The sequence below is a fragment of the Cherax quadricarinatus genome, chromosome 44, assembly GCF_038502225.1.
Source record: "Cherax quadricarinatus isolate ZL_2023a chromosome 44, ASM3850222v1, whole genome shotgun sequence".
Lineage (NCBI taxonomy): Eukaryota > Metazoa > Arthropoda > Malacostraca > Decapoda > Parastacidae > Cherax > Cherax quadricarinatus.
The window spans coordinates 3,051,781-3,195,959 of record NC_091335.1 but is presented as its reverse complement, the minus strand read 5'-3'; the positions used below and the strand labels follow the sequence as shown (position 1 = coordinate 3,195,959).

The following is a 144,179-nucleotide window of genomic DNA, read 5'->3' as shown; positions in this document are numbered from 1 at the left end:
ATTACACTCACCTAAGTGACTATAGGTACAAAATTACTCATACTGTTGCCTTATTAATCTTGAATGGGGTTATATCTGATGTTTTTAGTGACTGTGGGATGACCAGTGTCTATATTCCCTCTCCACTGAATACTTAAGGCATGTGAAAGGGGCTTCTTGCAGTTCTTGATGAACATGGAGTTCCACGAGTCTGGGCCTGGGGCAGTGCATGGGTGTGTCATTTATTGCTTTTTCCAAGTTCTGTGGTGTTAGGGTTATATCCAAAATTCTTAAATTAAGCATATTTTGAGTATAGGTCATAAAAAATTCATGTAGGTTGTCGACCCCTAGTCTGATTAATGGCTCACTAAACACCGAGTCATATTGGGACTTCAGTATCTCACTCATTTCTCTGCTGTCATCTAAGTCCCATCTCATTTAATCAGGGGTCTAATACTGCATAGGGTTTTTGCCCTAGATTTGGCATAAGAAAGGATATTTTTTTCAATATCATTTATGGCTTTGAGTTCTTCCTGTGTTTCTTGGCTCCTGCATGATTCCTTAAGCTAACCGGGCCACCAGGCCCGGTGGCCTGGTGGCTAAAGCTCCCGCTTCACACACGGAGGGCCCGGGTTCGATTCCCGGCGGGTGGAAACATTTCGACACGTTTCCTTACACCTGTTGTCCTGTTCACCTAGCAGCAAATAGGTACCTGGGTGTTAGTCGACTGGTGTGGGTCGCATCCTGGGGGACAAGATTAAGGACCCCAATGGAAATGAGTTAAGACAGTCCTCGATGACGCACTGACTTTCTTGGGTTATCCTGGGTGGCTAACCCTCCGGGGTTAAAAATCCGAACGAAATCTTATCTTATCTTATCTTAAAGTTTAATGTTTTTTTATATCTCTGGCCAGTGCCATATTTTACAGTCACTGATGTGGCAAGCACATGTTTTCATATACACATGGAGAAATATCTTGCCATCTCACCAATGGTGTAGATGGTTGCCTTCTCCTTGGGGCTGATGATAATTCTCTTAGACACGTGGAATATACCTGGAGAGAGTTCCGGGGGTCAACACCCCTGCGGCCTGGTCTGTGACCAGGCCTCATTGTGGACCAGAGCCTGATCAACCAGGCTGTTACTGCTGGCTGCACATAATACAACATATGAACCACAGCCTGGCTGGTCAGGTACTGACCAGGTGCCTGTCCAGTGCCTGCTTGAAGACAGGCAGGGGGCTATTGGTAATCCCTCTTATGTATGCTGGGAGGCAGTTGAACAGTCTTGGGCCCCTGACACTTATTGTGCTGTCTCTTATCATGCTAGTGGCACCCCTGCTTTTCATTGGGGGGATGTTGTACCCTCTGCCAAGTCTTTTGCTTTCATGGGAAGTGATTTTCGTGTGCAAGTTTGATACTAGTCCCCCTAGCAATAAGTAGGTACTTAGGTATTAGTCACTTAACACCTGTTGTTAGTGTTCACCTAGCAGTAAGTAGGTACTTGGGTATTAGTCACTTAACACCTGTTGTTAGTGTTCACCTAGCAATAAGTAGGTACTTGGGTATTAGTCACTTAACACCTGTTGTTAGTGTTCACCTAGCAATAAGTAGGTACTTGGGTATTAGTCACTTAACACCTGTTGTTAGTGTTCACCTAGCAATAAGTAGGTACTTGGGTATTAGTCAGTCACTTAACACCTGTTGTTAGTGTTCACCTAGCAGTAAGTAGGTACCTAGGTGTTAGTCGACTGGTTTGAGTCGCATCCCGGGGTACAAGATAAACTTTGACTGAAATATTCTTCATAACCAGAAACTTTCTATAAAATATGCCAATAACATCATCTAGGTCTGTATCAGTTATATAATTTGTATAAACAATTATTATTTTTACCACTTCATGAATATGATCAGTAACAGGACATAATAACGAAGTTCATTTCCAAATATATCTAAACTCAGATAGCATAATTAACAATACATATTAATTACAAAAAAGTAGTAATATACAGATACAAGTCAGTTAGCAATATGGAAGGAATGTGAGCTGAAAAGTGTTAATATTAGTGATTTAAGATGGTAACTGACCATGACTGCTGCTGCTGCTGTTTCTCGCGGTTCTTCTTAACAATAAGTGAAGCAGCGGCGGCGGCCGCCACACTGTATTACTTATAATATAACCTTTATTAAGCCTTTAAATGGTGTGCCTTGATGCAGATGAAGGGGTCTTGATTCAAGGAATTGGAGCTACACTCCTAATCCTTGGATCAAAACTTGTTACACCCTCTCCCCAGGAGCTGCCTGACGCTTAATTGTTTAGCGCTTTCCCATGAAATTTATATTGTAATACTAATATCTTTTATTTATCCTTAAATAAGATAGAATTATCTTTAGTCAAGATACCTAAGAAAATGTTTAACAATTAGCAGTAAGTAAGTTTACTTAGACAGGTACACATAAGTACAATTATCATAAATAGTGTAAATTACCCACCAAGGTAACACAAAAAAATCAGTGACTTATTTTCATTGGGGTCCTTGTATTATCTTATTATTTAAAAGTTAAAACAGCTAATTAACTCACTGTGTGAGTATAAATTTATGTAATGGTTCTGAGGACACATAATGGACCGATGATCAAGTTTGATCCCAGGTTCTTAGGATCAACAGTTGTCCATCGGCATTAAAGCAACATCCTTGAAATACAGATTAGTATTTGTATTTGAACAACTTATGCAATAACCATTACAAACGTTTATTACAAATTAACATGACTCACGAAATCGTAATGACATTATTGTAAACGCGACGGTCTGGAGTTTTGAGACTCTCAGACCGCGGGTTCAAACCCTACCCGTGGTATGGTTTGGCTATTACAAACTGTTTAACAAAGAATAAAAATTTAAAATACATTAGTTAGAACAATAAACAAATAACTCACACTTAGGAAGGTAAAAAAATATAACGTTACGATCCGACCTGGACCATTAACAAGTCACACTAAATGCTAGAAGGTGAGGTAAGATTTGTGAGGAAACAGGTCAGTTATGTCCTGACGCGAGTCTAAATCATTTATATAGTGACCCGATACTGAAGTTTTCGGTCATCTGACTGAGGTTTTCAGCTGGTTTACCGTTCCACCCCTCTAAAAATTAATATTAATTATGCTATATTATTGGCTGATAATAATATATTCGCCAGGAACGATGGCCTGACACGGGTTTTTGGCAAATGAGGACTCGTCGAGTGTCGGAGTTTGTGCAAGTGATGTACCTTAATGTGATGTACCAGGCGATGTAACATTATCTTACAGTCCTCTAGCAGTAGCAGCCCTAGGACAATGTCACAGTGAGTTTTTTTTTTAAGTTCAGGTAGTTTACAACTTCTTCGGGTTAAATGGAATACCGTTTACAGCCATATGATAAGTAAGTTTATTCGAGGGTTCGATTCCCCAGCAGAGAATCGAACCCCGGTCTCCTGCGTGACAATATTCACCACTATACTACCGAGTTTGGAAGGTGGAAGCCCATATATTAATTATCATACACCTCTGTGACTCACGAAATCGTAATGACCCCGACCGGGGTTCGATTCTCTGCCGGGGAATCGAACCCCTAGGAATCGGACCCAATATGAACCTCTGCAATCTTTTGACTACCGCCCACAGGATGGGTATGGGGTGCATAATAAATATATTAAACTAACCCCTCGGGCTAGTTTACAATAACAGCACTTCCCCCCCTCCCATTGTCAGGGTTAGCAATAAGGGTAGAATTACCGACAAAATGTTAGTAAATGGACATAGATGCAACTAACGTGACATTTTATTGTGGCAACGTTTGCCACTGTCATATTCGTTGCATCTGTGTCCATTTAGCTAACACTGTCAGGGTTAAGGGAGTCATTGGCGTAGATAGTTTGTGTGATTCTGTATTATTCTTTGTCCTAAGGCTATGCGCCCCAGAACATTGATTTTAGAAATTTATCGAATTTGAGGATTTTACATTAGTTTCTTGGTTGGATATGAGCATACTAACATCAGAAGCTGCTTATCTGTCAGGGTGGCAGGAAAAACTGTTATTTCCTAGCATGATACAGTTCATGCAGTCCAAACATTTTACGCGTGACGTTATTTGAATCCGTCTTGATTCACTTGTCCCATGAATTATGTTTTAGTAATTCACTAGACAACACTTTTGATCAGCAGGTAGCAGCTTCAGTCCTGGCAAAGCTTCGGCCTTTAGGCTCAGGCCTATCTACTATTTCTCAATGAACATGTGGTAACTGCCGTTGATTATTGGGGAAATTGTCGCTTTTCTCACTAGTTTCTCCAATTGTTTTTTTTTCGATAATTTATAATTATAATCATGGGGAGCGCATGTGGGGGAGATGGAAGGTATTCAGATTCAATTCAGGGAACTGAAGCACAGATCAAATTCCCTAGATGAAAAGCCCATCAACAGCATCAAGGAACCTTCTTTGAGGGGTGTTTTTCCTATACCTCATCGATCACAGGATGGATATAGTATAACTACTGCATGTATGTTTGATCTGAATAAAAGAAGGGTATCGCCAGTTCCTGGGACCAAGGAAGAAAAAATACCACCAAGATTCAAATTCAATTTTAGTTTAATACAGAAATAAAATTTAGCGCAATATCAATACCAAGACAATTGAGTCAATGAATGTTTTCCATGAATATGCTCTTAGAGACAAAAGAACAAGGATACATATAATGTTAATCGTAATTTTAAGCTTTTTATCAAAGTCATTAAATACTTTACATTGCAAAAACAGTTCTTGCTTAACACTTTAATGTTTCCAGAGGTCTTGATTTTCTTACAATTTAGCATGTTGCTCAGTACATGACTCAAGCAGAACTTGAGTTTCTCAAATTAACATGGAGGAAGGTTGCCTCTGTGTCGGGTGTATGTGACGCCACAGATCCTGAGCAACGAGGTCAGGTCTATAGGCTCTGAGAGCCCATCAAGTATGACCCAAGACTGTGCTTGGTACAGTAGCTGCAGTGCTTGTTGGTCATCCTCTGCCCACACCCACACATCATTCCCCATCATGATGTGGCTTCTCTCAGGCAGCGGCAGCAACATTGTCGCCCACACGTCATATGCCGGGTTGTCCTGCGTACATACCATTTAAATCACAAGAATTATTATATGCTAAACATACAAAATAATAAAGACATGCGTGCATTTGTGTCTGTATTACATAACTTCTGTTATGAAGGCTGGAAAAAAAAAAACATGTACTGGAGTAAACAGTGGAGTCAGTGTGGTCCTCACCCTTAACTCTTCACCAGTTGGCCAGGATGGCCACCGCAGTATTTCCTGTTTCTTGTCTCAACCAGTTTAATAGTGTTGTTTTTACTCCTTAAAATGATTTTATCGTCATGACAAATCCTAAATATCAGCTACATCTGCCTAAAGTGAATAGAGACAATTGGATCTGGCTGAAGATGTACTCAATACTAATGAAGAGTAATCTTATGATATTCATGCACATGGGTTAAGCCCCTACAGGTAGGACAGCGCCTAGGAAATATGAGATGATCGATGTTGATCCAAGGAAGGGGACACCAGCTTACATTCTTTGGATCAAGAGCCCTTCAAAAGCATCATGGCACTCCCCAATCCCCCCTCTTTCCCCGCCTCTTGAACTGAAGAGAAACAGAGCAACAATGAATTATTATTAATGAGGGTAATAAGAGGAACTTACAACAAAGTGGTAAGTGAGTGGTTGGGTGAGATTTCCAAACATGTATTTAGGAAACTCGAGGAGAGCGTTGCCATTGACGAGGAGTTCCTGTAGGTGCAAGTTGTGAGTGAGGAGTGGCAGGTTGACCAAGGAGTTCCAGTATAAGTGCAGCGTGTGTAAGTTACTCAGTGTTGACACACTCTCAGAAGGAAGCTCACTCAGCTGGTTCAGGTGAAGGTCCAACACTTCCACATTCACCTTAATTAAGCAAATACAATGTAGAATTTCAACAAACATATCCCAAGGGCAATAGCTATAAATCTATACATATATTTTCTATTATTGTTAATAATAATATAATTATAATAATTTTTATTATAGTACTGCTACTACTATCGTAGTAGCAGTATAAGCAAAAGGCGATAAACCCGTATGAGTTATGCATCGCTTGCTGCAATTGCAGACACTGCAAGGCTCCAGGCGGACATCAACCAAATATTTCAGTGGGCTGCAGAAAACAATATGAAGTTCAACGATGAGAAATTTCAATTACTCAGATATGGTAAACACGAGGAAATTAAATCTTCATCAGAGTACAAAACAAATTCTGGCCACAAAATAGAGCGAAACACCAACGTCAAAGACCTGGGAGTGATCATGTCGGAGGATCTCACCTTCAAGGACCATAACATTGTATCAATCGCATCTGCTAGAAAAATGACAGGATGGATAATGAGAACCTCCAGAACTAGGGATGCCAAGCCCATGATGACACTCTTCAGGTCACTTGTTCTATCTAGGCTTGAATATTGCTGCACACTAACAGCACCTTTCAAGGCAGGTGAAATGCTGACGTAGAAAATGTACAGAGAACCTTCATGGCGCGCATAACGGAGATAAAACATGTGTCTAATTTATCAACATGTCGGTTCTCTGAACCATTCATCTACAAATCTGTCAGACACTGCAACTTCTTGGGATCTTAATACTTAGGAATTCTTCGCTTGCCTAATTCTTGGGCACGACCTACTTCCACATTGAACAAATGTGACACGACCTATGACTGCTGCACCTCTCCTGCCATACGGTTTATGAGCTGCTTCTCCGCTGATATGCCGTATTCTATTCAAGATTGATGGACTGAACACATCGACTCAAGGTTGAGGGACTGATTACCTCATTCTTCTCCTGTTCTTCAAGTTTCTCCTACGTATGGACTGATGAAGCCACTGTGTGGCGAAACGTTTCCTCAATAAAGATACCCAAGAGTTGCACATGTGTCTAATTTATCAACATGTCGGTTCTCTGAACCATTCATCTACAAATCTGTCAGACACTGCAACTTCTTGGGATCTTAATACTTAGGAATTCTTCGCTTGCCTAATTCTTGGGCACGACCTACTTCCACATTGAACAAATGTGAAACGACCTATGACTGCTGCACCTCTCCTGCCATACGGTTTATGAGCTGCTTCTCCGCTGATATGCCGTATTCTATTCAAGATTGATGGACTGAACACATCGACTCAAGGTTGAGGGACTGATTACCTCATTCTTCTCCTGTTCTTCAAGTTTCTCCTACGTATGGACTGATGAAGCCACTGTGTGGCGAAACGTTTCCTCAAAGATACCCAAGAGTTGCACATGTGTCTAATTTATCAACATGTCATTTATCGCCTGTTCGAAGTCATTTGGCGTCAGGATAACATCGGATAGGCTTGTGTTAACCAAATTTTGTGGCTCTCTCATAAAAAATTCATTTTGATCTTCGACTCTCAGTCTGGTTAGCGGCTTGCTAAAAACTGAGTCATATTGGGACTTGAGTAGCTCACTCATTTCCTTGCTGTCATCTATGTAGGACCCATCTTGTTTAAGTAGGGGCCCAATACTGGACGTTGTTCTCGACTTTGATTTGGCATAGGAGAAGAAATACTTTGGGTTTCTTTCGATTTCATTTATGGCTTTTAGTTCTTCCCGTGATTCCTGACTCCTATAAGATTCCTTTAGCATAAGTTCGATGCTTGCTATTTCTCTGACCAGTGTCTCCCTACGCATTTCAGATATATTGACCTCTTTTAGCCGCTCTGTTATTCTTTTCCGTCGCCTGTAAAGGGAGCGCCTGTCTCTTTCTATTTTACATCTACTCCTCATTTTTCTTAGAGGAATAAGCCTTGTGCATACATCGAGTGCCACCAAGTTAATCTATTCTAGGCATAAGTTGGGGTCTGTGTTGCTTAGTATATCTTCCCAGCTTATATCGGTTAGGACTTGGTTTACTTAGTTCCACTTTATGTTTTTGTTATTGAAGTTGAATTTGGTGAATGCTCCCTCGTGACTAATCTCATTATGTCGGTCTGGGGCTCCACGCATACGGGTCTGAACCTCAATTATGTTGTGATCTGAGTATATTGTTTTTGATATGGTGACATTTCTTATCAGATCATCATTGTTAGTGAAGATGAGGTCTAGTGTATTCTCCAGTCTAGTAGGCTCTATTATTTGCTGGTTTAAATTGAATTTTGTGCAGAGATTTAAAAGCTCGTGTGAGTGTGAGTTTTCATCAGAGGTGCCTCCTGGTGTTATTACTGCAACAATATTATTTGCTATATTCCTCCATTTTAGGTGCCTTAAGTCGAAATCCCCCAGGAGCAAGATGTTGGGGGTAGGAGCTGGAAGATTTTCCAGACAGTGGTCAATTTTTAACAGCTGTTCCTGGAATTTCTGGGATGTTGCATCCGGAGGCTTGTAGACTACCACAATGACTAGGTTTTGGCTCTCGACCTTTACTGCTAAAACTTCCACTACATCATTTGAGGCATTAAGCAGTTCTGTGCAAACAAGTGACTCTGCAATGTACAGGCCAACCCCCCCACCTTTTGCCTGTTCAGTCACATCTGTATAGGTTGTAACCTGGGATCCATATTTCGTTGTCCAAGTGATCCTTCATGTGGGTCTCAGTGAAAGCCGCGAACATTGCCTTTGCCTCTGCAAGCAGTCCACGGATGAAAGGTATTTTGTTGTTTGTTGCTGGCTTTAGACCCTGTATATTTGCAAAGAAGAATGTCATCGGACTGGTGGTATTGTTGGTACTGGGGGATGATTTTTTTCCGGCATTAGTATCTGTATCTGTTGGTTTGGAGTGGAGGCCATCGACTGTGGTTCCACTCCAGGAATGACTGGATTTGGTGTACGATTTCTGCCATTTCCTGCTAGTTTTTTTTCCTTCCTGGCACTAAAAAACCTCTCCCGCTTGAGTGGCTGTGGTTACCTAGGTTTTCCCATGGCCTGGATGTTTTGTATCTTTTTGTCCCCTTTAGATGGTGTGCCTGGCAATTTAAGTTATAGCACAGTATTTCCTGTACTGAAGAGGTACACATTTCAGGGTGAAAAAGCTTATAGGAAGGGAGTTTGCATTTTCCTGTTGTCATATGGGCACGGCATTTTCTAGGGTGGTCATAGTTGCACGTCCCGTCTGTTTTTCCAGATTTCCCATGTCTGCAGATACCAAGTGCATAGTATGTGCACAGACTTGGTTTCCATTTGCCTTGGGTTTCTGTGACTGTATTCCTGTTGGTGCATGTTTCCCTGTCTTATTCCTATCCTCCCTAGCACCAACAATGGAGCTCCCACCAGTTGTTTTTGGTAATATATCCTCACTATTGCTAGTGGAGTCCTCTTGTTTGCTATTTCCTGTGGTATTTCTAGTTTGCAATATTGGTTTTATCTTATCTTTGACTACACTTGTTTCTCCACTACGGCTCCTGTCCCCTATGAGGTCATTTATATGTATTCCTTCCTGTGTATAATTCCTGACTACCTGGACAAAATCTCCAGCTTCACCATTACTGTCTCCCAGGACAGCACCTCCAGCTTCACCATTACTGTCTCCCAGGACAGCACCTCCAGCTTCACCATTACTGTCTCCCAGGACAGCACCTCCAGCTTCACCATTACTGTCTCCCAGGACAGCACCTCCAGCTTCACCATTACTGTCTCCCAGGACAGCACCTCCAGCTTCACCATTACTGTCTCCCAGGACAGCACCTCCAGCTTCACCATTACTGTCTCCCAGGACCACTATCAGCCCCACATTTACTGACTACCAGGACATCACCTCCAGCCTTACAGTTTCTGACTACATGGCCAGTATCAAGGGCAGTACCATTCAGCCCAGACTTTTTATGTTCCCATCTGTTGTAGAAAGCTTCCAGGTTTTCTATGAAAGCAGCTTTGATGTTGACCTCTTTTAATACCCTTGTGATTTTAGTCCACAGATTTATCTCATTTGGGCATACCCAAAAACACTTCCCTGTTTTAATACTGCTTGTAGCTAGTTCTTGGATATCTGCACAAGGGGCGTGACACCAATTTCCACAAAAATGACAATTTATCCATGTGGAAGCCCGTTTGTTTGATTGACTGCAGACTACACAGAGCTTCATAATGATTTGAATGGTTGATTTACTGTAATTCTACTAGCAACCTCTTGAATACTCTATTAATAACCTCCTTAAATGAAGCTCTAGCTATTTGTATTTCTATTTCTAACTGTACTTGTATATTGGACAGCTTACCGTGTACGTTCCTGATTTATATTTATTGTTTGTGTTTGATAAGGGCGCCTACAACCCCATCCGTTTACAGTCTGCTTTATTGTCCAACGAATCCGTTTGTAACCAGTCAAGGGTTCGGACTATCAAGGGTTCGGACCAGTCGAGGGTTCGGACCAGTCTGATCTGATCAGTGGGTCACTTTTTTAAAACATACTGGTCGGTGATTTGGGCTAACACATGAAGGATCTACTTGAAATTATCTACCCGAGTAATATGTGATTTGATCGATACAAAAGTATAACTTGCGTGTTGAAGAACCGGTGATTTCTGGCAGCTCCTACAATGACGAACGGTCGAGCCTCAACCCTTGTTTATCAATCGCCTCCTCTGTTTTTACTCTGTTTACTATTACTTTTTAAGTTGTTTTTGTTAGGTTGTTATAGATCCATCTACTTACTTTTCCTGTTATTCCCTTATCACGCATTTTGCGTGCTACTGCACCATGATCGCACTCGTCGAAGGCTTTCATTCTGTGTATACTACATCTGCATTATGTTTGTCCTTCAGAATATCCAAGACCATGCCATAGTGGTCCAGTAATTGTGAGAGGCAGCAGCGACCATCCAAGACCATGTCATAGTGGTCCAGTAGTTATGAGAGGCAGCAGAGACCATCCAAGTCCATGCCATAGTGGTCCAGTAGTTGCGAGAGGCAGGAGCGACCATCCAAGACCATGTCATAGTGGTCCAGTAGTTGTGAGAGGCAGGAGCGACCATCCAAGACCATGTCATAGTGGTCCAGTAGTTGTGAGAGGCAGGAGCGACCATCCAAGACCATGTCATAGTGGTCCAGTGGTTGTGAGAGGCAGGAGCGACCATCCAAGACCATGCCATAGTGGTCCAGTAGTTGTGAGAGGCAGGAGCGACCATCCAAGACTATGTCATAGTAGTCCAGTAGTTGTGAGAGGCAGGAGTGACCATCCAAAACCATGTCATAGTGATCCAGTAGTTGTGAGAGGCAGGAGCGACCATTCAAGACCATGTCATAGTGATCCAGTAGTTGTGAGAGGCAGGAGCGACCATCCAAGACCATGTCATAGTGGTTCAGTAGTTGTGAGAAGCAGGAGCGACCATCCAAGACCATGTCATAGTGGTCCAGTAGTTGTGAGAGGCAGGAGCGACCATCCAAGACTATGTCATAGTGGTCCAGTAGTTGTGAGAGGCAGGAGTGACCATCCAAGACCATGTCATAATGGTCCAGTAGTTGTGAGAGGCAGGAGCAACCATCCAAGATCATGTCATAGTGGCCCAGTAGTTGTGATAGGCAGGAGCAACCATCCAAGACCATGTCATAGTGGTCCAGTAGTTGTGAGAGGCAGGAGCGACCATCCAAGACTATGTCATAGTGGTCCAGTAGTTGTGAGAGGCAGGAGTGACCATCCAAGACCATGTCATAATGGTCCAGTAGTTGTGATAGGCAGGAGCAACCATCCAAGATCATGTCATAGTGGTCCAGTAGTTGTGAGAGGCAGGAGTGACCTGCTTTAAACCCACGTTGCCCTGGGTTGTGTAATTGTTAGAAGTGTCCAGGTGGTTGGTGATCTTGCTTCTTAGAACCCTTTTAAAGATTTTTATGATGTGGGAAGGTAATGCCATTTTTGTGGAGTGGGACTATATCCGTTGTTTTTAGCAACGTAACCTTGCTAAAACTATCATAATATAAAATAGAAATCGCTTAACTTCAGTCAACTGTCTTCCTTGGCAAGGGTTGAGACGTCAAATCTTCAAAATAACCTCCAAAATTATCGGTGTTCATGTGTTATGCAGAAGCAATTAATATGCTATTTTAGAAATAATATTGAGTGTAAAATACTGAAACAACTAACGCCATTGTGGACTACCTTATAATAATTACTAGATGAAAATGCAAAGTAAACAAATTTACCACAGAATAAATGTTTTTTTTTTATCACACTGGCCGATTCCCACCAAGGCAGGGTGGCCACCAAGGCAGGGTGGCCCGAAAAAGAAAAACTTTCACCATCATTCACTCCATCACTGTCTTGCCAGAAGGGTGCTTTACACTACAGTTTTTAAACTGCAACATTAACACCCCTCCTTCAGGACTTGAGTCCTGGAGAATAAATGTATGTAGAGATAAAATAACTGGGAAGAAATCACTTTAAAACACACGACTATAAATTTGAACAAAATGCCATAGTGAAAAAAAATAACAGAAACACCTGAATAACTTTTAGAACGTTTCCGCATAACACAGTGGTGGAAGAATGAAATATATTCAACGAGGAGTTAATAAGTGCTACAGCAACCATTGAAAACTGATACATACAAAGTGCCTGGACTCTGAAGGAGAGGCAGGGATGTTGCAGTTTGGAGGAGCATCTGTGCTGTAGTATCAGGGAGCATCTGGTGAGACAGTGATGGAGTGAACGATGGTGGAAGTGTTTCTTCTTTTTTGGGTCACCCTCACATGTGAACTTTTATTAGACTGGGTCTCGTTCAGACACTGAGTTTCATCGAGTCACCCACATGTTTCATATAACTCCATGTATCTTTATCCGAAATGGTCACGCATGATTGTGACTTTCTTTGTATTTAACAATATTTTATATCAAGTAAATCACACATTGTATATGCAAAGAAATACCAAAAATAAATTAATTTAATGGTGTGGATACTTGATACCATCGTGTGGGTACTTCATACCATAGTGTGGGTACCTTATACTATCATGTGGGTAGTTCATACCATCGTGTGGATATCTTATACCATCATATGGGTATTTCATACCATGGTTGGGTATCATATCATTACCAACTCATCTTCAAGGTGTGTGACCACAGGAATGATCAAAGGTGTTTATGTCAATTTTTTTTCATTCTGATGTTTTTTGATAATACAGTTATGTGTAATTATAGTGAATGGACTCACGAGATTTGATATGTTATAGTTAAGTGCATCGTTGAGTTGATTATCACCGAGGTAAAGATGGGTGAGAGTGGTCAGGGTCCACAGGTCAGTAGGCAGCTCACTAAGATAGTTGCTAGATAAGTCCAAAAACTCCAGTGAGCTCAAACCTGAAGGAAATAATGATTCTGAATGTTATGGGAATATAGTTACAATAAGCATCTTTAGGGAACAACTTGCACTGTAAACAGATTTACTGAAGTTGGAAAAAGACAAAATGCAAACACTAAGATATTTTATTGGAAACATATCTGTCCTGAGACCGTGATCACTCCTGAGACCTTGGTCATACCTGAGACCTTGGTCACTCATGAGACCTTGGTCACACATTTGGAGTGACCCAGGTACCAGGACAAACGTATCCAATAAAATGTCCTAATGTTTGCATGTTGTGTCTTTTCCACTACCAGTCAAACTCCTTCAGTGTGACTATATTATAAGTGTATAGTCTAAGGTGAAGTACCTCAGAGACTTAATATAACAGTAATAAATATCTTCTGCTCTTCGAGGGGAAGGAACACTGAAGGAATGAACTCCTTCAGTGTGACTATATTATAAGTGTATAGTCTAAGGTGAAGTATCTCAGAGACTTACTATAACAGTACTAAATATCTTCTGCTCTTCGAGGGTAAGAAACCATCCTCCAAAGATATAATCTTTAATTGAAGACAAAGTGGAAGTCCAGAAGAACATCTTGAAACACAAGAGTCGCCAGCTGGAAGACCTCAATATGAAGAAATACGAGGAGAACATGCTGGTGGTCCTCGGATGTGAAAGAAATTACGTAGGCAGAGAAATCTTTGAAAGCTTCTTGAAGGAAAATATTCTTATTTCCAAAGATCCTGAAGATTTTGTTTTCCAGATGGAATTAATTCAGCTATATGCAAAATACGCAGCCGAGGCAGGACTACGACTTGCTAATTCTATGGACTATGGAAAACACTTAAGCACTTCTGGCATAGGCATCAAGAGAATGAGTGCCAGGTTTAACTTTGAGTATACCTATCAAGGAATGAGATGGATTGATACTTCTGGTAAAACTATTTATGAACGTAGTGTTAAGAGGAAAAAAGCCTCTATTGGATGAAATTTGCCGAAAAAAAACAAAAACTAGTAGACAGCAAAAAGAAGAAGGAACAGGAAAAAACTAAAAGAGAAGAAAAAAGAATGGAGAAGGAAGGTGAGGAAGATTCAAGCAGTGACAAGGAACTGCCACCTTCCACAACTGAACCAGAAGTACAGACTGATGAAGAATCTAACAAGGTCACAAGTCAGGAAACTACTACTGACAATGAGTCTCTTATAAGTAATTACATAAACAACTTTATAGTTTCTACTGGAGCAGCAGCTGAGTCAGAAGAACAGCGAGAACAGGAGACCTTCATTCAGGGGCTTCTCTTCCCTGACAAACCACCAAAAGAACAGCAAGAATTGGAGACCTTCATTGAGGAGCTTCTCTTCCCTGACAAACCACCAAATCCTGTAGAAAAAACCACTCCACCTGTGAACTTTGATACAAAGCCAGAGTCTGTACAGGAAACCCAAGATTATGATTTCGACCTGGATGCTCTCTTTCATTGAATCAATCCTTCTGGACCGCTATCACTCGTAGTAACCAAGCAAGAACTACATCCACTGAAGAAGACCACAAAAAATATATAAGGATATTTTCACAATTGAAAATTTTATTTTTAAAAATTTTTAAGAAGGTATTATTATTTTTTAAATGAAAGGATTGATTTTAGTTGAGGTGATAGTATAATAATTATATAATGGAGTCTGTCTGTGTGAAGAGTCCAGGTTAAGTACTTTAAAAATAATAATGACAGTATTGGTATGGTGAGGCATAGTAGTGATGAGGATAATGATAGGAGGGTAGTGATGAGGATAGTGATGAAGATAGTGATGAGGGTGATGACCAGGATAGTGATGAAGGTAGTGATAAGTGTAATGATGAATATAGTGATGAGGGTAGTGATGAGGATAGTGGTAAGGGTAGTGATGAGGATAGTGATGAAGGTAGTGATAAGGGTAGTGATGAGGATAGTGATGAATATAGTGATGAGGGTAATGAGGATAGTGATGTATGGTGACATGTATGGTAGCGAATGTATGGAGCGAAACACCAACGTCAAAGACCTGGGAGTGATCATGTCGGAGGATCTCACCTTCAAGGACCATAACATTGTATCAATCGCAGCTGCTGGAAAAATGACAGGATGGATAATGAGAACCTTCAAAACTAGGGATGCCAAGCCCATGATGACACTCTTCAGGTCACTTGTTCTATCTAGGCTGGAATATTGCTGCACACTAACACCACCTTTCAAGGCAGGTGAAATTGCTGACCTAGAAAATGTGCAGAGAACCTTCACGGCGCGCATAACGGAGATAAAACACCTCAATTACTGGGAGCGCTTGAAGTTCCTGAACCTGTACTCCCTGGAATACAGGCAGGAGAGATACATGATTATATACACCTGGAAAATCCTAGAGGGACTAGTACCGAACTTGCACACGAAAATCACTCACAACTAAAGCAAAAGACTTGGCAGACGATGCAACATCCCCCCAATGAAAAGCAGGGGTGTCACTAGCACGTTAAGAGACCATACAATAAGTGTCAGGGGCCCGAGACTGTTCAACTGCCTCCCAGCATACATAAGGGGGATTACCAATAGACCCCTGGCAGTCTTCAAGCTGGCACTGGACAAGCACCTAAAGTCGGTACCTGACCAGCCGGGCTGTGGCTCGTACGTTGGTTTGCGTGCAGCCAGCAGTAACAGCCTGGTTGATCAGGCTCTGATCCACCAGGAGGCCTGGTCACAGACTGGGCCGCGGGGGTGTTGACCCCCGGAACTCTCTCCAGGTAAACTCCAGGTCGGTATCACATGCAATTTTTATTAGACCGACAGATGTTGTAATCGCCTAGCTTAGGCCTGGTTACAAGTGCTGCTGGCAATTTGGTATATACTGTACAGACACGATGAATTGAATGTAAATTTTATGACCAGTCTTGTGATCACTTTTTTCTAACACTATGTGCTTGATTGTCCACTTACTGACAAATATAGATAGTACAGTATAATAACCTCTGTGTGTGAGAGAGAGAGAGAGAGAGAGAGTGGTGAGTTATGATGTTAATTCTTCTATCTGTTATGTATATACGTATCTGTCAATGGTTCCAGGAGTCATCACTCCAGCGCCCCGGTAACAGATTAGGCTTCCTAAACTGTAAAGGAAATTTTACATTAAAAAGAACTATCAAGAAACACAGGAAATTAATGTATATACAGAATACAAATAAAAAATTGAAAAATTGCTGTCATCTAAATTGTTTATCAGGCAGAAAGAAAAGACCATATATATCCAGCCAAAGTGCAAATCATTTAACAGGCTTCTGTTTCATAGTCCTAAATCACTGTTTAAATAAACATTCATGTATTATTTCTTCATTGGGATATGACTCACTGTTAAGAGTAGCCGGAGGTATGACGGTAATCTTGTTCTTCTTGAAGGAGAGAGTCTGTAGGTTGGTCACTCCAGCCAGGCTCTGTGATGTCACCTCAGAGATCTCGTTGTAGCCAAGGAAGATCTGTATACACAAACACTCATTCAGGAAAGATCAGTACATACACACACATGCACTCACACAAATAAAATAAAGGGCCGTGTCTATCGACAAGTACCTTTAACTTTACTCAGTTTACTATTACTCTGTATTCTATTTGTTAGGAAGTTATAGACCCTGTAAAGTTTATGACCAGTCTTGTGGTCACCTTTTCCTAATGCTATTGCACCACGATTGCACTTGTCGAAGGCTTTCGCAAAGTCTGTGTATACTACATCTTGTGTTTGTCCTCCAGTGCATCCAAGACCATGTCATAGTGGTTAAGTAGTTATGAGAGGCAGGAGTGACCTGCTCTTAACCCATGTTGCCCTGGGTTGTGCAGTTGATGGTATCTAAGTGGTTGGTGATCTTGCTTCTTAGAATCCTTTCAAGTATATTTTTCAGTCTTGTTGTCTCCTCTATTTGCTGGCTTAAGGTGAATTTGTTGCAGATTTTTAATAGCTCATGTGTGTGTGAATATGCATCTAATTATATAAATTAATTTTAAGTACATAACTCATATACTGTATTACTGGTGAATTATAAAATAACCTTCATACACAAATGCAAAAAAATACTCACCTGAGTAACATCCGGGTGTAGGAGCCAGCAGGCGGTGGGTATGGAAGTGAGGCCATGAGCAACATATTCACAGTCCCAGCGGAACCCATCAGAGCCAGGAAAGAGTGGGTCAGCCTCCAGGTACTGACATGGACACTCCTCCCCCCACACACGCTAACGAATTAAACTTTAATACTACTTTCTTTTTCAGTTTAAACTTCAACAAGACTAAAGATTATTATAGTTCCTACCAGTCTCTACAATTTACTATTATTAAATTTATGGGAAGTACTAAACCCATAGGGGTCATATGCCTGAGGAATGGGAGATAATCAGGTTTGATCCAAGGAAGGGGAGTGTAACCTCAGTTCCTTGGAATAAGAGCCCTTCACCAGCATGAAGGCACCTCCAATAAAAAGAGAGATGGTAAAGGCAGAGGTTTGGAGGAATGACATCAGCAGAGAGGGAAAGACATTAGCAGAGAGGGAAGGACATCAGCAAAGGGGGAAGGACATATACACTCCTGAAGAAGCTTACTTCGTGTGTGAGAGCAGTGATAACAGCCAGAAGCACAAGCCACAACATCTGCACTTCTCACCAACACTGATGTAAGTCAAGACTTACATTCAAACTTCACAAATTTAGACTAACATTCTAGGAAACCTTGAACAAGTGTTGACCTGTCAGCTGCAGTAAATAATTTGTTATCAGTGAGAGAATATAACATATGGTAAGAAATGTACAAGGCTAATTATTTTATCTCTTATCATGTAGCAGTGTGTGGTTCCCAGGTTGAACAGTATTTGGTTCTCACGTGGTAATATGTCGTCCTGGTGTGTTCGTGTGTGGTTCTGTTTTCCATGATACAATGGGGTTCTCATGTGGTGTATTATTATTATAATCATATTATTATTATTATTATAATCAAGGGGAAGCGCTAAACCCATAGGATTATACAGCGCCCGGGGGGGAGGATGTGGAAGGCATTCGGGCTTAATTCGGGGAACTGGAGCACAGATCCAATTCCCTAAATCAAGAGCCCCTCACCAACATCAAGGAACCTTCCATGAGGGGATTATAATTATAACTAAGCATTAAACCCACAAGCATCATACAGCAAGTGCATTATTATACTCTGGGGCAAATAGGTCACTTTGGCTTTATTAGGTTACCCTAGTTAATTTACATCATGTATGATAATTGTACCGACGCGTACCCATGCCTAAATAAACTTACATACTTATTTAGTAACCTGTGGGATCATATAATAATCACATAATCAAGTGCAGCACTAAACCCAAAGAGACACACGAGTGCTGTAGGGGTCATACAGCTCCTGGGGAATGAGGGGCAACCAATTTTAATCAAAGAAACGGGAGGACACCTAATTCCTTGGATCAAGAGCCATTCAGTGGCATCAGGGCACCTTCCCTTGAAGGGAACTGTACTCATGGCTGTTACCCCAGGAGCAAGTTCTCTGGAGCAATAAGACATAAGAGATAAAAACAGGTAATTAAAAAAGCAATTTAGTTTTATAACTTTAATATATATCTGATGTGCAGTTCATTAATAACAATATATTGGATTTAAACCATGTAACACAATAAATATTTTATTTTACACTTAGTTGAAGAGGATCATTGCACAAAGCTACTTTCAGCAACTGAACGTTTTATCACAGAAATCTTATTCTTTGACAAGTTTCACCCAGTACTCTGTATTTCATCACAGAGAACTATCTCTGTGATAAGTTACACCCAGTACTATGTATATCATCACAGAGAACTATCTCTGTGATAAGTGACACCCAGTACTATGTATACCATCACAGAGAACTATCTCTGTGATAAGTGACACCCAGTACTATGTATATCATCACAGAGAACTATCTCTGTGATAAGTGACACCCAGTACTGGCTCTGGTGGCCTGGTGGTTAACGCTCTCGCTTCACACGGCGAGGGCCTGGGTTCGATTCCCAGCCAGAGTAGAAACATTGGGCGTGTTTCTTTCCACCTGTTGTCTATGTTCACCCATCAGTAAAATGGGTACCTGGGTGTTAGTCGACTGGTGTGGGTCGCATCCTGGGACACTGACCTAATTTGCCCGAGATGCTCAGCATAACAAGTGGCTTTCTATGTAGTAGTATGTCATTGTTGTCAGCTAGGACTGTATACCATGTACATGTACTTGTAGTAAATAAAGATTATTATTATTATTATCATCACAGAGAATTATCTCTGTGATAAGTGACACCCAGTACTATGTATATCATCACAGAGAACTATCTCTGTGATAAGTGACACCCAGTACTATGTATATCATCACAGAGAACTATCTCTGTGATAAGTGACACCCAGTACTATGTATATCATCACAGAGAACTATCTCTGTGATAAGTTACACCCAGTACTATGTATATCATCACAGAGAACTATCTCTGTGATAAGTGACACCCAGTACTATGTATATCATCACAGAGAACTATCTCTGTGATAAGTGACACCCAGTACTATGTATATCATCACAGAGAACTATCTCTGTGATAAGTTACACCCAGTACTATGTATATCATCACAGAGAACTATCTCTGTGATAAGTGACACCCAGTACTATGTATATCATCACAGAGAACTATCTCTGTGATAAGTTACACCCAGTACTATGTATATCATCACAGAGAACTATTTCTTTGAGAAGTTTCATTCAAAATAGACTTTGTAACTTACACTTCATCACAGTGGTGCTCTGTTCTTCTAATAATGATTTGCATTTTCACAAAAGGGTGAAATTCCATTTATTTATATTATAGCATCTCTTAGTAAGAATAGTGTAATTCAAAATATTTACTCTTACAGTACAGTAACCTGAACATTTTAGAAAAGAGAAATTGTATATGTATATCCAGATGTATGACCTTTAAATTTTATATTTTAATTCAGGGAAAGTGCAAAACCCATAGAGGTTATATAATGCCTGGGAAATGGAAGGCATTCAGATTCAATCCAAGGAAGAGGAGTTTAAGTCCAGTTCCTCGGATCAAGAGCTCCTCACCAACATCATGGCACCTCCGTCCATTTAAAATATTTGCAGCTTATTTTATTGTCAAGAAAAGTTGTTGTCCATGTGCCTTTATAAAGCTTCAGTATAGCAATTCATAAGGTTTCTGATACAATATAGCAAGATAAAAAAAAAAGAGATTAAAAGTGGTTAACCATGCAAAAATGTCAATATTACATAAATAAATTTCAAATAATGAAAAATGTCTCTTTGCCTGAATTATTTTAAAGTGCTCAAATGTACCATTCCCAATATTAAGACAGAAAGTGAAGGCTTGTAGAGCGTAAGATGAGTGGCAGGTGTTGCTGAGTGAAGGAAAGGATAATTATATCCAGATAACTTCTAAAAAAAAAAATGACCATTGACTGTGCATACCAGGGAGACAAAGCAGCACATTCATGACTTCAAGACCATGATACCAGGGGCTCAGAAAAGCAAGAGGCTAATGTGCAGAGAACATGACAACAGTACACCTCCTTATGTCTCTGGTTGGTAAATGCTTCATATTACAAAACAATATATTGCACAGGAAATGAAATACACTTGTACAGTAGAGCAGTAATATTTGATATTTAATAAATTAAGTGTATTGAAATATTCTTCACATGTCTAACTACCCACTGAGACTAAAGCTCCCGCCTCACACACGGAGGGCCCGGGTTCGATTCCCGGCGGGTGGAAACATTTCGACACGTTTCCTTACACCTGTTGTCCTGTTCACCTAGCAGCAAATAGGTACCTGGGTGTTAGTCAACTGGTGTGGGTCGCATCCTGGGGGACAAGATTAAGGACCCCAATGGAAATAAGTTAGACAGTCCTCGATGACGCACTGACTTTCTTGGGTTATCCTGGGTGGCTAACCCTCCGGGGTTAAAAATCCGAACGAAATCTTATCTTATCTTCACATGTGGCTGTGTGGACAGAGCAACAGCAAAAATTCATGAGCTCTCAAGTAAATATGCAAATTAAGATTTACTGTTAATAGTGAAAGTAGTATTCAAATAAATATGTCAAATAACAAAGTATAACTAAATAATGAATAAATGTCTATTCAAACTTTAGTTTTCATTTAACCTAATTTTCAGTTAATAGAAATTATATTTTCGATATATCCTGCATATATGAGTCAAAAAAATTATTTTGAGTTGCTGTATTATTCTGTATTTGTATGTAGCATGACCAGCCAAGCTTACCAAAGCTTATGAAATGACACTCCAGCCAATATAATTAACCATAACAGTCTGAAATTTTCTGCTTGGTATTCATGCTCCATGCAAATGTTAACAAGCAAATAACCAAGTTTATTTAAAAGATCCACTCAGCCTCTTGCATAATTGAATACAGCAGCTCCTTGAATAACGTCGTTTCATTCAACATTATTGCATTATGACACTGATGAGAAAAGAAAATCGAATGGATATAGATTGTCAAATAAAAATGTGTAAAGTATACAATAATCATACAAATACACGACAATAAACAATGCAGTAGGAGAGCGTTCAGTGAGCTCGCCATATTTGTTACTATTTGTTTTTGAATTGCATGGTGGTAGAAGGTGCTCCTTAAAATTTTTGCTTTGCAAACATTTATTCTTTGATTTAACCCTGTTGCAATGAGTGCTAAAGATGCACTGTGCACCAGTGGTATCTGACCACAAAAAAAAAGAAAGTGACATTAAAAACAAAACTAGAAGTTTTAAAGATATTGTGTTATACACCATTTCGCTTAAAGTTGCAGTTTCCAAGAACCTCTCGAAGACATTAAGTTGGGATTTATTATTAAAAGCTGATGCAGTGTGTACCAACAGTTCAAAATGAAATATATTACCATATGCTACTTGAATTTCTTTATAAATGTTGAAATATACTGCATGCTCCACTTAAAGTAAGGAGCACAATGGAGATGTTTACTATTTGTCACATGCAGCTAAAATGTAAGAGCGTATTGTTATTATGTCCATGAAAAAAGCTAAATCCATGTGGGTCATTCTGTGCTATACAGTGAGAAGAATGGCAGAGGGAAAGAGATAGCTTTGAGGGGACAATAATGGCAAAAAGGAGGGAATCACAATTGGTGTAGCAAATCATCGTCATTCAAGAAATCGGAATTTGCATTAAAGGAGAGACCGTCAGCGAGGAAGGCAGACACAGTAACCTTGACAGAACACTAAAGAAGACTTCTAAAAAAGGAAGGTGGTATGCTCTCTGACAAACAGAATATACAATGAAAAGAAGTTGGACTGTCAGGATAATTTGACAACTGTCAGTGGCACCAGACACCTTGAAGAATAATTCAACATGATATGAACATCTTGTCAATGTTAAAGACATTAAAGCTTGTGAGGCTAATTGAGATACAAATATATCGGCTAACGATAATGGTACTCTGCTGCTGAGATCGCCAAGATAATCACAAATAAGCCGCTACCTGACAAATGGGCTTATACCATACATGTATATCATTACTTAGAGGGAACAAAGAAGATCAAACATTACTGTACTGAGGATTTAACTGCACAATACACAGTCATATTTGTTTTTGTGACCCCTTAACTTTATTTTATTACTACTGTATCAATTTTCAACCTTACAGATTGAGTATATGCATCATTTCTGCCCAAATAATATACAAGGAAAGTACTAAAACTATAGGAATTTTGTAATGCTGGGAAATGGGAGGTAATCAAGCTTGATTTAAGGCAGGAAAGGGTATCTTTAATTCCTTTTGTCAAAAGCCTTTCACCAAAAGAATTCTGCATACTTGGGGCTTCTCTGTCAGTTTCACAGCTAAACCATAATAATTTATAAATCTGCCAACTAAAAAATAGCACCTGTATTATTATTATTATTGCAATAATGTTAAATTTTTATACTATAAATTTTGTTTATCTTCAGCATCACATAAAGTTTTTACACATACAGCACTAGAAGTGCTTAAATGAATTTAAATTCAGAGGACAGGTATCACTATACTGTCTATACAGTACAATGGATACATTAATTGTTCTGTGCACTCCAACAAGATGCTGTATAAAACTAAAACTACTGCATATATAAATTGTTTCTTTCCAGTTTGTATTGAGTTAAGCCATCCCTCTTGTTCACATTCTCCTTAAATAAATATTGCAAGAAAATAAATAGCAAGCAAATAACTGTTTTAAATAAAACAAACCACTCAGTGAGAAACTGTAAATAATATCTTTAAAAACATTATACACATGTGGGTCATTCAGAAACTTTAACACAGAGACTCCTCTCTCAACTTATAAATAAACCAATGAAAGATTATATCACAACAGATAGTTTCATATATATATATATATATATATATATATATATATATATATATATATATATATATATATATATATATATATATATATATATATAAATTTTTTGTGGTGAAATGGAAATATAAATATTTTTTTTGGGGATTTTTTTTTTTGGGGCACCCTGCCTGGTGGGGAGGATTGTTGAAAAAAAAAAAAATAAATAAAAAAATAAAAAAATATTATATAAAATATATAATATATATATATATATATATATATATATATATATTATGAGATTTTTTACAAAGAAAAGGGTTTTTAAAGAAGAGAGAGATATGGAGAGAAAAAGAAAGGTAAAGAGATTGAGAGAAAAAGGAGAGCAGATGATGAGTGAGAGGACTTTTAAAAAATTTAATGAAAATAAAAAAAAAATTTTAGTGATTTAAAAAAGAAGAAAGCCTGGGGAAAAATATGGATTTGTGTTAAAACAGAGTAGGGAGTTAGTAGATGGGGAGATGGAGGTATTGGGGGATGGCAGAAAGGGGGGAACTTTTTTAAAAGTTAAGGGAAAAAAAGAGGGTAATTTCACACTTAGGGGGAACCATCTTAGGAGTGAAGAAAAAAATTTAAAGGGGGGGAGGTACGAGGCAAGAAATGAAAGGGGGGAAAAAGCTGAACGATGGGACATGACAGAAATGTTGAGGGGGGGATAAAAGGAGTGGTTGATTTTTTTAATAAATGTATGAAAGAGGGGGAAAGGGATAGGATTGGAGAGAAGGGATAGTCCCTTTTTATAAAGGGGAAAGGGGCAAAAAAGACTGTAAAAAATTAAGAGGGAAAAGTTTTTGAGATACCAGGGAAAAAGGACTAGGGGTTTTAATTTAAAGAATTAGAGGTAAGACAGAATGTAGGAAAGGAAGCAAGGGGGTTTTAGGGGGGTAGGGATGGGAGATCAGGTGTTTACTTTAAGCATATATTTAAAAAAGATTTTATAAAGATAGGAAGTTTTTATTGCATTTATGGATTTAGAAAAAGGGAAAGATAGAGTGGGTAGAGGAGCAATGTGGCAGATTTCAAAGTAATGGAAAAGGGTGTTTTAAAGCAAAGAGTTTTATGAGGATAGTGAGGCCAGGTTAGGGGGTGTAGAAGAGAGGGGGGACTACTCCGAAAAGGGGTCTTAGAAGGATGTAATGTCACCATGGTTGTTTAAAAAATTTATAGATGGGGTTAAAGGGGAAAAATTTTAGGTGTTTGGGAGAGGTGGGTTAATTATGGGGAATCAAATTCAAATGGAATTGACAAATTATTTTTGTGATGATATTGTTTTTGGGAGATTCTAAAGAAAAATTCAAAATTAGTGGATGAGTTTTGGGGAATTTTTAAAAGGAGAAAATTGAAAGGAACATAGAAAAAAGTAAGGTGATGAGGGTTCAAAAAGATTTAGATAAAGAAAATTGATATCAAATTGGGGAGGAGGAGAGGAAAAAGGAATGTTTTTAGATACTTGGGAGTTTACGGGGAGGATGGATTTTGGGGAAAGGGTGAGGTTAACAAAAATTGATGAGGGAAAAAAGGGAGTTGGGGGGAGGAATTGAGCAAAAAAAAAAACTATGGAGGGGAAAAAAAAAAAAAAAAATATATATATATATATATCCAAAGGAATTTAATTTAATTTAGATTCAAAAAACAAGTTTGATTATAAATGCTTCTAATGTTTTGTGTGGTGAGCTCTCCTGTGGAAAGCAGCAGCCTACACTCCTCACCTGCAACTGCCGTCCTGCACAAATGTGGCACACAAAGAAAGTACCCTTTTCTAAACTTCTTTTAAATATCTAAGAAAGAAAATACTGAATTGAAAGGTTTTCCACCATGAAGAGGGATAAAGGAATATATTTCATTTATGTAATGAAATTTCTTAATTGAGAATATATTTTTTTCTTCAATTCACTGGCCATATCCCACCAAGGCAGTGTGACCCAAAAAAGAAAAATACTTTCATGATCATTCATACATAGTCACTGTCTTTGCAGAGGTACACAGATATGACAGTTTAGATGTCACTCCAAACACAATATCCCAAACCACCTCCTTTAAAGTGCAGGCATTGTACTTCCCCCTCCAACTCAAGTCTGGGTAACTGGTTTCCGTGAATCCCTTCACAAAATACTGCCCTACTTGTATCCCAACAGCTTGTCATACAGACAGCTTGTCTCCATTCACTCCTATCTAACACACTCACACATGCCTGCTGTATGTCCAAGCCCCTTGCACAAAACCTCTTTCACCCCCTCCCTCCATCCTTTTCTAGGATGACCCCCTACCCCTCCCCCCTCCACTACAGATTCATACACCCTGTAAATTATACATTTAGATACTCCACACCTCCTCCTAATTTCCACACTATGAATACTCTGCTTAACATTTACACCACACAATGACTTTAGACACATCTCCACTGCCTACAGCCTCCTTGCTGCAGCACTTAGAACTTGTGCTTCACACCCATATAAGAGTGTTGGTACCACTATACTCTCATACATTCTCTTCTTTACCTCCACAGATAATGTTCTTTGTCTCCACAGATACCTCAATGCACCACCCACCCTTTTTCTTTCATCAATTCTATGATTTACCTTGTCCTTCATAAACCCATCCACTGACAAGTCTACTCCCAAATATCTGAATACATTCACTTCTTCCATACTCCCTCCCTCCAATGTGATATCCCATTTTTCTTTACCTAACTTGTTTGATACCCTCATCACCTTACTCTTATTTATGTTCACTTTCAACTTTCTTCCTTTACACACCCTCCCAAACTCATCCACCAACCTTTGCAATTTCTTTTTAGAATTTCCAAAAAGCACAGTATCATCAGCAAGAAGTAAATATGTCAACTCCTATTTTGTATTTGATTCCACATAATTTAATCCCACCCCTCTCCCCAACACCCTAGCAATTACTTCTTTTACAACCCCATCTACAAATATGTTAAACAACCACAGTGACATTACACATCCCTATCTAAAGCCTACTAAGCCTTACTAAGAAGTAATCTCCATGGGGAAATAGAACAGATTTCTTCCACCATAAGCCATGCTTATCATAAGAGGCAACTAAAATGCTGGGAGCAAGGGGCTAGTAACCCCTTCTCTTGCATAAATTACTAAATTTAAAAAGAAAAACTTGTTTTTCTTTTTAGGTCCCTGCCTTGGTGGGATACAGCTGATTTGTTAAAAAATATATATATATATATATATTGTACAGTATATATAATTGTGTATCCTTAAGCCTTCTTTCATGGACAGTTGTGCCATGTCTTTTTTTGTTCAACTACAGTACATCAATTAAACAAATAAATTGTATTTCACACCTAGTTTTCGATTTCTACATTGCTTAGTACAAAATTGATGCAATGAAATATCTGAATAGGGTGTATACCAAGATGTTCAGACATGGCTCAGTATGGAAAGGATGTACTGAATTGCCCAGAAACAGTTCAGTAGAGAGAGGAATGCATTAAAATGTTCTTCACTTGACAGAAGTAATCATTATTCTCATAGCTCCCATTATCATTTGATTTGTTTTTTAATGTTTTAATACAAGTTTTGTTTTATTTATCAGCACAGCATCCTCATCTGAAAGATAGCATTAATATTGTGACAAAACAAAACTCAATAAATTTAGATGACTAGGCAAAGTATGTTTACCGTTTCTTATGAAGTTATGAGTTCACACTCGTAAAATAATTTTTCTTTAATAAAGCGACTTCAGCAGCCTTTCCCATGATGGGGCTGTTTCAACTGGATTGTTTGTAAGCCCAAATTTCAACTGGTCTTCTTGTCTATGCTGAATAAGCTTATTGCAACTGCCAAGTGCCTGAAACATATCTACAGCATAAAGCTGTGTAGATGTATGCACGAATATGTATGAACATGTATGAATAATTATGCAAATATATGTGTGTATAGGTATGTATGTATGTACATATGTATGTATGTACATACATATGTATGTATGTACATATGTATGTATGTACATATGTATGTATGTACATATGTATGTATGTACATATGTATGTATATACATATGCATGTAAATTAGAATATACTAGTATAGAACATTATTTTGTACATTACTGTACAATATAAAAAAATACATTTATGTATACTGTACACGTGTCTTCACATTAGGTACTGGCTCTAAATTTGGCGCTGCTAGAGAAAGTGAAAGTTTCAATAGGAAGCCTTGTGTAGAGTGCAACACAGCATCAATAATGTTACGACTACAAGGATTTCTCTCTACAAAGGACAAAGTAAAGTTAGATGTAGAGTCGAACAATGCCTAAGGAATAAATAATACTGAAAAATACATAAATAAATCTTCAACATTTCAGGGTTTTATGCAAGTTGTTCTTGCAAGACCTTGCACTTGTTGTTCTTACCAGCCCTTGTGCTTGTTGTTCTTACAAGACCTTGCATTTGTTCTTACAAGACCTTGCACTTGATGTTCTTACAAGCCCTTGCACTTATTCTTACAAGACCTTACACTTGTTGTTCTTACAAGACCTTGTGCATGTTGTTCTTACAAGACCTTGCATTTGTTCTTACAAGACTGCACTAGTTGTTCTTACAAGCCCTTGCACTTATTCTTACAAGACCTTACACTTGTTGTTCTTACAAGACCTTGTGCATGTTGTTCTTACAAGACCTTGCATTTGTTCTTACAAGACTGCACTTGTTGTTCTTAAAGACCTTGCATTGTGTTCTTACAAGTCCTTGCACTTGTTCTTACAAGACCTTGCACTTGTTGTTCTTACAAGCCCTTGCACTTGTTGTTCCTACAAGCCCTTGTGCTTGTTCTTACAAGCCCTTGTGCTTGTTGTTCTTACAATCCCTTGCGCTCGTTGTTCTTACAAGCCCCTGCACTTGTTGTTCTTACAAGTCCTTGCACTTGTTCTTACAAGCCCTTGTGCTTGTTCTTACAAGCTCTTGCACTTGTTCTTACAAGCCCTTGTGCTTGTTCTTACATGCCCTTGCACTTGTTCTTATAAGACCTTGCGCTTATCAGCGACTCTACAAGCTATTTAAACTGTCAACATCTCATTGTCTTCCGTAAAATATAAAATATATTTTTTATAGACAAAATTACTATAGACAGGAACACTTAAAAATTTATTACAAAAAATTGATAAAACATTTATCTAAGTCATTTTTTATTAAACATGATTTAAAGTCCTAGAAAGTTGGCTAACAGAAATGCACAGCACAATATGACAGCTGCAAGGATGGCCACCACCCACACTGGTACCATTCCTGAAAAAAAATTGCAATGAGCACCTTGCAAGACACACAAAAATATTTAAAAATGCTATGAAATCTAAATGTTACATACAATGCTGTATACATAAAAGGTAACCAAAGGAAACAGAAGACGTATGCATTCTTCCCTTTGCAATTATAAATGCCATCTCAAAATTTATGACCAACCATAAAAATGTTTCTAGAGAAATGTTATACCTTAAATACTGCTGAAAATTTTTGAATTGAACTTTCTTACCTTGCCTGGGAATGTGGTGAATTTTGAGGGAGTTGTCACAGGATATGGAGAGAACAGAGGCATCAGAGAATCCTCGCACCATCTGTGATTCTTTGTTTTCTGTTGGTAACCATTCCAATCCCGTAATGAACATGCTATGAGCATCTTCTACTGTACGTAGTTGCTGGAAACATTCTTTATGTAAGCAAGAGTTTGGCATACACCAATGTTTTCAATTGCATCGTTTCAATATGATATGTACATACACAGAAGGGTCCTGCTTTTATGGCAGGTTAGGGTCCAGTCTACCACCGTAAAGCGAATTACCCTTTTTAACTTTAAAATGCATATAAATGACTGATAACATCTTTACACTCTCATGTTAGCAATAGAAATAGGCATAAAAACAATAAAAAGTAAAATGCTTTTACAGTACACTCATTACTTTAAAATATTTGTAGTCTTAATACAGGGTGAGAGGAGAGCAGCATTTATTGTAGGAAGTCAGGATGTATGGTTAAGTGTGGTAGCCCACATGGCTACCACACCTCACAATTATGTTAATTTGTTTTACTATGATTGTATACATTTTGTTTATATATGAAGTATCACCCTGCCTCGGTGGGAGACGGCCGACTTGTTAAAAAAAAAAAAAAATGAAGTGTGGCAGATGTTGCAAGTATATGGAATAGGTGGTAAGTTACTAAATGCTGCAAAGAGTTTTTATGAGGATAGTGAGGCTCAGGTTAGGGTGTGTAGAAGAGAGGGAGACTACTTCCCAGTAAAAGTAGGTCTTAGACAGGGATGTGTAATGTCACCATGGTTGTTTAATATATTTATAGATGGGGTTGTAAAAGAAGTAAATGCTAGGGTGTTCAGGAGAGGGGTGGGATTAAATTATGGGGAATCAAATACAAAATGGGATTTGACACAGTTGCTTTTTGCTGATGATACTGTGCTTATGGGAGATTCTAAAGAAAAATTGCAAAGGTTAGTGGACGAGTTTGGGAGTGTGTGTAAAGGTAGAAAGTTGAAAGTGAACATAGAAAAGAGTAAGGTGATGAGGGTATCAAATGATTTAGATAAAGAAAAATTGGATATCAAATTGGGGAGGAGGAGTATGGAAGAAGTGAATGTTTTCAGATACTTGGGAGTTGATGTGTTGGCGGATGGATTTATGAAGGATGAGGTTAATCATAGAATTGATGAGGGAAAAAAGGTGAGTGGTGCGTTGAGGTATATGTGGAGACAAAAAAACGTTATCTATGGAGGCAAAGAAGGGAATGTATGAAAGTATAGTAGTACCAACACTCTTATATGGGTGTGAAGCTTGGGTTGTGACTGCAGCAGCGAGGAGGTGGTTGGAGGCAGTGGAGATGTCCTGTCTAAAGCTAATGTGTGGTGTAAATATTATGCAGAAAATTTGGAGTGTGGAAATTAGGAGAAGGTGTGGAGTTAATAAAAATATTAGTCAGAGGGCTGAAGAGGGGTTGTTGATGTGGTTTGGTCATTAAGAGAGAATGGATCAAAGTAGAATGACATGGAGAGCATATAAATCTGTAGGGGAAGGAAGGCAGGGTAAGGGTCGTCCTCGAAAAGGTTGGATGGAAGGGGTAAGGGAGGTTTTGTGGGCGAGGGACTTGGACTTCCAGCAGGCGTGCATGAGCGTGTTCGATAGGAATGAATGGAGACAAATGATATTTGGGACCTGACGATCTGTTGGAGTGTGAGCAGAGTAATATTTAGTGAAGGGATTCAGGGAAACCGGTTATTTTTATATAGCCGTACTTTTTTTTTTTTTTTTTTTTTATTATCACACCGGCCGATTCCCACCAAGGCAGGGTGGCCCGAAAAAGAAAAACTTTCACCATCATTCACTCCATCACTGTCTTGCCAGAAGGGTGCTTTACACTACAGTTTTTAAACTGCAACATTAACACCCCTCCTTCAGAGTGCAGGCACTGTACTTCCCATCTCCAGGACTCAAGTCCGGCCTGCCGGTTTCCCTGAATCCCTTCATAAATGTTACTTTGCTCACACTCCAAACAGCACGTCAAGTATTAAAAACCATTTGTCTCCATTCACTCCTATCAAACACGCTCACGCATGCCTGCTGGAAGTCCAAGCCCCTCGCACACAAAACCTCCTTTACCCCCTCCCTCCAACCCTTCCTAGGCCGACCCCTACCCCGCCTTCCTTCCACTACAGACTGATACACTCTTGAAGTCATTCTGTTTCGCTCCATTCTCTCTACATGTCCGAACCACCTCAACAACCCTTCCTCAGCTCTCTGGACAACAGTTTTGGTAATCCCGCACCTCCTCCTAACTTCCAAACTACGAATTCTCTGCATTATATTCACACCACACATTGCCCTCAGACATGACATCTCCACTGCCTCCAGCCTTCTCCTCGCTGCAACATTCATCACCCACGCTTCACACCCATATAAGAGTGTTGGTAAAACTATACTCTCATACATTCCCCTCTTTGCCTCCAAGGACAAAGTTCTTTGTCTCCACAGACTCCTAAGTGCACCACTCACTCTTTTTCCCTCATCAATTCTATGATTCACCTCATCTTTCATAGACCCATCCGCTGACACGTCCACTCCCAAATATCTGAATACGTTCACCTCCTCCATACTCTCTCCCTCCAATCTGATATTCAATCTTTCATCACCTAATCTTTTTGTTATCCTCATAACCTTACTCTTTCCTGTATTCACCTTTAATTTTCTTCTTTTGCACACCCTACCAAATTCATCCACCAATCTCTGCAACTTCTCTTCAGAATCTCCCAAGAGCACAGTGTCATCAGCAAAGAGCAGCTGTGACAACTCCCACTTTGTGTGTGATTCTTTATCTTTTAACTCCACGCCTCTTGCCAAGACCCTCGCATTTACTTCTCTTACAACCCCATCTATAAATATATTAAACAACCACGGTGACATCACACATCCTTGTCTAAGGCCTACTTTTACTGGGAAAAAATTTCCCTCTTTCCTACATACTCTAACTTGAGCCTCACTATCCTCGTAAAAACTCTTCACTGCTTTCAGTAACCTACCTCCTACACCATACACTTGCAACATCTGCCACATTGCCCCCCTATCCACCCTGTCATACGCCTTTTCCAAATCCATAAATGCCACAAAGACCTCTTTAGCCTTATCTAAAGACTGTTCACTTATATGTTTCACTGTAAACACCTGGTCCACACACCCCCTACCTTTCCTAAAGCCTCCTTGTTCATCTGCTATCCTATTCTCCGTCTTACTCTTAATTCTTTCAATTATAACTCTACCATACACTTTACCAGGTACACTCAACAGACTTATCCCCCTATAATTTTTGCACTCTCTTTTATCCCCTTTGCCTTTATACAAAGGAACTATGCATGCTCTCTGCCAATCCCTAGGTACCTTACCCTCTTCCATACATTTATTAAATAATTGCACCAACCACTCCAAAACTATATCCCCACCTGCTTTTAACATTTCTATCTTTATCCCATCAATCCCGGCTGCCTTACCCCCTTTCATTTTACCTACTGCCTCACGAACTTCCCCCACACTCACAACTGGCTCTTCCTCACTCCTACAAGATGTTATTCCTCCTTGCCCTATACACGAAATCACAGCTTCTCTATCTTCATCAACATTTAACAATTCCTCAAAATATTCCGTACTTGAGTCCTGGAAATGGGAAGTACAGTGCCTGCACTCTAAAGGAGGGGTTTGGGATATTGGCAGTTTGGAGGGATATACTGTGTATTTTTTACGTATATACTTCTAAACTGTTGTATTCTGAGCACCTCTGCAAAAACAGTGATTATGTGTGAGTGAGGTGAAAGTGTTGAATGATGAAAGTATTTTCTTTTTGGGGATTTTCTTTCTTTTTGGGTCACCCTGCCTCGGTGGGAGACGGTTGACTTGTTAAAAAAAAAATGAAGTGTATTTCTTATATAATTTTGGAAAGTGTCATAGATAGATTAATGAAAATGTCTATAATAATGTAATATACAACATTTAAAGCACCCCAGAGTGATTGTTATTATTATAATGCTTAGTGATTTCAATGTACCTGTATGCCAGCACAGTAAGTTTATTTAGGTACAATTTTTTTTTTTAACATGTCAGCTGTCTCCCACTAAGGCAGGGTGACCCAAAAAAAGAGAAAAACACTTTCACCATCATTCACACGTAATCACTGTCTGTGCAGATGCGCTCAGATACGACAGCTGAGATGTCACTCCAAATAGCCAATATCCCAAACCCCTCCTTTAAAGTGCAGGCAATGTACTTCCCACCTCCAGGACTCTAGCTAACCAGTTTTTCTGAATCTGTTCACACTCCAGTAGCTCATCAAGTCCCAAAAAAGCCATTCATCTCCACTCATTCCAATCTAACATACTCACACATGCCTGTTGTATGTCCAAGCCCCTTGTATACAAAACCTCTTTTACCCCCTCCCTCCATCCCTCCTAGGATGACCCCTGCCCCTCCTTCCCTTCACTACAGATAAACATATATATAATTATAATTATTATTTTTAATACAATACAGTCTAAACACACACGAATAGAAAAATTTCATACCTGCAAACTGAAAGCAATCAGGATGTAAACTGTCCCGCTCATTGTCCCAGTTGCAAGGAACCGACCATCGTCACTCAGGGATAAGCTGCTTAAGGAGCCAATTAAGTTCTGGGTTTTTTCTTGGGTGTAAGTTCTACCACACCATTTGGCAACAATTGCAGGATGTTTCGTTCCAACAACTGGATTACTGATTGTGAAGAGCCGAGTCTTGTTTGGGTTGCACTCAACATTTCCATACCTACAGTTAACAAAAACTTCTGGTTAGAATGGTAAATGTATAACAGTACAAATTTACTAATTAACTTGGCATAATTAGGTATAATAAACCTCAACTGGATACCTTGACTTCAATTCAGAAGAAGGTATTTCTAGACCATGTTACATCTGTTCATTCATCTTTGGCTTCTCCTAAACCTAAGCCATATCAAATAATGGAGAACTGCTTGTTTTCATTACAGCAATGGAAGTTGTAAATTTGTTCTGTGGTGTGAATTGTATTACATTATTATTATTATTAATAAATTTTTTACACACCAGCCGTCTCCCACCAAGTTAGGGTAACCCGAAAACGATGACACTTTCATCATCATTCACTATGTCACTGTCTTGCCAAAGGTGCACCAATACTACAGTCCAGATGTCCCTCCAAACTGCAAATATCCTCATAGCTTCAGAGTGCAGACATTGTACTTCCCACCTCCATGACTCAAATGATTCAAGAACAACGACAAAGTCCACTGGTTACAAACCTTGTCCATTATTGTTAAGATCATGATAAAATAATCTCATCTATATCCACCACAATTGCCATTACTTGCCACCCACTCCTCCTTATTAGATGTTTAACTTTAGGGATTACATACACTATATAGTAAAATTTTAGTTAATACAGTAGGACCCCCATATCTGCGGGTTTGGTTTCTGAGGTTTCAGTTATCTGTGGTTTACTGTGGCCCAAAATAACCCTTAATTTTGCTTAATAATGGCCTCAAAGCACAAAAGTAGCGATGATGGCCATTCTTGAAAGCCTAAGAGAAGTCAAGAAATACTTCCCATCAGTGAAAAAGTGCTAATTCTCTACTTATTGTGCATAATTTATCAAATTAAACTTCATCATAGATATGTATGTAAACGAAAAAAGACATATATAGGGTTCACTACTATCTGGTATCAATGGTAGGTCAGGGAATGTATCCCCCACAGATACGAGGGGTCCTACTGTACTCTTGAGTTACTGGTACATACTGATGTTCCTAAACACTGCATACTTGGTGTTATCAAATACACTTACCATCCGACTTACAACCTGCTTGACATACGACCACTCAACTTACGACCGTGTTTTTGATGCCAAATTTCTGGGAAATAAACAACTGTTTGTGTTGTACACAGTGTTTATCCTAAACCTTACAGTATAAAATACAGTACTAACAGCATAAAAAGTAAAGTAAAAAATGAAATACCAAAATAAAACAAAATGAAGTCATTACATAAATGTGATGTTGATATTCAGTAGTAAGGTTCAACTTACGTCCATTACGACTTACGACCAGCTGTATTCTTAATAAATGAGAGTTTGAAGAGCAATGGCATATAGCCAACAAGTTGGTTGAAACAGAGAGAAATGCAGATGAGAACTTGTATTGAGACGCTGTACATACTGCCAGTGTAACGGGCTTCTTCTAGCTACTCACATCTACTTGAGAAAGTCTGTCATGCTGGCAAAATGTTAGCTCAATGCAAATATTTTATAGACTAAAAATATATACACCATATAAATTAAAGAAATTAATTTCACAGTGCAGTACTTGCATTATACCTATTATTTTTATCACCTTACTACACAAAAATCTTACTAAATAAAAACAATGTACCTGTACATATTTTCTTTCTTCAAGACAGTTAACACAATCACATAATTATTTCTTACCTGGCACGAAAACATTTATATTTCACTCCATTCGTTTGTAGTGCCACATGAGTAAATTTCTTGCCATCCTTCACATTCCAAACACAACACTCTCGGGTTGGCTTGCACACAGATACTACCTGCAAACAAAATGCAATCATTCACAACTGTTATTATTGTACACACCAGCCACCTACCATCAAGGTGGGGTGACCCAAAAGAAGAGATGCAGTTGCCATCATTCATTACATTGCAGTTTTGCCAGACATCATTGTAATTTAAATGACCAATTGATCTGCAATATCCCCACCCCCTTCTTCAGAGTGCAAGCACTATAATTACAACCTCCAGAACTCAAGTCTGGCTCACCCGTTTTCCCTGTCTCTCTTCATAAGTGTAACATTCCATACTTTGCTCACATTCCAACAGCATATCAAGTCATGAAAACCACTTGTCCTCACTACAATCTAATGCATTCACACACAAAAAAATTTTAAGTTAGGGAGAAGCAACAATAGACTGATAAAACTGAGCAATTGATGTGTTAAATATAAACAATGAACAATGTCAAGCAGACAATGATTACTGTATCTTTTAAAGAAGCAAATACAGATATAGCTGAATAAAATTACAATTAAGAAAATAACAATCACCAACAATTCTACAGGAAAAATCACTACTATGGGTTCTCTCTTTATTATTACTGATAATAAAAGCATAGGTAACAATAAAAAATTGTTAGGTTAGGTTAGAAATGTCATAAATATTTTTTTTTTTTCGACAAACCAGCCGTATCCCACCAAGGCAGGGTGGCCCAAAAAGAAAAACGAAAGTTTCTCTTTTTAAATTTAGTAATACATACAGGAGAAGGGGTTACTAGCCTCAGTCTCCAGGCATTTTAGTCACCTCTTACGACATCCATGACTTACAGAAGAAGAATTCTGTTCCACTTCCCCATGGTGAAGAAGGGAGATAATGTATGTACATAAATAATATAATGGCAATATGATGTCACAGAGAAAGATGTATGCAGTCAACTCTTACTGATGTTGAAAAAATATTTAACATGGTAAAATTCACGAAAATATATAATGGGATAAGAACTGTGCATAAGTGGAAGATGGAAACCATACCATGGGCGGGATTGAACCCGTGGTCAGAGAGTCTCAAAACTCCAGACCGTCGCGTTAGCCACTGGACCAGCTAGCCACAATAAGACTCGTCCAACTAGGTATATTTCTACACCACGAAATCATAATGACACGATTGCAAACAAACCATACCACAGGCGGGATTGAACCCGCGGTCAGAGAGTCTCAAAACTCCAGACCATCGCGTTAGCCACTGGACCAGCTAGCCACAATAAGATTCGTCCAACTAGGTATATTTCTACACCATAGGAAGGTTAGCATAGGTACCACTGTAACCACAAATGGAAGTTTGTGGTCACCATAGGAAGGTTAGCATAGGCACCACTGTGACCACAAATGCAAATTTGTGGTCACAGTGGTGCCTATGCTAACCTTCCTATGGTGTAGAAATATACCTAGTTGGATGAATCTTATTGTGGCTAGCTGGTCCAGTGGCTAGCACAACGGTCTGGAGTTCTGAGACTCTCTGACCGCGGGTTCAATCCCGCCCGTGGTATGGTATGTTTGCAATCGTGTCATTACGATTTCGTGAGTCATGTTGAGGGCATTGAGGGGACTTGAGCTAGAGTTCGTCATGGCCACGCTAGCTGGAGATTCGTCTGTAAAAACTTGCATTTGTGGTCACAGTAGTGCCTATGCTAACCATCCTATGGTGTAGAAATATACCTAGTTGGACGAATCTTATTGTGGCAAGCTGGTCCAGTGACTAATGCGACGATCTGGAGTTTTGAGACTCTCTGACTGCCTGTTGACCCATACTAGGCAGGTCCTTCACAATCTATCCCACTAATAGAATATTTGCCCAACCCATTTTCAACGCTACCCAAGCAATAAGCTTTAATAAATCTATTTCCCATGAATACTAGTGTATTCATGGGAAATGCTAGATCAATAAGGGTTATACAGCATCTGGGGAAAGGAAGGTTATCAGGTTTGATCTAAGAAAGGGGAAGGTAGCTATAATTCCTTGGATCAAGACCCCTTTATCTGCATCCCTCTTGCTCTCAAGGCACCTTGAAGGGAAGAGGGATAGATGAGAGAAAAAAGGGGTAGTACAAAATTGATTACTAATTTGGTTGTTTGTATATGCTAGAATGATACAGTGCAGTAGCAATGTAGTTTCATACTAATAATGGGCAACAGACAGGTGATAAACAGACATTTAATGAAGCAAAGTCTTCACTGGTACAACATTTCATCCATGAATGGGCTTTATCCATACATATACTTCATAAAGTCCATATACTGGTGAAATGTTGAACCATTAAGACTTCATTGCAGTAATTTCTATTTTCCATTAGTTGTATTCGACTTACCCTGATATTTTTAATCAAACAATAAAACAGCCCGATATACAAAAAAAAAAAAAATGTTCAACTGTAACATTATTAAAAATGAACAGTACCTCCTTGCCATCAGGCTTGATATTTAAATCATCAACTTCCTTTTCATGTGCTTGTATTTCTTTAATTTTTTTCATGTCTGGCAAACTCCAAAACCTGAGGTAGCCATCAGTACCCCCAGTCACTAGAAACTTGTAGTCTGAAGATATACCACAGCACTTTTGATATGTTTCAGCCTCGGACTTCTTCCTGTAGTAATATGTATAAAACAGATTTTTTAACAGACGATTCATTTCCCAAGAGGGTTGTTTGAAAAAAAAAAAATACGTACATTCATCCTCTCTTTCTCCTTAGCTATCTTTCCAGAAAGGATCATCACAATGCAATGATAACCCCACGAATCCCAGCATCCCTCCCTAAATGAAGGCACTGTACTAATCATCCCCAAACCTCTAAGTCCAGTTAAGTGCTTTCCATAAATCCCTTCGCAGAGCTGATGTGCTCACACTGCAACACAGAACTGGATGTTCAAGCCACTACCTTTCAATACCTTCAAATTTTCCCATCATTCCTCAAACATCCCATACACCTCTTTCCATCTACTCAAGATTTACACAAACTCATATTCAACCTTTCTTGCTCCATTCTTTCTACATAACTAAACACTCTCAACAACTACTTTCATGCTCTTTGTATTCCAGTATACTGTACCACAATGCCATCAAATAATTTTATTATGTGCTTATTTGCATAACATATACACAACAAATGATATTTCCACTGCCTCCAGCCTTTTAATTGAAGCAACATGTATATAGAAAAAAATTTATTTGCAAAGTTTTCATTATTATAGAATACACTGGAGCGTAATAGGATTATTATTATTATAATCATGGGGGAGCGCTAAACCCATAGGATTATAAAGTGCATGTGGAGGGGGATGGAAGGCATTTAGGCTCAATTCAGGGAACTGGAGCACAGATCCAATTCCGTAGATCAAGAGCCCTTCACCAGCTTCAAAGAATCTCCCTTGAGGGGAGAGTGTAATGTGAAAAATCACAGTAAGAGATTTTGTAAAGGCTATAACATAGTATGCATATCATTATTATTTTTATTATTGGTATTATTATTATGATTACTGGTATTATTATTATTATTATTATTATTATTACTGTTATTATTATTACCAGTAAATTCATGAGCAATTGCTAAATTATACAGTATACAAACCAATAATGTAAAACATAAATTGTATGTCATGAAATTTAAGCTTGTTTAGCATTGTAGCTGTAAATACAGTAATAACAAATTATTAAACATACATACTTTAAAACTGTTTCTTTAGAGCCGACAACCTCCACATCAAAAGAAAAGTATTTATTTCCCCGCAGTGTTGTATTTAAAGACTTCTTTCTAAGTTTTTCTTCTCTTATCTCTTCTTTTTCTGTTGAACCTTCTTCTGCACTCCGTTCACTTGTTCTTCTTCGTCTTAAGCCACTGTGAGCTGATAAAATTCACATATTTTAGATTTTTTAACAACTGCATGAAATTTGTAAGCATGATAAAAACAAAAGAAAATTATTAAAATATACAAAAAAATATTGTATTGCAATAACATTCATGGTAAAGCACTAAATCCACAGAGATCATGCACTACCTATGGGAAAGGGAGGTACTAAGGCTCAGTCCAAGGAAGGAGACATCAGGTCCAATTCCTTAGATCAAGAGCCTCACACCAGAATCAAGGAACTTTCCTTGAGTGGATACCAGTTACAAGTATTTTAACTAAAATGCAACAACACTATCTTGTATAAACAACATGATATTCTGACTCGCCTTCCACATTATACAGTCTTTATATATATTTCATTCAAAAAGCCCACAAACCTTTTTCCTTTGCTTTGAGTACTTGAGATAGAATTTCATCTTTCTTGACAGTCTGTAAGGTCGGCTTCAGTTTCACAACAGCACACTTCTCTTCTAGCCCCATAGCAAGAGAGATGGTCGGTGCTGTCACTCTGCTAGACACTGCAGTGATCGCCCCAGGCCACCCAACCATATTAGTGATGCAGTAGTCACCAACATCATATGAGAGGACACGTTCTCCCACAGTCTGAGTCCCATTGTGGTAAAGCTCGTAGACATCCTAAGGCAAAATAAAGTCAATGTGTGTGTGTGTGTGAAATTTGCTTTATATGGTAGAGATTGGATATCATTTGAGGAACATCATAAAATTATATAAATCAGTGCAGCAGGGAAAGTCAATGTAGCAAGGAAATTGTCAATTTAGCAGGAAAAGTCAGTGCAGCAGGGAAAGCAGCAGTGAAGAAGGGACAGCAGCTGTGTAGCAAGGAAGGCAATAGTATAGCAGGGAAAGCAGCCATGCAACAGGGAAACTGTCAGTGAAACATGAGGAAAAAGAAGTGCAGCAGAAAAAGCAGCCATGCTACAGAGAAAGTCAATGCAGCAGGAAAAGCATTTACGCAGAAGGAAAAGCACGTAATGGAAAGTGAGTTGGTTCCACAAGGAAAACATTAATGCACTATAGATAGGATCAGTGCAGCAGAGAATGCGTCAGTACATCACACAAAACATTAGAGCAGCATAGAAAGCATGTGTTCTTTAGAAAGCATTTGTGAAGCATAGATAGCATCAGTGCAGCATGGAAAGCACCAGTGCAGCACAGAAAGCATCAGTGCAGCACGGAAAGCATCAGTGCAGCATGGAAAGCATCAGTGCAGCACAGAAAGCATCAGTGCAGCACAGAAAGCATCAGTGCAGCACAGAAAGCATCAGTGCAGCATGGAAAGCATCAGTGCAGCATGGAAAGCATCAGTGCAGCGCAACTTACAAATTGATTTCTGATGCCAGTCTTGGCCGCTCCTCCTCCCCCACCAACCACAATGTGACGGCCACACACAGCAGTAACAGCATAAGCCGGGAAGCTAACACTGGCCACAGTCTCACAACCCTTCTGGCCAGACATCCTCACTCAGCCACGTTAATAATAATAATAATAATAATAGCCTGATTAACAGCCGGACAGTCTTATTTAGCGCCAGATGGAGCCGTCTTCTTATATAGTGGCAGTGTGAAGCCTCAGCCTCACTAGTCTTTTACTTCTCGGCAGTTTCTTAGAGATTTCTCGCTAGTTTTCCCAACTCTACTATCACTTCTTCCTCTGCCAGACTTTTTGACAACAAACACGTCAACCTCACTCAAATATCCGGCTCGTAATAAAGCGTTTAACTCACGAATATTTTATTACTTTTCTGCCTTTACAACAACTTTTTTACAGTAAAAATCACTTATATGAATACCCCTGTTATTGGAATTTTTATGTAATTGATTATGTTTCTTAACTACTTTATATTTTGCTCGTATTTGTTATTTCATAGTACGGATTTAAAAAGAGTGTTAAGGAGAGCGAGGCTAAGATATTTATTATTTATCTTTTTTTTTTTTTAACTGAGATCCTTTCAAACTATGATCATTATCGTAATAACTGTAACAATAACTTTATTTTTGTCTGTTTTGTGAAAGTGGTAAGAAACGTAAACTAATTTAATAAAACCCAACGTAACCCAACTTAATTTAACCTTCCTACTTATATTTCGCTCAGCCAGCGGTAGATAAAAATAATAATAATAATAATAATAATAATAATAATAATAATAAAAAGAAGAAGACGAAGAAGACGAAGAAGAAGAAGACGAAGAAGAAGAAGAAGAAGAAGAAGAAGAAGAAGAAGAAGAAGAAGAAGAAGAAGAAGAAGAAGAAGAAGAAGAAGAAGAAGAAGAAGAAGAAGAAGAAGAAGAAGAAGAAGAAGAAGAAGAAGAAGAAGAAGAAGAAGAAGAAGAAGAAGAAGAAGAAGAAGAAGAAGAAGAAGAAGAAGAAGAAGAAGAAGAAGAAGAAGAAGAAGAAGAAGAAGAAGAAGAAGAAGAAGAAGAAGAAGAAGAAGAAGAAGAAGAAGAAGAAGAAGAAGAAGAAGAAGAAGAAGAAATATTTATTTTTACAAGTTCACGTACAAGGTATACAGTTCCAGCTGACATCAACGCTATACTACTACTACCTAGAAAGTCGCTTGTTATACAGAACATTTCGGGCAAATTAGGTCCATTTTGTCCCAGATTCAAATTCAAATGTTTATCTCTCTGTAAAGATTGCGATGTGTGGTTTACATGTTGTAAATTAATAATTACAAAGAAGGCCACTAGCATGCCTAGGCATGTCGGGCAGACTAATAATAATTCTTACTCTATATTACAAATTAGACAGATTTACAATAGTGAGGTAGTAATAATGTTGGTAGAATTACCGACAATATGTAAAGTAAAAGGACACAAGTGCAACTAATGTGACATTTTATTGTGGCAACGTTTCGCTCTCCAGGAGCCTTTGTCAAGACGTTACCTAAGCCGTAACGGCTTGACAAAGCTCCTGGAGTTTACCTGGAGAGAGTTCCGGGGGTCAACGCCCCCGCGGCCCGGTCTGTGACCAGGCCTCCTGGTGGATCAGAGCCTGATCAACCAGGCTGTTACTGCTGGCTGCACGCAAACCAACGTACGAGCCACAGCCCGGCTGATCAGGAACCGACTTTAGGTGCTTGTCCAGTGCCAGCTTGAAGACTGCCAGGGGTCTGTTGGTAATCCCCCTTATGTATGCTGGGAGGCAGTTGAACAGTCTCGGACCCCTGACACTTATTGTATGGTCTCTTAACGTGCTAGTGACACCCCTGCTTTTCATTGGGGGGATGTTGCATCGTCTGCCAAGTCTTTTGCTTTCGTAGTGAGTGATTTTCGTGTGCAAGTTCGGTACTAGTCCCTCTAGGATTTTCCAGGTGTATATAATCATGTATCTCTCCCTCCTGCGTTCCAGGGAATACAGGTTTAGGAACCTCAAGCGCTCCCAGTAATTGAGGTGTTTTATCTCCGTTATGCGCGCCGTGCAGGGAGGTCTCTGTAATATCTTATTATTAGCAGCCTGGCTATTAAATACAGTAGAAACCGGTCATGATCATATCCATACAACTAGACTAAACTAAATAAATCAACTGCATAGAATTAGTTTCAATAAAATGAGATACAATAACTATGAAGGAACTATAGTAGTTTTTATGAACATTATATAGGAAAAATCAGCATAATATAATAGGTACATAAATGTTAATAATACAGAAATCACTCTCGTCCCTTTTCGTAAATTCATTCATTAGGAATTTTTAGCCCCCTCCCTGAACTGGTTCAAGCTAAGACTGACCTTGACATGTTCAGGCAAGACCTTCCACTCCTTATTTATATATAATAAAACGTGTTTGAGACCTGACCACTTACCGGAGATACCACAAAATTGTTCACTTCCTCTAGTACCGTAATGGTTGTGGCTCCTAACCTTAACAAAATTTGCAGCGAAATATTCTGGAGACTTAGTTTAATATGTTTATTATGTACGGCACGCCATACCCATCCTGTGGGCGGTAGTTAAAAGATTACAAAGATACATAATGGGTCCAGGGACTGGGCCCCAAAGTTTTGATAGCTGAACAAGTTACAAAGGTAATGAACTCCAGGTAGATCTGGTCACAATCATGACCAAGTGACAAAGGTAATGAACCATCTACACGTCTATACATGGTTACAATCATGAACAAATTATAAAGTAATGAGCCATTCATACGTCCACTGTGAGCAACGTGGACGTTGTTTTCGCAGCAGAGTTAGGAAATAAGTTTATTCTGGTATACACAAATACAGTTACACAGGTTATCATACATAGCAGCATATATGTAGAGAACCTAAGATAACCCAAAAAAATCAAAGTGACTTACTTCCATTGGGGTCCTTTATTTCCATTGGGAAGTTATATGTAATTCTCACGGCTCTCATATACATACTATCCATATCCCATCCTCATTCATAGTTACACAAATAACCCGCACATAAAAGAGAGAAGCTTACGACGACGTTTCAGTCCAACTTGGACCATTGACAAAGTCACACTAACCAGAAGTGGAGCAGGACGGCTATATATAGGCAGGAAGAGGTGGTGGTAGTAGTAGTAGTAGTAGTAGTAGTAGTAGTAGTAGTAGTAGTAGTAGTAGTAGTACAAGAATGGTATATAATACCGACAAGATGAAATTAAGACACGCGCAACACCCGGGCATCCCTACGTCGTCGTAAGCTTCTCTCTTTTATGTGCGGGTTATTTGTGTATCGTTCCAGTCACGGTATTGTGCCTTTTTTTGTTACTCATTCATAGTTGTTTCGGACTCCCAAAGTGGATCATTACAAGCTATCCAAAAGTTCGACCTCTTCATCCCAATGTCCTTCCAATACAACTTTGGTTATGTTGCATTTCTAGTAAACACCAACGAGTCTTCTTCTTGTTGATTTGCTGGTACTTCCGGCCCGGGTCTTCTCCAGATGGTGACCCGGCGACCTACCAACGAGTCGCTGGACGTACTGATGTTCAGGACAGTGAACACGTGACTCAGCCACTCGGTCAGCTATTCATGATTTCCTTATTTTCCCGCAGGAATATTCACTTTTCGGACTATTTTCCCGCGTTCTTTCAACAACCCCACAATGGCTCGCAACAATTTTGGTCTGAAGTGGATACAACAAATTGTTTTCTATCAAATCACGTTTATGATTCTGGCTTTCATCTTCCCATCAATGTTGGGTTTGGGAAGCTGCACTCTCGTGCTTATTACACGTGACTTATTACACATATGCTGCTATGTATGATAATTCTATGTAACTATTTGTGTATACCTGAATAAACTTACTTATTTACTTATTTACCGACTCACATGTCAATACCACATGGAAAAACGATCGGCATCTTTCTGTGAGGACTGTCAGGTCACACTGTCAGTCCACCATATTCTAATTGATTGTCCTGTCTTACACCAGGTATGCAGGATTCATTTTCATTGTCTACACTGCCCCAGCATACTAACTGATCTCTTGTACTTGTAAAGATATTAATATTAAAGTTGGTGGTTGTGGGTGGGTGGTTGTGGGCGGGTAGTAGTGAGTGGGTGGATGGTGGCCGCTTTTGTTGGGTGGGTAGAAGTGACGGTTGTGGGTGTGGGTGGGCAATTGGTACGTAGGTAAGAGTAGTTGTGGGTTCATGGGTGGGTGGATTTGTGGGAGGGATTGGGTGAGAGGGAATGTGGGTGGGTATCATGCCCAGTTGTGCCCAGGGCATCAGGCCACTAACACAGCTCGTGTGGGTCGCGGTTCATTCACTCACAAACTCTCCTAAACCGTCTTGACAATTCATTATTTTAGCCATAACAAAGAGTCTACTTCCTTCAACTGTACAAATATTATGAATAATGCTTAGAACAATTGAAAAATATCTTAGAGTATTTATATAGGTTTAATGTTTTATACAACATAAAATCAAGGAAATATTTTAGCGTAGCAGCAGAAATAAGTTACTTGTTAAGAGAAGTGTTGGTCAGTTGGGCAGTAGACGTGGTAGGTGGGGGAGTGTTAAGTGTTCTACCACACTATTGTGGCTGGCTTCTTTCTCACTTGATATATTTTTCGTTATTAACACTGAACAGATATATCTAAAGGGTACACCCACCTCAGTCATCGTTAGAAAACATCATTTGTGAAGAAGGTCAGTTTTATTTACCTGAACGAAGTCAACTTTTTGGAATTTTAGTTCACTTGAAGCCATTAATATGTTGAACCTTGTAGGACAGTAGCTGAAATATTCTCTTGGAAATATATTATAAAGCATTGTCATGTAAGAGATGGAAATAAAACACTGTTGGACTTTTTTTATTGGGGGGGGGTTACCCTGGGTAATTTACACAGTTAAACTATGTATGATAATTAATGTGTACCTCAAGCCAAAAAAAAAAATAATTAAATCCCTGCATTCCAGAATCCAAGCCTCCTCTACCTAGGTGAAGAATATTCTTGTCAATGTTAACTACTTGTTGCTTCTGTTGTCAGTGTTAACTACTAGTTGCTCCTATTGTCAGCGTTAACTACTAGCTAGTTGCTCCTGTTGTCAGCGTTAACTACTAGCTAGTTGCTCCTGTTGTCAGTGTTAACTACTAGGTGCTCCTGTTGTCAGTATTAACTACTAGCTACTTGCTCCTGTTGTCAGTGTTAACTACTAGGTGCTCCTGTTGTCAGTGTTAACTACTAGGTGCTCCTGTTGTCAGTGTTAACTGCTAGTTGCTCCTGTTGTCAGTGTTAACTACTTGTTGCTTCTGTTGTCAGTGTTAACTACTTGTTGCTTCTGTTGTCAGTGTTAACTACTAGTTGCTCCTATTGTCAGCGTTAACTACTAGCTAGTTGCTCCTGTTGTCAGTGTTAACTACTAGGTGCTCCTGTTGTCAGTATTAACTACTAGCTACTTGCTCCTGTTGTCAGTGTTAACTACTAGGTGCTCCTGTTGTCAGTGTTAACTACTAGGTGCTCCTGTTGTCAGTGTTAACTACTAGGTGCTCCTGTTGTCAGTGTTAACTACTTGTTGCTTCTGTTGTCAGTGTTTACTAGTTGCTCCTGTTGTCAGCGTTAACTACTAGCTAGTTGCTCCTGTTGTCAGCGTTAACTACTAGCTAGTTGCTCCTGTTGTCAGCGTTAACTACTAGCTAGTTTCTCCTGTTGTCAGTGTTAACTACTAGGTGCTCCTGTTGTCAGCGTTAACTACTAGCTACTTGCTCCTGTTGTCAGTGTTAACTACTAGGTGCTCCTGTTGTCAGTGTTAACTACTAGTTGCTTCTGTTGTCAGTGTTAACTACTTGTTGCTTCTGTTGTCAGTGTTAACTACTTGTTGCTTCTGTTGTCAGCGTTAACTACTAGTTGCTCCTGTTGTCAGCGTTAACTACTAGCTAGTTTCTCCTGTTGTCAGTGTTAACTACTAGGTGCTCCTGTTGTCAGCGTTAACTACTAGCTACTTGCTCCTGTTGTCAGTGTTAACTACTAGGTGCTCCTGTTGTCAGTGTTAACTACTAGTTGCTCCTGTTGTCAGCGTTAACTACTAGCTACTTGCTCCTGTTGTCAGTGCTAACTACTAGGTGCTCCTGTTGTCAGTGCTAACTACTAGGTGCTCCTGTTGTCAGTGTTAACTACTAGTTGCTCCTGTTGTCAGTGTTAACTACTAGTTGCTCCTGTTGTCAGTGTTAACTACTAGTTGCTCCTGTTGTCAATGTTAACTACCAGTTGCTCCTGTTGTCAGTGTTAACTGCTTGTTGCTTCTGTTGTCAGTGTTAACTGCTTGTTGCTCCTGTTGTCACCGTTAACTACTAGCTAGTTGCTCCTGTTGTCAGTGTTAACTACTAGTTGCTCCTGTTGTCAATGTTAACTACCAGTTGCTCCTGTTGTCAGTGTTAACTGCTTGTTGCTTCTGTTGTCAGTGTTAACTGCTTGTTGCTCCTGTTGTCACCGTTAACTACTAGCTAGTTGCTCCTGTTGTCAGTGTTAACTACTAGGTGCTCCTGTTGTCAGTGTTAACTACTAGTTGCTCCTGTTGTCAGTGTTAACTACTAGTTGCTCCTGTTGTCAATGTTAACTACCAGTTGCTCCTGTTGTCAGTGTTAACTCCTTGTTGCTCCTGTTGTCAGTGTTAACTGCTTGTTGCTCCTCTTGTCAGTGTTAACTACTTGTTGCTTCTGTTGTCAGTGTTAACTACTAGCTGCTCCTGTTGTCAGCGTTAACTACTAGCTAGTTGCTCCTGTTGTCAGCGTTAACTACTAGCTAGTTGCTCCTGTTGTCAGCGTTAACTACTAGCTACTTGCTCCTGTTGTCAGTGTTAACTACTAGTTGCTCCTGTTGTCAGTGTTAACTGCTTGTTGCTTCTGTTGTCAGTGTTAACTACTAGTTCCTGTTGTCAGTGTTAACTGCTTGTTGCTCCTGTTGTCAGTGTTAATTACTAGTTGCTCCTGTTGTCAGCGTTAACTACTAGCTACTTGCTCCTGTTGTCAGTGTTAACTACTAGTTGCTCCTGTTGTCAGTGTTAACTACCAGTTGCTCCTGTTGTCAGTGTTAACTGCTTGTTGCTTCTGTTGTCAGTGTTAACTGCTTGTTGCTCCTGTTGTCACCGTTAACTACTAGCTAGTTGCTCCTGTTGTCAGTGTTAACTACCAGTTGCTCCTGTTGTCAGTGTTAACTGCTTGTTGCTTCTGTTGTCAGTGTTAACTGCTTGTTGCTCCTGTTGTCACCGTTAACTACTAGCTAGTTGCTCCTGTTGTCAGTGTTAACTACTAGGTGCTCCTCTTGTCAGTGTTAACTACTAGTTGCTCCTATTGTCAGTGTTAACTACTAGTTGCTCCTGTTGTCAATGTTAACTACCAGTTGCTCCTGTTGTCAGTGTTGACTCCTTGTTGCTCCTGTTGTCAGTGTTAACTGCTTGTTGCTCCTCTTGTCAGTGTTAACTACTTGTTGCTTCTGTTGTCAGTGTTAACTACTAGCTGCTCCTGTTGTCAGCGTTAACTACTAGCTAGTTGCTCCTGTTGTCAGCGTTAACTACTAGCTAGTTGCTCCTGTTGTCAGCGTTAACTACTAGCTACTTGCTCCTGTTGTCAGTGTTAACTGCTTGTTGCTTCTGTTGTCAGTGTTAACTACTAGTTCCTGTTGTCAGTGTTAACTGCTTGTTGCTCCTGTTGTCAGTGTTAATTACTAGTTGCTCCTGTTGTCAGTGTTAATTACTAGTTGCTCCTGTTGTCAATGTTAACTACCAGTTGCTCCTGTTGTCAATGTTAACTACCAGTTGCTCCTGTTGTTAGTGTTAACTAATTGTTGCTCCTGTTGTCAGTGTTAACTGCTTGTTGCTTCTGTTGCCAGTGTTAAGCACTTGTTGCTTCTGTTGTCAGTATTAACTACTTGTCCCTGTTAGTGATAACTAGTTGTCCCTGTTTGTTTGGCACTGACTTTTTTGGGTTATCCTAGGTTCTCTTCACATATGCTGCTATGTATGATAATCTGTGTAACTGTATTTGTGTATACCTGAATAAACTTACTTAGTGATAACCACTTGTCTATGTTGCCAGTGTTAACGACAGATGAGCCAGACACATAAGAAAATATTTGTTCAGTTTCATCGATACATGAGGCAGATATTGTCCATGAGGCAAGCAGCAAGTTGAGGGGCGGGGCCAGGAGCTAGGACCCATCTGAAACTCGATATAGGCAAACACACACACACACACACACACACTATATGTACATATATATAAACAGGGGAGTCGAATGATAGCTCTAGGTCTTTCGTGTTCCAATCAACACAGCAGGAGCTTGCAGTGTTGGAGAAATAAATAGGAAGACCAGGTAGATACGTTCACAGGAACGACTCCAGCTAGAATGAACATATCTACCTGAACTTCCTACTCATTTCTGCAGCATTGCAAGCCCTGATGTGTTGATTGCAACATGGAAGGCCTAGAGCTGTCATACATACACACATGTATTTAAATACACATGGTCAAATATTTATATTTTTGTTAGTGGGTTTGATTTTAAGAAAGATTTGCCAAATATGGGCCAGTAGGTCTGCTGCAGTGTTCCGCCTTTCTTATGTTCTTATACACAAACGCGCGTGCACACACACATGCACACACACTCACAAAGTTAACAACAAGTATGCTCATACAGTGATCTGAAAAAATAAACATGCAAGAATAGAGCTTTCTTGTTAACAGTGGTGGTAGTGTGTGTACTCAGTGAGTTGTGGTGGCGGGGGTCATATTCCAGCTCCTGACCCCGCCTCTTAACTAACAGTCCACTGATACTTAACTCCTTGAACTTTATATATATATATATATATATATATATATATATATATATATATATATATATATATATATATATATATATATATATATATTATATATATAAGCCAAAAAAAACCAATGGAAATGTCACTTTTTTTTTGGGGGGGGGGTTAACTTAGGTAATTTACCCATATATGTTACTTGTTTGTGTACGTGTACCTAACTGTATTTGTGTAAGTGTGCCTAAATAAACTTATTCTTTGTGACTGGGTTTATCTTCAGTAAATTGCTCTCATCAGGAGCCGAATCCTTCAAGGTAACAAGATTGTTTATTCACAATAATTTGTGTAAATGAAAGAGAATCAACCGGGCGCATTATATTTTTCATAGTGGTCGTGTATTATTAGTGATTAAGATCACAGCACTGAAGCTTCGTTAAAAGTGTCCATTTGTTTCCGTTTTCCCCTGTAAGTATCAAGATGTTTGAACATAAGAACAAAAGAAGAGATGAACCTCTAGAAGTCCTTCTGTCCCATATCTAGTCTGAGATCTCTTTTCGAGATGTTAAACTTCGGTTTGGCTTCAGATAGTGTTACTTCAGTGGGTTTTCCTTTGTGGCTTCAGTGGGTTTTCCTTTGTGGATGATGATGGTACCATTTTGGTTGATTGTGTACTACCAATATTGCAAAGCTTGCTTGATCTGAACTGAGTGCTTGCGCCAAATTATCAATTGAAGCCAGACTAATCGAAATAAAATCGATAACATTTCGAAAAGGAATTTTAAATCGGAGGGAGTCAGCCTGGTGTTTAGGGGGGGGGAGGAGGAGGGAGTCAGCTTCAGGAATAGGGAGGGAGTCAACGTGGGGAGGAATAGGATAAACAAACTGCTGGAGGTGTTTGTTGACAAGGCAGACAAGGATGTTAAAGAGTGTTTAGGTCTCCCCCGTGACTGTTTACCCCTCACCTGATTTCACAGCTTATTATGACTCTGTATGACCTCCGTCACTCTTGTGGAGTTCCCCTTCCCTCCTGTCACGCTTGTGTGGTAGAAGAACCCGTCCCTTATGGCTGGGTCCCTTCCCCACCCGTTCCTCCTCACACCTGAGAGGTTCAAGCACCACCTCACCCCCCTTCCCTTACCTGATGTTGAGGAAAGTAGGAGTCTTGTCTCCCACACTTGAGGGGAAGGCAAGAAGGCAAGTATTTTTATCATTATCGGCTCCGTCGGTATGGTGTCATTTAAAATATCGTTACCTTGTCTCAACGTCTTAACATAGACATCTATTCGAACATTCACACGCATCCTTAACTTTGTTGGGCGCTATCTCCTAGCCCTTTCTTCTTACATTTGGATATACTAGTTAGTACCTCACTCCACGTCATAGTGTTGAATTAATATCCCCTGCTAAATATCAGCCTCATTGCCCAGTGCTATCACGTTCGGCTCACATCCTACAGATCTGGGTTCAGTCCTGGACGGGGCATAACATATAGGCAAGTCATATAGGCAAGAAGTTAAATCACAACGTGTGGAGCTTCAACCTAGGGCAGGTGAGTTCTAAAACCGTCCTGCAAGTATTAGGACTGACCTGCCATGGTGCAAACCCCCACCCGTTCTGTGATTTGTCTGCAATCATCTTAGTAAATATCGTGAGTTATATAAGCAAATTTCCTAACACCTGCTGTCATTCATCTGAAAGTAAATAGTACGTACCTGGATATTAGTAGACTGTTGTGGGTCGCATCCTCGGGAGTTATCAACTCTCAAGTATTAATTAACCTGTCCCCCTGTACCTCGATGATACAAGTAGTTCCATATCCCATAAGCGTAGTCCTCTGTACTCCTAAATAATGAATAGTTGCAATCATAACCTTAATTTTTAAAGGGGTGGACCGGTAAGCCAGCGGAAGGCCTCTGTTACATGACCATAAGCTCCAGCTGCGGGTCATCATATGGCTTAGACCCACGTCAGGAAAATTTTTTTCTTTTTTCCTTGATAAACCTTACCTTACCTAACCTAACCCTGTACACCAGTGTAAAGTGCAGCGTAAGTTTCTGATGTAGTTAATATCAACGTTGAAGATTTGAAGGAAGTCATGCGTCATTCGAATTATCGCATAAAATCTATCATTTAATTTTTACCAATTTATACAATAAAAATGGTACCTTGATCCAATGAATTAGACCTACCCTTCTCTAATTCCCATTTCCCAGGCGCCGCATTATTAATAAAGATTTGGCGCTCTCCCTGAATGCACTAATAATACAGTCGTGACCTTATGGGTTGGGTTTCACCGCTATGGGGATCATTTGGATTACCATTTAAAACGGGGAAGTTTTTTTTGGAGGGCCCAAAGAAAATAAATCTGTGGACAAAAAAATCCGGGTATTAAAAAGAGGTCAAATAAAAGTTGCTTTCAAAAAAACCGGGAAGCCTTAAAAAGAGGGGGAAAAAAAAGTCTGGGCTGAATGGTACTGCCCTTTGATACGGCCCATGGGTTCAAAAAACCATCGGGGAAGATGATGCCTGGTGGGAAAAAGGGGCGGGAAGTGCTGTCCGGGGAGACAGTAAGGGGAAGGGAGGTTGTCCGGGGAGACAGTAAGGGGGGAAGCTGGGGGGCGTCCTGGGAGAAAGAATGGTGAAGCTGGGAGATGCTGTCCTGGGAGACAGAAGGGGAAGCTGGAGAGCTGTCCTGGGAGACAGAATGGTGGGGCGGGAAATTTTGGTCCAGGTAGTCGGGAATTATACGCAGGAAGGAAAATAAGGAATGACCGGTTAGGACAGGAGCCAGTAGGGGAAACAAGTGTAGTCAAAATAAGAAAAAAACCAAATTGAAAACCAGAAATACCAAGGAAATAGAAAACAAGAGGATTTCCAAATTAGAATGAGGATATATTCCCAAAAAACAAATGGGGGGAGCCCATTGTTGATGCTGGGGAGGATAGAAGAAGACGGGGAAACATGCACCAACGGGGAATACAGTCACAAAAACCCCGGGCAAACGGAAACCCCCCAGTACATACTATACCGGATCTCCCTAGGGGAAAATTAAAAAAAACGGGATGGGTTTGGCAACTATGACCCCCCTTAGGAAATGCCATGCCTATATGAAAACGGGAAAAATGCAAACCCCCTTCCTGTAAGCTTTTTCACCCTGAACTGTGAAATTCTTCAGACAAAAAGACTGTCCCAAAATTTAAAAATTCCCCAGGACACCACCCAAAGGGGACAAAAGAAAAACATCCAGGCCATGGGAAACCTCACCCAAAAACCCCAAGGGGGAGGGGGTTTTTTAAAAGGGGCCAAAGGAAAAAAAACGGGCGGGAAATGGCAGAAATCGTACACCAAATCCGGGGTTTTTCCTGGGGGGGGAAACCACAGTCGATGGCCTCCACCCAAAAACCAACGGGATACAGATACTAATCCCGGAAAAAATCCCGGTTCCCCCAAAATACCCCCCAGTCCGATAACATTCTTCTTGAAATATACGGGGTAAAAGCCAGAAAACAAAAAAAAAATACCTTTCATCCGTGGACTGTTTTGCAGAGGCAAAGGCAATTTGGGTTTTACTGAGCCCCAATAAAGGATCACTTGGACAAGAAATATGGATCCCAGGTTAAAAACCTATACAGATGGGACAGAGTGAACAGGCAAAAGGGGGTTGGCCGGGCATTGCAGGGGTCATTTGTTTGAAACAAAAACGCAAATGCCTCAAATGATGTAGGGAAGTTTTAGGTAAAGGGAGAACCAAAAAAAAACAACAGATATTCACAAGCCTGGAAAAACCCCCCAGAAACCCCGGGAAACAGCTGTTAAAAATTGACCACTGTCGGGAAAAACCTTCCAGCCCTGCCCCCAAACATCTTGCCCGGGGGATTTCAAATTTAAGGCACCCAAAAAGGGAGGAATAAGCAAAAATATTGTTGCAGTAAAAATCCGGGAGGCAGCCTGAGGGAAAAACTCCACTCCCGGAGTTTTTAAACTTGCAAAAAATTTAAATTTTAAAAAACCAAAATAATGGGAGCCATGGGACTGAGAATACACAGCCCTCATCTTCACTAAAGATGATCTGATAAGAAAATAAAAATTTTCAAAAACAATTACCAGATCACAACATAATTGGGGTTTCAGTCATGGGCGGAGCCCGTTTTGACATAAAGATTAGTCCGAGGGAGCATTCACCAAATTAACTTCACAAAAAAAACATAAAGGGGTAAAATAAAACCCAAGCCCTAAACTGATATAATTTTAAAGATATATTTAACAACACAGCCCCCAAACTTATGCCTAGAAAAGATTAACTCGGTAGCATTTTGACTGCACAAGGCTTTTTCCCCCAAAAAAAGGGGGGAGGAGTAGATGAAAAACAGAAAGAGACAGGCGCCCCAAAACCCGACAAAAAAAGGGAAATAACGGGAGGGGCCCAAAAAGGGCTAATCGGGAAAGGCGGAGACATTCAGAGAAATAGCTAAAAGAACCCCTTTGGGAGTCAAAATCAGGGGAAGAATTTAAAACCCCAAAAATAAAATAAAAAAACCCCAAAAGTATTTCTTCCCCCATAAATCAAAATGAGAATAACGCCCAGTTTTGGGCCCCACAAAAAAAGATGGGTCCACAAAGATGCAAAAAGGAAATGAGTGACTTTAAAGTCCCAATATGACCCATTTTTTAGAAAAGCCGCAAACCCAGACTGAGAGTCAAGATCAAAATAAATTTTTTAAAGAGAGCCAAAAAATTTGATTAAAAAACCCATCCGATGTTACCCTTTGACCCCAAAAATGATTTGGGAAAGGGAAAAATGACATCCCCAGCACCCCCCCCCAGGCAGACATCAACCAAATCTTTCAGTGGGCTGCAGAAAACAATATGAAGTTCAACGATGAGAAATTTCAATTACTCAGATATGGTAAACATGAGGAAATTAAATCTTCATCAGAGTACAAAACAAATTCTGGCCACAAAATAGAGCGAAACACCAACGTCAAAGACCTGGGAGTGATCATGTCGGAGGATCTCACCTTCAAGGACCATAACATTGTATCAATCGCATCTGCTAGAAAAATGACAGGATGGATAATGAGAACCTTCAAAACTAGGGAGGCCAAGCCCATGATGACACTCTTCAGGTCACTTGTTCTATCTAGGCTGGAATATTGCTGCACACTAACAGCACCTTTCAAGGCAGGTGAAATTGCCGACCGAGAAAAATGTACAGAGAACTTTCACGGCGCGCATAACGGAGATAAAACACCTCAATTATTGGGAGCGCTTGAGGTTCCTAAACCTGTATTCCCTGGAACGCAGGAGGGAGAGATACATGATTATATACACCTGGAAAATCCTAGAGGGACTAGTACCGAACTTGCACACGAAAATCAATCACTACGAAAGCAAAAGACTTGGCAGACGATGCACCATCCCCCCAATGAAAAGCAGGGGTGTCACTAGCACGTTAAGAGACCATACAATAAGTGTCAGGGGCCCGAGACTGTTCAACTGCCTCCCAGCACACATAAGGGGGATTACCAACAGACCCCTGGCAGTCTTCAAGCTGGCACTGGACAAGCACCTAAAGTCAGTTCCGGATCAGCCGGGCTGTGGCTCGTATGTTGGTTTGCGTGCAGCCAGCAGCAACAGCCTGGTTGATCAGGCTCTGATCCACCAGGAGGCCTGGTCTCAGACCGGGCCGCGGGGGCGTTGACCCCCGGAACTCTCTCCAGGTAAACTCCAGCAGTAAATAGGTACCTGGGTGTTAACCGACTAGTGTGGATAGCATCCTGAGGACAAAACCTAATTTACCCGAACTGCTTTGGATAACAAGGGGCTTTCTATATAGTATGTCACTGATGTCAACTAGGTCTGTTTGAGTTGTATCATGTACTTATAGAAATAATAATAATAGTTAGTTAAAGATTAGCCGGTATTCTCCCGGCCCGGGCCTTTTCCAAGTGGTGGCCCGGCCATATAATAATAATAATAATATTATTATTATTATTATTATTATTATTATTATTATTATTATTACTATTATTATTATTATGTGACACAAGGACCCCAACGAAAATAAGGCAGTATTTGACTATTTGGCTGTTCCAAGTTAATTTGCACACAGGTTACTACATAAAACATTTGTAATAATTTAAATTTGTTTATTGAACCTAGATGAAACCTTCGAGTAAATTTAAAGAGACAATCGTAATTTTAAAAGTTACCTTTACATTCAGTTGTTTGGGGGTGGGGGGGGGGGTTCCTGGCATCCAGCTACAGAAAACGTTCTATGCTTCAGTCACATACTGTAACAAATAAATGTTGCGCTAAATGACCTACAGTATATTCTGTGAATCTGTTTTGTCACGGTTGAGATACAAAGGTTATATGGACCTTATGTTGAAAACACGTAGTAGGCTTTATCAGATTACAAGTAGGTTCTACAATATACACAGGCAGGTAGGTCTTAAGCCAATAAATGTCACTTAGAAAATATTAATTATACTGACACTGTATTGCTTGGCTTATACATGTATTAATGTTTACTTTAGTTGCTAGATACATCATCACCCCTCACCCTTACCCCTCACTCTCACCTCACCCCTCCTCACCCTTACCTCACCTCACCTCGGCTTCACCCCTCACCTCAGGTACAGATGAGTGTGGTGGTGGCAGTAATCCATTATAGAGAGGACAGACAAGAACAATGTGGAATTAAATACGCCTGACCCCACCAGCTTCCAAACTCATGGGAAGAACACACGGGGAATAAAAATATTTTTCTGTATAGGAACACAAAACCGAGGAAAATGGAGATAGGACAGGGTAACAAGTAGGGTCCCTCAAGGATTAGTACTAGGACCATTACTCGTAACTCAGTGGTCGATCATTGGACACAACCGACAGGACCCAGTTTGACTCCCAGGTGGCGTGAATCGTAAGAGCAAATCATTCTTATATTTGCTGCCGCTGTTAACCTAGCCATCAGTAGCTACTTTGATGCTAGTCATCTTACACTTGTTGCTCATATTCTCTTAGCGGTAAATTGGTATCTGGGTGTTCATACTGCTGTAGGTCATATGCTAGTGACTTTCTTTTATGCCTAACAGTATTTTATTACATGTAAATTACATTACCACATGTATACTGCAGAAATTAATTATTTATATTTGTATCCTAGAGAAGGACTCCAACAAAAATGTCACACTGTTTTTTGGTTAATAACTGTCCTGGAATAGTAATCCAAATATTGATATCAACTGTCTCTAACGTACGCTAATGATAAGTCAGAGAATTAAATGCTACGTGTCGTTATTTGCCGATGACTTGAAGCAGATGAGAAAACTAATATTAAATAAGGCTTAAGACAAGTTACGGCAAATAAACAGATGGTTATTGGAGTTCAACCTAAGTAAATACTGTAAATTCATGCAAATTAGAAAGAGTGACGGCCATAGACAGAGTACATATTTTGAGGTGAGAAACATCAAATTTTATATAGTGAGAAACGTCTTGGTGTGACCTCCACACCGAGTATATCTCCAGAGGTGCTTCTACCTGGAGGTTATTCCGGGGATCGACGCCCCCGCGGCCTGGTCCTCCACCAGGACTCCCACTGGATCAGGGCTTGAATAACCGAGTTAGTGAATCTCAGAACTTCCTTCAGGGATCTTTAGAATTCTTTAGGACTCTGAACATGTCATAAGTCAGGCCTGTCATAGAGTACACAGCACCAGCATGTAACGAAATTCGAGACGGTGCAGAAGTTTGCCATAAATCTTTGTTCTGGAACTAAATGCGTTGAGAATGAGAGACTAAAGGAACTGAATCCAAATACCTTAGGAATGAATAGGACCAGAATGAGCAATGTGCTCTGAGGATTTAACAGGTCATATATAAGGATAATGAAATGCCAAGAACAGTGGCTTGTGTCAGACAGAAGCTATAAACATAGGTGTGTCCCAGGAACGGTAGGACATATTTATCCTGAGGAACAGGGTGGTAAGATAGTGGAAAGCATTAGATGAGGAAATAGTGAAGGTAAACTTTATACACAGTTTAAAGAACAGGATCCAAGCGGCCAAGAACAAATAACTCTAGCTGTGAATAGTTTTTAAGATGCGAGTCCAGGAGCAGGAGCTCGACACCCCAGCACAAGATCATGTAACAAGCCACACAACATATCAGGTATAAGGCTGAGGGGCAACCTAAGATGTGTTGAGGTGGCACGGAGAGGTTCATATTAACTTACCTTCATTTCCAGTAACACCAATCAGCAGTCAGGCTTCTGTGACGTCACGCCACAGCCCCTCCTCATTGGTCACTGTCGGTGAATATCCCCAATCAACAACCAGGTCTCTTGTAAAGTCACTCCGCAGCCTCTCATTGGTCATTGGGGTTCTTGACTCGAAGGAAAGATTGAGAAACCTGGAGCTACACTCTCGTGAAACACGTTAACTGAGGGAAGATATGTTTGAGAAGTACAGCTAGAACACAGTCATAAATAAATGGAATATGGCAGGTCAATATTCGCATATAAACAAGCAAAAGTGATGTTTTATGTAAACTTCTACTTCCAGTCGAGGTCCCTTCATCTTCTGAAAAGGACCTCAGTTGGAGGTTGGTATATATAGACCTTTAATTCTTTGTATATCTGTGGGCATTAACTTCTGATTGACAAGTGTCATTCCACTTTGATATATCAAAGGGATATAAATAAACAAGAGGGTGAAAAATCTACATCCAAGAAGCATCTCACACCCTTGAACATAAATTCGATTTAAATTCAGATTTAGAAAGAATACAGAAAAGCACCGGTTTGACACTGGTTGCTAAGTCGTGTAATCGAGATAAATAACTTGGGTAGCTATAAAAAGATATATAATTTTTATTTTATTCGCCGGTACTCTCCCGGCCCGGGTCTTTTCCAAGAGTGGTGACCCGGCCTTGGCTCCCTATCTGGGGAGTGTCTCGAGACCTAAGTCTCCCATGGGAGGGGGTACACATACCCCCTCATCTTTGGGACCAAGTGTCCCCAGGCCTAGCCACAGTCCCCGCCCTCACGGGGCTCGTAGGGAGAAGCTAGGCCTCTGGTCTGTCATCTGCCCCGCCCCAAAGGGGCTCGTGGGTGGTAGCAAGCTCAGGCTTTCTCCTATCAGTTATATAGAAATTGGAATGGTTTGGTGTTTATGTACGGGCCAGTAGACCTTTTGCTGGGCTCATCTTTTCTTATATTAATTCATGATTTTTAGGCATTACATCACCCTACAGATTTAACGCTTTCCCTTAAATATAATAATCATGATTTTATATTTTCTTTTTTGGCAGATGTGATTTCGAGGCGGTCATTCTGTCACTAAGGTAAGAGTGTAACAAGTATATTGACCAGGGTTGGGCAAGTCTTCACGTGTGGCTGCTCCTGAGTTGTTGTTCATCTTGTATACAGGAGGACCCTGCTTATACAGCAGGTTAAGTTCCGGGCATTTGCAGTAAAGCGAAAATCACTGTAAAGTGAAACAGCCTTTTTTGACTTTGAAATGCATATAAAAGCCTAATAACATGTTCATACTATCATATATTAAGTGAGCAATAGAGCTAGGCCTAAAAAATGCATATACAGTACACACATTACTTTAAATATTTTCGTCTTTAGCGTATAGCGAGTAGTGAATATAGTTATTGTAGAAAGTCTGAATAAATGAAGAACGTGTATAATTGAAACTGCTGCATTAGCGAAATGCTATAAAGTAAAGCGCTGTAAAGCGGGGCCCACCTGTATGCTGTAGTATTTATTAGGAATCCCTGATGGGGATACCTAATATACAAGCTCTGACCTCTTCAGTACAATTGTCCTCAAAGATTTGTTAAGTTATACCATGAATTAAGGAAAGATCCTGGACTTCACGTTACGAAACTGACAAAGCAAATGCTATAGTAATTATGGACAAGGTAGATTATAGTGGAAAATGAGCATATTAGAAGACGGGTACATACGTGCCTATTAACATTTTCATCTGACTACAATATAACAATTATGAATTGTAGATGAATGGTTCAGAGAACCGACATGTTGTTAAATTAGACACATGTGCAACTCTTGGGTATCTTTATTGAGGAAACGTTTCGCCACACAGTGGCTTCATCAGTCCATACAAAGGAGAAACTTGAAGAACAGGAGAATGAGGTAATCAGTCCCTCAACCTTGAGTCGATGTGGTCAGTCCATCAATCTTGAATAGAATACGGCATATGAGCGGAGAAGCAGCTTATAAACCGTAGGGAGGAGAGGTGCAGCAGTGGTAGGTGGTGTCACATTTGTCCAATGTGGAAGTAGGTCGTGCCCAAGGGTTAGGCAAGCGAAGAATTCCCAAGTATTAAGATTCCAAGAAGTTGCAGTGTCTGAGGGACTGATTACCTCATTCTCCTCCTGTTCTTCAAGTTTCTCCTTTGTATGGACTGATGAAGCCACTGTGTGGCGAAACGTTTCCTCAATAAAGATACCCAAGAGTTGCACATGTGTCTAATTTAACAACATGTCGGTTCTCTGAACCATTCATCTACAATCCTGTCAGACACGACAACTTCTTGGGATCTTAATACTTGGGAATTCTTCGCTTGCCTAACCCTTGGGCACGACCTACTTCCACATTGGACAAATGTGACACTACCTACGACTGCTGCACCTCTCCTCCCTACGGCTTATAAGCTGCTTCTTCGCTCATATGCCGTATTCTATTCAAGATTGATGGACTGACCACATCGACTCAAGGTTGAGGGACTGATTACCTCATTCTCCTCCTGTTCTTCAAGTTTCTCCTTTGTATGGACTGATGAAGCCACTGTGTGGCGAAACGTTTCCTTAATAAAGATACCCAAGAGTTGCACATGTCTAATTTAACAACAATTATGAACATCAAACTTCAATAGCTGATGCATCGTATGAGATGGATTGATAGTTTCATCCATTTAGGTTGTGTAAGCACAGATTTGGATTCTGTGTAATAACTGGAAAATGCATCTTGTGGTCAGCTTTAAACTTTTAGTGGTGATGTGTTCTTCAGGGAAACAATTCTCTTGATGTTAGGTTCTCTGTATATAGTTATATTTCAAATGTATTATGTCCCATACCTTTATTGGGTGTCGAAACTTTTTCCTTATTCCCGCAGCCCGGCCCTGGGTCAGGCTTGTCTGCTCAACCAGGCTGTTGTTGTGCCCACGTATCCTCCACCACAGCCTGGTTGATCGGCACTTGGCCGAGGAAATTGTCGAGTTTTCTCTTGAGGACTTCTTCACTTGTTCCAGCAGTTTTTTATATCTTCTGGTAAGATGTTAAAAAGTCTGAGATCGCGGATGTTAATACAATATTCTCCAGCATCCTTCTTAACTAAAAAAAATGTGAACGTACGTACGTGTGTGTGAGATTGAGGGGTGAGAGGTATAGGGTATGTTTGGGGGTGTGGGTGAGGGATGCTGGGTGTGTAGGGTGGGGAGTGATGGGGACTAAACACACTTGTGAGTCAGAAGTGTTACTTTAATAATGCTGCGGCTGCCGCTCCTGCTGTTGCAGCAGCTGTAGCTGCTGCTGCTGCTGCTGCTCTGCTCTCGTTGCTCTGATCTTTGTGCTATGTATAGGTAGTGAAGTAGCAGACAGCACCCACCTTGGGTGGCATGTATATACCGTTTTGAAAATTTGAGAGAGATGAAAGCCTGTTTAAACATTGTACACTGGCAAAATTGCTGTTTTTCCTGTTTCATGAACACGTAAGATGGCAGAGGCAGTGTAAAAACTTCTATCCTGTAAAAATTTTTAATATATTCTATTTTGTATTTACATCAGATGGCAGACTATTCCAGTGGTCTGTTGTTGGTAGTAGAGGAACTTGTCTGCATTTGTATAGCGTCTTCTGCCTAGAAGTTTACTACTCTTGATCTTGTCACCACACTACTGTTGATCTTGCGCTGTATGACCCTTGTAGGTTTAGAGGTTCTTTTTGATATTAATAATACTGTTGATCTTGTCACCACACTTAAAACAGCATATTTGTGTCGGATTTGTTTAGTATCTTAAAATTTTGAAGGCTATCGCCACACAGTCTAGCTTCACGAAGGAAAATGTGTCTAGTTTCTTGAAGGATAATATATCCTCAGTCTAGCTTGAATGAAAATATCTCCTGTCTAGTTTCTTGTGAGGAAAGTTATTAAAGCTGTGCCCGGCACAGATAGTGACCATAGGGCTGGCCACATATTTTGCATTTGGTTTGATCATCTGTGTGCCTACCAAACTGCCAGAAGTACTTGTAACTAAGCCTGGCTACTACAACATCAGTTTGTTCACATTGCCAGTTGCTCCATAAACGTACTTATATACGTTCATGTTATCATAATAAGTGATAAATCTACTCAGGTTTCTAACTGCATTCCTATAACATTCAATTGTATTATTTACTTCTCTCCCAATATTATTCCTAATGCTACACACACACACACACACACACACACACACACACACACACACACACACACACACACACACACACCAGGCACATCTTCTGAAGCGCACATCAACCAAATAACTGCTACAGCATATGGGCGCCTAGCAAACCTCAGAACAGCATTCCGACATCTTAATAAGGAATCATTCAGGACCCTGTACACCGTGTACGTTAGGCCCATATTGGAGTATGCGGCACCAGTTTGGAACCCACACCTAGCCAAGCACGTGAAGAAACTAGAGAAAGTGCAAAGGTTTGCAACAAGACTAGTCCCAGAGCTAAGAGGTATGTCCTACGAGGAGAGGTTAAGGGAAATCAACCTGACGACACTGGAGGACAGGAGAGATAGGGGGGACATGATAACGACATACAAAATACTGAGAGGAATTGACAAGGTGGACAAAGACAGGATGTTCCAGAGATTGGACACAGTAACAAAGGGACACAGTTGGAAGTTGAAGACGCAGATGAATCACAGGGATGTTAGGAAGTATTTCTTCAGTCACAGAGTAGTCAGTAAGTGGAATAGTTTGGGAAGCGATGTAGTGGAGGCAGGATCCATACATAGCTTTAAGCAGAGGTATGATAAAGCTCACGGCTCAGGGAGAGTGACCTAGTAGCGATCAGTGAAGAGGCGGGGCCAGGAGCTCGGACTCGACCCCCGCAACCTCAACTAGGTGAGTACAACTAGGTGAGTACACACACACACACCAAAGTTGAATTCTACATTTTCCTTCATGGTACTTTTTTGTGGCTAACTTTTCTTTATCATAAAGGAGTAATCCAATTGTAATGAAATCCATAACAATTGTACATTACTTCCTTTGTCCTTGATTTTTGAGTATCTATATCTGGTTTCTCTGGTGAGTATGTTTATCATTTTGTAGGTCGAACCCTCAATGTTGACAAAGAATCAGTCAAGCTCTAGCGCCATTGGGATGGCAAATACAGTAATTAAGTTTGCAGCGCAGACGCCTAGTTGTTAATTCTCCAAACAGTCTAGTTTCTTGAAGGAGAACAGGCTAGTAGTTCATTAAGAATGCAGAGAGAGAGAGAGAGAGAGAGAGAGAGAGAGAGAGAGAGAGAGAGAGAGAGAGAGAGAGAGAGAGAAGGGGGGAGGAGGAAGGGAGGCAAGTGGTTAAAAATCGTAGCATGTGTATGATGTGTAATTAATTTTGGAAGGTGATAGTGGGTCGGTACCTTCAGTGTTGGAGAGGAGAGTGGGAAGGAGGGATGTTGTGGTAGGGAGGAGAGTAGCAAATATAATGGATAGTGTCTCTCCCTCTCCCTCCCTCTCTCACCGGTGTTTTCCATGGGCTAAGCTAGGAGTTCCTTCATTAAACACCTCATTTCGAACCCTGGCCTTAGCAATATTTTTGTAATATATAATTTCTATACGTGCTTTACTTAATATTAAGAAAAATGGAAGAGGATGAAGTTAGCATCAGCTGTGGGCATTAATTTTCATTTTGCTGGGCTGTGGTTCGTACGTCAGTTTACGTGCGGCCAGCCGTAACAGCCTGGTTGATCAGGCCGTGATCCACCGCTAGGCCTGGTCACATACCGGGCCGCGGGGGCGTTGACCCCCGAAACCCTTCCAGGTAACATTTTCATTAATTTTCGTATGTTGAGAGAACCCTATTTTCTTATAATAGTTATTACTTCGCCTGGACAGCTGAAATATTGTTATACTTTCTCTTCTGAGAAAGCAAATTATGTGCATCTATTATTATTATTTTTTTATTTTTTTTTATTATCACACCGGCCGATTCCCACCAAGGCAGGGTGGCCCGAAAAAGAAAAACTTTCACCATCATTCACTCCATCACTGTCTTGCCAGAAGGGTGCTTTACACTACAGTTTTTAAACTGCAACATTAACACCCCTCCTTCAGAGTGCAGGCACTGTACTTCCCATCTCCAGGACTCAAGTCCGGCCTGCCGGTTTCCCTGAATCCCTTCATAAATGTTACTTTGCTCACACTCCAACAGCACGTCAAGTATTAAAAACCATTTGTCTCCATTCACTCCTATCAAACACGCTCACGCATGCCTGCTGGAAGTCCAAGCCCCTCGCACACAAAACCTCCTTTACCCCCTCCCTCCAACCCTTCCTAGGCCGACCCCTACCCCGCCTTCCTTCCACTACAGACTGATACACTCTTGAAGTTATTCTGTTTCGCTCCATTCTCTCTACATGTCCGAACCACCTCAACAACCCTTCCTCAGCCCTCTGGACAACAGTTTTGGTAATCCCGCACCTCCTCCTAACTTCCAAACTACGAATTCTCTGCATTATATTCACACCACACATTGCCCTCAGACATGACATCTCCACTGCCTCCAGCCTTCTCCTCGCTGCAACATTCATCACCCACGCTTCACACCCATATAAGAGCGTTGGTAAAACTATACTCTCATACATTCCCCTCTTTGCCTCCAAGGACAAAGTTCTTTGTCTCCACAGACTCCTAAGTGCACCACTCACTCTTTTTCCCTCATCAATTCTATGATTCACCTCATCTTTCATAGACCCATCCGCTGACACGTCCACTCCCAAATATCTGAATACGTTCACCTCCTCCATACTCTCTCCCTCCAATCTGATATCCAATCTTTCATCACCTAATCTTTTTGTTATCCTCATAACCTTACTCTTTCCTGTATTCACCTTTAATTTTCTTCTTTTGCACACCCTACCAAATTCATCCACCAATCTCTGCAACTTCTCTTCAGAATCTCCCAAGAGCACAGTGTCATCAGCAAAGAGCAGCTGTGACAACTCCCACTTTGTGTGTGATTCTTTATCTTTTAACTCCACGCCTCTTGCCAAGACCCTCGCATTTACTTCTCTTACAACCCCATCTATAAATATATTAAACAACCACGGTGACATCACACATCCTTGTCTAAGGCCTACTTTTACTGGGAAAAAATTTCCTACATACTCTACATACTCCTACATACTCTAACTTGAGCCTCACTATCCTCGTAAAAACTCTTCACTGCTTTCAGTAACCTACCTCCTACACCATACACTTGCAACATCTGCCACATTGCCCCCCTATCCACCCTGTCATACGCCTTTTCCAAATCCATAAATGCCACAAAGACCTCTTTAGCCTTATCTAAATACTGTTCACTTATATGTTTCACTGTAAACACCTGGTCCACACACCCCCTACCTTTCCTAAAGCCTCCTTGTTCATCTGCTATCCTATTCTCCGTCTTACTCTTAATTCTTTCAATTATAAATCTACCATACACTTTACCAGGTACACTCAACAGACTTATCCCCCTATAATTTTTGCACTCTCTTTTATCCCCTTTGCCTTTATACAAAGGAACTATGCATGCTCTCTGCCAATCCCTAGGTACCTTACCCTCTTCCATACATTTATTAAACACTTGCACCAACCACTCCAAAACTATATCCCCACCTGCTTTTAACATTTCTATCTTTATCCCATCAATCCCGGCTGCCTTACCCCCTTTCATTTTACCTGCTGCCTCACGAACTTCCCCCACACTCACAACTGGCTCTTCCTCACTCCTACAAGATGTTATTCCTCCTTGCCCTATACACGAAATCACAGCTTCCCTATCTTCATCAACATTTAACAATTCCTCAAAATATTCCTTCCATCTTCCCAATACCTCTAACTCTCCATTTAATAACTCTCCTCTCCTATTTTTAACTGACAAATCCATTTGTTCTCTAGGCTTTCTTAACTTGTTAATCTCACTCCAAAACTTTTTCTTATTTTCAACAAAATTTGTTGATAACATCTCACCCACTCTCTCATTTGCTCTCTTTTTACATTGCTTCACCACTCTCTTAACTTCTCTCTTTTTCTCCATATACTCTTCCCTCCTTGCATCAGTTCTACTTTGTAAAAACTTCTCATATGCTAACTTTTTCTCCCTTACTACTCTCTTTACATCATCATTCCACCAATCGCTCCTCTTCCCTCCTGCACCCACTTTCCTGTAACCACAAACTTCTGCTGAACACTCTAACACTACATTTTTAAACCTACCCCATACCTCTTCGACCCCATTGCCTATGCTCTCATTAGCCCATCTATCCTCCAATAGCTGTTTATATCTTACCCTAACTGCCTCCTCTTTTAGTTTATAAACCTTCACCTCTCTCTTCCCTGATGCTTCTATTCTCCTTGTATCCCATCTACCTTTTACTCTCAGTGTAGCTACAACTAGAAAGTGATCTGATATATCTGTGGCCCCTCTATAAACATGTACATCCTGAAGTCTACTCAACAGTCTTTTATCTACCAATACATAATCCAACAAACTACTGTCATTTCGCCCTACATCATATCGTGTATACTTATTTATCCTCTTTTTCTTAAAATATGTATTACCTATAACTAAACCCCTTTCTATACAAAGTTCAATCAAAGGGCTCCCATTATCATTTACACCTGGCACCCCAAACTTACCTACCACACCCTCTCTAAAAGTTTCTCCTACTTTAGCATTCAAGTCCCCTACCACAATTACTCTCTCACTTGGTTCAAAGGCTCCTATACATTCACTTAACATCTCCCAAAATCTCTCTCTCTCCTCTGCATTCCTCTCTTCTCCAGGTGCATACACGCTTATTATGACCCACTTCTCGCATCCAACCTTTACTTTAATCCACATAATTCTTGAATTTACACATTCATATTCTCTTTTCTCCTTCCATAACTGATCATTTAACATTACTGCTACCCCTTCCTTTGCTCTAACTCTCTCAGATACTCCAGATTTAATCCCATTTATTTCCCCCCACTGAAACTCTCCTACCCCCTTCAGCTTTGTTTCGCTTAGGGCCAGGACATCCAACTTCTTTTCATTCATAACATCAGCAATCATCTGTTTCTTGTCATCCGCACTACATCCACGCACATTTAAGCAACCCAGTTTTATAAAGTTTTTCTTCTTCTCTTTTTTAGTAATTGTATACAGGAGAAGGGGTTACTAGCCCATTGCTCCCGGCATTTTAGTCGCCTCATACGACACGCATGGCTTACGGAGGAAAGATTCTTTTCCACTTCCCCATGGACAATAGAAGAAATAAAAAAGAACAAGAGCTATTTAGAAAAAGGAGAAAAACCTAGATGTATGTATATATATATATATGCATGTGCGTGTCTGTGAAGTGTGACCAAAGTGTAAGTAGGAGTAGCAAGATATCCCTGTTATCTTAGCGTGTTTATGAGACAGAAAAAGAAACCAGCAATCCTACCATCATGCAAAACAGTTACAGGTTTTTGTTTCACAGTCATCTGGCAGGACGGTAGTACTTCCCTGGGTGGTTGCTGTCTACCAACCATTTATAAAGTAATTCGTTACATATGTTACTTGAGATGCTTTTAGAAGTAATTAAATTCTGAGACCCGAAAAACGTATATTTAGAAGGAAAACGATCACCACTATTTGACAGGCTAAGCAAAGTTTTATTACTACTGGGAGCGCCTGGAAGCACTTGACTTGTAACTCACTAGAGCGCAGGCGAGAGAGATGTATCATAATCTACACCTGGAAGATTCTGGAGGGACTGGTCCCTAATATGCACACAGCAATCACTCCATACGAAAGCAAAAGACTTGGCAGACGATGCAACATACCCCCAGTGAAAAGTAGGGGCGTCACTGGTACACCAAGAGAAAACACAATAAGTGTCCGGGGCCCAAGACTGTTCAACAGCCTCCCACCAGCAATAAGAGGCATTACGGGAAGACCCCTGGTTGTCTTCAAGAGGGAGCTGGACAGATACCTAAAGACGGTGCCGGATCAGCCGGGCTGTGGTTCGTACGTTGGATTACGTGCGGCCAGCAGTAACAGCCTCGTTGATCAGGCCCTGATCCACCGGGAGGCCTGGTCGTGGACCGGGCCGCGGGGACGCTGATCCCCGGAATGCCCTCCAGGTAGACTCCAGGTAGGCGACCATCGTAATTTTGTCACCTGGCGGATTTAGCCCACAATTTTGGGAGGGTAACCCAAACTCATGGTCATGGACTCTTATGATTTTCTTCTATTATAAGTATATTCATTCGTGCACCTCCAGTAGTAATATCTTGTCTGTAGACCCTTGCCACTTTTCTCTGAAGCAAACATCTGCTATTGCTTTCCAGAATCTCATATAAGTACATGTTTGTGAGGGGGTGTAGTCATGTGCCTGGACGTGTGTGAGCATTTGAGACGAGTTGCAGTAGCTGGCTGAAGTAACATTACATATCACAGGACCCAGCACACTGCCTTTTAGTACACTGGCACCCAGTCAGGCACTCCGATATGCAGTGTTCTGTAAAGAACTACTCTAAAATAAGATAAGATAAGATTTTGTTCGGATTTTTAACCCCGGAGGGTTAGCCACCCAGGATAACCCAAGAAAGTCAGTGCGTCATCGAGGACTGTCTAACTTATTTCCATTGGGGTCCTTAATCTTGTCCCCCAGGATGCGACCCACACCAGTCGACTAACACCCAGGTACCTATTTGCTGCTAGGTGAACAGGACAATAGGTGTAAGGAAACGTGTCGGAATTTCCACCCGCCGGGAATCGAACCCGGGCCCTCCGTGTGTGAAGCGGGAGCTTTAGCCACCAGACCACCGGGCCACATCGGTGTTATTAAGTTTATTCAGATATACACAAATAGTTACAGAATCATACATAGCAGCATATGTGTAGGAGTGGGTGGTGTACGGTGGGCAGTGGTGATTGTGGGTGGTGTATGTGGTTATAGGTGAGGATGTGGGTGGTGGTGAGGATATGGGCGGGTGTTTGTGGGTGGTATGGGTTGATAAGTGTACTTGCCTAGCTGTGGGTGGATGAGGGTGAAGGTAGACTTAGGCTGGGGTGATAGTTAGGGTATGGGGTGGTATGGACGGGTAGTGTCACTCACAATATGGGCGAACACCATCTTCACCTGACAGCTCTTTATTGACTAAAATGGTTCACAAGGAGTCTGGTTACCTCGGCGCCCCAAAGTGTATTGCAATGGACACTGAGTGAAGTTATCACGTTTTCTTTTTACAATGTGGTCTGAGTTTTGAGGGAGAAACCCATGTAGTTGTTGTTGTGGGCGTGTGGCATGAGCGACTCGCGCCATTACCTCTGGCATTTCTGGCCCAGAGCATTATTAATGGAAGCCTTTGTGTTGGTTGATAGTCTCAGTCACAGGGTGTCTTCAAGACGACCAAACATTTCCACATCTACACCCCCAGAGCCTCACCTCATCAACATATCTAAACTTAACATAAATATGCACTCACTTTTTCTACCAGTCTGTATAAAAAATTATTTGTAAAATTGGACGAAAGATTTGCTGCAATTTCAGGAAAAGTAATTGAAACTCGACATTTTCCAGAGAAATTTTAGATAAATAATTCTTTGCCTGTAATATATTTGTGGAACACTTTATAAATAAGATAGTGAACCAGTTGAACTAGTCTTTTATATATATATATATATACACACACACACACACACACACACACACACACACACACACACACACACACACGGTGGGCAGAGACAGGATGTTCCAGAGAGGGGACACAGAAACAAGGGGTCACAACTGGAAGCTGAAGACTCAGACGAGTCAGAGGGATGTTAGGAAGTACTTCTTCAGTCATAGAGTTGTCAGGAAGTGGAATAATCTAGCAAGTGATGTAGTGGAGGCAGGGACCATACATAGCTTTAAGACGCGGTATGACAAAGCTCAGGGAGCAGAGAGAGAGAGAGAGAGAGAGAGAGAGAGAGAGAGAGAGAGAGAGAGAGAGAGAGAGAGAGAGAGAGAGAGAGGACCTAGCAGCGATCAGTGAAGCGGCGGGGCCAGGAGCTGAGTCTCGACCCCTGCAACCACAATTAGGTGAGTACACACACTGGATAGGGACAGGATGTTTCAGAGATGGGACACTGCAACAAGGTCACAACTGGAAGTTGAAGATTCAGATGAGTCACAGGAATGTTAGGAAGTTATTCTTAAGCCATAGAACTGTCAGGAAGTGGAACAATCTGGAGAGTGATTTAGTGGAGGCAGGATCCATACATAGCTTTAAGAAGAGATACCATAAAGCTCATGGAGCAGGGAGAGAGTGGACCTAGTAGCGACCAGCGAAGAGGCCGGGCCAGGAGCTACAACCATAAATAGGTAATTACACACACATTTATTCATTCATTGCGACCCATTACAGAAGGTTTTCAATCAGTTCATACGATACATGGCAGAAAACCTGAAAAAGAATAACGTGGTCTCCATGTTTAGAAAGGGGAACGGACCAGAGTCACTAAATTTAGTATCTTTAACATACATATTATCAAAACTTGGGGATAAATTTGCAAGGAACGGCCAATGAAGTATCTGGAGAGATTTCTTAGAGAATATCAGCACGGTTTTAGATATAAGAAATTTTTTCTTAAGAACATGCTGGAGCCTTATGATAGTCACACAGAAACGCAGTAAAGGCGGATCGGTATACTCCATCTTTCCCTACTACAAAAAAAAGCGTTTGGCAATGCCACATCAGCGACTGTTCCAAAAATTACTACAAAAAAAGCGTTTGGCAATGCCACATCAGCGACTGTTCCAAAAATTAGAACAAGCAGGAATATAAGGCAAAGTTTTCAGTGGATCAGACAGTACCTGAAAGATAAGAGATATTAGAATTGGAGTAACAAGTGGGTTACCACAGGAACTAGTTGAAGAAGTAGACACATGTGCAACATCTGAGTATCTTTATTTGTAGAAGTTTCCCCATCCAGTGGCTTTATGAATGCAAGGACATTTTATAATGTGAAGAATATTGCACTATATACAAAAGATGAGGTAATCAGTCCCTCATCCTTGGAGATGAAGAGCACCGTAGTCTTGTCGGTATTACTACGTAGAACAGGAACTAGTACTGAGACCACGACTGTTTTAATGTAAAGAACCTACTTGCTTTTGATATATAATCTAATGAAAAGGACAAGAATAAGAAAGGATAGAGACTGGGTCTAGAAAGATCTGGATTTTCTGCAGATGTAACCCAACGTGGACGTTGGATTTTCCAGACAGTTGGAAGGTCATGCAGATTGAAGTGAGAAAACGCACAAAATACAGCTTATGAGGAGAGAAGACATGAATATCAGTGAAGAAGAACTTTGAGATAAATATAAGACCGAAGGCACATACAAATGGTTTAACTTCATTAAACAACACCTGAGGAATGGGAGGCTATCATGTTTGGTCAAAGGAAATGAAGGATAATTTTAATTCCTTAGATCAAGAGCACTTTACCAGGTACCTTCCTTATCGGGGTATGTCTTTAGTAGCATATAGGAAAAGCTAGCAAACCTTTACAAGAGCATTCAGGAAGGTGAGCAAAGCATCATTCAGAAACTTACACATGACATATTAAACCAGTCGTCGAGTACTTGGCTTTACGGTGCCCTGTGGCCCAGTGACTAAAGCTCTCTGTTCACACAGTGAGGGTCCGGGTTCGATTTCCGGAGAGGGTAGGAACATTGAGCGTGTTTTCTTACACCTGTTGTCTATGTTCTTTATCAGTAAAATGGGTATCTGGGTGTTAGTCGACTGGTGTGGGTCGCATCCCGGGACAAAACTGATCTAATTTGCCCGAAATGCTTGACATAACTAACGGCTTTCTATATAGTATGTCATCGATGTCAGTTAGGCCTGTATACCTTGTACATGTACTTGTAGAAATAAAGATATATTATTATATTATTAAGTCCGGAGCCCTCGTCAGGTCAAGCACACGAGAAGCTCGAGAGGGTTCAACTGTTTTCATCCAGGATAGTTCTAAACTGAGAGGAATGCATTATAATAGAGGCTGAAGGAACTAAACCTGACGACCATGACGAAGACTACAGAGACATGATAACGACGTTTTAAATATTAGGGCGAAATTATAGGGCAGGTAGACCGAATGAAGGAGAAGCTGGGAGAATGGGACATACTTGAAAGCTGAAGACACGACTGAGCTTCGGGATGTTAGGAAGTACTTCTTTAGTCTCAGTATTTGAAAAATAGAACGAGTTGAATGACAAAATAGGAAAAGCAATCTCAATACTCAGTTTCAAGCGTGGGTACAATAAAGTCCAAGAGGCCAGAAACCAGTAATGCAAATTAAAGTAGTCCGAAAGGCAGGGCTAATGCAAACACAATTCTGTGAGTACTTATCACCGTATAACTTCGGCAGTCTGTGGGAGACGAGTGAATCTCAAAATAACTTGGAAACCATGATGAATTCATTCTGGTCTATACACAGAGTATGTCAGGCTCACCATAGAATATGCTTTGAAATGTTCAAAGGCTTTAAAGCTGCCTTAAGACCTAAACTGAGAGTTGTGCCCTTCTAGGCGAGACTAAAGGAACTAAAACTGATAACCCTGGAAGAGAGAAGAAATAGGAAAAAAAAACAGGATAAGGACATGTAATATACGAGGATGAATTAATAAGATAGATATGGACAGATGAATCACAAGGATGCGGGAAAGTATTCATTCAGTTTTAGAGTAATAGGCAAATTAAATTAACTGGATGTTAATGATCGTTGAGGTAGACTTTGCATATAGTGCAGTTTTAAGAGCAAATATAATAGGGTTCAAAATGACATAACGGCAAAGCTTCAGTAGAAACACAAAAAAATAGTTAATCTTTAAGTGGGCTATCATAACTAGTAATACTTTAATGGTTATAATCATATCCATGAATTTTAAAGAGGTGGACCGGTAAGCCAGGGAAAGTCCTCGGTCAGATAACCAAAAGCTCCATCTGTGGGTCATAAGACTAAGACCCGCGTCAGGAAACACTTATCCTGTTTCCTGATAAACATACCTTTACGTCGGCTAAGAATTATAACATGTTTAACGGTAACAAATCCTAACTTCTTAGATAATGAAAGAATAAGAATCTCAAAAAGTATAGAAAAACTTAATGGCCAAGTACATATGAACTGTACACACTTCAGTAACCACTTGACTGATAGGTACGAGGGAAAATGTAGAATAAACTACGTGAGAAGAGGTGGCATGTGCACAATTAACAAGCATACGTCAACATCTGTGGTCCAAACATTTTTAAACCTGCTACCAGCAGATACGAAACATTCTGCCGGAATGAATGTAAAAGCTTTTAAGAGGAACTAAAGAGTTCCTGCTAGACGTGCTATATCAGCCAGGTTAGCTTGTGTGCTCTAGACACCAACAGTCTGGTAAAGCAGGCAACGAAGAAGTCAGGTTTTCTGAAACCTGCTTCCTACAGTAGCACTTTTCAAACCGGTCATATGCACGTGTTGTTGATAATGGTAGTGGCATTGACATTGAAGGTGCTAGTTAATGCTGCTGTTGATACACATTTACGACGTTTGCATATTTGCTTAGGCTGTTTCGTTGGCTAGAAGTTTTATCAGGCCTCACTGAAGCTTGACGAAGCTTCTGGAGAGGTAATTGCAGCCTAAATAAACATTCGAACATTGCAAATGTGTCCATATATCTCAAGTGATTGTGGACATAATTCTTGCACTTGCATGGTCTTGCTGGTGATGATGGTGGCTGGTAGTTAGTGCTATCTATGGTTAAATAAGTTAGAATGAATAAAAGTATATAAAAAAGAGCACAACATTAGGCCTACTGCTCCCTAATATTGAGGTCTCCTCACACCCAACCATTCACACTCGTGTATCTGACTTAACCTATTTTTAAAGCTACCCAAAGTGCTGGCTTCAATGACGTTACTTGGCAGGTTGTTCAACTCGTCTACCCTTCAAGGAGGTGCCTTCATGCTGTTGAAGGGCTCTTGATTCAAGGAATTTGAGATGCCCTTCCCTTCCTTGGATCATACATGATTTCCTCCCATTCCCAGGAGCTGTATGACTTCTATGGGTTAAGCGACTCCTGATTATAATTATTCGCACGTCTACAGCTGCCAAACTGGTCCCTTCCAATATCCTTGCTAAATGGCACCTTACCTGTTATTTTTTTTAGCGCATCTATGGTGCGAGTTTGGGAGAGGGGGAATTGGTTGGGGTGGGGGAGGGGAGAGTGGTGGCACTGGTTCAGTCGTCACTTGGCACTGTGAGGGAACGGTCCGTGTTGGCCTCTGCTGCCTGGCACCTTCCCACCTCCACGATCATCAACTACTCCACCATTTATATTACCATTATTACCAGCAATGATGCCATTATTACTACCATAACCACCACTACCACCATCACAACCAGTGTGATAAAGTGGACTTAGAGATAGCAAAGTGGTGAAATAGTGAAGCAGAAAATAGAGAAATAAACAGTGAAATAAAGGAAGAGTAATAATATGCAATATAGTTGGGAGGGAAACATTGGGGAGGTGACGGTGATAATGTTAGATAAGAGGTGACACAGGTGTCAACAAAACTCAACCCCCTCACTCAAACACCCTCCTTCCCCACAACACCCTTACCCAAATATCCCCCCTCACCCAAATTTCCGTCACCTAGAACCCACTCACCTAGATCCCTTCATCAGTAGCCTGATTGATCATAGACCTTGCTGCGCATAGACAGCAGATCAACCCTCTACCACTTTAGACTCCACCACCTTCAAATAATTTTCCCAGCTAGTTCTCGACACATACACCTTCCACCACATTTTTTTTCTTTTAAAAATACAATTTTTTACAATATATATATATATTTCAAAATTTACTTCAACTTCCTCCTCCTTCCCCCTCCCCAAAAATTCCATTTAGTTTTACAATTTCTGAAGTTACATTATTTCCAGAACAGTTTTTTCTGGGATTCTAATACTTGCTCAAACTAGGGTTAATTACCTGGTATTCAGCTTATACGTACTCGCTCATCCACTGTATTTAATTATTATTATTATTGTATTAATATTTTATTATTTAACACTAAACTCGTACGGGTGCTTAGCCATGCTAGATATTGAACTTACTGTCTCTCATCTCTTATTATATGAATTAATTGGTTTTCGTTATAATGTATTTTAAAATATTTGTTTTAAATTATTTATCAACTATTATTTAATAAGAAAAATCCATCATAGGTTGATGTTAGTCATACATGGTGGCTGTGAGAATATTGTTAAGTGAACCCCCCCCACTATACATGGTGGCTGTGAGAATATTATTTTGTGACCCCCCCACTATACATGGTGGCTGTGAGAATATTGTTTTGTGACCCCCCCCACTATACATGGTGGCTGTGAGAATATTGTTCTGTGACCCCCCCCCACTATACATGGTGGCTGTGAGAATATTGTTTTGTGACCCCCCCCCCCCACTATACATGGTGGCTGTGAGAATATTGTTCTGTGACCCCCCCACTATACATGGTGGCTGTGAGAATATTGTTTTGTGACCCCCCACTATACATGGTGGCTGTGAGAATATTGTTTTGTGACCCCCCCAAAATACATGGTGGCTGTGAGAATATTGTTCTGTGACCCCCCCACTATACATGGTGGCTGTGAGAATATTGTTCTGTGACCCCCCCCCACTAGACATGGTGGCTGAGAATATTGTTCTGTGACCCCCCACTATACATGGCTGTGAGAATATTGTTCTGTGACCCCCCACTATACATGGTGGCTGTGAGAATATTGTTCTGTGACCCCCTCACTATACATGGCTGTGAGAATATTGTTCTGTGACCCCCCACTATACATGGTGGCTGTGAGAATATTGTTCTGTGACCCCCCCACTATACATGGTGGCTGTGAGAATATTGCTCTGTGACCCCCCCCCACTATACATGGTGGCTGTGAGAATATTGTTCTGTGAGCCCCCCACTATACATGGTGGCTGTGAGAATATTGTTTTGTGACCCCCCCCCACTATACATGGTGGCTGTGAGAATATTGTTCTGTGACCCCCCCCCTATACATGGTGGCTGTGAGAATATTGTTTTGTGACCCCCCACTATACATGGTGGCTGTGAGAATATTGTTCTGTGACCCCCCCACTATACATGGTGGCTGTGAGAATATTGTTCTGTGACCCCCCACTATACATGGTGGCTGTGAGAATATTGTTCTGTGATCCCCCCACTATACATGGTGGCTGTGAGAATATTGTTCTCTAACCCCCCCCACTATACATGGTGGCTGTGAGAATATTGTTCTCTGACCCCCCCACTATACATGGTGGCTGTGAGAATATTGTTCTCTAACCCCCCCCCACTATACATGGTGGCTGTGAGAATATTGTTCTCTGACCCCCCCCCCCACTATACATGGTGGCTGTGAGAATATTGTTCTCTGACCCCCCCCCCACTATACATGGTGGCTGTGAGAATATTGTTCTCTAACCCCCCCCCCCACTATACATGGTGGCTGTGAGAATATTGTTCTCTAACCCCCCCCACTATACATGGTGGCTGTGAGAATATTGTTCTCTGACCCCCCCCCCCCCCCCCCACTATACATGGTGGCTGTGAGAATATTGTTCTCTGACCCCCCCACTAATATAATTTGTATTACTTTAGGGTATTAAAAAGAGATGTTTACAATTAAACATTATTTATTAGATTTAAAGCCCATGGACTACAAGAGGGTCATTAAGGATGAATTTCACCAAGCAAACATACTTTTATCCCTAAAATTGTGACTGAAGTTGTTATAATCAAAACCAAGCGCTAAACCCACTAGGGTCATAATGATTGAAGACCGAAGCAAATTCATCATATATACCATTCACTGTATAAACATTGCTGTTCTTAGGGCCTATGCATCTAGATAAGTATCTCCCCTTGTGAATATAACCGAAATAATATAGTTAGTTGTCAAACAATATATGTTTAAATTTATATACATATAATGTGCAGAACTAATCAATTTTTTTTATTATAAGATTGTTTTTGGTATATCTAAGCTAATATTATAAATGATTAATAATAGAAAAGTAAGCTGAATTAACACCACTAAATTCTCAATGCTCTCAAACCATCTGCCTTTCCTCACTAGTTATAGAGTCGGGTGGGTAGCAGCACGCTGCTTATGTACATAATTTTGTTGATAAAAAATATAGAGCTTAGCAGAATATTTGAGAATATCTCAATGGCCTTGCTCAGATATCTAAGGTTCTGGCTGGTGAATTTATTACTAATGTAGAAAATTTATCATGTGTGATGGCGTACAGGAAACAGGTAGCTCTGGTTGCAGGATGTATCTGGTGTAGAATAGAGCAGCCGTACACTGAGGGTATACCATACCTAATTTTGTTAAAAAATTAAAGGTTTGTCTTACTCAAATTACTTATTACCAACCTTCTTTCCTTACCTCTTGCCACTTAGCCTTACGACGTTTTCCATTGTCAGTATTTAAAATATTTCTTATTACCATTATTTTTGGTAAGCATTCATGGTATTGTTTATCATTATTTTTTAATTTTTGTATATATTTCTTCCCTCACCAAACAGATGTATTTCTCACCTATTCGTTTATGCAGCCTACTTCCAAGTAGTCATATTTTTTGTGTATATATATTCTATTATATAACTTATTATATAATAAAATATGAAACATAAAAAATGCTGTGCGTAAACATACTTTACTGCAATGTGCTTAAAAATGAACGATTTGTTTTTTAACTTTCATCCCTATGAAAGTAAAAGACTCGGCAGAAGATGTGACATTCCCCCAAAGATAAGCAGGGGCGCCACTAGTACACTGAGAGACAACACAGTAAGTGTCCGGGGCCCAAGATTGTTCAGCTGCCTCCCAGCATACATAAGAGGCATTACCAACAGACCCCTGGCTGTCTTCAAGAAGGCACTGGACAGGCACCTAAAGTCAGTACCTGACCAGCCAGGCTGTGGTTCGTACGTCAGTAACAGCCTGGTTGATTAGACCCTGATCCACCACGAGGCCTGGTCTCAGACCAAGCCGCTGGGGCGTTGACCCTCTAAACCCTCTCCAGATATACTCCAGGTATGTAATGGTTGAGATATACTGTACTGTATATGCCCCCACAAAAAAAAATACTAGCCAGAATACAAAATAAACGTAAAAGGTATTTTTTTTTTTTTATTCGCCGGTATTCTCCCGGCCCGGGTCTTTTCCAAGTAGTGGTGACCCGGCCTTGGCTCCCTATCTGGGGAGTGTCTCGAGACTTAAGTATTCCATGGGAGGAGGTACAAGTACCTCCTCATCTTTGGGACCAAGTGTCCCCAGGCCTAGGCCACATTCCCCGCCCTCACGGGGCTCGTAGGGAGAAGCTAGGCCTCTGGTCTGCCATCTACCCCGCCTCAAAGGGGCTCGTGGGGATGGCAGTCTTATGAGCTGCAGATGGTAGCAAGCTCACGCATAGTACCCCCTCATCTTTAATTAAAGTTCAAGTAAACGGAGACGTACATACCAGTGTATTACCTGAGAGCAAGAAAGGCACTTCTCACACCTTTAAAAATTGAACATTGAAATCTCATTAAAGGATTTTGAATCATTTTATTTTACATTGCCCATTGTTACAGTTTCATACATTAATTTAATTAAAAGCAATAATTGTTTTTTCGTACTAACACACACACACACACACACACACACACACACACACACACACACACACACACACACACACACACACACACACACACACACACACACACAGGCTGGCTGCGTGGTCCAGCAACTGGCTCCTAGAATTTAACCCCGCCAAATGCAAAGTCATGAAGATCGGAGGAGGGCAAAGAAGACCGTAGACAAAGTATAGGCTAGGAGGCCAAAGGTTGCAAACCTCACTCGAGGAGAAAGACCTAGGAGTGAGTATAATACCGAGTACATCGCCAGAAGCACACATTAACCAGATAACTGCTGCGGCATATTAAGGGCGCCTGGCAAACCTGAGAATAGCGTTCCGGTACCTCAGTAAGGAATCGTTCAAGACTTTATACACTGTGTACGTCAGGCCTATACTGGAGTACGCTACACCAGTTTGGAACCCACACCTGGTCAAACACGTCAAGAAATTAGAGAAAGTGTAAAGGCTTGCTACAAGGCTAGTTCCAGAGCTAAGGGGAATATCCTATGAAGAAAGGTTAAGGGAAATCGGTCTGACGACATTGGAGGACATGATAACGACATACAAAATACTGCGTGGAATAGACAAGGTGGACAGAGACAGGATGTTCCAGAGATGGGACACACAAACAAGGGGTCACAATTGAAAGCTGAAGACTCAGATGAGTCAAAGGGATGTTAGGAAGTATTTCTTCAGTCATAGAGTTGTTAGGAAGTGGAATAGTCTGGCAAGCGATGTAGTGGAGGCAGGAACTATACATAGTTTTAAGACGAGGTATGATAAAGCTCATGGAGCTGGGAGAGGGAGGACCCTTGCAACCACAATTAGGTGAGTACACACACACACACACACACACACACACACACACGAGGGGACACATATACGACGAGTCACCCTTGGAAGTTGAAGACTCAGATGAGTCACAGGGATGTTAGGAAGTATTTCTTCAGAGTGGTCAGGAAGCGGAACAGTGTGGCGAGTGATGTAGTGGAGGCATGAACCATACATAGCTTTAAGACGAGGTATGATAAAGCTCAGGGAGCAGGGAGAGAGAGGACCTAGTAGCTTTCAGTGAAGAGGCGGGGCCAGGAGCTGAGTCTCGACACCTGCAACCACAATTAGGTGAGTACACATACATTATATATATATATATATATATATATATATATATATATATTTATTATTATTATTATTATTATTATTATTATTATTTTTTATTATCACACTGGCCGATTCCCACCAAGGCAGGGTGGCCCGAAAAAGAAAAACTTTCACCATCATTCACTCCATCACTGTCTTGCCAGAAGGGTGCTTTACACTACAGTTTTTAAACTGCAACATTAACACCCCTCCTTCAGAGTGCAGGCACTGTACTTCCCATCTCCAGGACTCAAGTCCGGCCTGCCGGTTTCCCTGAACCCCTTCATAAATGTTACTTTGCTCACACTCCAACAGCACGTCAAGTATTAAAAACCATTTGTCTCCATTCACTCCTATCAAACACGCTCATGCATACCTGCTGGAAGTCCAAGCCCCTCGCACACAAAACCTCCTTTACCCCCTCTCTCCAACCTTTCCTAGGCCGACCCCTACCCCGCCTTCCTTCCACTACAGACTGATACACTCTTGAAGTCATTCTGTTTCGCTCCATTCTCTCTACATGTCCGAATCACCTCAACAACCCTTCCTCAGCCCTCTGGACAACAGTTTTGGTAATCCCGCACCTCCTCCTAACTTCCAAACTACGAATTCTCTGCATTATATTCACACCACACATTGCCCTCAGACATGACATCTCCACTGCCTCCAGCCTTCTCCTCGCTGCAACATTCATCACCCATGCTTCACACCCATATAAGAGCGTTGGTAAAACTATACTCTCATACATTCCCCTCTTTGCCTCCAAGGACAAAGTTCTTTGTCTCCACAGACTCCTAAGTGCACCACTCACTCTTTTTCCCTCATCAATTCTATGATTCACCTCATCTTTCATAGACCCATCCGCTGACACGTCCACTCCCAAATATCTGAATACATTCACCTCCTCCATACTCTCTCCCTCCAATCTGATATTCAATCTTTCATCACCTAATCTTTTTGTTATCCTCATAACCTTACTCTTTCCTGTATTCACCTTTAATTTTCTTCTTTTGCACACCCTACCAAATTCATCCACCAATCTCTGCAACTTCTCTTCAGAATCTCCCAAGAGCAGAGTGTCATCAGCAAAGAGCAGCTGTGACAACTCCCACTTTGTGTGTGATTCTTTATCTTTTAACTCCACGCCTCTTGTCAAGACCCTCGCATTTACTTCTCTTACAACCCCATCTATAAATATATTAAACAACCACGGTGACATCACACATCCTTGTCTAAGGCCTACTTTTACTGGGAAATAATTTCCCTCTTTCCTACATACTCTAACTTGAGCCTCACTATCCTCGTAAAAACTCTTCACTGCTTTCAGTAACCTACCTCCTACACCATACACTTGCAACATCTGCCACATTGCCCCCCTATCCACCCTGTCATACGCCTTTTCCAAATCCATAAATGCCACAAAGACCTCTTTAGCCTTATCTAAATACTGTTCACTTATATGTTTCACTGTAAACACCTGGCCCACACACCCCCTACCTTTCCTAAAGCCTCCTTGTTCATCTGCTATCCTATTCTCCGTCTTACTCTTAATTCTTTCAATAATAACTCTACCATACACTTTACCAGGTATACTCGGCAGACTTATCCCCCTATAAATTTTGCACTCTCTTTTATTCCCTTTGCCTTTATACAAAGGAACTATGCATGCTCTCTGCCAATCCCTAGGTACCTTACCCTCTTCCATACATTTATTAAATAATTGCACCAACCACTCCAAAACTATATCCCCACCTGCTTTTAACATTTCTATCTTTATCCCATCAATCCCGGCTGCCTTACCCCCTTTCATTTTACCTACTGCCTCACGAACTTCCCCCACACTCACAACTGGCTCTTCCTCACTCCTACAAGATGTTATTCCTCCTTGCCCTATACACGAAATCACAGCTTCCCTATCTTCATCAACATTTAACAATTCCTCAAAATATTCCCTCCATCTTCCCAATACCTCTAACTCTCCATTTAATAACTCTCCTCTCCTATTTTTAACTGACAAATCCATTTGTTCTCTAGGCTTTCTTAACTTGTTAATCTCACTCCAAAAACTTTTTCTTATTTTCAACAAAATTTGTTGATAACATCTCACCCACTCTCTCATTTGCTCTCTTTTTACATTGCTTCACCACTCTCTTAACCTCTCTCTTTTTCTCCATATACTCTTCCCTCCTTGCATCACTTCTACTTTGTAAAAACTTCTCATATGCTAACTTTTTCTCCCTTACTACTCTCTTTACATCATCATTCCACCAATCGCTCCTCTTCCCTCCCGCACCCACTTTCCTGTAACCACAAACTTCTGCTGAACACTCTAACACTACATTTTTAAACCTACCCCATACCTCTTCGACCCCATTGCCTATGCTCTCATTAGCCCATCTATCCTCCAATAGCTGTTTATATCTTACCCTAACTGCCTCCTCTTTTAGTTTATAAACCTTCACCTCTCTCTTCCCTGATGCTTCTATTCTCCTTGTATCCCATCTACCTTTTACTCTCAGTGTAGCTACAACTAGAAAGTGATCTGATATATCTGTGGCCCCTCTATAAACATGTACATCCTGAAGTCTACTCAACAGTCTTTTATCTACCAATACATAATCCAACAAACTACTGTCATTTCGCCCTACATCATATCTTGTATACCTATTTATCCTCTTTTTCTTAAAATATGTATTACCTATAACTAAACCCCTTTCTATACAAAGTTCAATCAAAGGGCTCCCATTATCATTTACACCTGGCACCCCAAACTTACCTACCACACCCTCTCTAAAAGTTTCTCCTACTTTAGCATTCAGGTCCCCTACCACAATTACTCTCTCACTTGGTTCAAAGGCTCCTATACATTCACTTAACATCTCCCAAAATCTCTCTCTCTCCTCTGCATTCCTCTCTTCTCCAGGTGCATACACGCTTATTATGACCCACTTCTCGCATCCAACCTTTACTTTAATCCACATAATTCTTGAATTTACACATTCATATTCTCTTTTCTCCTTCCATAACTGATCATTTAACATTACTGCTACCCCTTCCTTTGCTCTAACTCTCTCAGATACTCCAGATTTAATCCCATTTATTTCCCCCCACTGAAACTCTCCTACCCCCTTCAGCTTTGTTTCGCTTAGGGCCAGGACATCCAACTTCTTTTCATTCATAACATCAGCAATCATCTGTTTCTTGTCATCCGCACTACATCCACGCACAATTAAGCATCCCAGTTTTATAATGTTTTTCTTCTTCTCTTTTTTAGTAAGTGTCTACAGGAGAAGGGGTTACTAGCCCATTGCTCCCGGCATTTTAGTCGCCTCATACGACACGCATGGCTTACGGAGGAAAGATTCTTTTCCACTTCCCCATGGACAATAGAAGAAATAAAGAAGAACAAGAGCTATTTAGAAAAAGGAGAAAAACCTAGATGTATGTATATATATATATGCATGTGCGTGTCTGTGAAGTGTGACCAAAGTGTAAGTAGGAGTAGCAAGATATATATATATATATATATATATATATATATATATATATATATATATATATATATATATATATATATATATATGTGCCGAATCATTTGCGAATTTGGCTTAAATAGCAATGCTCTTCTTGCCGAATAAGGCAAGCGAAAATTTGTGTATACAATAATTTCGCAAAAAATCATTCTGAACCTAACGAAAAAATCTATTTCAATATGTTTCTTTTTTATTAAATTATTGTGAACTGAACTAATATATATTTAGTTGAATTAGGCTAAATTAAATAGCGCTTGTTATAATAAGGTTAGGTAAGTTTTCTAAGGTTCTTTTGATACAAAATTATTTTTTACAATAACATAAAAAAAATATATCTTTAAACGTATTAGAGAAAATTTTAGAAAGGACTTAATTTTAAATGTGTGCTTGCTAATTAACCAATTTTACCTACTCGGCACGACATATATATGTCAGGGTAGATTAACATGTTTGAAAATTGGGGAAGGGCTTATTGTTTTAAGTATATATTAATGGTTTACAGAACTGATGTGCAGACGGAAAGATAGACACGAGTCTTCCGTCTGCTTATTGTTGAAAGATAAAGTATTTATTTTAATAATAAATCAACCAAATATTGAGATAACACTGATTATTTGAGGATTTTCTCCCTACAAGCAAACCTGTGAACTTTAAGGCAAATTATTTATGATTTGTTTTTATTTTGCACCAAAACTAACATAACCTAATCATATTACAATAAAAATTACGCAACATAAATAATTCAACTAACCTACTGTATAGAAAGGAAAGTTGACATGAGATTTCGGTCCGTGGTGGTCATTATGTAGCTAAATATTCATGGTCTATCACTGACTGTAATGTTGTCAAAAATATCCTCTCTAAAATTGTGGATTAGTTTTGTGCGAGTTGGTATGAAAGGCGGAAAGGTAGGTTGGAAAGATCCAAAAGTTTTGAATAAAAAGTAATTAAAACAACAGGAAAAATTGTAACTATTTAAACAGATTTAAAGGACTAAGTAATAATCTTGGTATAAACCTTGGTAATAAATACCGACAAGTTGGTTTAGAAAAACACGTAGATAAACACTAGAAAACTTTTTCTAATAAATATGCCCTAGTGTTTGCTTACGTGTTTTTCTAAACCAAGTAATAACCTTAAAATGAGGTAATATAGTTAATTATTATTATTACAATCAGCTAAGTGCTAAACCCACAAGGGTCATGCAGGGCAGGATGTGCTAGATCAGACTATTGGAGGCGAAGAATGTGTCAGAGACAAGACTCAGTAGCGGCGGTGATGAGTGATAAAAGGAAAGTATAATAAAGGCGGGTGCAGTAAAACTATGCTGACAGAAAGTCAAAGATGGAGTCTGTGTCAGAGGTAGAGCTGTCAGCCAGGAGGGAGTCTGTGTCAGAGGTAGAGCTGTCAGCCAGGAGGAAGTAATATAGTTAAGCTATGATTAATCAGGATTTGAGCAGAAATTATTAGATTTTTAGAGTTTGCCGCCGAATTGGCTAGTATATTGTGCAGGCCATATCCATCCTGTGGAGGATTGGCCAGAGTAGCAGCATTCAGCAGCCAAGAAAATTATATTTGAAAATCCGGCTAATAACTATTTAATTTACATTTGTAATAATGCCAGCAATCTGTTCCATAGCCCGACAAAAATAATTATTTCTTGTGAATTTAGAGCGACCCGGGAAATATTAATGACAAAATTAACCTTAAAATTATCAGTTGTACGGTATGATCCGTGAGGGTTTAACACTTGTTTTTAATATACTAATCATTCAATAATAATAATAATAATAATGTATAACTTAATAAAAAATAATAATAGTATCAATAAGTAAACTAAAAAGTTATTAAACTTTAAATATTTTGAAAAAGATAAAAATTTTGGAAACAAATTTCGATAAAGAAAAACTTACATTAAATTTTGAAGATAAAATATATTTGAGAAAATGGAACAATTTAAATTATTTTTTATATAATTTTTTTAATTTTTTGAGAGGGAAAACACTTTTATTAGTATTGCTGTGATTGGTGGTGGTGTTGCTGTGGTTGGTGGTGGTATTGCTGTGGTTGGTGGTGGTATTGCTGTGGTTGGTGGTGGTGGGGTGGTTGTTGGTGGTGGTGTTGCTGTGGTTGGTGGTGGTATTGTTGTGGTTGGTGGTGGTGGTGTTGCTGTGGTTGGCGGTGGTATTGCTGTGATTTAGTGGAGCTGTAGGTGTTACTGCTGTGGTTGTTGGTGTTGTGGTTGGCAGAGGCACTGGGCCAGCGCAAGCATTACACTCTAACATCAATAAACATTCGTCACTAATTACATTCACACCAAAATTTTCACAAAGTTGTAGTTCAATATTAGTCACTATTCATAATTGTTTATAATAGTAGTAAAACTGTAAACAGGAAAATCCTGGACTTTCAGGGTTTATAAGTTATAATTATTTAGTAGTGAAGGTATAATATTCACACCTGCTTTACTGAGTGGTGGAGGTAGCACACCTGTCTCCCTGGAGAGACAGGTGTGTAAAGCAGGTGAGAGGGGGGGACGGGAATAAAGGATGTTAATAGGGATGGTTTTGTGTGTGTGTGTATGTATGTGTATTCTCACCTGTATGTAAATGAAGGGGTCGAATTCTAGCTCCTGGCCCGCGTTTCATCTTACCTTTTGCTAGACTTACTCCTAGCTTCGTGGGCCATGTCGTACCTGTTCTTAAAGTATGTATGGCGCCAACCTCCACTATTTCGTCGACGTCATTCCAATTGCTCATCACCTTGAGACTTGAGAAATACTTCCAGACATCCCTGTGAATCATCTGTTTTCAACTTCCAGCAGTGCCCTCGAGTATCCGTTTCCCATATCTCAAATAGCCTGTCCCTGTCTGACCTATAAATTCTACCCTCAATACACTTATCAATTCTTCATACAGCACATTATCTACCGAGAAGACTCGCCGATGCCACACTGGTTTACCTACCTACCTGGTGGCAGAGTTGGAATTTTAGACGACATAAAATCATAAACAACGGAAGTATGTACCTCGTTATATTTCCCTCGCCGATTAGGAATAAAAAATTGAATAAATTCAATCACTTACTTTATTTATCTACGTAAGATGTAATGTAATAACTTATGGCTCTCTATCATGTTTCATATTTGCTGCATAATTTTTAATCCAAGGAAATGTGATTAACTGGGGAAAAGATAATGAGCAACCTAATTTTCACACGAAATTTATTAGCTCAAGCCTAACGATGGATAAATTTTCCGTGCATTACACTGCTACAACTCACTAGCACCAGCACCAGCAGTCTTCAGCCTCATTCAAATGCCACAATGACAGCTACATGCCAGATGTCAGCACGTTACTACTGTCAGTCTGTGTGTTGTTATATAAGAAAGTTTTAGCACTGGGATAAAAGAGTGCTTTTCTAGTGTTGTCATTCATGATAAGGTACCGTATTTATGGTACAAGGACCCAACTTCTCTGCACTTACCTTATCACTTTTGCTTGGAGTAAAAAAGATTGACAAAATATGAAACATGATATAGAACCATTTAGATTTTATTTAATTTTTTTTTAACACGCTGACCGTCTCCCACCGAGGTAGGGTGACCCGAAAAATAAACTTTCCATCATTCACATTATCACAGTCTTGCCAGAGGTGCGCAGATACGACAGTTCAGATTTCCCTCCTAACGGCAAATATCCCAAACCCTTCCTTTTGAGTGCAGGCACTGTACTTCCCACCTCCAGGACTTATGTTTGGCTAACCGGTTTCCTTGAATCCCTTCACAAAATATTACCTTGCAAGGTAATTCTGTTTATGCACTTAATAAGTGATTAATTGTACTCTTGAATTTTTATTTTTAATGAAGGAGTGGGAAGTCACGGGGCACTTATATTGTTCATGATTTTAAAATGTTATTTGGTATCCCACCTCTGCTAACAGTGTGGCATTGGTTACATTAACCTTATATTGTGCTTTGTGGTGATTTCTTGCCAAGTTGTAATTTGAACTTAGTATTATCTTAGACTTTTGAGGTGATGTGATCAAGTTGCTAAGATGCTGAGTACATATATTTATGAATTCTGGGTTTGCAGACATGGTATTTTTGTTTGGTAGAGGCCTCAAATGTGTTACAAAATATACAGTGGACATTCAAACTTTATGATTTGTAAGTTAATGTATCAATGTTTATGATAAAGACCAAAGAAAATATTTGTATATAAATAGTAATTAGTGAAAATTAAACATGTGGCTTCATAAACGGCCGGCTACAATAGTCTTTGGCTAAACAAATTAAACACTGATATAACTATAAAAAGGCAAATAAGAAAAAAATGTTTTCTAAAGTGTTCCGAGCTGACAAGAAATGTGGCTCAAATTCTGGGTCTGGGGGAAGCGGGGAGCGGAGGTGGTCAGGGAGCGAGCAAGGACCCTCTTATTATCCCCTGGTGCACCCGTCCCTCACACAGACAAAGCGGGTGACGGTGCACGACACCGGTGCCGCAGAATCCTTGGAACACGAGCTGGATTTACTGGAGCTGGTGTGCAGGAGCGACAGTCTCCACAAGAGACTGGACCAGCTGCAGGCTAAATATGAGAGGATGGACGATGGGCTTCAGACCCTCAGCAGGGAGACCCAAGCCCCGCCCACCACATCACGAACCACACCTACGCCTTCCAAGCGTTTGTCAATCTTTTCCTCCAGCAGAAGCTCCAAGTCCTTCGAGGAAGGTGAAACAAAGAAGCCCAACTTCTTTCAGAGGTTGTTCGGCAACAGATTGTCTAAAAGCGAAGACGATTTACTGGATAATGGGTCTTCGCAGTCGCCGTCAGCGACACATGATGACGACGACGACGTCAGCGACAGCGATTCGTTGTCAACCCCGCCAATGAAGGAGAGACGATCAGCGAGCGAAGACGTGTTATCGTGGCGATTCTTGGCGCGACGAGGACGAGAGAAGAGGCAGAGTTGGAGTGCTGAATCTTCCACACCGGAGCTAATGCCGCCTCCCTCCCTTCTCTCCAATTCACAGAAAAGTGGACTTAAAAGAAAACGAGTGATCAGGGTGTATAACCTTAATCCTTTGGATCATAAAGATACCAGAATGGGATCTAACGAGTCCTGCAGCGACTCCACAGACTCTGAGAAGGAATTCAGGTCCAGATACGGTAGTATAATTTTGCGGAGTGCGAGCAGTGGGCGGGATGGAGAGCCAAGGGTCACTAGCCCCTACCCTCACCTCCGTAGTGTCAGTGGGTGCAAGATGGAGTCTAGCCTCACCCGCGGACACCCGCAGCAGGTTGTGGAAGAAGACACTCTCAAGAACGAAGAATTTTCTACCTTCGCAATACACAATTCCGAAACGCTCAAAGGCGCCGTTAACCGCGTGGACTCGACCGCAGAGGCAGCCCTCAAGATTCACGGCGATGCGGACCCACAAGACGTTACCCAAAGGCAAGGCAAAACCGTCACTGATGGAGCCTTTATTGATGAAAGATGTGAAACTACAACTAGGAAATGGAGGAAGAGGAGTGTAGGCCAGTCTCCGCAAGGATCGCCGGCCAAACAAAATACCTCGTCTATAGCTGAAGATACAATGAAGCCCACGCTGAAAACTGCGGACAGGAGCTCAAAGGCAGAGATGATAGATATATATAAAGTAGGTCCTCCGCTGTCGAGAACGCCTAGTTCCAAGGAGGTCCTCTTGACCAGGACTCCCAGCGTTCAGAGACACAGGATTCCAAGTTCTCAAGATCTCTCGAAGACCACAAGCTCTCAAGAGCTCTCGAAGACCACAAGCTCTCAAGAGCTTTCATCTTCCAAAGCTCTCAACCACCAAGAGCTAGCTAAAGCTAGCAGTTCTCAGGAAATTGGAGTATGTAAAGCAGCCAGCTCCCAAGAACTTGGGGTGTGTAAGACTCTGAGCTCACAAGAGTTACCCACCAGACTACCAACAACAGCTTCCATACAGGAGCTGGACCACTTCTTATCAGCCATCATCAAGAACCTGGAGTCTCAGCTCGAATCTGGTGGCAGTATCGCCCTTAGACCCAAAGAACCCGTCCCTGATGCCACCAAGAGGAGGAGGAAGAAAAGAAAGGAAGACGAACAGAAGATGGAGGTAATAGAAGCTAATGCAAGGCGATGTAAGAGGTAAGGCAGCAGCAGCATCTGTTTTCCTCATTGTCTTGCCTCTGGTTGTTGCATGTTCTTTCCTTTACTTGTCTTTATCAAGGGTTTTAGTTTCATCTAAGAAGTATCTCATCCTGAGACATCTAGGGAATAAATGAGAATTTTCTCTAGGCAGGTCTCATAAGTAAAGACTTCCATGTTTTTCAGTAAATTAGAAACTAGAATTGGGCGATGTTTCGGTCAGTCCTAGACCTCTGTAAAGTCGCGAATTGACACTGGCCCATGATATGCCGAAACATAGTGTAGTCTTCATGTATAATTCGTTGGCTTCCTGTGATTATTTTTCACTCTACTGTGAGTGGAGGGGAGAGGGAAGCAACTGACTGTGCGCCTTTCCCCCTCCTCCAATCACCGCAAATGTGACCCCATTCGTTGGGTTATCGTTCTTAAAGTTTATAATAAGCTTTTACAGGGGCATGCGGCCAAGGCCAAAGCCCCCCTCTCCCTCACCGATACCCCCTACCTCTCGCCCGCACCCTCCATCCCCTAACCCTAACCCTCCCTAGCACCCCATCGGTAAAATTAGCTGCAGGAATGGCTGATGTGATTGTTGTGATGGAGGTGAGGTGTGACACAGCCAGCATGTTGTGGTTGTCTTGTAGAGAGGGGCGGCCAGTGAGAGCAACACGCACGCCCATGTCAACAATACATAAACATGAGACAGAAACCGAGAGAGGAGGGAGGAGATAAAGGTGATGATTAAAGAGGAGAATGAAGTTAGGTACAACATTATTATAGTCATGGGGAACCTTTAAATCCGTAGGGGCCATATAGACAGGTTGTGATTGAAGGAACGAAAGAGTAGCTCAGATTTCTTAGATCAAGAGAGCTCTTCGCCAGCATTAAGACGTCCTTGAAGGGCGAGGAAGACTCAGTAAGGATTCAGTAGTGCCTACTGTCGCAGTTCCAGACTTTTTTTTTTTTAATCCATGCTGGTTAAGAGTTTCTTTTAATATAATTAAAAATCTTTGCTCACAAGATTGTCTTGAGTTTATCATAGGCATTCTTGACTAGCACTGCAGCAGGTGTGTCTAGCACTGCTGCAGGTGTCTAGCACTGCAACAGGTGTCTAGCACTGTAGCAGGTGTGTCTAGCATGCAGCAGGTGTCTAGCATGCTGCAGGTGTGTCTAGCACTGCTGCAGGTGTGTCTAGCACTGCTGCAGGTGTGTCTAGCACTGCTGCAGGTGTGCCTAGCACTGCTGCAGTGTCTAGCACTGCTGCAGGTGTATAGTAAGTATCTAGCACTGTTGCAGGTGTATAGTGTCTAGCACTGCTGCAGGTGTATAGTAAGTGTCTAGTACTGCTGCAGGTGTATATTAAGTGCCTAGTACTGCAGTAGGTGTGTCTAACACTGCGGTGTGTCTAGCACTGCGGTGTCTAGCACTGCGGTGTCTAGCACTGCGGTGTCTAGCACTGCAGTGTGTCTAGCACTGCAGTGTGTCTAGCACTGCAGCAAGTGTCTAGCACTGCAGCAGGTGTGTCTAGCATGCAGCAGGAGTGTCTAGCATGCAGCAGGAGTGTCTAGCATGCAGCAGGAGTGTCTAGCATGCAGCAGGAGTGTCTAGCATGCAGCAGGAGTGTCTAGTACTGCAGGTGTGTAGTGTCTAGCACTGCTGCAGGTGTATAGTAAGTGTCTAGCACTGCAGCAGATGTGTCTAGCACTGCTGCAGGTATCTACCACTGCTGTAGATGTTGAGCAGGTGTCTATCACTGCTGGTGTGTCTAGTACTTCTGCAGATGACTGGAACTGCTGCAGATGTGTCTAGCACTGCTGCAGATGTGTGTATTAGGTGTCTGGCAGTCGCCAGTCATCATGGTGTCTGGCAGTCGCCAGTCATCACGGTGTCTGGCAGTCGCCAGTCATCACGGTGTCTGGCAGTCGCCAGTCATCGTGGTGTCTGGCAGTCGCCAGTCATCACGGTGTCTGGCAGTCGCCAGTCATCACGGTGTCTGGCAGTCGCCAGTCATCACGGTGTCTGGCAGTCGCCAGTCATCGTGGTGTCTGGCAGTCGCCAGTCATCGTGGTGTCTGGCAGTCGCCAGTCATCGTGGTGTCTGGCAGTCGCCAGTCATCGTGGTGTCTGGCAGTCGCCAGTCATCGTGGTGTCTGGCAGTCGCCAGTCATCGTGGTGTCTGGCAGTCGCCAGTCATCGTGGTGTCTGGCAGTCGCCAGTCATCGTGGTGTCTGGCAGTCGCCAGTCATCGTGGTGTCTGGCAGTCGCCAGTCATCGTGGTGTCTGGCAGTCGCCAGGCATCGTGGTGTCTGGCAGTCGCCAGGCATCGTGGTGTCTGGCAGTCGCCAGGCATCGTGGTGTCTGGCAGTCGCCAGGCATCGTGGTGTCTGGCAGTCGCCAGGCATCGTGGTGTCTGGCAGTCGCCAGGCATCGTGGTGTCTGGCAGTCGCCAGGCATCGTGGTGTCTGGCAGTCGCCAGGCATCGTGGTGTCTGGCAGTCGCCAGGCATCGTGGTGTCTGGCAGTCGCCAGGCATCGTGGTGTCTGGCAGTCGCCAGGCATCGTGGTGTCTGGCAGTCGCCAGGCATCGTGGTGTCTGGCAGTCGCCAGGCATCATGGTGTCTGGCAGTCGCCAGGCATCATGGATGTTTTATCAGTAGCAAATATTGCTGTGATCCTGCCTTCCTCCACCACTCCCTGCATGCCCCTGGCTAAACATTGTTTGGAAGTTGTGTAGTGTTATTGTTATTGTTCGTTGTGGTATTTATGTAGTTTGTGTTGGCAACCGCAGCCTGAGCAGTTACCAACACTTCACTTGGTTGTATTACCCCGGGCGTCATCAGTCATGTCACTCGAGTATGTAAGTCTGTCCCCGCGCCTTACAAACAACAATATATATATATATATATATATATATATATATATATATATATATATAGTTCCATTATTGTGTAAAACAATTACTTAAACTATTTTTTCAATATTATTGCTACAAAACTTTTTATAGATATTTTTTCATGACAATGTATTTATTAGTTATCTTGTTTGGTAAGTTATTTATTAAGAGTTAACTTGTTTAGTGAGTTATTTTGCCACTAGAGACGGCAGGGAAACATTTTATCAATGTTTCGGTGAAATCTAACACCATCATCACCACACAGTCATGTCACTCGAGTATGTAAGTCTGTCCCCGCGCCTTACAAACAAAAATATATATATATATATATATATATATATATATAAATATATATATATATATATATATATATATATATATATATATATATATATATATATATATATATATATATATATATATATATATATATATAATGTGAGAGAAAGAGATTCGAGCCTGCGCACTGTGCAACAAAGTACACAGTACTTTTGCCACATAACTGTGTGGTGATGATGGTGTTAGATTTCACCGAAACATTGATAAAATGTTTCCCTGCCGTCTCTAGTGGCAAAATAACTCACTAAACAAGTTAACTCTTAATAAATAACTTACCAAACAAGATAACTAATAAATACATTGTCATGAAAAAATATCTATAAAAAGTTTTGTAGCAATAATATTGAAAAAATAGTTTAAGTAATTGTTTTACACAATAATGGAACTAGTGAAGAAATTTACCAAATAAAACTGAATTAATATTTTGTGCTGCATAAAATCTTGAGGTTCTTCAGGATAAATGCTGTAATCATTGGGCACGAATTCCGCATCCGTAAATTCGTTGTTTTTACGACGTGTTGCATGTTGTCCCAGTTTGGCTTCACAGATCCATGACCCGCGTATGGTCTTATGGTATTATCTGCCAGCTTACCTCCCAGATACACCACTCGTGTAGTGTTACATCTCTCGTGCATGCATTAAACGCGAACAAGCGATAAAAGATGCAAAATAACAACAGGAGAAGTTGAATGATAGCTCAGTCTTTCATGTTGCAATCAACACATTTTCAGGAGCTTGCAATGTTGCAGAAATGAACAGGAAGTCCAGATAGATTCGTTCTTGGGTAACGGCTCTGGCTAGCCAGAGCCGTTACTCCTCCTGTGGTTGTTTTGCATCTCGTGTGTCTGTTAGATAACTCATTTGTTCTATACTTGACCCAAATAGAGTAAAATATTTCACTAATACTAGAAGTTTTGGGATTAAAGGTCATGAACGTGCTTGACAATTTCATCTGAATGTTTTGATGAACTAATATTAATATTGTTAGATAATGCAACAAGACTAGATTTATACAAGAAAGTGTGAATAAATTGTCTAGAAAACTGAGTTAATAAATGAGACACTTGTGTAACATTTAGGTATCTTTATTCTGGAAACTTTTCGCCAGCCAGTGACTTCTTCAGTCTAATGTAGTGAAAGACGGAAGATGAGGAAGAGTTTGTGGTAGACAGTTTCTCAGCCGGTGTGTCCAGGCTGAGGGACTGATTCTCTCACAAACTAGTTAGTTTTTAGTTTAATATGTTTATTATGCACCCCATACCCATCCTGTGGGCGGTAGTCAAAAGATTACAGAGGTACATAATTGGTCCAGGGACTGGGCCTCAAAGTTTTGATAGCTGAGCAAGTTACAGAGGTAATGAATTCACAATTTACAAAGGTAATGAACTCACAATTTACAAAGGTAATGAACTCCAGGTAGGTCTAGTCACAATCATGACAAGTTACAAAGGTATTTACAGATTACAGAGGTACACAATGGGTCCAGGGACCGGGCTCCAAAGTTTTGATGGCTGAACTAGGTACAAGGTAATGAACTCACAAGTTACAAAGGTAATGAACTCACAAGTTACAAAGGTAATGAATACTGTAAGAATGGTTACTTACGTTTATACATGGCTGCAATCATGAACAAATTTTAGAGTAATGAGCAATTCACACTTCCACACCCGGTCACAACTGTAGTGAGTTATTGGTGCAAATGTTGCTCCCTCTCATCTTCTACATTTCTCTGCATTGGACTGAAGAAGCCACTGGCTGGCGAAACGTTTCCAGAATAAAGGTACTAAAATGTTGCACAAGTGTTTTATTTATCAAGAAATATGTAACAGTGAGGTCACTAATATGAAAGTATTTTATCAGGATGAGTGAGTGTGGTGCGTGTGGGCGTGGGTGGGTGGAACCACGCCTCCTACCTTGTCTCCACACCATCTGCACACCCTGCCTCCACGCCCGCGCCACTCAGGTCTCACCTACGCCCACCCTCACGCCCACGCATCACGCCAACAACGGGCGCACTACGACCACATCTACTGCGGGTAGCAGGAGGGCGTCACAAGGGCAGACTCTGCCTACTGCACCCACCACCACCACCTCACCCATCACAACCACGCCCACACACCCCACGCCCACACCCTCTACACCCACAACCCCAACACACCCCACACCCACAACCCCCACACATCCCACAACCACCACGCCCACATACCCCACACCTACCACGCCTACAAGCACCACGCCCACAGCCACCACACCCCCAACTACCACACCCACAACTACTCCATCCTTGAGTTACAACGGAGGCCAGTTGACCTGCCACTGGAATGGAGGCAACAGCAGTAGCATTAGACTCTCCTTGAGTAGTGGCGGCGACAGCAGTAGCAGTAGTACTAGCACCCTCAGTGTCACTACTGATCCCCAACACAACACCCCTTACTCCCAACACCTCACCAACAACCTCAATGGTAAGTTTAATTTGATAGTGTTAATATGCACCTAAGGTAAAAGTAAACAAATGTTACTCGGCGGGTTTCAGTGATTAATTATAGTCGATATTGTTCAATATTAATTATGTTTTATGGATATTTTATTGTGCAAACTGTTAAAAACGTAACCTAACTCAAAACGTAGTTTAACCTTACTCTGCCATCGGTACTGGTACGTCTTTACATTTGGCCAGGCGCGTGACACGATTCAATATTTATTTTGGTTGCGCAGCGTGTCTGTGCCAGTGGCTCATTTTTCCAGCCCTCCCCTCCCTCTTCCTTCCCATCCTTACCAACCCTCAGGTCAGAGAACCTTGGAACCTGTGCCAGTGAGCTCATAGTACTGAGACTTGTCACACGACTGACAGATGTAAAGACGCGCTAGTTTCATATCTATCCATGACAAAGTTTAAGTTACGTTTGTTTACTTTAAGTTGGGTTAGGCGAGTCTGGTTTGGTTAGGACTAGGTTAATTTTTTCTGTTTGCACAACAAAATAATATATCGGCTACATTAACATTCCTCTTCAAGGGGGGCTCCTTGGCGTGGTGAAGAGGCTCTTGGTCTGAGGAATTAGACCTGTCGGTCTTCTTCCTCAGACCGAACCTAATTACCCCCCACTCCCCCCTCCCCTAGCCCATCCTCCCCTCTCTCCTTTCCTCCTCCTCCTCCCCACCCCTCCCTTTTGCCCTTCCTCTTTTTGGCCTTTGGGATTTCTCCCACAGGCGCGCTAGTTCCTAGGTAGGGGAAAGGATACCGGGGTCCATCCCATTCCGTTGAGGTTCTTGGCGGTGGCGTAGTTTGCCGTGGAATCTGGATCGCCTGGGGATGTCCCGATCCCTCTCCGGTATCCCGGAGTAGCTTTGGGTGTCTTTCGGGCGACGGGTGTATCTCTGGAAGCCACCTTTCGGATTCCGGGGGTGGTGGCCGAAGGAGGTATGCTTTGTGGCGGATATCCGGCCGCCCTCTCTTTTGTCCACCGAGGTAGCTCGGCAGATGTGAGGTTGCTATCCCGGATTGCTGGTTTACTGGCATGAAGGGTAGGGTATGGCACGGGTTCCATGCTGCATCTGCGCTACTAGCGGTGCTGAGGTCCTCTTGGGCGCGGAGGGAGATTTCCGGCCCTTTCATTCCTCCTGGGAACTATTCCTCCCCGCTCCCCCCTTTTTTTATTCTTTTTTTTTATTTTTATTTTCTTTTTTCTTTTTTTTTCTTAAAAACAAAAAGCAAAGGAGTAACCTAACCATGGAGAACCCAATCCATGAACCCACTACCCCCGGGCCCCTTCTTGATACCGCACCCCATTCTGACCCTGCCTTGTTTTTAGACCACTCTTCGGACACTCCTGATGCCCCTGTACCTCTTGCTGGTGCTGTTTCCTCACCCGCTTCAGGTACCGGGGCTTCGACTGACTCCTTCGATTTGTCTGAACTCCGCTCTCCTTTGACTATGCTTCCGGCTTCTCCCTCTACGGTACGGCAATTTTCGAATCGCCCGCCCATTTCACGCCGGACCAACTCCGGTCCTACTCCTAAACGCCAACGTCAATCTCCTGATGATGCTCCTTCGTTACCTTCCCATTCTACTCGGAAAAGACCGACACGTCATGCACTCCCTCTCCACGCTCAGTTTCGGACCACACAATGGACTAAATTCTTTACTTTAAGACCGACTTCTTCTTCTGCCTACCTTTCTGACCATAGTATTGGCAAAGCGCTCCTGCGTCATGTTGGTAGAGATATTTCATTTCATGCTCTCAAGAGCGGTACGCGCATCGTCACTGTCCAGAATGCTACCCAAGCTCATGATCTTTCTCTCCTTTCGAATATCGATACTACTCCTATCACTATTGAAAAACATCTTTCTCTCAATTCTTGTAGTGGTACTGTCATTCTGCCCCATACCATAGTCCAACAGAATTTCCAGTCATGTGGCAATGACATTCTTGAACAGCTGGAACTCCAGGATCTCCCAATCCTCAAAGTAGACACTTATGTCCTTCCTGCCCGTGGGCGGAGACGTTACCCTTGCAATGTGGCTCGTTTAACTTTTGACAGCCGAGAACTCCCGTCCTCTGTATATGTCGCGGGACATCGGTTACAAGTTCGAAAGGTGATACCTACACCGCAACAGTGTAGAAATTGCTGGCGTTTTGGTCACCCAGCGAAATATTGCAGATCTATGGCCGAATGCCCAGTCTGTGGTGCCGACGACCATTCTAATACATCTTGCAGTCAACCTCCATCTTGCCTTAATTGTAATGAAGCTCACCCTTCGTACTCCCGCCGTTGCCAGGTCTACTTAAATGAACGTGAAATCCGTTGCCTCAAAGAGGCAGAAGGTCTCCCTTATGCTATGGCAGTTACTCATCTCCGCCTCCAAGGGAGACTACCCCGTGTTTCTTATTCTCGTGTTTCAAAACATCCCCCCACTTCTGGGGTCCCATCTTCTGCAGCCTCCTCTGTTGTTACCCCTCCCATAGCCACTCCGGCATCTAATCCTTTTGCTGTCCTTGGCTCTGACGTCCCGACTACAACTCAGTCTGTTCTCACATCTTCGCGTCCTTCCTCACAAGCCCCAGTATCGACAAGACCTCGTACGACACCTAATACCAATCGCCCCTCTACTTCTCAGAAGTCCAAAAAATCCACATTGCTCAAATCTTCTTTGCCCCTTCCTTCCCTTCTTCCACCTCCACACTTTACCTTTCCAGTCTCTGTGCCTAGTTCTTCCCCTCTCTCTGGCTCTATTACAAGTGTGGAGATTCACCCTCCTCCTCGTACTATGCCTTCCACCCCCGTCCCCTCCCAAGTTTCTCCCTCTTCTGCCACCTCCCAGGTTTCTGCCTCTTCTGTGCCCCCCCCCCCCCTCCACACTTCATCTCCAGTCCCTTACACTCTTTCCTCCCCCTCTACTTTGGTACAGTCCATTACTGTCCCAATCTTTACTCACCCTCCCCCTTCTATCTCCAATATGGTCTCCCATACATCTTTGAATTCAGAAACACTTGAAGCCATTTCAGAATATATTGCAGAGACTAAACCTTCAATGGACACTGATTCACTTCCTGTTCCTTCTCTTCCCTCTCCTCCATCTTCACAACCCCATTCTTCGCAACGCTCCGTTCCTTCGCTGCTTGAACGTCTTCCAATGCCACCACACGTTGACTTTTCTAACCCCTCTAGTCCGTAGGTGCCTTTCCCTACGGATTCCTGGTATTTTCTTCATCGCCAATCATGGCCTATTTACAGTGGAATATCCGCGGCCTCAGGGGTAATCGGGGTGAGCTTCAGATGTTGCTTTCCAGGTTTTCCCCTGTTGGTGCTTGCTTACAAGAACCAAAATTACACTCGGCTGTTTTCCAACCTATCTCAGGCTATAATTTATTGTATTCTTCGGATCCTTTCTCAGATGGGACCTTTAATGAAAGTGCCCTTCTTCTACGCAATGATATTCCGTACTGTCAACTATTTGTCCATACCTCGCTGCATTACACTGCAGCCCGTATCCACTTGAATAAGTGGTTTACAATATGTTCTTTATATCTCTCTCCTTCTCGAGCATTTTCTATCCCAGACTTTACCTTTCTTGTTTCATCCTTACCACCACCACTTCTGTTACTTGGTGATTTTAACGCCCACCATTTCCTCTGGGGGGGGGGGGTCTCATTGTGACTCACGTGGCATCCAGTTGGAGGCTTTTCTCGCCTCTCACCCCCTCCATGTTTTAAATACGGGTACTCCCACCCATTTTGATCCTCGTACTCATACTCTCTCTTGCATCGATCTATCAGTCTGCTCTTCCTCCACTGCACTAGACTTCACCTGGTCTGTTCTACCGGACTTACATGACAGCGATCATTTTCCAATCATTCTTACTTCTCCTTCCTATTCACCACCTTTCCGTAGCCCTCGCTGGCAATTTGATCGGGCAAATTGGGATCTTTACTCGCAACTCACTGCTTTTAGTGAGGTTCCTTCTTCATCCTCCATTGATGAGCTCCTACACCTCTTCTCGACGTCAGTTTATACCGCAGCTTCTCATTCTATACCCCAAACCTCAGGCAGGCATTCTCAGAAGTGCGTGCCTTGGTGGTCTCCTGCTTGTGCTCGTGCAGTACGTTTGAAACGCGCTGCATGGGGCAGGTACCGGTACAATAGAACCGCTGAGAGACTTCTTGATTTTAAGCAGAAGCGTGCGATCGCTCGCCGTGTCATCCGTGAAGCTAAACGCACTTGCTGGCGAGACTATGTTTCCACCATCACCTCTGCTTCTTCTATGAGTGCAGTCTGGAAAAAAGTGAGGAAATTGAGTGGTAAATACTCTCCTGACCCGGCTCCTGTTCTACGGGTCGCTGGTGTTGATGTAGCAAACCCTCTCGACGTTGCCATTGAACTTGGCACACATCTGGTCCGTATTTCCCGGGGGCTCCATCTATGCCCCTCGTTTCTTTCCTCAAAGTCTGCCAGAGAGTTAGTACCCTTGGACTTTTCTTCTCTCAGAGAAGAACAGTATAATGTGCCTTTTACACTTCAAGAACTGGAGGCAACGCTCTCAGCTTGCCGATCATCGGCAGCTGGGCCTGACGACATTCATATTCGTATGTTACAACATTTACATCGGTCAGCCCTTGTAGTCCTCTTACACCTCTTCAATCTTATTTGGGCACAAGGAGTTCTTCCCCAGCTGTGGAAATCTGCCATTGTTCTCCCTTTCCGCAAACCGGGTACTACAGGACATGATGCCTCCCACTATCGTCCCATCGCTCTTACTAGTGCAGTTTGCAAAGTGATGGAACGTCTCGTAAATCGACGTTTAATGTGGTATTTAGAGACACACAACAGTCTCTCCGCTAGTCAATATGGCTTTCGTAAGGGCCGTTCTACCATAGACCCCTTACTACGCTTGGATACGTATGTTCGTAATGCCTTTGCGAATAATCACTCAGTTATTGCCATATTTTTTGACCTTGAGAAGGCATATGACACAACTTGGAGGTATAATATTTTGGCCCAGGCCCACTCCTTAGGCCTCCGAGGCAATCTACCATCCTTCCTTAAGAACTTTTTAACTGACAGACATTTCCGTGTTCGAGTCAATAATGTTCTTTCCCCGGACTTCGTCCAAGCTGAAGGTGTCCCTCAGGGATGTGTTCTAAGCACAACACTTTTTCTCCTTGCTATAAATGATTTGGCCTCTGTTCTTCCACCCAATATTTGGTCATCACTCTATGTTGATGACTTCGCTATTGCTTGTGCAGGCGCTGACTGTCATCTCATTGCAGTTTCTCTCCAGCATGCGGTCGACCGTGTTTCCACTTGGGCCACCACGCATGGGTTTAAATTTTCAAGTACCAAAACTCACCAAATTACTTTCACTAGACGCTCTGTCATCTCCGATCATCCTTTGTATCTCTATGGCTCCCGTATCCCCGAACGTGATACAGTCAGGTTTCTAGGCCTTCTCTTTGACCGTAGGTTATCCTGGAAACCTCACATTACCTCTCTGAAGGCAACTTGTCACAGCCGGCTAAACCTTCTTAAAACCCTTGCTCATCTTTCCTGGGGAGCTGATCGTCGAACTCTGCTTCGCCTACATTCAGCCCTCGTTTTATCGAAACTCGATTATGGTGACCAGATTTATTCAGCGGCCTCTCCTGCTACTCTCTCTAGCCTTAACCCTATCCATCACCAAGGATTACGTTTGTGCCTTGGTGCTTTTCGCTCTTCCCCTGTTGAGAGCCTCTATGCAGAAGCGAATGTTCCATCCTTGTCTGATCGCCGTGATGCCCATTGCCTTCGCTACTATGTACGCTCTCACGATCTCCACAATCCTTCCATTTATAGAATGGTCACCGATATTAGTAGACATTCTTTATTCGTTCGCCGCCCCTGTTTGCTCCGTCCCTTTTCTCTTCGCCTACATTCACTCTTGTCTTCCCTTCAGTTACCACCTTTATATGTTCATGTAGCATCTCACTTTTCCCTACCCCCCTGGGAAGTTCCAGCTGTTCGGGTCTGTTCTTTCTCACTCCCTTGCTCGAAAGCTCAACTGCCTACGGTGGCTTCCCGCTCTCTTTTTCTTGATCACTTCCACTCCCATTCTCATGCCATCGCTGTGTACACAGATGGCTCTAAGTCTTCAGACGGCGTCGGATTCGCAGCAGTGTTTCCGGACAGCGTCGTGCGGGGGCATTTACTATCTTCGGCTAGCATTTTTACTGCTGAATTGTATGCCATTCTTGCAGCACTTATTCGTATCGCATCTATGCCTGTGTCATCATTTGTGGTAGTCTCAGACTCCCTTAGTGCTCTACAGGCTATACGAAAATTTGATACATCTCACCCCCTAGTTCTCCGTATCCAACTTTGGCTACGCCGTATCTCTACGAAGCATAAAGATATTATTTTTTGTTGGGTCCCTGGTCATGTCGACGTACAGGGCAATGAACAGGCAGACACTGCTGCGCGGTCAGCAGTACATGACCTACCAATTTCCTATAGAGGTGTTCCATTTCTGGACTATTTTGCTGCAATAGCTACCCACCTTCACGCCCGTTGGCAACAACGTTGGTCAACTCTGCTTGGTAACAAACTTCATTCTATTAAACCGAGCATAGGTTACTGGCCGTCTTCTTGTCATCAGTGCCGTGGTTGGGAGACCACTCTCTCCCGTCTTCGCATTGGCCACACTCGTCTTACTCACGGGTATCTCATGGAGAGGCACCCTGTACCTCTCTGTGAGCAGTGTCAAGTTCCAGTATCGATTAGCCACATTCTGTTAGACTGCCCTCTCTATCAACGAGCACGCAGAATTTACCTCCAACGCCGTCTTCGTTCTACTACTCTCTCTTTACCTTCCCTTCTTGCTGATGGACCCTCCTTTAATCCTGACTCTCTCATTGACTTCTTGACAACGACTGATTTACTCCACAAACTCTGATGATGATACCTTACGCACTCCCCTCAGCCCTTTCTAGCTCAGTCTCTTGCTGCCCTTTACCCTTTCACCATCCACTGCTCCGCTGTTATCCGTAACCTATTACTCATCCACCTCCCTTTTGCCACCTGATGCCCTCGCTTCCTTCCTGCCCTGCAGCGCTGTATAGCCCTTGTGGCTTAGCGCTTCTTTTTGATTATAATAATAATAATCAAAATCTTTCTTAATTTCCATACTAATTCTCACCCTTTTTACCACAGGGTTGGCACTAGAAGCTTTCTTGGGGCCCATGGTCACTTATTTTCCAGAAACAGCACCGAAAACACTGTAATAATACGAAATATTCCGAGTGTATGCTTGAATGTTACCGCGGAGGCTGGCTGGTAAACAATGGACGCGTCTCGGACGAAGGTCGCTGAGCGGGTTTTTGTCCACTATGCGGGGCAAAATTTTGGCGAACAAAGCGTTCGCTATGCGGATTGTTCGCTATGCAAGGCGTTCGCTATGCGGGGGTCCACTGTATATATATATATATATATATATATATATATATATATATATATATATATATCTTTCTTCTTTCAACACACCGGCCGTATCCCACCGAGGCGGGGTGGCCCAAAAGAAAAAACGAAAGTTTCTCCTTTTACATTTAGTAATATATACAGGAGAAGAGGTTACTAGCCCCTTGCTCCCGGCATTTTAGTCGCCTCTTACAACACGCATGGCTTACGGAGGAAGAATTCTATTCCACTTCCCCATGGAGATATATACATGTATATATATATATATTTATTTATTGTCACACTGGCCGATTCCCACCAAGGCAGGGTGGCCTGAAAAAGAAAAACTTTCACCATCATTCACTGTGTGTGTGTACTCACCTAATTGTACTCACCTAATTGTGGTTGCAGGGGTCGAGACTCGGCTCCTGGCCCCGCCTCTTCACTGATCGCTACTGGATCCTCTCTCTCTCTCTCTCTCTCTGCTTCCTGAGCTTTGTCATACCTCTTCTTAAAACTATGTATGGTTCCTGCCTCCACTTCACTTGCTAGGCTATTCCACTTGCTAGGCTATTCCACTTCCTGACAACTCTATGACTGAAGAAATACTTCCTAACGTCCCTGTGACTCGTCTGAGTCTTCAGCTTCCAGTTGTGACCCCTTGTCCCTGTGTCCCCTCTCTGGAACATCCTATCTCTGTCCACCTTGTCTATTCCCCGCAGTATCTTGTATGTCGTTATCATGTCTCCCCTGACCCTTCTGTCCTCCAGTGTCGTCAGTCCAATTTCCCTCAACCTTTCCTCGTACGACATTCCCTTGAGCTCTGGGACTAGCCTTGCTGCAAACCTTTGTACTTTCTCTAACTTCTTGACATGCTTGACCAGGTGTGGGTTCCAGACTGGTGCTGCATACTCCAGTATGGGCCTAACATACACAATGTACAGTGTCTTGAACGATTCCTTATTAAGGTATCGGAACGCTATTCTCAGGTTTGCCAGGCGCCCGTATGCTGCAGCGGTTATTTGGTTGATGTGTGCCTCCGGTGATGTGCTCGGTGTTATGGTCACCCCAAGGTCTTTCTCCCTGAGTGAGGTCTGTAGTCTTTGTCCACCTAGCCTATACTCTGTCTGCGGTCTTCTTTGCCCCTCCCCAATCTTCATGACTTTGCATTTGGCTGGATTGAATTTGAGAAGCCAGTTACTGGACCACATGTCCAGCCTCTCCAGGTCTCTTTGCAGTCCTGCCTCATCCTCGTCCGATTTAATTCTTCTCATCAACTTCACGTCATCTGCGAACAGGGACACTTCATTTGTTCATGATTGTAGCCATGTATAAACGTAAGTAACCATTCTTACAGAATTCATTACCTTTGTAACTTGTGAGCTCATTACCTTTGTACCTAGTTCAGCTATCAAAACTTTGGGGGCCCAGTCCCTGGACCCATTACGTACCTCTGTAATCTGTAAATACCTTTGTAACTTGTCATGATTGTGACCAGACCTACCTGGAGTTCATTACCTTTGTAAATTGTGAGTTCATTACCTTTGTAAATTGTGAGTTCATTACCTTTGTAAATTGTGAGTTCATTACCTTTGTAAATTGTGAGTTCATTACCTTTGTATATTGTGAGTTCATTACCTCTGTAACTTGCTCAGCTATCAAAACTTTGGAGTCCAGTCCCTGGACCAATTATGTACCTCTGTAATCTTTTGACTACCGCCCACAGGATGGGTATGGGGTACATAATAAACATATTAAACTAACTCACTCCATCACTGTCTTGCCAGAAGAGTGCTTTACACTACAGTTTTTAAACTGCAACATTTACACCCCTCCTTCAGAGTGCAGGCACTGTACTTCCCATCTCCAGGACTCAAGTCCGGCCTGCCGGTTTCCCTGAACCCCTTCATGACTTAAGAAATCGTAATGACACGATTGCAAATAAACCATACCCCCGGCCGGGATTGAACCCGCGGTCATAGTCTCAAAACTCCAGCCCGTCGCGACGGGCTGGAGTTTTGAGACTCTATGACCGCGGGTTCAATCCCGGCCGGGGGTATGGTTTAACCCCTTCATAAATGTTACTTTGCTCACACTCCAACAGCACGTCAAGTATTAAAAACCATTTGTCTCCATTCACTCCTATCAAACACGCTCGCGCATGCCTGCTGGAAGTCCAAGCCCCTCGCACACAAAACCTCCTTTACCCCCTCCCTCCAACCTTTCCTAGGCCGACCCCTACCCCGCCTTCCTTCCGCTACAGACTGATACACTCTTGAAGTCACTCTGTTTCGCTCCATTCTCTCAACATGTCCGAACCACCTCAACAACCCTTCCTCAGCCCTCTGGACAACAGTTTTGGTAATCCCGCACCTCCTCCTAACTTCCAAACTACGAATTCTCTGCATTATATTCACACCACACATTGCCCTCAGACATGACATCTCCACTGCCTCTAGCCTTCTCCTTGCTGCAACATTCATCACCCATGCTTCACACCCATATAAGAGCATTGGTAAAACTATACTCTCATACATTCCCCTCTTTGCCTCCAAGGACAAAGTTCTTTGCCTCCACAGACTCCTAAGTGCACCACTCACCCTTTTCCCCTCATCAATTCTATGATTCACCTCATCTTTCATAGACCCATCCGCAGATGCTACCCCTCCAAACTACAAATGTCCCCACCCGTCCTTCAGAGTGATAGCTCAAGGTCTTTCGTGTTGCAATCAACACATTTTCAGGAGCTTGTAATGTTGCGGAAACGAATAGGAAGTCCAGAAAGATTCGTTCCCATCTCAGGACTCAAGTCCAGCTAACAGGGTTTCCTGAAGCCCTTCAAAAGTGTTACCTTGCTCACACTTGAATAGTATGTCAACTCTCGAAAACCATTTGACTCCATTCATTCCTATCTAACTCGCTCACATATTTCTGCTGGATGTTCAATCCCCTCGCACATAGAGGCGCCTCTACCTTAAGATAAGATTTCGTTCGGATTTTTAACCCCGGAGGGTTAGCCACTCAGGATAACCCAAGAAAGTCAGTGCGTCATCGAGGACTGTCTAACTTATTTCCATTGGGGTCCTTAATCTTGTCCCCCAGGATGCGACCCACACCAGTCGACTAACACCCAGGTACCTATTTGCTGCTAGGTGAACAGGACAACAGGTGTAAGGAAACGTGTCGAATGTTTCCACCCGCTGGGAATCGAACCCGGGCCCTCCGTGTGTGAAGCGGGAGCTTTAGCCACCAGGCCACCGGGCCACGCTATAAGGTGAAGCTTTGTCATCCTTTAAGGTGAATCTTTATCATCCTTTAGGGTGAAGCCTTGTCAAGCTTTAATAGGAAGCTTTGTCCAACTTCATTTATTAGACTCGGCTAGTATTCTCATTACCATTCACATTGCGACTATGTCTGCAATGCTTCAGATTCAGACTCCCGAAGTATTAGACGCTATCCAGAAATTCGACTTCAGTCATCCCACTGTTCTTTGTATACACCTTTGATTATATTCCATTTCTAGTAAGCTCAAAGAATTCGTATTTTGTTGCGTGTCTGGATATGCCCGTGCTCAGGGCAATGAATATGTAGACTCAGCTGCTCGATCAGTTGAATTTATTTAGGACCTCCCGATTTTATATAGATGTAATGTATTCCTTATTCAGACTACTTTTTCAGTGCTCTCTCACTACCTCCGCAACTGCTGGTAACAACGTTAAACTACAACAAATTGCTTTCTATCAGACCAGGTTTAGGATTCTGGCTATCTTCCCACCATTGTTGGGCTTGGGAGACTTCTTTTGCGCTTATGTATTGGATACACGTGACTAACTTACATATACCACGTGGATAAACAACCGGCACTACTCAGTACAGACTATCAGGCCACTCTGTCTATTCAACATATCTTGAAAAGTTGTCCTAAATATCATTGTGCTCATGGGATTCATTTCTAATATCTAAACTGGTCAAGTGTATTCACTGACCTTCTCACGGAAAGTCACACCTTTGGTGCACTCTCTCTCTGAACTTTTAGTGCAAACTAACCTATTGCACCAACTTCAATTTCAGTTCTACTCTTGCACTAACTCCCACCTCCATTAACCCTAACCTCCAGTAACCCCCAACTTTGCACACTTCTTCCCCTCACTCCTAACCCTTGCACTTTTATATTTTTGCATATCTGCCCTACAGTGCTCTGACAAGGCCTTAGGTCTTATTGCTTAAATTGATTATAATAATAATGAGACCTCAAGTCATAAAACTTGTTTGTAAGCTTTATAGTTTCTGTATATAATGATCCAGTGATATAATGTAATCCTAGATATGCATATAATTTATAGATTAAATAAGTGCTTAGTGATTAAAAAATATAAAAATTATGAACATCTCTTCTGCAGGAGTGTGGGTGGTGTGGTGCCCCGAGTGTGGCTACGAGGCTGCTGTTCCTCCAGGAGGTGTCGAGTGTTTCCCACTCAACTATGTTCTCCAGAAGCAGCTGGTCCTTGAAGCTCTAAACTCATCTTTTACCACTGTCTACTGTGACCTCTGCCATGATGGTTAACTCCAGAGAACTTTTCTCATGTCTGATAATGCATGTGTCTTATATTATACACTGCAGTATACCCTCATGATTTGAGCTACTCTCCACTTTCTCAGATTAGACCTAATTATCCATATGGGTTTAGTGCTTTCCCATGAATATAATATTCTGTATATAATATAATTGGTATCACATAATATGTAACGTCTTTGCAATAATGATTTGAAGTCATGTACAAGATGATAAACGCATGTGAATTCATCCAACAGACGTCGTAGCTGAGGAACGCTGTGACACCTGCCCCGTGAACCTGTGTAGACTCTGTAGTCATGCACACACGCGACAGAGGCGCACAACTCACCACACTGTTATTTCTCTACAGGTATGTCTGTCTGGTTGGAAATGTCATTTGCATGAGCTTGCTGATTCTATTTTGCTTTGACTTTTATTTCTTTCTTACACTATTACCATTTTAAGTGCTATAAGTTTTTTTGACTGATTATTGCTGTTTGTATTTGTTATTTGGCATACTCTAGATGACATCATTATCAAACCCCCTGGGACTAGGCAACTATTATAGAAATCACTATTTTATTTTATATTTTTTCATTGTTGACTTCCATATATGGTAAGAATTCTACTGCTGAGAGCATCATTATCGCAAAACTTTAAACAAACAAAGCAGTGCTAAGAACATTGCTCTAAGGAATATAATCAAGCAGTGATATTGCTAACAACACCTAATACAAGGGTTCAGATTTTTAGCCCAGGGGATTAGCCACCCAGGATAACTTTCTGCTTTTACGCACAAATAGCGTCAATCGCTCAAAAAATAAAAATGAAGTATTTCTTTCTGCGAGGGGATGTGCCCATTTTTGTCAAATGTCTCAAAAATAACTTATTGGCCTATTTACTTGTAAATGCTTTATAAATAATGTGCGGGTTATTTGTGTAACGTTCCAGTCACAGTATTGTGCCTTTTTTTGTCATTTAGCAATGTATGTTTTACAATTCCATTATTATCCTTTCTAATTATCCTGAATATTTTTTGCATTTATGAGGGGCAGTAAAGGGATTTTTTTTTTTCAAGAACCTGCCCACTTTTTTTGAGGGGGATGAAAATAACTTGTATAAAAGAATAACATCGGTTGTGCTTTACTTTATGAGTAGAGACTGACCCCCAAAAATTTGCATTGCCCATGTTCTGAACTTGCTGGCCCAAATAAAAAAAAAAATATATATATATATATATATATTTTCCATTAATTTGCTTGCCTTCTGATTTCTGCCAGACTTTTGTTCATAAATATATCTTTTAATGCTCATTCTAACAAAAAAATTAATGAAGTCAGACGATAAATAAAAAACAAACAGTGGTTCGTCTCCTTATTCTCCCTCATGGTGCAACATACAACAATCGACTAACACCCCAGGTAAACTTGCAGTAATATTTCATCTGTGCCAGAAAGCAATCCCAGGTCCTTCAGTATGTGAGCTGAGAACACTTTATTAATTGAACCACATTAACCCACAAGGAGGCTGCTTTTTGATCCCATCATATTACGTATTGATCTCTCATATAGTGTCATTTTTTCTTTATAGTTCCTATTCCTTTCTGAAAATAGTTAAATAGCTTAGCTTGGGAACTGACACTGTACGTATCTAGTAGTATTTAAGTTAAAACATGTAGATGTTGATTTTTGCATTCTGTTGACTTTCTGCTCTTGGTGTAAAATATTAAATCAAATTATGTAAATGTTTAGATTATCCATTTTATGCTACTCTATTTAAAAGTTAGAGTACATATTATATAGCACAAGTTACTCTTCTTTTGACCACACATGTTCACCTCGCCAGGAAGCCAGAAGTTTAGGCATACGAGAGGTGGCTCACACTCTTGTCTGTGCAACACACGGCGAAGGTGAAGTTGGGTGGTGGTGTCGTGGGTGTCACGAACCACTGTGTGCTGCCTGTCTCGCCACTCTTCACCGTGGACATCCAACTGTCACTGTTGACCAGGCAGCACCACAAGCACGCAAAAAGCTCACTGCATTACTTGATCAAGCTTCATCCAGGTAACTAATTATTAGCAGCTTTCTGTGTAATATTGCTTTTACTGTATATTCATGTGAAGTGCTGAATCCCTCAAGTTCACTCAGCACTACACTGAAAGAGATGGTAGAGATGTTGACAGTAGGGCATCAGTAGAAAGGAGGGGGAATTACAAGACAAAGTATGCATTTCTGGGCATTGAAGAAAGCATGTAAAATAAAATTGCTGTACTCTCTGAAAAACCTGACAGTCAATCAGGAGATGCTGTCAGGATGACCTGATAATATATGCAAAGTAGCATTAGGCAGGGGCTTGAATTAGCTAATACATTAACTGCACTGGTCCTTTATTCCATGCCCATACTTTTCATCATGCCATTTTGAGTTGCTCTCCTCTTTCTTTCCATATTCCTTACATTTATGTCTGCTTTGCTTTTCTTACAGCTGACTTTACCCATTTATTGATAAATTGAAGCTTACTATGTCATTGGATTTTCTCCTGTTAATGGTAATACTTTTGCTTATAATATTAGTTTTCACTATCCAATGAGTTACCTTTATCCAGTGAGTTACCTTTATTTTTTATATGATTGTTTTCTTTATAAATATTCTTAGGTTTTTAGGGTATGTAATTTACAGTGGTTATTTGATTGTTGTATGTAGCTGACAGGTGGTTTTAATTTAAATTGTCAGGAGTGGAGTTCACCTGTGAATACATTGTAGTATATCCCTGATACACAGTCTTAGCAATTTCCATGAATATAATAATAATGTAGACTCTAATGAATAACTAGCCTCTAAGTATAAGAAATCAGTGTAAATTAATAGTATGATTATCGTTATTTTTTTTCATAAAGAACTACTAAACCAGTAGGGGTCACACAGCACCTGGGAAATGAAGGGTAATCAGGTTTGATCCAGGAGCCATTCACCAGCATCAACTCATTCCACCCCCCATCCCCCTATTCTTGAAGGAAGGGGATGTATGAGAGATTTAGGGTTGAGCACACTCAAAAACTTAATTTATATATTGTACAGTTACCAGAGTCATTGCACATTAATGTTATACATATCATTGTTCACTCCAAATCTTCAAAATAATTACACTAATACTGATGCTGAAGTAAGACACTTCACACTCAAAGTAAATAATATACTGTATGTACCTCTGACCATTCTCTCTAAATGACCAAACCACCTCAACAACCCCTCTTCTGCCCTCTGACTAATACTTTTATTAACTCCACACCTTCTCCTAATTTCCACACTCCGAATTTTCTGCATAATATTTACACCACACATTGCCCTTAAACAGGACATCTCCACTGCCTCCAACCATCTCCTCGCTGCTGCATTTACCACCCAAGCTTCACACCCATATAAGAGTGTTGGTACTACTATACTTTCATACATTCCCTTCTTTGCCTCCATAGATAACGTTTTTTGACTCCACATATACATATACTGCAGAGATTGGTGGATGAATTTGGTAGGGTGTGCAAAAGAAGAAAATTAAAGGTGAATACAGGAAAGAGTAAGGTTATGAGGATAACAAAAAGATTAGGTGATGAAAGATTGAATATCAGATTGGAGGGAGAGAGTATGGAGGAGGTGAACGTATTCAGATATTTGGGAGTGGACGTGTCAGCGGATGGGTCTATGAAAGATGAGGTGAATCATAGAATTGATGAGGGAAAAAGAGTGAGTGGTGCACTTAGGAGTCTGTGGAGACAAAGAACTTTGTCCTTGGAGGCAAAGAGGGGAATGTATGAGAGTATAGTTTTACCAACGCTCTTATATGGGTGTGAAGCGTGGGTGATGAATGTTGCAGCGAGGAGAAGGCTGGAGGCAGTGGAGATGTCATGTCTGAGGGCAATGTGTGGTGTGAATATAATGCAGAGAATTCGTAGTTTGGAAGTTAGGAGGAGGTGCGGGATTACCAAAACTGTTGTCCAGAGGGCTGAGGAAGGGTTGTTGAGGTGGTTCGGACATGTAGAGAGAATGGAGCAAAACAGAATGACTTCAAGAGTGTATCAGTCTGTAGTGGAAGGAAGGCGGGGTAGGGGTCGGCCTAGGAAGGGTTGGAGGGAGGGGGTAAAGGAGGTTTTGTGTGCGAGGGGCTTGGACTTCCAGCAGGCATGCGTGAGCGTGTTTGATAGGAGTGAATGGAGACAAATGGTTTTTAATACTTGACGTGCTGTTGGAGTGTGAGCAAAGTAACATTTATGAAGGGATTCAGGGAAACCGGCAGGCCGGACTTGAGTCCTGGAGATGGGAAGTACAGTGCCTGCACTCTGAAGGAGGGGTGTTAATGTTGCAGTTTAAAAACTGTAGTGTAAAGCACCCTTCTGGCAAGACAGTGATGGAGTGAATGATGGTGAAAGTTTTTCTTTTTCGGGCCACCCTGCCTTGGTGGGAATCGGCCGGTGTGATAATAAAAAAAAATAAAAATAATATACCTCAACGCACCACTCACCTTTTTTCCCTCATCAATTCTATGATTAACCTCATCCTTCATAAATCCATCTGCCGACACATCAACTCCCAAGTATCTGAAAACATTCACTTCTTCCATACTCCTCCTCCCCAATTTGATATCCAATTTTTCTTTATCTAAATCATTTGACACCCTCATCACCTTACTCTTTTCTATGTTCACTTTCAACTTTCTACCTTTACACACATTCTCAAACTCATCCACTAACCTTTGCAATTTTTCTTTAGAATCTCCCATAAGCACAGTATCATCAGCAAAAAGTAACTGTGTCAATTCCCATTTTGAATTTGATTTGGTCATTTAGAGAGAATGGATCAAAGTAGAATGACATGGAAAGCATATAAATCTATAGGGGAAGGAAGGCGGGGTAGGGGTCGTCCTCGAAAGGGTTGGAGAGAGGGGGTAAAGGAGGTTTTGTGGGTAAGGGGCTTGGACTTCCAGCAAGCGTGCGTGAGCGTGTTAGATAGGAGTGAATGGAGACGAATGGTACTTGGGACCTGACGATCTGTTGGAGTGTGAGCAGGGTAATATTTAGTGAAGGGATTCAGGGAAACCGGTTATTTTCACATAATCGGACTTGAGTCCTGGAAATGGGAAGTACAATGCCTGCACTTTAAAGGAGGGGTTTGGGATATTGGCAGTTTGGAGGGATATGTTGTGTATCTTTATATATGTATGCTTCTAGACTGTTGTATTCTGAGCACCTCTGCAAAAACAGTGATAATGTGCGAGTGTGGTGAAAGTGTTGAATGATGATGAAAGTATTTTCTTTTTGGGGATTTTCTTTCTTTTTTGGGTCACCCTGCCTCGGTGGGAGACGGCCGACTTGTTGAAAAAAAAAAAAAAACCTCTGACATGCCTCATGTTTGCCTCAGCCTCTATAGAAACTCTGTGTAAATGAAAGAGTAAAAAAATATGGAATAATTTGCCAGATAAGTTAAAAATAGTAAATGAATTCAGATGGAAACTTAAAATCTTTGTGTACCTTATGTAGTTCCTGCAAAAATCTCGTCTAACTTCTTAACATGTCATTAAACTTTGACATCCAAGTTATAAATTATGCCATGTTCCTTAATTTTTTACATTTAACCATGTCTCCAGTTATTATTACATCATTACTTCATTAATTTTTGTTTCTTTTGAAGTTAGATTTTGGTTTAACATTAAATTTTAATTTAATATCTTTTACCAAATGCTCTATATTCACTAAAATTTGTATTATTTATGATGTAAATTTATATATATTTAGTGTACTACACATCATATCAAAATTATGGATCTCCATGAGAAAGTGGAGAAGAATCCTTCCTCTGTAAGCCATGTATGTTATAAGAGGCAACTAAAATGCCAGGAGCAAGGAGCTAGTAACCCCTTTTCTTGTATAAATTACTAAATTTAAAAGAAAATCTTTTGTTTTTCTTTTTAGGTCATCCTGCCTCGGTGAGATACATCTGGTGTGTTGAAAGAAAAAAAGTGTAGATGATAAAAATACAGACACAAAGTTTATTCAGATGTTTCACTGGTATAGCTCTTTCTAATTAGTGTACAGCCTCTCCTCGCTTAGCAACGTACTCGTTGACCAACGACTCGGACTTATGAAAGGCTCTCTGACCAGTATGCATACCTAAATAATGTATATTAGAGCTGATTTCCTCTATTCTATTTATTACAATATACAGTACAATACTGTATAAACATTTAAAAATATACCAGAAATGTTGTAAATGGTGCAAAGGTGACATTAAAACAATATCAAAGATGGATGACAGAAACCCACTACCATTGTAGTATGCTCCTCACTTAGCGACAAATTTGTTACCGCGTCGTCTTGGGAACGGAACTCCGTCGTTAAGTGAGGAGAGGCTGTATTGCGTTGGTGTCTTATCATTTACAACTCTTCTTTATTTCCATACTATCTACTGTTCCACTATGTCCAATATATTTTTATATTTATAGCTTTTGTATTAGTCCTAGCTTAAGACTGCCTGAAATGCTGTACATAACTATGGGCTGTGGTGTGAATATAATACTGTTCATATGAAAAATTTGGAATGTAAAAATTAAGAGATGATATGGGTTTATCAAAGGTATAATTGAGAGGCTGAGTAAGGGTTAAGGTGGTTAGGCATTTAGAGAGGACGGGGCAGGATAGGATGAAGAAAAAGGTCAAAGGAAGATGAAAGGAAGGAAGGGGTAAGGGTCACCCCAGGAATGGTTCAAGGGAGGGGTGAAGGAGGTTTTTAAGTGCAAGGGGCTTGATCCTCCAGCAGGCTTTTGTAAGCATGTCAGATTAAAGTAAAAGAGACAAGTAGTTTTATGGATTAATATGCTGTTGGGGCATGAGCAAAGTAACATTTATAAAGGGATTCCAGAACACTGGTTAGCCAGATTTGAATCCTGGAGGTGGGAAGTGCTTGGAAGAAGGGGCGGGGATGCTGCAGTTCAGATCATTTAAATTGTGATGTCTTCGCACTTTTGACAAGAGCTATTGATTACATGATAGTGAATGTGTTCCCTTTTTTATGCCAGTCCACTTTAGTAGGAGACAGCCAGTGTATTAAAAGAGCACTGAACTTTACCTTGCAAGAAAAAGTACTGTTAACCTACTAGTATTGTAATGTTGACATACATATCTTATTGGAAGTAATTATTATCATTACAGAATGAATTACCTCCTGAGCACCGTTGAGGATCTTTCTGGTGCTGCCACGAGAGTACAACAAAGAGGCAGAGTTGTTAGTGACCAAGTCAATGCCTTTATAGATGACTACATAATGGCTCTAGAGGAACACAGACACACACTTCTCAGACAAGTTAGTAGCAACGTAAATCTCACCATATCGTGAAAGTAACAAAGTGTGTAAAAATACTGGGGACTGAACTGGCATCCTTGCAATTGCAAGTCTACATTTAGACTACACTGGTTCAGTCCACAACACCTATGCAATTTGTAGAAATGTATTCCAGGTTGAGTCTATGAAGTATTGTACTATTTACAAGATAAACGTTAATTAAATCTATAATTTTAAGAAGTCTTACTACAAATGCAAGAAAGTACAGTTTGTTATACTATACAGTTATACAGAATAATGAAACACTGTTGCTTTGAAAAAAAATTCTCTCTTGAAGACAGTGGTCTGTCAGCAATTTCTTCTTGTAATTACAGGGAGGGTATTGTGAAGCCTTGAGCTCTTTGTTTATACTGATAAACTTTTAAATTTGAATGGGTTACGCTCCCAGACGTTCATTTTATTGTACAGACCAAACCTAGGTTTCTCTGCCTTTCAGTACAAGGCCTTGTCATGGCCCAGGCTGCGGGGGCATTGACCCCTGGAACACCCTCCAGGTATAAGATTATTTTGTACATTGTAGCAGTGGCACAGCCATGGATGCTATGGCATCTCAATCTCCCCAGATGCAAATATATTTTCTTTATTTGTATTATCTTAACTTGAGACCATGAAAGAATGATGGTTTAAGAAATTCTGCACAAATACTGAAAAATGTGTTTTTAAAAATTATTTCTTTGAATTTTTTTGGCATGTTTTTTTAATGTTCCTCCAAGACTGAAATCCTGGCTGCACCACATGTCTCTTTCTTGTGTAATTTAACCCTTTGGGAGTTGCCAGGCTCTCTCAGGGACTTGTTCTCAGGGTTGCCAGAATTTAAAAAAAAATTATTTTTTCTTATGAAAAGATAGAGAATCTTTTCCTGATCATAATGACACCAAAACTATGAAATTTGATGAAAACTTACAGAATTATGCTCTCGCGAAGTTAGCGGTCTCGACGATGTTTATGCATCGGCGATTTTGCCCACTTTGAACCCTGTTTTCGGCCAATTCCAGTGTACTAGTCGACAAAAATCATAACTATTTTGCTAGAACTCCATTTTTTCTATCGAATGAGTACAAGAAACCACCCATTTACCGATTTCAACTATCCAATAAAGTGGTCAGAATTTAGCAATTTTGCCAATTTCACACAAATTTCAAAAGATGCCAATTTCCGAATAGGGTCCAGAATAAACAAGAAAGACATTCCTGGCACTGAAATAACAAGTTCTCTGTTCGTTAGTAACATCCCCAGGCCCCTCTTATATTTCTTTGGCTTTCCACTTTGAATTTTTATTCTTACAAAAAATAGAAGATTTACTGTTATGCAGACTACTGCATTAGTGTAGAAATGGTATAAATAATATCAGCGCACTTGTGAAAGAATATTACTCACCAGTTGATGTGTATTGGACGCTTGGCATGATTTGTTTACTTTTGAACTTTGGTAAAAATTGAACATTTCTGCTACTTTGAGCTCAATTTCAAGGTACTTTTCATTGTAAAACCAGTCAAAATCATCTCAATTTCTGTAATATGTCTTCCGTTCTATAAAATGAGACCAAGAAAACTAGAATACAACAATAAATACCATACGAAAATACAATGCAAAGTCGCTGTTTTAATCCAAAAACACGGTCAAAGTTTTTTTTTTCTCGTTACACACTGTGTGCTGCAGGTTTTTTTTTATACTGCGCACACTGACCACATAGACCCATTCTTTCATATGTAGGCCTACCAGCTTTCTCTCACTAGATTTGAGGGCGCTAGAATTTAGGCGTACTAGTACATACGTCAAAAACCCTGGGGCGTAAGCCGTACTAGTATGGCCGAAACCCCCAAAGGGTTAATTGTACAGATTGGAAACCAATTTATCTAGTTTCCAGGTGTTAATTATGATATGCAATATCGCCTCTTTACACTACAGGTCCTTTAGGAATTCAAAATACTGTAGTTATTTTTATGTATTGTCTTGCTTAATAATTAAGTTTTTTACCATTACTTATTCTATTATTCTTGCTTCTTTCCCATTAAGTATTTTCTCTTCGATATATTATTATATAAGACACCTCTCCTGTTGTGTAGGTACGGCAAGCATGCGAGCGTGCTCAGCGAGGTATTGTGACGGAGTCTCAGAGAGCAGGTCAGACAGCTTCTTGGTTGAGACAAGGCTGTGACCTCACACATGACCTCCTTCACCATGCTGGGGATGCAGAGGCTCTGGCTCTTGCCCCACTTGTTACCTGCAGATTACAGGCAATTACTACTCTGAAGTTGAATGTTTCCATGTATAATTGTCAGATGTTTTTATTGTTCATCTTCATAATTCCAGTTTGAAAATTGAGATGTGAAAACCACTCTCAACAAGACAGAGAACCGTTATCATTATGACATGCCACCATTCAGGTGATTCCAGCTAGAATCTAATGATACTGATCCTCTATCTTGTTAAATAGAGGGGGGTTCATATCATTAGGAGCTCAAAAGCAATTAAAAGAATGTATGTACTTTGTCTAGAGAATGATGGTGACTCTGTGAAAATAATAGACCAGAAGTTCTAATTATGACCCCTTTTATTTGTTTTTATGTAATTCAATTAGTTTTCATGGAAAATCTTTGAAGTTATTATATCTTAACTAATCACTGCATTCATTATAAGATGAAATATATGAATACAGTACATTTTATTATTACAGTATATTCATGCGCAACACTGCTTCATTGTTTGCTATACTTAGTCATTTAACCCCTTGACTGTTGCAACCCCCAATCCTGAGGTGTCTCCTGGTGTCGCAAAATTTAAAAAAAAAAATTATTTTTTCTTATGAAATGATAGAGAATCTTTTCCCGATTGTAATGACACCAAAAAAACGAAATTTGATGGAAAACTGATGGAATTATGCTCTCGCAAAGTTAGCGACCTCGGCGCTGTTTACAAATCTGCGATTTCACCCACTTTCAGCCCTATTTTCGGCTAATTCTGTTGTTCCAGTCGCCCAATCTCATAGCTATTTCTTTAGAACTCCATTTTTTCTATCAATTGAGTACAAGAAACTGCCCATTTACCAATTTCAACTACCTAATAATGTGGTCAGAAATTTGCAATTTGGCCAATTTCACAAAAACTAAAAAATATGACAATTTCAAAATAAGGTCCAGAATGAACAATGCAGACATTCCTGGCTCTAAAATAACATTTTCTTTGTTCATCAGTCATGTCTCCAAGCCTCTCTGATATTACTCTTGCTTTCTATTTTGAATTTTTATTCAAACAAAAAATAGAAGACTTACTCTTATGCAGACTACTGCAATACTGTAATAATTGTATAAATAACATCAACCCATTCATGACTGCATATTAGAATGGCTAGTTGGACATTTATTGGACAATGGCATCATTTGTTTACTTTTGAACATTGGCAAAAATCAAACATTTCCCCTACTTTGAGCTCCATTTCTAGGTTCTTTTTATAGTAAAATCAATCAAAATCACCTCTATTTCTATAATATGTTTTCCATTCTATCAAATGAGACCAAGAAAACGAGAATACAACCATAAATACTATACGAAAATAGACCTTAAAGTCGGCATTTTAATTAAAAGAAAATGGTCAGAGTTTTTTTTCTCATGCACTGCGTGCTCCAGGATTTTTTTTATATGGTGCACACTGACCACACAGACCCATTCTCTCACATGTGGGCCTACCAGCTTTCTCCTGCTTGATTTGAAGCCGCTAGAATTTATGTGTATATATACGTCAAACACGGTACCTCGTAAGACGTATATATATGGCCGCGACAGTCAAAGGGTTAAGTTTTGGTCAGTATGTTAGTATGTACTGTATCTAATATTGAAAGATTATTGAAAGCATCTTATTATAATAATGGGAAGTGCTAATCATTATTCTTACTGATATCTATGTAAACCTCATTTTCCCACATTGTGTTATTCCTGGCTCGCTGCCAGACACTGCTAAGTGAGCAAGTGAGAGGTTGGATGCGGTGGGAGAGGCTGGCACTGCTTCGTGAGCACCGAGCAGGCAAGGTGAGGGGTCATCGCATCCAGGGTGTGATTGCTGATACTCCTGCTGATCCTTCAAATTCAAGATTAAAGCCATGTAAGCTTGCTATTTATGCACTCTAACTTGAAGACAATATCCTAATTTTTTGTAGAATCTTGTTGTATGTTGTAGTCTCGTAATGTACAGTACATATTTCAGGTGACAGTAATATTCAAGAGATGAAGGTAAATAATTTTTCTTATGTCTCTGTGGTTTTCATGCTGACATATTTCACAACCAACAGTATGTGATGTCACCAATTTAACTGTGGGATCAAAAGCATCTGCATTGGTAGTAGCAAGAGACATTGATGGCCAGCCAGTAACTCATGGCGGAGAAGAAATATCTGCCAGTATTCTTGCAATAGATGGGACAACTCTGTAAGTGGTCAGTTTTTAAGGAGTTATAATAATTATAGGCCATTGTTCAGTTCATTAATACTGTAATTTTTTAAACACACTGGTCATGTCCCACCAAGGTAGTGGACCCCCCCCCCCCCCAAAAAAAAAGGGGGCGGGAAACTCATTCACCAACAGTCATTCAGTTGCTTGCCAAAAGTGTGCTGACATCACATTTCAGATGATCTTCTGAACTACAATATCCTCGCCTCTCCTTTAGAGTGCAGACACTATCCAACTAACTGGTTTCTCTTAAATTCCTTCATAATTATTACCTTTCTCATGCTTCAAAAGCATGTCAACTCATAAAAAGCACTTGTCACCACTCACTCTGATCTAATGCACTTACACAAGCCTCTTTGATGGTCAAGAGCCCTAGGAATCTAAAACCTTCTTTACCCCCCTCCCTCCAACCTTTCTTGGGACAATTCTTACCAGTCCTTTTTTTTCTCTACCCCATATTTATATACATTATCCATGGGGAAGTGGAACAGATTACTTCCTTCGTAAGCCACGCGTGTCATAAGAGGTGACTAAAATGCCAGGAGCAAGGGACTAGTAACCCCTTCTCCTGTGTATATTACTAAATGTAAAAGGGAAAAACTCATTTTTCCATTTGGGCCACCCTGCCTCAAGTGGGATATGGTCGGTGTGTTAAAAGAAGAAAGATTTATATACGTACCCTCTTAAGTCATCCTATTTTGCCCTATCCTCTCTGCATATCCAAGCCACTTCAACAACCCATGCCTAATCTCAAAGATCTGAATTCTCTGCATAGTTTTCACACCACACATCATGCTCAAACACTACATCACCACTCCCAGCTTCCTTGAATGTACAAGTTTTTAAAAGATTTTAGGTCTTTCAGCACTTTATTTTAGAATATGTAGTTAAGATTCCACAAGTGGCTAGCTTCCTTGAGGATATCCTCATTGCCCTACAGAAGTCTGCCTTCTCAGGTTGACAGATTTTATTACTTTAAGAATCCATCTTTACGAACCTATGCTGTGTGGAAGAAAATTTTATTTGTATTTGGAGGGTTAATTATGCAAGAAATCCAGACAGGGTGGCTTATTTCCTAAGTCCTTTGTGGGATGCAGCCGACAACAGTTTAACTAATAGGTACAGGATCTGTTTATTGCTAGTTGAACAGGGAAAGATGGTGCTAGGAGATTCAACTGTCCTATGTAGTGTATGACAGAAAGACCAGCCAGTGTGATTGAATAGGATAGAGAAAAATCATCCTACATTATAGGTGATAGGTCAACAACTAAACATACTTCTTGCTGCAACCTTGTAAAATGTCACATAGATTGAGGTAGACTCACAATGTGGTGTCAGTGAAGTCTTGATAGACAAAATAATGAACTTCAGAAGACACATTACAGATGTGAAAGGTATTTTCAACTGCCTCCTGATAGCTAAGCCAATATACAAGTACTTTCTGTAAATGGTTGTAGTGCAAGTGGTTTTCATGACATGATGTGCTTTTGGAGTATGAGCAATGTAACATTTTTGAAGAGATTTAGGGAAACCAGTTAGGCAGACTTGATTATTATTATAATAAAAACGAAGCTCTAAGCCACAAGGGCTATACAGCGCTGCATAGGCAGACTTGAGTTCTGGAGATGGGAAGCACAGTGCCTGCACTCTGAAGGAGGGGAGGAGATATGTTGTAATTTATGAACTGTAGTATATGCACACCTCTGGCAAGACAGTGATGAATGAATGATAACGAGTGTTTCTTCTTTTTTTTGGGGTTTCCCTGCCTTGGTGGGAAATGGCTGATGTGTTAATAAAAAAAAAAAAATACTGTACTAGAGTTTAGAAACTTCATAGCATTTACATTTCCAGATTTTAGAAAATTACATGAGCTTTTACTTTAGGAAGTTTTATATGTACAATTAATTTTCCTTTTTTAGTTAAAAATCTAGATGCAACAGATCCCTAATTTGAAATATTCCAGCAGATGTGGGTGCTCGGTTAGGGATCGTGAGGATGGGTCATACGAAGTCATATTTTGCCCTCCTCTGCCTACAGCAGCAACATTGCATATTACAATTCAAGGTGTTCATGTGCAGGTCAGGTCCTCTGTCAATAGCTTTTTGGTTTTTGGCCTTATTAATAATCTGCCTTTTTTTTTTTTTTATACTGTACTGTATTATATTGAGGGGGAAAGTGCTAAACCTGTAGATCATATAGCACCTTGGGGAATGGGAGGTAATTACGTTTGATTCAAGGAAGGGGAGAAAAAGTCCAGTGTTTTGCATTAAGAGCCCCCCCCCTTCCACAGTAGCTCTAATTCCATGGAGCAAGAGTCATTCACTATTATTACAATCATGGAGTGCTCAACCTGTAGGGCTCGTGCAGCACCTGGGAGGCCTTCAGATCCAAGGAAAAGGTCAGGGTCAATTCCTTGGATCAATTTTTGACAAGTGAGAGTATAATTTTTTATTATTATTTTTTTGGTTCTTAGGGAAGTCCTCTGGAAATTGGAATAACGTCGATGCCTATGGGAGTAAGTGGTGTCACTGCTGGGGATGGTAACAGAGAAGCAAGTCTAGGTGGTCGACGGCATACAGGGGTCTTCCACTGCTGCACCTTCTGTTCCAGTGGTGGTGACAAGACTGCCACTTGTGCTTGTGGGGCAACGATGCCAGGTTTGTTAAGTAATTTTCTGTTATACAGTGCAGTAGAACCTGTTTTTGTATGCCCTAGTTTGTATGTAAAACTATAGTTATTCTCTATAAAATGTATTTTTTGTTCATATTTTTGGGTGTCGGAAACGGACTAATTGGATTTACATTATTTCTTATAGGAAATATTAACAAAAAATACATTTTATAGAAAATAACTATAGTTTTACATACAAACTAGGGCATACGAAAACAGAGGTTCCACTGTACCTCTATGAATTACCCTATACATACAAACATTAATACTGTATTATCTATTAATTATTTTATACAAACATTAATATTATATTCATTGGGAATGTTATTATTATTATAATCAAAAAGAAGTGCTAAGCCACAAGGGCTGTTGGGAATGTTAAACCCATACAAGTCACAGTGCCTGTTCCACTTACATTCAGGAAATTGTGATAGGTCATATGTAATTATTATTATAATCGAAGAGAGCGCTAAAACAACGAGGGTCATACAGCACTGCAAGGCAGAAAATACTGCTGAGGCTATAAACAGCTAGATGGAGAAGGGATCAGAGGTGAGGGGAGAAATGGACCAGAAAGGTCGCTAAGGGCTATGTGTCAAAATCTGTACAGTAAAGCAGTTGCTGACAAAGTCAAAAAGTGATTGTAAGTCAGAGGCAGGGCCATTTGCAAGAAGGGAAGATAAGGTAAGAGTGGTAGGGTGGTGGCGGCGGCGGCGTTGGAGGCAAATCCTGCGAGCTCGCTGGTAAACCGGGCAATTGACAAGAAAGTGAAGAACCGAAATAGGGACCTGACAAACCTCGGAGGAATAGGGCATCGTTCCATAAGATACCCATGGGTAAGGCGAGTATGGCCAATGCGGAGCCGAGAGAGCGCAGTCTCCCGAGTATGGCAACAGTGGTAAGAAGATGGCCACAATCCTAAAAGTGGTTTAATAGAGTGCAATTTGTTATGGTGCATGCCCGACCACCGTTGTTGCCAATGGCTGCTAAGACAGGTCGAGATGACTGGAAAATAATTTCTGAATGGAATACGTACCTTTATAGGAAACCTGAAGATCATGCACTGCTGACCGCACAGCTGCATTAGCTTGTTCATTGCCCTGCACATCAATGTGCCCAGGGAGCCAACAAAAAACATCTTTGTTTTTGCTAGCTACACAGCGCAACCATAGTTGAATATGAAGGACTAATGGATGAGGGTAATCAAATTGTTTAATGGCTTGTAAAGCACTGAGGGAATCTGAAATGATCACAAACATTGAAGGGGACATATACGTAATACAAAGAAGTACTATGAGGATGGCATACAACTCGGCAGTAAAAATACTAGCCGAGTCTAACAAATGACCTCGGACAACATAGTCAGGGAATACTGCTGCGAACTCAACACTGTCAAGATTTAGAACCATCTGTATAAACAGCAATGGCATGAGCATGTGACCGGAAGTGATCAAGAAACAGAGCGAGAAGCACTTGCAGGCAGGAGTGAGTGAAGACGAAGAGAAAACGGTCAGAGTACGAAGGGGCGCCGAACAAACAGTGAGCTTCTACTAACATCCGAGACCAACCTATTGCAACCTCACATCTACCGAGCCACCTCAGCGGACAAAAGAAAGGGCGGTCAGAAACCCGCCACAGAGTATACATGTACCTCCTTCGGCTGTCACCTCCCAGAACCAACAGGCAACCTCTGGAGACACACCAATCATCTGCAGGACACCCCACCCACTTCTCGGATATCAGGGAAGGGAGCAGGGCACCTCCAGACAATTCAGATTCCACAGCAAACTACACCACCCCTGAGGGACCCTACGGAGTGGGATGAATCCCAGCACACTTCCTACCTAGAAACCGTAATGCCAGAAGAGAGGACCCCAGAGACTACAAATGGGATGGAGAAAGGGGAGGGTTGGGAGGAGGGAAGAAAGGGGGAAAAAAATGGGGGAGGATAGGATAGGGAAAGAAAGATTGGGGGGTACTTAGATTCGGTCTGAAAAGGAGACCAAAGAGTTTAATTCCTTAGACCAAGAGCCTCTTCGCCGCATCAAGGAGCCCCCCTTGAAGAGATATACGTAATTGAAAACTGTTCTTGCAGATTATGATGGACCTCTTAATTGTGGCATACCCTGAAAATAAATTTCATGTGTGGCAAGATTTAGAAAAAAATATTAGATTAAAAGAGTGCATTTTTATGAATCAAATAAGACTAAAAAGGGTGGAATCTGATAAAAATTTAAGATTTTATGGTGTATTGAAGTTGATGAAAAAATTATCGTACGTTAACGACAGCAGCATAAATGTGCCAGTTTACGTTTTAAATTTTTTTTATGGCAAATCATAATTTTTTTTATTTTTTTTAATGTTTATGACAATGTACACTAATATCTTATGATATTAGATGTGTTTCAAGGTGTTTCAGTAGTTCAATATTGCTCCTTTTAGATTAGACACCTCTGCAACTGTTAGGTATCTGTATTTCTAAAAGTTTCACCTACACAGCATGCTTCACCAGTCATATACAGAGTTTGCACACATGAAGGCAGCAGCAGTGGAGAGGTGATGTGGTCAGTCCATCATTCCTGAAGTAGCAGTTTGAGGTGGTCATTTGGACTATTCATATCATATCTCAGCTGCTGCTGTCTCTATATTTACAACCTCTGTATTAAACTGATAAACCCTGCTGTGTAGGTGAAATATTTTGGAATAAGGATACCTACTGTAACTGTTGCACACGTCATACTATATACTTGTTTATATTATGTACCATTATTATATTTCCACTGCTCCACTTGGAATATACAGTATAAATTGGTGCAAATAATTGTTTTTATATTTTTTAATACTGTGGCTTTCTAACACTGTGTACAAGATATACTTGAATTACAATTGTTTCAAGGTGTAATACTTCTCAAAATATGGCAATAAGTCATTGTTGGACTACATTGGGTTATCCTAGGTTAATTGTTATAGCAGGCATATTAAATAGGAGTGGAGATAAGTGTTTTTTTTTGGACTTGATGAGCTGTCGAGTGTGAGTAGGGTAATATTTTGTGAAGGGATTCAGGGAAACTGGTTAGCTGGACTTAAGTCCTGGAGGAAAGAAGTATAATGCCTGCACTCCTGTCTAAAACGCTCACTCTAGCCTGCTGGATTGAGCACTCGAGCCCATAAAATTCAGCCTCTTTTACCTTCTCTGTTATAACCATTCCTGGGATGACCCCTACCTCTCCTGCTTTCCACTTCCAGATTTATACACCCTCTTCATCCTATGCCAAAACTACCTCAGCCCTTGGAATTATATACTTGGTGACTTCACACCCTCTTTTAATTTATACATTCCAAACCCTCTGCATAATAATCACACAGTTTATTTCTCTCAAACATGATAACTCCACTGACTCTTCTTCTTACTGCAACAATCGAAGCTCATGCCGCACACCTATAGAGAATGTTGGTACTACTATACTTAAGTGCATTCCTTTTTTTTTTTCTCCATAGATAAACTTTTTCACAAATGCCTCAACACACCTACCATTTCACCTTCTTCTATGATTCACTATGTCTGTCAGATTCATCTGCTGACATGTCCACTTCCTCTGTATTTCCTCCAATCTGATATTCAGCATATTGCCTACTTTGTTACCATCGTCACCTTGCTTTTTTTCTATGTTCACTTTTAATTTCCAACTTAACCCTCCTAAATTTATCCAACCCAAAAGAACTGTCATAGGCAAAAAGCAACTGTGACAACTCCCACTGTGTATCAGATCCATCATCTTTTAATACTTCCTCTCCCCATCATCCTAACACTTACTTTTTATTACCACCCCTTCTATGAATGGTTTAGACAGGTATGTGTGATGTCACCATGGTTGCTTAAATCCTACTTTCATTGGGAAATAGTCTCCCCTTCCTTCTATAAACCCTAATCTGACTAATCCACAAATTTTTATTGCTTTTTGTTTTAATACTTTTAGTAACCTATCATTCATTTCATATATTTGCAACATGGTTTTCCTGTCCACTATATGCCTTTTCTAAACCCATAAATGCAATCTCTAAGTAGTGCTCACTGACCTCTGGCCAGGCTTTCCTGTTGACCACCTAGTTAACCAGACCGTGCTAGTGACCCGCAGACCCACATACTCATCACCCCTTTCCATTTTCTTGCTCATACACATATTTTATGTCTAATAGTTTAATTTTGCTTTTTCAGGAGGATATCTAGGCTGTGGCCACAACCACACTGGTCATCCTGGTCAGAAACACTGGTCATGTTGTGCCCAGACCAATCCATCAGGACCTTGCACCAGACCTCCCTCCCAGTATTATCAAGTCACACTTTGAAAGCACACATATTCAACACTTGCCTGACAGTATTACTTTGTAATTTGCTATCTAGTCTTGTCATCCTTATTATACAGTACTTCCAGTATACTGGGAAGGAGCAGGTGCCAGGATTTGAAAAAGGCTTTCAAGAACCTTCACATCCCTTTCAGTCACCCATGACAGTGAATAGATCACTGGTGTCTTGACCACGAAATTTTAAAATTAAAATTAACGAGTCATCCTAGGATTTTATGCATGGAAAAGTGCTCAACTCTCTGGCATCATTTAACACTAAAATTTGATGAATTAACTTTTTTTCATTTAGGACAATGTTGTATATTCACACAGCCAAACATGTTGAAAATGGCCTAAGGTGGTGCTTATATTGAAAGATGTTTTGCTTTCAAAAACACAAAGGTTTTTGAACACTTTAAACATACCATTTTAAATCATTTAAACTGTTCATATCAACTTGCTACTGTCATGACCAATTCACCATTATACAGTATTACAGAAATGAATCCCAAAGCTGGTAAAACTACTAGCAAATTTTTTTTATATTCCATTTCCATAATTTCTGTGCAATTAGCTTTCTGCAGATTTAGACAAATGGAGCAATGCCCTCCATTCGTGCCAAAGGAAAAAAAACTGCTTGTATCTAGCAACAATTACAGGTACAGTAGTGCAATACAGTATATCAGTTTCAGGTAAGAGGTTGGTGGATCTGCAAAGGCAGCAGCTATAAGTATGGTAAATCATTAAGATATTATATTTAGGGGAGAAGCACTAAACCCATAGGGTTTATACAGTGCCTGGGGGGGGGGGAACAGGAGGTAATCAAGATTGATCCAAGGAAAGCAAGGAGAAGTCCAATTCCTTTTCTCAAAAACCTCTTCAAGGGGGAGTCCCTTGAGGTGAAGAGGCTCTTAATCTAAGAAATTAAGCCTTTTGTCTCCTTGGATCAAATCTAATTTCCCCCACCCCTCCTATCCATTTGGCCTTTGGGGGTTATTTACCTTGTAAATTACAGCTCCTAAGTTGCAAGAAAGATCAATGTCTATTGCATTTTGTCGAGGACCTCAGTCGTGGTGGTTGCCGTGGGAATTGGATCATTTGGAAATGTGCTGGGCTGCCCTCTGGAGTTCTGGTGAGCAGCTTCACGTGTTCGGTGATGGAAGTATTCCTGGAGGCTGCCTGTTGGTTCTGAGAGGTGATTCTAAGAAAAACTATCCAGAAAATCTCTTGCCCTCCAGTCTGTATTACAAAGACTCCTGGACAAAATTCTTCTCTCTTCAGCCAACAATGCCTACAGATTTCCTCTAACCATAGCATTAGCAAAGAACTAGAGGTATGTTTCCTTTCATGCCCTCAAGAGTGACATGCATATAGTGTCTGCAGAATGCTTAGCAAGCTCTCAATCTCTCCCTTAGCTCTACTGACACCCATCATGACACATTCTTCTCTCAATTCTAGCTGTAGTATCATCCTCATTTTGCATACTATGGTCCAATGGGACTTTATGCAATGTAACTCCAACATTCTGGAGCAACTAGAGCTCCAGGACCTCCGAGTTATCAAAGTTGAAATTTGTGTCCTTCCTGCCCGAGGTTGGAGACGCCATTCATATAATATTGGCAAACTGACCCTTGACAGCCAAGAGCTTCCAGCTTCAGTATGTACAGTATATGTGTGTGTGTGTGTAAGAGGCGACTAAAATTCCGGGAGCAAGGGGCTAGTAACCCCTTCTCCTGTATATATTACTAAATTTAAAAGGAGAAACTTTAGTTTTTTCTTTTGGGGCACCCCACCTCAGTGGGATACGGCTGGTATGTTGAAAGAAGAAACGAATATACATGTATGTACAGTGGACCCCCGCATAATGATTACCTCCGAATGCGACCAATTATGTAAGTGTATTTATGTAAGTGCGTTTGTACGTGTATGTTTGGGGGTCTGAAATGGACTAATCTACTTCACAATATTTCTTATGGGAACAAATTCGGTCAGTACTGGCACCTGAACATACTTCTGGAGTGAAAAAATATCGTTAACCGGGGGTCCACTGTATATATTATAGGGACAGTATTTCCAAGTGGGGAATACATACCTAATCCTCAGCAGAGCAGAAATTGTTGGTGTTTTGGCCTACATATTCTTGCCAGTGCCCGGTTTTCTTATGGGAATGGGGAAATCTGCTGTCTTAAAAGAACACAAGGGTCTCATTTTGCTATGGCAGTTTCTCGCCTCCGTCTTCAAGTTAGACTACACAGCTCGGCGCCCTCAAGCCTCTGTTGCACCTTTTCCCATAATTGCCAATGTCTAGCTCATATACAGTGCCAGCCTCTGACATTCCTACTACTTTGCCTTCTATCCTCCATCTTCTACCCCACGCAGCCTTCTTTGGCTAAACCATCTCATAAGTCAACATTCCCAAGGTCCAAAATCCAAAACTCCCATCACCAAAATGCCTTACTGAAGCATATTGTTCCTCCCATGCTTAATTTTTCCTGCCTCTGAGTCTTGTTCCTTGTTGCCTCCTGCATTGGTGACAGTTATGGACATCCATCCACCACCATGTACTGTCACTACCCCTCCTGTGCCCTCTCAGGATAAACCATACCACAGGCGGGGATAGAACCCGCAATCAGTCTCAAAACTCCAGACTTCTCGGGATACCTCTACCATTTCTTTGTTGTCTTGTTTGATAAATACCAGTGTCTTTCCACTCTTACTCCACCTACATCTTCTAACCCTTGTACAATGCTTCCTTGTCCACAGACACTACTGAAGCTACTTTGGTTTTTATTGAAACTAAACTGGTGATGGACAGTGGAAACCCCATAAATGTCTTCCCTCAGCAATTCAGAATTTGTAAGGGATGGTCTACCATTGACCCCCTTTATCCATTTAGATGGCTATGTTCATAATGCTTTTACCAAAAAGTACTTATTGTAGTTTTTTTTTAATCATTATATATTTTATCTACAGCTTGTTCATTTCTTTCATAAATGTATTGAATAAATATACCAAGAACTCCAAAACTACATGCCCACCTGCTTTTAACATTTTTACTTTTGATCTCAGCTTCCTTACCTACTTTCTACCCAGTGCCTCGTGCACTTTCCCTACACTTGCATCTGCCTCCTCTTTACTCTTACACAATGTTATGCTTCCCTGCCCAATGCATCTGACAACAAAAAATATTTCCTCCATCTTCCAAGTACCTCCACCTTTCCATCTATCATCATCTCTATTTTGTTAGTAACTGAAGCTTATCAATCCCTTTGTTTCCCTAGGCTTTCTCTACTTATTAATCTGGCTGCAAAACTTTTTCTTGGCAAAATTTTTGACACCCACTCTCTCATTGGCTCTCATTCTGCACTTCCTCACCACTCTTTTTAACTTTTCTTTTTCTCTCTCCATTTACTCCACCCTCCATATATCACTTCATAAAAATGTTCTTATGTTAACTTTCACCCTTACCACCCTCTTTACTTCATCAATCTACCACAAGCACCCACCCCAATAGTATACCAACAAAAAATGTAACATTACTACTGCACAATAATACTTTATTAAAACTATCCTGCATTTCTTCAGTCTTTCCATTACTAGTACTCTTCAATCCACCTGTCTCCCAGTTAGTTGCTAATATCTTAACCCTAACTTTTATTCATTTTTACTTTACCCTTTTACTGATGACATTCTCCTTGTACTCAATTTACCTCTTACTCTCACTGTAGCTACCACTAAATGATAGATGTTGTCCTTCTATAGACATGCATAGTTTAACCCTTTGACTGTTTTGGTCATATATATACGTCTTACAAGCCAATGTGTTTGACATATATATACTCAAAAATTCTAGCGGCTTCAAATCAAGCAGGAGAAAGCTGGTAGGCCCACATGAGAGAGAATGGGTCTGTGTGGTCACTGTGTGCAGTATAAAAAAAATCCTGCAGCATGCAGTGCATAATGAGAAAAAAAAACTCCGACCATGTGTTTGGATTAAAGCGCCGACTTTGAGGTGTATTTTCATATAGTATTTATGGTTGTATTCTTGTTTTCTTGGTCTCGTTTGATAGAATGTAAAACATATAGAACTGGAAGTGATTTTGATTGGTTTTACTATGAAAAGGATCTTGAAATGGAGCTCAAAGTGGCAGAAATGTTCGATATTTGCCGTTGTTCAAGAGTGGCAGCTTCCTGGCAGGTGGACACATCTGATACATACGATTTCCTGGTGGTGGTACAAATTCCGGACCAAAATTTCACCGAAAAAAGTGGTCTCGATCCAAAACGTCATTGTCCAATTAGCCATTCTAATACGCAGTCATGAATGGGTTGACATTATTTATACAATTATTACAATACTGCAGTAGTCTGCATAACAGTAAATCTTCTATTTTTTGTGTGAATAAAAATTCAAAATAGAAAGCAAGAGTATTATAATGGGCCTGGAGACATGACTGATGAACAGAGAAAATGTTATTTTAGTCCCAGGAATATCTACATTGCTCATTCTGGACCCTATTTTGAAATTGCCATTTTTTTAATTTGCATGAAATTGGCCAAATTGCTAATTTCTGAGCACTATTGGGTAGTTGAAATCAGTAAACGGGCAGTTTCTTGTACTCAATCGATAGAACAAATGGAATTCTAAAAAAATAGGTACGAGTTTGGACTGAAACAATGGGATTGGCCGAAAATAGGGCTCAAAGTGGGCAAAATCGCTGATGCGTAAATGTCGCCTAGGTCGCTAACTTCGTGAGCGTAATTCTGTAAGTTTTCCATCAAATTTCGTACTTTTGGTGTCATTATCATCAGGAAAGGATTCTCTATCATTTTGTAAGTTCTTTTTTTTTTTTTTTTTTTTTTTTTAAAATATTTTGTGACACCAGGAGACACTTTAGGATTTGGGGTTGCGACAGTCAAAGGGTTAGCACACTGCTGTCATTGTATCCTGTATCATATCTTATGTACAGGAAGGCCCCACTTATACGGCGGGTTAGGTTCCAGGCTACCGCCGTAAAGCGGAAACCGCCGTAAAGTGGAACATCCTTTTTTTCCACTTACAAATGCATACAAACACTAGATAACAAGTTTACACTAACATATATTATGTTAGCAATAGAACCAGGCATCAGAAAACAATAAAAAAGTACAATACACACATAGTGCACTCATTACTTACCTTAAAATATTTATAGTGTTAATCTAGGGTGAGACAAGTAGTATTTATTGTAAGAAATCAAGTGTGGTATGTATTGTAATAGCCAGGCTACCTCACCAGGCCACCCCACCCACACATACTATTCTATGATATTTAAGCATCCCAGAGCGATAAAATGTATATACAGTTCACTCATTACTTACCTTAAAATATTTGTAGTCTTAATGTAGGGTCAGGAGTAAGTAAATGGAGAGACTTAGTGCTTACTGAGCTCATGGAGAATGTAAACAAACAGGGTGGGGCACGGTGACCGTATTAGAAAGTCAGGTGGGGGGAGCCGTATAGTGAGTTTTGGTCATAATTTGAAATGTCCGTATTAGCGGAACGCCGTAAAGTGAAACGCCGTAATGCGGGGCCTTCCTGTACTTACTCTCAAAATAAGTATTGCCCATTGCCAAACCTATCTACATAATTCAATTAGAGGTACCTGCTTATCATTTACCCCTGGTACCCTAAGCTTTACTACAAGTTCTTCCCACTTAAGTATTTTAGTTCCCCACGACAATTTGATGACCTTGTTCTAAAGTCCTTAAACATTCACTGAACGCCTCCCTCAATCTCAATCTGTCTCCCAAGTGCATAAACAATATAACCCAATTTTTACATCCCACCTTTATTCTAATCTACAATTCTTGAATTGAAATAGCTATACACACTTTCCTCCTTCCATAGTTGATCATTTAATACTTCCTAGCTCTCAGATACACCCAATTTAACCTTACTATCTCACCAAATTTATCTCTTACACTTAGCCTCATTTCACCTAGTGTTAAGACAGCTTTTCATAACATTACCACTCCATTCTTTTTCATCCGTACTATACCCACCCACATTTAAGCAACCCAACTTCAGACTTTGCTTTTTTGTTTTAGTAATTTGTATAGAAGGGGCTATTACTCCCTTGCTCCCGACATTTTTACGTGCATTGGTTACTGAGGAAGGATTCAGCACTTCCCCAGTGGAGAATGTAGGTTTAGAAAACTGAACTGTTCTCAAGAAGTGTGCACAAGTGAGAGGTGAAGATGTGAAAAGAAAATGATATAAGAATAATAATAAAGCATTTATTGAAAGGAATATGGAATTAGGCACTGCAGTATGACCAAAGAACCATCGTGGTAAAAGTTTCCATGAGTAACTCAGACCAGCAGTAGACCAAGTGGCACTGCAGTGAGTGTGACCAAAGAACCTTGGTGGTAATGCTTCGACAAGTACTGCCCTAACTGCCTCCACTTTCCCTCCTTACCACCTATCTTCTGAACATGGCCTTCCTTCTGTATCATTAAATGGGAAGACACCTCCCTCCTCACAGTATTCACATATTCATGTAAGCTGACTAATACTACTAATATTCTACACATTTTAGTTCAAGGATATGCATATGGTGTTGGCGAACACCAAGCTTCACTTGATTTATTCAAGTGTCTACTGTATCACCTATGTACACGTTACCCCTGCTATTTATTTAAACTGCAATAACTATTCTGACAAATGCAAAATAGTGTATGAAAAATTTTTTCCAAGCAATACACTTCAATAAAACATTAATATATTGAAAGGGCATTTATTAAATGTAAAACAGGTACTGTACTACACAAGCTGACACCCTGAACTTCCCAATATTAATGTTAAGACTGAGCATCAGTAGTATACTGAAAATTAACAGGAAATTAATGAAATACAGCAGTTCTCAACATTTGAGCATTCTAAACCATTAGAAAAAACTATAGTATGTATCTTCAAAATGTTCGTAAAAGGCAAATATCCAATAATTTTGTGTGTATAAGTATTTTTTACAAGTGTTTCAAGATACAACTAATTGTACTGCTTAATTTTTAACCAAGGATATTCTATATGGCAACTAAAAAAAACAAACCTTAATTTATGCATGATGTACAAATACTGTATACAACACGTAAAAATAGAAAAGAAAGCTGACAAACTTCCTTGTATGTATCTCGATCATCAGTCGAGAGGTCAAAGATGTCAAGGCCACAGGATAAAACACATTCCCATTACCTTAATCACAGCTTTCAAAGGAGCTTTTCAAATTAGGATTTATATATTGAAGATATATAATAGTCTCCATGTCAAACTATGCAGTATGGAATAATAGTTTAGGTAACACTGATAATTCTGTTGATTAACAATGTCATTGTGTTGAAATGCCTCAAAATATTTATGGGAGATGACAAATCAACATGTATAATTTTATCTGAAAAGAACAACACAAACAGCAGCATTAAATTAAAAGATTCAATCAGCCACCACAGAATTTTTAACTAAAATAGTAAAATTGTTCAAATTCCAAAATGTCAATATGTAGAATGAAAACACTAGTTAGTTAAAAGGAACCTAACATCATGGAACAAATTTAAGGTTTTTATTTTACAATATTTAAAATAAGTAAGTTTATAGTATACAAAATAAGGAAATGCTTAACAATGAAGTATCAGCGAGGCTTACCTGACAAGTCCTTCAATGGACTGTTTAGCAGAATCTAATGCAGCAGTAGCTTGTTCTTTCACTGCTGCAAATTTAACAGGACCTTCTTCCTGTATATATTCAACAATAAACCAGATTCTTTCCAAAATAAATCCCCACATAACACCAAAGTATTCTTCCACACCTGCAGTGTAAGTCCGAACTCTTGCTATGATTGACATTAATGCCTCGTTTCTTCTCAATTCCTCGTATATCACCAACCACTGCTCATACATGAAAATACCTGCAGATTTAATTGCTTCAAGTACAGACTCCCAGTCTATGTTATTGATGATCCAGTTGTAAATCCACAAGGTAACTTCTGTCAACCATAACCATCCCTCTTTCACACTTTTAATAACAGGCTGTGTATGGATACTTATGTCTCTGGTAAGCTCCCCGAGTATGGCCCATGCATCAGATACAGATTCTAATACGGCTTGTCCAGTTCGCGCTAAGTTTTCTGGATAGAAAGCTTCAATTGTGAGACTTGCAAGGATATTGGCATTTTCTATAATGTGTGGTAAGGCAGCTGCAATGCCATCAGGAGTAAGATTGCCATCAGTGTAAACATATAAACCCAACCCAGTCAGGCCTAGAAGACACAAAAACAGTAGCATGTTCATCCATGCCAGGAATGACCAACGACCTGCAAAATATTAACACAATTTAGTTGAAAAATCTTTCAAAACTATTTATGACAATTTAATTTCTTATCAGTGCTCTTAAATAATTTAATGACAAATACTTCTAAATAAGAAACTGTTCCACCATTGTAAAATTACATAGCCTAATTTAACACCAGCTTCATTGATATTTTGTTAATTTTTCTATGAGAAAATTATGCTGCCTGTAGTGGCTCGTCCATCGGAGCTGCAGTCTCCCCAGATGCTCACTGCCCGACGTATAACTTCATCGACCTTACGCTAAAATAATTTGCAACTGACAAATATATTACAGGAAAAATCTGTTGTATGTTGTTTTCAATGTATTTATAAGCGAATTTTTTATTTTTTTGTTGAAATGAGATAAAAAATAGAAGTTTGATATGGTATGACAGTATAGGTATTACTGGCGCTATGAGCCGCCACTGCCTGTAGCCCAGAATGACCAATATGAGTACATATAGTGCTTTATCTGAAAATACTGTAACAATAGAGTTTAGCAGATATGTAGAACTACTACTACCTCTTCAAGCTACAGTACAGGAGGGCCTCACTTACGGCAGGTTAGGTTCCAGGCTACTGCCTTAAAGCAAAAATTGCAATATAGCAAATCACCCTTTTTTTAATGTTTAAATGCATATAAATGCCTGATAACTTTTTTACATTATCAAATATAAAGTTAGCAATAGAACTAGAAAAAAAAAAAAAAAAAAAAAAAAAAAAAAAAAAAAAAAAAAAGTGCACATACAGTACACTCATTACTTATATTAAGACTATAAATATTTTAAGGTAAGTTGAGAGGTAAGTAGTATTTATTGCAGGAAGTCAGGTGTGGTAGTCCACCTGGTTTGCTTTTTTTCAACAAGTCGGCCATCTCCCACCAAGGCAGGGTGACCCAAAAAAGAAAGAAAATCCCAAAAAAGAAAGAAAATCCCCAAAAAGAAAATACTTTCATCATCATTCAACACTTTCACCACACTCGCACATTATCACTGTTTTTGCAGAGGTGCTCAGAATACAACAGTTTAGAAGCATACACATATAAAGATACACAACATATCCCTCCAAACTGCCAATATCCCAACCCCTCCTTTAAAGTGCAGGCATTGTACTTCCCATTTCCCGGACTCAAGTCCGACTATATGAAAATAACCGGTTTCCCTGAATCCCTTCACTAAATATTACCCTGCTCACACTCCAACAGATCGTCAGGTCCCAAGTACCATTCGTCTCCATTCATTCCTATCTAACACGCTCACGCACGCTTGCTGGAAGTCCAAGCCCCTTGCCCACAAAACCTCCTTTACCCCCTCTCTCCAACCCTTTTGAGGACGACCCCTACCCCGCCTTCCTTCCCCTATAGATTTATATGCTTTCCATGTCATTCTACTTTGATCCATTCTCTCTAAATGACCAAACCACCTCAACAACCCCTCTTCTGCCCTCTGACTAATACTTTTATTAACTCCACACCTTTTCCTAATTTCCACACTCCGAATTTTCTGCATAATATTTACACCACACATTGCCCTTAAACAGGACATCTCCACTGCCTCCAACCGTCTCCTCGCTGCTGCATTTACCACCCAAGCTTCACACCCATATAGGAGTGTTGGTACTACTATACTTTTATACATTCCCTTCTTTGCCTCCATAGATAACGTTTTTTGACTCCACATATACCTCAACGCACCACTCACCTTTTTTCCCTCATCAATTCTATGATTAACCTCATCCTTCATAAATCCAACCGCCGACACGTCAACTCCCAAGTATCTGAAAACATTCACTTCTTCCATACTCCTCCCCAATTTGATATCCAATTTTTCTTTATCTAAATCATTTGACACCCTCATCACCTTACTCTTTTCTATGTTCACTTTCAACTTTCTACCTTTACACACATTCCCAAACTCATCCACTAACCTTTGCAATTTTTCTTTAGAATCTCCCATAAGCACAGTATCATCAGCAAAAAGTAACTGTGTCAATTCCCATTTTGAATTTGATTCCCCAAAATTTAATCCCACCCCTCTCCCGAACACCCTAGCATTTACTTCCTTTACAACCCCATCTATAAATATATTAAACAACCATGGTGACATTACACATCCCTGTCTAAGACCTACTTTTACCGGGAAGTAGTCTCCCTCTCTTCTACACACCCTAACCTGAGCCTCACTATCCTCAAAAACTCTTTACAGCATTTAATAACTTACCACCTATTCCATATACTTGCAACATCTGCCACGTTGCTTCTCTATCCACTCTATCATATGCCTTTTCTAAATCCATAAATGCAATAAAAACTTCCCTACCTTTATCTAAATACTGTTCACATATATGCTTCAATGTAAACACTTGATCTACACATTCCCTACCCACTCTGAAACCTCCTTGCTCATCTGCAATCCTACATTCTATCTTACCTCTAATTCTTTCAATTATAACCCTACCGTACACTTTTCCTGGTATACTCAGTAAACTTATTCCTCTATAATTTTTACAGTCTCTTTTGTCCCCTTTCCCTTTATATAAAGGGACTATACATGCTCTCTGCCAATCCCTAGGTACCTTCCCCTCTTTCACATACATTTATTACACAAAAGTACCAACCACTCCAACACTATATCCCCCCTGCTTTTAACATTTCTGTCATGATCCCATCAGTTCCAGCTGCTTTACCCCCTTTCATTTTATGTAATGCCTCACGTACCTCCCCCACACTTACATTCTGCTCTTCTTCACTCCTAAAAGATGGTATACCTCCCTGACCAGTGCATGAAATTACTGCCTCTGTTTCTTCCTTAACATTTATAAGTTCCTCAAAATATTCTCGCCATCTACCTAATACCTCCATCTCCCCATCTACTACTTCCCCTACTCTGTTTTTAACTGACAAATCCATACTTTCCCTAGGCTTTCTTAACTTAACTCACTCCAAAATTTTTTCTTATTTTCATTAAAATTTCTTGACAGTGCCTCTCCCACTATCATCTGCTCTCCTTTTGCACTCTCTCACCACTCTCTTTACCTTTCTTTTACTCTCCGTATACTCTGCTCTTCTTATAATACTTCTGCTTTGTAAAAACCTCTCATAAGCTACCTTTTTCTCTTTTATCACACCCTTTACTTCATCATTCCACCAATCACTCCTCTTTCCTCCTGCACCCACCCTCCTATAACCACAAACTTCTGCCCCACATTCTAATACTGCATTTTTAAAACTATTCCAACCCTCTTCAACCCCCCCACTGCTCATCTTTGCACTAGCCCACCTTTCTGCCAATAGTCGCTTATATCTCACCCGAACTTCCTCCTCCCTTAGTTTATGCACTTTCACCTCCCTCTTACTTGTTGTTGCCACCTTCCTCTTTTCCCATCTACCTCTTACTCTAACTGTAGCTACAACTAAATAATGATCCGATATATCAGTTGCCCCTCTTTAAACATGTACATCCTGGAGCCTACCCATCAACTTTTTATCCACCAATACATAATCTAATAAACTACTTTCATTACGTGCTACATCATACCTTGTATATTTATTTATCCTCTTTTTCATAAAATATGTATTACTTATTACCAAATCTCTTTCTACCTGGTTACCACCTCACAATTATGTTTATTTGTTTGACCATGAATATATATCTTACTTATGTGATATATAGCATACTTATTATACAATTTTAAAAATCATGCCATATATGTTCATTTTGCATTATGCATGCTCTTGTGAAGGTTTTTTCCCAGAATGCAAACACCTTGCATTGTGTACAAGTTGTCTTCATGTTGGTGCAGTAGAATAAATAACAGCAACACTCCCATTCTCATGCAACACCATTTTTAAAGCTTATAACACTACTAGTGGAGGCATATGAAAGGAATATTTTTCTAGTTACCCCCAGTAATACTATACTATATGCAGCTTCTCTGGTATTGGACTAGAGAAAACAGAATTCTTGCCATCATTACTACAAACTGCCCAGCTACCACAACCTCATCATATTCATATCAATTTGTTATACTATGGTTGTATGTATTATGTTTATAGGATATGTAGTGGGTTTATCTAATTTTGAAAAAATGAAGATGGATTAATGAAAATGTCTATATTAACATTTACAGTGCCCCATAGTGATTATTATTATTATGGTGTCTTCAACACTAGTGAGACACTTTAGTGATCTTAATGTGTACCTTCACATCAGCATAGCGTGCAAGTTTATTTAGGTACAGGTACACAAGTGCAATTTTTTTTTTTTTTTTTTTTCAACAAGTCGGCCGTCTCCCACCGAGGCAGGGTGACCCAAAAAAGAAAGAAAATCCCCAAAAAGAAAATACTTTCATCATCATTCAACACTTTCACCACACTCGCACATTATCACTGTTTTTGCAGAGGTGCTCAGAATACAACAGTCTAGAAGCATACACATATGCAATTATCAGAGTATATATAAAATATGAAATAACTTTAAAACACTTGGAATTTTGGAAAGTTTCCAGACATAATCGAGACACGGAGCTCATGGAGGACATGAACAAGAGTGGTTTGCAGATGCCATAACAGCAAAGCAGGGAGACACAAACAAATTTTTGGTCATAATTTGAAGTGTCTGTATTAGCAAATTGCCATAAAGCAGGGCCCTACTGTATTGGCATATTTTACTTTCATCTATAATTTGAGTACTTATTTGTGTATACCTTTGGAGCCAATCCAACCAATATTTTCCAGGTGTAATTATAATTTTTTACTACTACCTCCCAGGTACAGGCAGTCCCTGCTTTAGAGCATTTCACTTTACTGTGTTCTGCTAATACAGCAGTTTTCAATTATACCCATTCTTCATTTATTCAGACTTGCCATGATAAATACAGTCACCACTCATTATAAGCTAAGGACAAAAATATTTTAGGGTAAGTAATGTGTGTACTGTATATGCATTTTTTAGGCCTAGGTATCTGATCAATTAATATATGATAGTGTAAACATGTCATCAAGCTTTTATATGCATTTGAAAATGAAAAAAGCCCAAGATTCTCTTTACAGTGATTTTCACTTTACAGCAGTAGTTTGGAACTTAACCTGCTGTATAAGCAGGGCCTGCCTGTAAATAAAATGTATCAACAAATTTCTATAGCTCAAAACTACTTGGGGAGAACAAATCTTAAAAAGTTATTAACAAATAATTCCATACTACATGTTTTTTTTTTTTTTTTTTTTCAACAAGTCGGCCGTCTCCCACCGAGGCAGGGTGACCCAAAAAAGAAAGAAAATCCCCAAAAAGAAAATACTTTCATCATCATTCAACACTTTCACCACACTCGCACATTATCACTGTTTTTGCAGAGGTGCTCAGAATACAACAGTCTAGAAGCATAAACATATAAAGATACACAACATATCCCTCCAAACTGCCAATATCCCAAACCCCTCCTTTAAAGTGCAGGCATTGTACTTCCCATTTCCAGGACTCAAGTCCGACTATATGAAAATAACCGGTTTCCCTGAATCCCTTCACTAAATATTACCCTGCTCACACTCCAACAGATCGTCAGGTCCCAAGTACCATTCGTCTCCATTCACTCCTATCTAACACGCTCACGCACGCTTGCTGGAAGTCCAAGCCCCTTACCCACAAAACCTCCTTTACCCCCTCTCTCCAACCCTTTCGAGGACGACCCCTACCCCGCCTTCCTTCCCCTATAGATTTATATGCTTTCCATGTCATTCTACTGTGATCCATTCTCTCTAAATGACCAAACCACCTCAACAACCCCTCTTCTGCCCTCTGACTAATACTTTTATTAACTCCACACCTTCTCCTAATTTCCACACTCCGAATTTTCTGCATAATATTTACACCACACATTGCCCTTAAACAGGACATCTCCGCTGCCTCCAACCGTCTCCTCGCTGCTGCATTTACCACCCAAGCTTCACACCCATATAAGAGTGTTGGTACTACTACATGTATTATTGCAAATTTACACCTATGGTACCATTATTAGCTCAAAGTCTACAACTTACCTTGCCCAAGCTGACCATAAGAAACACCAAATTTGCATGAGACTCATGAAACAGCACATGCCTCCTATTATGGCAAAAGAATTTCAAGGTCTGTTGTATTAATTTAAATAAATTTATAAAGCCCATTGACAAACATTGTAATAATAAAGACTTGTGCAGTTTCACATGTCTGTCATCATCTTGTTTCCTGTACATACCTGATTTAGTTTTCTTATGTTTGAGTGCAGGTGGAGCAGGCTTAGGCACTGCGTTGTACTGTTTCTCTGTGCCTGCTGACCCATTCACGGCCATCTTTTGAGATTCTTGCTGAGCTCGCTGCTCTGCTTTTCTCTTTTCTCTGGCAGCTTTCTTTTCTGCCCTCTTTTTAGCAAGCTTTTCCTCCTCTACTCTTGCTAGAGCTTCTGCCTTTTCTGTGAACATATATAAGAAAATTACTGAAACACACACATTGTACTTAACATTTTTTTATTTATTACTCTGTATCTGGTACTTCAGAAATGATAAATATATCTAGTACAGAATCATTTATTGTGTTTACCATATGCCAACTTTAGAAAGATGATGTATGGTGATCCAAAGATAACTCATTCATCATCACTTATTCGATAGTTGTGTTGCCAGAAGTGTGTGCACATCACAATTCAAATCTCTCTCTGATCCCCAACATCTCTATCTACAGTGCCTGTCATTAAAGTATGATGGATGAAAGGTGCCCAACATAATTTAATGTCCAAAGAAATATCCTACCCTGGTACATCAGTTGATGGGACAAAAAGTTATACTGGTCTGGGAACTTAAAATGGGACATCTCAAGATTCCCCATGGCTACCGTCTACATCATAAGTACCTTCTGGGCTGGATGTGGTGGACAGTTTTGTGTCCATGGTCCCCTACAGAATTTATTAAACATTTTTAGCTACTGATGAAATGTGGGCAGGAGTAAGTCGCTAACACAAGAGACCAATGGATTACATAAAACAGACTATCAAATGAAGGAAACTGTAAAAACCAGTGATGTGTGTAAGCATCTAGCGAAGATCTGGTTGCATCGGTTCCTTGAGCAGTGTCCATGACATGCCCACACCAAAAGCACATCCAGGGAAGCCTAGAAAAATGTTCCCACTGTGATAATATACCTAAAAATAGTCACATCACATGCCTGAATCTTTCACTCAGCGTGGTGCAAGGTTTTTATGCAAAACAGTGCTCCTTGGCATATCACAAAATCTGTTGTTCATAGACCTCATGACTGAAGCATCCTTCAATGAGTGGCCAAGAAACTCCCCAGATGTGAAACCCAGGGCTGCAATAGAGAGATCTCCTAGAGGAAGGATACTGGCCCACTCCCATGGCTTTAGGATGCCATCCATGTCAAGAATGTCAATAATATACTGACAGTTGAAAGCTGTCCTAAAACACAATAACCTATTCTGCATTGTGATTTTAGGAGGCAACATACTTTAGTGATGAGTATTTTACATTCAAAGCTCTGCTCCCAAGCTGCAATACACGAGATAATAGAGGATTGCTGATAGCCTACAGATGGGTTCAAGGATTGCACTCACCTGTGGCAACTTTACAGGTACAGTCTTCCCTAAAAAAATCCTAGGCAGGTGGGGGATGTGGGTATTAAGTTCTAGAAGTCTGCAACCAGAAACCTCCTGAGTGTGGGAAAGCCACTCAGCCAGAAAAATGTTATAAAATTTAATCTTTTTCCTGGTAGCCCATCAGTACAAATAATAGATAATTGAAATCTGCAAATATGTAGAAAACACTGCATTGTACTCTATACAATAATGAAATGAAGGCTTTGCTTGGCTTTTCTAGCTCATTTTTTGACATCTTCCAAATTTTTGCTAGCTCTGAAAGTGTGTCCTTTCTATGAAACAAGCTATTTTCACCTGTCCTTCCTTGGGTTGAAGCTGAATGCCTCCCATTACCTGAGGCACTATATGACCCCTATGGGTTGAGCACTCCCCCATGAATGTAATATCTACTATAACTGTTAACACACCAGCAATCTCCCACCAAAGTAGGGTAACTAAAAAACACCATCAATCATTCAATAACTCTTTCCAGAAGTGAGCAGACACTGCTATTAAAATGACCTTAAACACATCAACATCCCCAACCCTCCTTCAGAGTGGAGGCACTGTACTCCCCATCTCTAGGAATAAAGTCTAGCTATCTTTTAGAATCTATTCTTTAATTTAATTAACCCTTTAAGTAGAGAGTATATCAAAGTGAAACTCACTTCCCTGCATTCCAGTACTACATGAGTTTATCAAATTTTATATATAGTAACTTTAAAACAGAATGCTTTATACAAGGTATAAAAATCTGAAAAATTAATTTTGTGGGCACCAGAAAATACTAGTGCCATAAAATGAGTTCTCCAGCTGCCTACAAGAATTCTAGCTAATGCATAGAAACAGAAATCATTTTCTTAATTGTACTCGACACCTGCAGCGAGTGTGCAGAGCATAAAAAAAAATCTTGCCCCATGCAATGCACTATGGGAAAAGCAAAACTCTTGACACAGAGTCTGGTTTACAACAGCATCTTTGAAGTGTTTTCAAGGATGGTTTTATGGTTTAAGTAGCTGCTTCTTGGTATCAGTTGACAGAATGAAAAACATAGTGCTGAAATAGAGATGATTTTGGATGGTTTCAGGACTGGAAGTAGCTTGAAACTGGGCTCAAAGTAGCCCAATTTCAATCTACTATTCTCCCCCCCCCCAAGTCTGTTTTAGTTTATAATAGGTCTTGATTCAATTACTGGGATGCCATAAACCATGACCACTCATTCCTGGCTAGGTATGAATACTGGCTCTCTGACCAGTATCCATACCTAAATAATGTACAGTGGAACCTCTACTTGAGAGCGTGTCCATGTGCGAGTTTTTCCAAATACGAGCAGTTGATGGGTCGATTTTTTGCTTCCATACGCAAGCAAAATTTCCACAAGCAAGCATATCTCCTCGACACTGGTGAGGGGCTCTTGCTCTTGATCTCGGGAATTGTATCTCATTTGTTTGTTGGACAATCTTATTGGAACTTGGGCAATATATGATGGAAAGATGCTTCTTAACGTACACCAAAAATGAAAGCAATCTAAGCATAAATAATGGAGTTCACTTCTCAGCAATTAGCCACCCCTTAGCGGTAATTTCAAATGGTTTTTATGGGTGTATTCTCGTTTTTTTTGGTCTCATTTGATAGAATGGAAGATATATTACAGAAATAGATATGATTTTAATTGCTTTCACGACGAAAAGTACCTTGAAATAGAGCTCAACCTAGGAGAAATGGTTCATTGCTTGGATGTTTCAGAGTAAACAATTGTCCATACCAATATGCAGTCGTGAATGGGTTGACATTATTTATACA

General features: G+C 40.6%; 5 protein-coding genes across 6 annotated transcripts in view; 1 reads left to right on the top strand and 4 right to left on the bottom strand.

Moving 5' to 3' along the window:
- LOC128697576 (germ line transcription factor 1) overlaps nucleotides 1–2,273 on the bottom strand; it is a 67,187-nt gene extending 64,914 nt beyond the window's left edge. For both annotated transcript variants that reach the window (XR_011393138.1, XM_053789376.2), the window contains exon 1: nucleotides 2,066–2,273. Coding sequence is in view for 1 of the 2 variants with exons in the window: in XM_053789376.2 (XP_053645351.2) it covers nucleotides 2,066–2,068 (3 nt within the window). In the remaining variant the exon portion in view is untranslated. The remainder of the gene's footprint in view (nucleotides 1–2,065) is intronic.
- A 2,314-nt stretch (nucleotides 2,274–4,587) lies between these two features.
- On the bottom strand, nucleotides 4,588–18,093 carry LOC128697580 (leucine-rich repeat-containing G-protein coupled receptor 4). Its single transcript, XM_053789399.1, has 6 exons — nucleotides 17,937–18,093; nucleotides 17,421–17,573; nucleotides 16,700–16,823; nucleotides 13,193–13,338; nucleotides 5,710–5,946; nucleotides 4,588–5,114 (listed from the first exon to the last, which is right to left on the bottom strand). The coding sequence occupies exons 1-6, from the start codon at nucleotides 17,982–17,984 to the stop codon at nucleotides 4,872–4,874; spliced, it is 951 nt and encodes a 316-aa protein (XP_053645374.1). The 5' UTR covers nucleotides 17,985–18,093; the 3' UTR covers nucleotides 4,588–4,871.
- A 7,259-nt stretch (nucleotides 18,094–25,352) lies between these two features.
- LOC128697581 (guanine nucleotide-exchange factor SEC12) lies at nucleotides 25,353–41,490 on the bottom strand. Its single transcript, XM_070093962.1, has 8 exons — nucleotides 41,120–41,490; nucleotides 40,156–40,414; nucleotides 39,595–39,772; nucleotides 38,331–38,517; nucleotides 35,796–35,914; nucleotides 33,866–34,103; nucleotides 29,288–29,450; nucleotides 25,353–29,043 (listed from the first exon to the last, which is right to left on the bottom strand). Exons 1-8 carry the CDS (start codon nucleotides 41,252–41,254, stop codon nucleotides 28,958–28,960), a joined length of 1,365 nt encoding a protein of 454 aa, XP_069950063.1. The 5' UTR covers nucleotides 41,255–41,490; the 3' UTR covers nucleotides 25,353–28,957.
- A 46,049-nt stretch (nucleotides 41,491–87,539) lies between these two features.
- Nucleotides 87,540–126,921, top strand: LOC128697582 (uncharacterized). Its single transcript, XM_070093871.1, has 13 exons — nucleotides 87,540–89,844; nucleotides 94,932–95,560; nucleotides 105,652–105,708; nucleotides 107,396–107,554; nucleotides 107,808–107,920; nucleotides 109,396–109,613; nucleotides 114,749–114,899; nucleotides 117,005–117,175; nucleotides 118,887–119,037; nucleotides 119,225–119,360; nucleotides 121,348–121,459; nucleotides 121,855–122,038; nucleotides 126,268–126,921. Exons 1-13 carry the CDS (start codon nucleotides 88,025–88,027, stop codon nucleotides 126,396–126,398), a joined length of 4,032 nt encoding a protein of 1,343 aa, XP_069949972.1. The 5' UTR covers nucleotides 87,540–88,024; the 3' UTR covers nucleotides 126,399–126,921.
- Nucleotides 126,922–133,160: 6,239 nt separating this feature from the next.
- Nucleotides 133,161–144,179, bottom strand: part of LOC128697583 (leucine-rich repeat-containing protein 59) — a 24,695-nt gene continuing 13,676 nt past the window's right edge. Inside the window, exons 4-6 of the mRNA XM_053789405.2 lie at nucleotides 140,988–141,200; nucleotides 134,077–134,743; nucleotides 133,161–133,825 (exon numbers count right to left, since the gene is read on the bottom strand). Of these exons, the coding sequence (XP_053645380.1) occupies nucleotides 133,822–133,825; nucleotides 134,077–134,743; nucleotides 140,988–141,200 (884 nt within the window). The 3' untranslated portion in view covers nucleotides 133,161–133,821. The remainder of the gene's footprint in view (nucleotides 133,826–134,076; nucleotides 134,744–140,987; nucleotides 141,201–144,179) is intronic.

Bases quoted from the DNA above. Each gene is read 5' to 3' on its own strand.
- LOC128697580 (XM_053789399.1), bottom strand. From the start codon at position 17,984: ATGTTGTGGCTTGTGCTTCTGGCTGTTATCACTGCTCTCACACACGAA. The intron at 17,574-17,936 runs GTAAGCTTCTTC...TTAATTCGTTAG, and splicing joins TCACTGCTCTCACACACGAA to CGTGTGTGGGGGGAGGAGTG. The intron at 5,947-13,192 runs GTGAGTCCATTC...TGCTTAATTAAG, and splicing joins ACTATAACATATCAAATCTC to GTGAATGTGGAAGTGTTGGA.
- LOC128697581 (XM_070093962.1), bottom strand. From the start codon at position 41,254: ATGTCTGGCCAGAAGGGTTGTGAGACTGTGGCCAGTGTTAGCTTCCCG. The intron at 39,773-40,155 runs GTTTGTGGGCTT...GAATTTTATCAG, and splicing joins ACTCAAAGCAAAGGAAAAAG to CTCACAGTGGCTTAAGACGA. The intron at 35,915-38,330 runs GTACTGTTCATT...TTTTGTTTGCAG, and splicing joins TCAAGCCTGATGGCAAGGAG to GTAGTATCTGTGTGCAAGCC.
- LOC128697582 (XM_070093871.1), top strand. From the start codon at position 88,025: ATGTTTTCTAAAGTGTTCCGAGCTGACAAGAAATGTGGCTCAAATTCT. The intron at 107,555-107,807 runs GTTAACTCCAGA...TTCATCCAACAG, and splicing joins CTGTGACCTCTGCCATGATG to ACGTCGTAGCTGAGGAACGC. The intron at 114,900-117,004 runs GTTAGTAGCAAC...CCTGTTGTGTAG, and splicing joins GACACACACTTCTCAGACAA to GTACGGCAAGCATGCGAGCG.